General features: G+C 40.5%; 7 protein-coding genes across 7 annotated transcripts; 4 read left to right on the forward strand and 3 right to left on the reverse strand.

Annotated features, from left to right (window-relative positions):
• Positions 1 to 398: 398 nt before the first annotated feature.
• scara3 (scavenger receptor class A, member 3) lies at positions 399 to 17893 on the reverse strand. Its single transcript, XM_083898333.1, has 12 exons — positions 17770 to 17893; positions 8486 to 8521; positions 7739 to 7783; positions 7090 to 7209; positions 4438 to 4518; positions 4200 to 4318; positions 3871 to 4115; positions 3483 to 3702; positions 3278 to 3366; positions 2950 to 3142; positions 2602 to 2779; positions 399 to 2520 (listed from the first exon to the last, which is right to left on the reverse strand). Exons 1-12 carry the CDS (start codon positions 17774 to 17776, stop codon positions 2030 to 2032), a joined length of 1824 nt encoding a protein of 607 aa, XP_083754459.1. The 5' UTR covers positions 17777 to 17893; the 3' UTR covers positions 399 to 2029.
• A 4460-nt stretch (positions 17894 to 22353) lies between these two features.
• On the forward strand, positions 22354 to 30815 carry clu (clusterin). Its single transcript, XM_083898334.1, has 10 exons — positions 22354 to 22388; positions 26479 to 26637; positions 27099 to 27247; positions 27351 to 27521; positions 27609 to 27779; positions 28553 to 28760; positions 29061 to 29201; positions 29298 to 29524; positions 29630 to 29817; positions 30157 to 30815. Exons 2-10 carry the CDS (start codon positions 26523 to 26525, stop codon positions 30167 to 30169), a joined length of 1383 nt encoding a protein of 460 aa, XP_083754460.1. The 5' UTR covers positions 22354 to 22388; positions 26479 to 26522; the 3' UTR covers positions 30170 to 30815.
• A 295-nt stretch (positions 30816 to 31110) lies between these two features.
• Positions 31111 to 49543, reverse strand: reps1 (RALBP1 associated Eps domain containing 1). Its single transcript, XM_083898903.1, has 19 exons — positions 48863 to 49543; positions 46140 to 46263; positions 44052 to 44281; positions 43480 to 43642; positions 42578 to 42714; positions 41858 to 42020; positions 41705 to 41768; positions 40840 to 40994; positions 38981 to 39102; positions 38479 to 38559; positions 36595 to 36682; positions 36399 to 36500; positions 35711 to 35771; positions 35423 to 35621; positions 35129 to 35329; positions 34949 to 35038; positions 34486 to 34640; positions 34072 to 34177; positions 31111 to 33655 (listed from the first exon to the last, which is right to left on the reverse strand). The coding sequence occupies exons 1-19, from the start codon at positions 49013 to 49015 to the stop codon at positions 33587 to 33589; spliced, it is 2463 nt and encodes an 820-aa protein (XP_083755029.1). The 5' UTR covers positions 49016 to 49543; the 3' UTR covers positions 31111 to 33586.
• A 2579-nt stretch (positions 49544 to 52122) lies between these two features.
• Positions 52123 to 53350, forward strand: abracl (ABRA C-terminal like; the record flags this gene model as incomplete). Its single annotated transcript, XM_083898610.1, has 2 exons — positions 52123 to 52183; positions 53166 to 53350. The coding sequence occupies 2 exons, from the start codon at positions 52123 to 52125 to the stop codon at positions 53348 to 53350; spliced, it is 246 nt and encodes an 81-aa protein (XP_083754736.1).
• Positions 53351 to 57680: 4330 nt separating this feature from the next.
• heca (hdc homolog, cell cycle regulator) lies at positions 57681 to 64918 on the forward strand. Its single transcript, XM_083898352.1, has 5 exons — positions 57681 to 58130; positions 60234 to 61293; positions 62553 to 62719; positions 63335 to 63489; positions 64703 to 64918. The coding sequence occupies exons 1-5, from the start codon at positions 57908 to 57910 to the stop codon at positions 64865 to 64867; spliced, it is 1770 nt and encodes a 589-aa protein (XP_083754478.1). The 5' UTR covers positions 57681 to 57907; the 3' UTR covers positions 64868 to 64918.
• Positions 64919 to 66469: 1551 nt separating this feature from the next.
• Positions 66470 to 68583, reverse strand: mtif3 (mitochondrial translational initiation factor 3; the record flags this gene model as incomplete). Its single annotated transcript, XM_083898611.1, has 4 exons — positions 68548 to 68583; positions 67565 to 68015; positions 67330 to 67481; positions 66470 to 66712 (listed from the first exon to the last, which is right to left on the reverse strand). Exons 2-4 carry the CDS (start codon positions 68010 to 68012, stop codon positions 66470 to 66472), a joined length of 843 nt encoding a protein of 280 aa, XP_083754737.1. The 5' UTR covers positions 68013 to 68015; positions 68548 to 68583.
• Positions 68584 to 106778: 38195 nt separating this feature from the next.
• Positions 106779 to 127267, forward strand: nudt14 (nudix (nucleoside diphosphate linked moiety X)-type motif 14; the record flags this gene model as incomplete). Its single annotated transcript, XM_083898311.1, has 5 exons — positions 106779 to 106859; positions 117199 to 117242; positions 122425 to 122489; positions 123437 to 123737; positions 127018 to 127267. The coding sequence occupies 5 exons, from the start codon at positions 106779 to 106781 to the stop codon at positions 127265 to 127267; spliced, it is 741 nt and encodes a 246-aa protein (XP_083754437.1).
• Between the last annotated feature and the right edge of the window lie 15033 nt (positions 127268 to 142300).

Here is a 142300-nt window from a genome sequence, read left to right on the forward strand (position 1 = left end):
GACACTCGCTTTTACTGATACTAACAAGTGCAAATACTGAGTACACTTATACTTCCCTGCATCCTACTTTGAACAGCAACACTGCTAATTGTGGGCCATGTGCTAAAGTGCCTATGTTAAAACAACACAGTAAATCTTGACAATTGAATATTGAGCCTGTGGCTGCAGACCTCAAAAATTTAACGGGGAGGGGTTGACATATGTTTTGTATTAATGACACACAAAAAAAGAAGAAGAAACCACTCCCTTTCCCCCCCCCTTTCTCCTCCTCAGTGTAGGATACTGACGTCACGTGACAAGACGGTCCATGAAAGCATTTATTGAAGTTCAACGCAAACCAGTCGCGTTTCATGACAACAAAACAGATTTACAACAGCGAAAAAATATAGTATGCGTCTCTTTTGTAAAGATATAAATGATTACTGCATGGGTGTATCATAAAACTTAGCTCTCAAAAGTCATGTGTACTTGTTTATTTGTTGCACAAATTAAGGAAATACAGAGGGGGTAAAAACCGAATAAGTTCCGTCATATCTTATAAATGAATGCTAATTGAAACCACTCTCACGTCTGTGAACAAGGTTTGAATTAGCGCTGAAGGCGAGTGAGTCGTTCGCTTCCATTACCTAAGCTACATTAGCTTATCTAGTGTAAATTAAGCTAATGTAGCTTAGCTAATGGAAGCGAATCGTCCTCAGAACTGAAGATTGACCTCTTTTGAATGAGAGGTAAAAAATGAGTCCAGTTGCCTCCAGCTAAATACTGAAGAGAACGATTGAGAACCTTCACGGAAATTAGCTTAGCTCAGTTTAGCTTAAAACAGGAAGTAAAATTAACCTGCAGCTAACCTCCATATCCTACAGATTATGCTGCTGTATCATGTTTGTTTATTCTGTGTTTAGGAATATTAATTTGTGCTTTTTTTTCCTACCTGTTTTTGTCTTTCTCGTCTTTGTGCTAACCACCTCCTAGCTCCAGCTCCATTCGTCAAACAAGGGGCGAACCAACCAACCAACCAACAGGGAAGGTTAAAGCAGGAACAGCGTATTTTCTTCATCCTCAGCAACCACGATGTTGTGAGAACTGTCTTAAATGTAATGTTCAGCTACGCCCAGGAGACTGCAACAGCTCCATGGTCACTCAACTAAAAAAAAAAAACATCTTAAAACCCCTCCTACTTTTTTTGAAGTAATTCTTCATTTCTTCAGAGTACCTGCTCTGACATAGTGAAATATAACTTGACCTTCTTTTTTTTTTACACTTTAAGAGCCAATAAAGTGCAATCCACCAGAGAAAGGTTGTGTTATGGTGTATATAATATACACACACAAAAATAAATTGCTCCTGTGTCTATATAATAGTGCATGGGGAAGTAAACTTTAGAGTAGTCTGGATCAGAAAACACCACTTTAGTCCAAATGTGCGGTTAACAGCCCTCCTATTCATTATACCCGGTGAGGTTTTTGTGGCTTTTACACAAAACCCTCAAACACATTCTTTACTTCCAGTACATTCAACTAGGCAAGTCTTCAAATTCAGTAATGGATGTTTATTATTCCTATTAATCTCGCCATCAAATATGAGTTTTTAATTACGATAAAAGCCCAATCTGTGCTCGGTTATTTGCATATGGCCAACCGAGTTGGAAGGTCTGTTGTATTTGGGTATAATTCAAGAAATAAAACCCACAAAGAGCTACGCCATATGAAGTTTGTCCAAAAACAGTCCGTTTAAGGCCTGAGTACCATTATTTCTCACGTCTTAACAGCAGTTCAGTCTGTGGCAGCAGTTCTGTTTATCATCGTTTCACACTGTCCTCTAGGTTCACGTCTCTGTGGCCACAGTGACTTCATCAGGTATTTAACGCTGCAACTCCAATTTTAGTTGTTTGCATTTGTTCATAAAGTTTTTCCATTGTCTTGCACAATCCCATACGAATGGATTATTGCATTTCCAGTCACATCGATTGATATTCCTTCAGTTATCAGAAGGACTATTGAACTGGACGAGTCATCTCCGTCCATTGTCTTTACTGCCTCTTAGAGCCAGTGGCAGACACATTTGTGCGCTGTTGGGTGTTAAGTTGCTCATGCAGGTACGGCAGCCCTGGAGGTCCAGGGGTTCCTGGTGGTCCAGGTGGTCCTACTGGTCCTGGTTTTCCCCTTGGTCCTGTTGGCCCAATAATGCCTGGGAGTCCTGCCTGACCCTGGATCCCTAGAGGCCCTGTGGCTCCTGGGGGCCCGTCTGTACCTGTGGGGCCCATGTCACCTTTCTGACCCCTCTCACCACGTGGGCCAGGCAGACCAAGAGAGCCTTTGGCTCCTTTGACTCCTACTGCCCCTCTGTTACCAATGGGGCCTGTTTCACCTGGTCCGCCTTTTGGCCCAAGAGACCCCTTGACTCCAGCTGCTCCACGGCCTCCCATGGGGCCACTGTCACCTTTACTACCAACAAGTCCTGCACGCCCTTTAGGACCACTTTCACCACGGTTCCCCTTGGGCCCTGGAGGTCCAGGAGCACCTGTTGAGAAAAGACAGTGGATGTGATAAGAGTGTTCGTAAAAAGGGTCAGATCTTCTCTTCGAATGTCAATATACTGTACCTTTGACTATAGTGAAGTTCTTCATGAGCTGGGTATGATGGACGTCCACCAGCTTCATCTCCTCCATCACCATGGACAAGTTCCTCACATCCATGTCCAGTCGGACGTTTAGCAACATGTTCTGCTGCCTCAGTGTGTCGGCTAAGTGGAGGAGTAACAAGACTGTGTTGTTCAGATTCTGCAGAAAGGGTGAAAGTGACGAGTCAGAAGGTCACAAGGAGATAGAGAAGAGAGAGTCTAGGTCAAGTCTAGCTCTATCAATGCTAGATGTGATGTGATCTAGTTTTGGTTAATTTGGAGTACTCCAAATTTGACATGATAACTATCTTGTGCTTGTATGTTTCCAACCTGTAGGTCTTCTGTGTGTCTGCCCATGCGACTCTGGCAGGACGAGCTCTCGATGTTGATGTATTTGTACATGCTCTGGACATGACTGACGGTGGCGTTGATGCTGGAGTTGACCGTGTGGATGTCCATCTCGATGAAGTTGAGGCGACCGTCCAAGGCGGAGAAACGCTGACCCGTGCGGTTCTCGTAGTATCTAGAGAGCACAGTTCAGTTGACGTGGTTTAACACTGTATTTGTGCGACTGTTTGGATTCATTTATCATATTTGCAGGGACAAACATCTGGTCTCCACATGGACCTCATTTACATGATGTGTATGTGGTCGTTACCTGGAATGGTAGTGCAGGTCATGCATGTTCTCCTCGTGTTCGTCCATGTAAGATGTCACATTGTCGAGCTGCATCTGCAGGTTCATCACCTGGAGAATGACGCACAACATGCTGAGATGATACATCTCAACCACATGATTAAATTGCTCTTCTTCTTCTTCTGTGGTTGTCATTGTCAAACAGACACAGAGCTGAAAACACCCACCTGCTGAGTGAGGTCATAATACACCTCAGTGGACATGGAAATTCTCTGGCGGTCTGTCACCATGCTGTTCTGGAGGAAGCGCACGGTCTGCATGATGTTGCTCGTGTTGGACTTGATCGCGCTCAGAACCCGGCTGTAGTTCTGCCACTCGGTGGTCAACCTCTGGAGGACCAGAGTCTCCTCGTCGGCTTTCCTCTGCAGGGCATCGATCCACATGGTGCTGGAGATCGGAACACAGACGCCCAGTGAGGTGCGGTTGATAAACTAGCTGTACTGAAATAACTCAACAATAGTTTCATATCTGCCATGCAGCTTTGTCCTGACAGTTATGGTCCATAGATCTACCAAATGTGCAATACTGACCATCTGTCCTCAGCTTTTCATTCACCTGAGCACCACTGTGGTGTTGATTTGGTGCGCCGTTGCTTTGATGTCGTACTGGTCCTCCGTGAAACTCTTCATCTTCTCCTCGGTCTCCTCGATCACGTCCTTCCAGGCCTCCACGCGATCCACGTATCTCTCCAGGGACTGGTTCAGAAGTCGGATGGAGGCGAGGTGGTTTTGCGTTTCGCGCACCACCCGGGCGTTGATGGCCCTCAGAGTGGCCTGAGTCTGCGAGGCCTGGTCCAGGACCTGGACGGGGATCGAGAAGATTAGCTTATGCCTTAATAGGTTTTGAACTATTGCTGGATTGTCACTATTGTGATGGACAGAGACCTGCTCTTGTCCCAGTATCATTCTCTGTATGTCTTCAAACTCTTTCTTCAGCCTGCCGACCTCCTCACTGTACAGAGTCACGTCGAGGCAGCCGGAGCAGTTTGAGGTGGAGCTCAGATCTGAGGGAATCCAAAAGGTGGAGAAAGAGAAGGAGCAAAGACGTGAGTGGAGTTATGTTATAAAACACAGTTCAAATTGTGTCAAATCTTTTTTGAAAATGTGAAACTTTCCATTTTACCATTTATGCCTTGTTGAACCGTGGAGATCTTAGTGTGGTAGACGGCCTCCTCTGCCGACATCCTTTCAACCTTCCTGAACACTGGAGAAACGTGGAAATTAAGGGGGGAATTTATCCAAAATGTTATCTCATTTAAGTTTCCATTATCTTGAAACAAATACAAACAGGAAAAACATCAGGACATTTTTAGCATTAACAGGAAATCGGAGCTATTTAAAGGTGCAAAAAAACAGGAAATTCAATTTGAAACCCAGGTTTTCCTTAGCAAACAAACGTGACTAAAACACTTGATAAATGGTGGTTTCTACAGCTGCCTGCTTCTGCTCCCCTGACATAATTTCCCAAGAGACCAACAACAATTTAGTGAATGTGAGTTTGCATAATGTGTATTTGGACACTTTTTTTTTAGCACTCTAACCCCTGACTCAGGGGGTTAACGCAGGTCTTTTCCACTCAGTGTTGCATATATAAGTACTTCCACATGCTTTCTGCACATTCTGCTCTGCTCTGATGAGATGTGGCGCATGCCTCTTTCTCTTTTTTTTTTGTTCAAGGATGCGCATAAAGGCCCATATAATTAGACACTTTTACCAGTAATTATTCTCTCTATATCATGATTTGACAAAAACAAATGCACTCCAAACCTCGAGTTTTCTCAGTGACCCCAACAGCAAACTATGTGTTGTTCCATTCCACAGTTGTTACTTAACATATTTCTCGCCGGAATAATTTATTTGTTATAAAACAGATGTTCAGCGGGGAAGGAGAAATCAAAGGTTGGTGTTTTTCCCTTCAGCACATGCTCCGTCACGAGGGTGCAGCCAAGTGCAATATCTTTTCTGTTGACAGTTGACTTTCCAGAGCTTTGGTGTCGTGCAGCTGTGCTGTGTAAGTTAGCGGCAACATGAGCTTGACATGAGCCGAATGCTGTTTTCTTCTGTATGTACAACACGTTTAGTACTATGGCAGTTCATTAACAGATTTAATCACATTCTTTTTTTTTTTTTTTCTCCCGTATATATATATATATATATATATATATATATATATATATATATATATATATATATATATATATCCCCGGCCGTATATATACAGTTATTTACCCTTATTCTTATGTTTCGCAATGGAAAACAAATAATTCATTATTTCTTTCACCAAAAATCATCAAAAACCATTGATTTTTATACATTAACGTGTTTGAAACCTTGAAATAACATATTAAATATCTACTACTATCTGCAGTTTGACAATATAAGGCGATAATTGTAAAATCATACATGAAAATCCTGTAATATTTAAATTTAGCAACAAGTTAGCCACTGAGCTAACTTACGGCAAAAGTTTAGTTAATTATTGATGAATAAAAACATTTAATCTAAAGTATAATTTGAACTATAAATAGAGATATATATGTCGATATATATAAAGGGATGTAACCTCCTGGTTTCTTCACTAAAGCCATGAACAAAGCAATATCATGAATAGCCACCAGGGGGCGACTCTGTTGGTTGTAAGAAAGAAGTTGGATGAACTTCTCACTTGATTTGACAATAACTTAATGCTCTCCCTCACTGGTTTTTAGGTATTTTCTAAAAGAACGTGATGTCAATTTTTTGTCAATCTTGGTCACATTTAGAGGAAAAATGCACAATAAAGTGTACGAGTGAACACCAGTTTGATTGACAGCTGCTATCGTCCAATTGGAACCTGGTTGCAGGTTGAGAAAACGACGACACGGTGCCAGATATTTCATGATTCTGGAGGCGTCAGAATGTAATGCAGATTATTCTGGGTGACGTCCTGACCAGTTACCGTTTGGGTATAACCTCTCTGAACGTGTGTCCCTATGTACAACCTTGTGTTTGTGTTATTGTTGTTGTTGTGTGGATTGTGCACAACACACCGTCACTGTCTCTCTTCTGATCTCCCTGAACAGCCGTTAAAAAAAAAAGGGGGAATATTTATGAGTTTGTGGCCCAGTAAAAAAAAGTCATGTTAATGTGAAAAGCACATGTTGATGCTGAGCAGCTTTCAGCTAAAATAAGACGCTCAGGACCCAGAGAACGGTCACATGGTCACTTGATCTAAGGGATTGAAAATGGACCATTTCCATTTAACTCCTAACTCCTACTAATGTACGTGGTAGTGTGGTAACAAGGAGATGATATTGCAGTAATAAGATGTTATTAACAAAGTAATATCAAGGTAATAGCCTGGTAATTACTAAAATCTACAGTCTAATAACTTCATGTTGACATGTTTTTTAATCAAAATACTTAATTACCATCTTATAAAGTTGAAATTCATCCTCCTTTATGTCCCACACACAATTTTTCTGTTGTTTTTACTACTTTCTGAGAGTCTAGAGAGGGGAAAAAGCAACTTTATCCTCCACATGAGGGTCGTGGAGGGTGCTGGTGCCAATCCCCGCTGACATAGGAGTGAATTTGAGTTTTTTTAATTAGTTAAGTATTTCAATGAAGGGTCCATGAAGGTTTATTAGCCATAAATATACGCATAATCAACATCTAAGTACCAGTTAGAGGCTTTGAGGAACGTAAATTGACAGCATAGTGTCTACTTTTCAGTGTCTTGCGGGGTTGTAGGGCGATGGTAAAAAAAATTTTTTATAAATCAAAGTGAGCTCACCGAGTGACGCCAGGACGGCCACCGTGATGATGAGGAACGCCACAAACCCATAGAGGACTTTGACGGCGAGCTGGAGAGAATGACTCTGCTGACACCTCACACAACCACCTCTGCTGCGACCTGAGACACAGAGAATCAACACAACACATATATAATAATATATATATATAATATAATACAAAGGTTTAGTTAAAATAAAGCTAAAATTCATGTTACAGCGCCTGAACATAATATTTTATTTCCCCTTAAACCACAGTGATATTTTGAAGTTAAACCAGCAAAAGTCGGCAAAAAGATGGTTTTGGTTATTTGGTTATTACCATTTGTATAGTTTTGACAAGTATCCCCGTCACTTATAATAACACTGCAGAATTAAATCACCAGTTCTGGCAGCCGCTCTGATAAAACAAATCAAGAGAAGAGAGGCCTGAGCTGTGAGAACATCATGCACATTAGTCACGGTTATTTCAAGATGACAACAAAAAGGGAAACAGTACAATTCCTAACTGACGGACCTTCTGCTTCTCATTTGACATCCTCTGTGTTTTTGTGCGCACACAGAAACAGATTTTCCCTCTCAAATATATAATATCATTTTTGACTTTTCACATTTTGTCGCGTTAAAAATAAGTGGTATTATTGACTTCACCTCTGAATGAAGGCATTTCCTCTTCCTCTCCAGTGAAATCCTCCTCTGGAAGACAGATATAAGGAAAGAAATGTTAGTATGACAACAACTGACGATGCAAATTTAGTTCTTCTAACAGTTTTATGTACTTTTAGAGACTCTAGTCTAGTCTGGTCAGGAGGTCAGGTCATTTTTTGGGGGAAAAAAGCAACAATATTGCATCATTTTATAGCAATGATGATATTGTTGACCATATTTCACCAAATTTCAAAATATTTGTTTTTGCGCTGGGAACAATGTACTGTATAGTTAACAATAACAAACATATTTGTTTACATAGAAATAACTTATCATAACTTGATATTAAGTGGCGGGCCGTGAGTTTGAGACCGTTTGTATGTTTTATTTGTTCATCTCTGATGTACAGAGTACTTTGTTTCAGCTGTTGTTTTTAAAGTGCTTTATAAATAAAGTTACGATTGGATAATAATAATAAATAATCCATTTACTATTTAATAAAGAATATTGACACATTATATAAAAAAACTATTTCCTGTTACAGTATATTCTCACTGGAGAATGCTATTCTTCAAGCACCTATAGATTTATTTTTTTTCCGGCTTTTCTCCTTCATATTTTGATGGAACCTATGATATATCTTGTAGTTTTCTTTCGTTTTTTTTTTTTAAGGTGAAATAACTCAAAACAAATGTACAACACAATAGATCTTATAGACGCCAGAATCCACAGCAGCTTCTTGGTCCTTACCTTTAAAAAGCTGGTTCTCATATCCACCATAGTTATCTGTGAAAACATAAGGAGAGAACAGACATTAAGCGGAGAGCCACTTTCTTGTGTCATAAATCATAGGAACCCCCCCCTCCTGTATCGTACAGTACAGTGAGTTCAGGTTTTGTTACTCTCAGATGTTTTCACTGAGCTTGGTTCACACTCAGGAGAAACAGAGTTTCACAGTGTGAGAAGATTGTTGGTTTTACGTGTGTGTGTGTGTTTGAGGAGGTTGTCATCACATACTCTGAGGCTGCAGCACCAGCACCACAGACGATTAGAACCAGAATGATTTTATGACATTCCCGTGTAACCGCATTAGACTTCACAACAAGACGTCACTAAACCGTAAAGCGAGCCCACACCTGAGGAGAACGTGGCTGTGATGATGTGAGGAGACGGAGACACTGGAGGGGGAAACAGCAGGGGAGGGTGTTTCCTGAAGGAAAACGCTTAGAGTCAGGAGAAAAAGTGGCTTTGGCAGGTTGAAGAGAGGGAGCGTTTAGAGTGGATACTGTCTGAGGAGCTGACCTTCAATTTAACACTGTCTGACTGAGCCGTCACAAGCTATGGAGACACACTGAAAAGACTTTGCACCTGAGTATGTTTGACTCTGCACATGTGGAAAATATGTCCACTGCCTCCAGACAGATGTTTTTAAAGGTATTGTGGATAAGATTTAGGCTCCATTCTCATCTGGTTTACGTCCATCTGTTCCAAACCATGTCTCACCACCATGTGTGCATTTTTTGCATTGGTTTGGATGGTACCCAATACATCCTCTACACTCTTAGAAATAAAAGTGCTCAGTAGAATCGTATAGGGTTCTTCGGCTTGTCCTCATAGGAGAACCCTTTTAAAACCCTTTATTCAGGAAAGGGTTCTCACTGGCACCATTAGTGTTACCAAGAACCCTTTTTCAGAAGCAAATGGTTCCAGGTAGCACCTCAGCCCTTGTAGAAGGACCCTTTTGGAACCCTTTTGGAGCCAAAAAAGGGTTCTCCTATGAGGACAAGCCAAAGAACCTTAGCACTTGTATTTCTAAGAGTGTAGCTGTTAGGTATCTGCAATAATTTTCTACCACTTTATCCCCTACAAGAGAGTCACAAGGGAGCTGGGACCAAGCCCAGATCTAACACTCTCTCATCTACACCTATGGTCAGTACAGAGTGTCCAATTAACCTGTTTTTCGACTGTGAAAGGATGGAGTACCCGGAGAGATCGAATTGGTGGTATTCTTGCTGTGAGGCAACAGTGCTAGCCTCTACTCCGCCATGTCGCAACTAGGTGTCCTCAATTTAGGAATAATTGAGTTAAATGTCATAGTAATAGACAGGTTGTTTTTATGTTGTATGACAGATTTGGGGGGGGAAAGTTTGCAGTTGTTCCTGTACTTGGACAAATATATTTGAATGTTTTTATTCTGTCTCCTGAGCTCAAAACAAGTATTTTTTCAACTGGAGTTGTGAAACCAAACTGTCTGCCATGGAAGGATCTGTGTGGTTCACCACATAATCAGCTCAACACACAGGGAAGTCTGGCTGCTCAGAGAGAGAGAAGCAGAGGAGAGAGAGATTTGAAGGAAAATTCAACTGGTAGAGGTTCAAATGATGGAGATGACAAGAGGTACAGTATTTCCAAAAACATGCTGGATTTGTCCAGCCGAAGAAACGCCTCCGTGTTGGGTATGAGTCAGCGGTGGAACAGCTGAGGTCAGAGTCTGCAATGGACAAGTCACAAAACGCCAGGAATGACATAACGACGGAGGGGGGGAGACGTAATGATGGAGGGACGATGAATGCAGGACAAACAGTTAAAGACGTATTTGTCTGTTTATTTATTTATGCTGTCCTGTGACACCTGATTAAAACATGCCAATTTGTTGACGTGGATGGAAATGTGCGTGTTTCCCCTGATCTCCGTGGAGCTCCGTATCACGGTGTTTTCAGGTTAAGCGTTTCAATTTTACAACCTGCAAACGTAACCCCGTTGTCCTTGTTTTCAGCAGCAGCAAACATCTGTTTCCAGAGAAGTAAAAGATTTCAGATGGATGCACTGTACAGAACACTACAGTATCTGCCCGGCAACAAAGACCAGGTGCACAAAGTTTAACAGCACGCTGGTAAAACACTGTGAAGCAATTAAGGCACAGATTTCCCTCAGGAGTTAAAACGAGACTCACTTTTTCCAACCGTGCCAGAAAAACAACAACTTCCCCCCCAAAAAATAAAGTACCGTTGCTCAATTCTTAGTCATACAGTAACAGGCGAGCATGTTAACTGATCTGCTAACCCTCATGAGCCTGATTTTGAGGTAATGAAAAACAATAATACAGAAAATGCTCAGTATTAACAATGATTACATAAAATTCAGCGAAAATTTTAGTCACTGGTCCTTTAAATGTGGGGAGAAGAATGACAAGTAAAGACAATAGTGAGAATGTAAACTTACAACATCAGTATGTGGGCAGCAGTCACAGAAAAACAATAATATTAAGGGTATAATTGTGGTGGTGGTAACACAACAACAACACATAAAACCCTGCTCACATCCCACACTTGTATAAATCACAGACTTTTCCCACCCTGATGTTTTCTTGAAGGATTTCTGTGGGAAAAGTTGAATTCTTGTCGTGAACAGGGTCGGATTCAAAATGTTTAAACGTCAGCACAAATCAAATAATATCTAACCCTCAAATATCCAACAACTCCTCAGTTACATTTATCCTCATTCACCTTTTTCTCTGATTTTTTCTGGCCTCATTTCTGTTTTTCCCCCCAAACTCGGTGGAAAAAACACTCACGTCTGTCTCGGTGGTGAGGAAGTCGACCTGTCCAAGACACACGACGCCCTAACAGGTCACACCTTACAGTCAGGCCACAGCAAACCACTGTGAAACTACTTAAGCTCCGTCTGATTCGCTCTGATTCTCTGCATAAACTTAAATTCACACTTTGATCGGAGTTTGTTTCATTCAAATGCAAAATACATTCTCAGTTTGTGCCAGTTTCACAAACACAAGGCATCCTCATAAATCGCTTGTGACATGTTTAACCAATAACACACGTCTTTGCTTCTCACAGTAAATGGGATGCTTTAAAGTAAACCCAACCTTGCAACTGTTTTGAATTTCTGTTTTGTCCTTCTCCCCCCCCCCCCCCCCGCTCTTTTATCCTCCAAAAAAACTGCATTAACGGTAAAAACCACCTCAAAGTAACTGGTAGCAGGTGTGAGCACGCCCAAACACAGGAGGACCCCCGCAAAGAGGAGGAGATGAGAGGAAAACACATTTATGCCCCAAACAACTACCTTTTATTTGGTTTTTTTTGGAAGTACTACTTTATCTTGTACTATTGTCAAAGTTCTTGGTGAAGTAATTAAAGGTTAACCAATGTGTATAGTTGAATATGGACCCCAGTCAAGGTTCGTCAAGATTATACCAAAAACAAAACTAAGCTAATTGCTAGCACTTTTCACAAGGTCACACTTATCTTTGTGTTTATTAAATTGTTATATCCAACACTACACCACACAAACTTGTTCTTATTGTTTATATACCAAAAATGTTAGCTTGCTAACATTAGCGTGCTAACACTCAACCTGTTCAGCCTGAAAAGTGAAATGGTCCAAAATGCTACAGATTTTAACCAAAAAAGTGTCAATACACTACAAATTGCAACTTTGCGCTAACTTTACACCAATTATCTATGGTTTTCTACAAAATATGAATAAATTCACTTAAGTAGAGAGCTGTTAGCTGGAAACAAAAGCAGAAAAACCAATTGTTTGTTCTTTTGAACGGTTGCAAAATGAACTCATTCTATATCATTTATCTGGTTAATTTGGGAAGTTATGTAACACATACTGTGAAGCTTTCTCAGGATTTTCCTTTTTTTTTTTTGCTAAAATAAAAATTGCGCACCAAGTAAAATCACAATAATTCTTGTGTTTGTGGACAGAGATACTATGTTGATATTGTGTTTCAGAACATGTCAAAGTTGTTGCTTCCTGCAAAATCTATTCCTGTCAGCGATAAAATGTGTTTACGCAAACATCACGGTCAAATATCTCATGATTGGGACACATGTTCAATGTTGGGAAAACATGTGGCTAAGATTAGGGAAAGGTTCTGGTCATGGTTAATGCAGAGGTGTTTAATAAGCGAACCCCCGATTATGAGCATGAAAATGTCATATCCACGCTACAGTTTCACCTCCTGAACCTAAGTTTCCACCTCACTACTCCTTATATAGCAGTAAATCTTTCCACCGGAGCGGATGGAGGCAACAGGGCAACTGGGGATTCCAAGTTATAAGGTAAGAGCAATACGGCTTAGAAGTTGGATTGATCTGACAGGTTTGATTACTTTAAGCAGGCCGATTTACAACAGATGTCCATGGTTTGGTGACTCAACAGCTCTGAGGCAACAAGGAGAGCCTGGTTTCCTTCTAAACAAACTGTGTTTAGATTACAAAGAGGACCAAAACAACAGACAACAACCCTTGTAATTGTGTATTATTGTGTAACTATGTACAAAAAGGTCATGGACGTCACTGATGCTGGCCATCTAAATATATGTGTATATATATATATATATTATTGGCAGATTATTGGAGTGTTTTTTTAACAGAATCAGTTTTTTGATTGTTTATCTAAACAAAGATGCAGACAGAGGGTGGAAAGGTTTGGTTTACACTTGGAGTGTTTACACAGCTATAACAAGTAAATAAGTTGCAATGATGTGAATTTAAAGACGAGAAAACAAAAAATAAGTGGTGACGGGCAGGCAGAAATGTAATAAAAGCATAAAAAGCTACCCAAAAACACGTTTTAGTACTCTGACAAAAACTCTTTATGACAAACATATGGCTGTTATATAATACATTCGGTCGAGGTTGCTTGGGGGAAAATGACACAGTGTATACACTACATAACCATAGGTATCTATAGATAGAAAGGTCACAAACAGCCACCAAGATGTTGGTGGTGTCAAAGCATAGACTATAAAAATGGACGTATTCTACAAGTCGAAAAAGATTGAGGCCAATGTAGAAGTGCCTGGAAGTTGTATTCTCTTGAATGGCCATCAGGGGGCAACTTCGCTAAGATATTACTACTTCTCACTTGAATTATAAAGTCATTAAGCCTTTCCTTGAGGTGTTTACTGACTCAATTGCTCATTTAAGGCCTTTGTTAGTGTAGCAAAGTCTATATTTGGTTAATGATGGTCCCATTTAAAGTTAAAGTCCATGTGAATTACAACTAGTGTTGTCCAACAGGTGCATGGTTGCAAGTGGATGTGTTAATACACAAGCTCTTCAGATCAGATCAAATCATGCTTTTGTCAAAAAACAATGGGCGAGATAAGGTCAGTAGTAGTAGTTCCACAGCTCATAATCAGGACAAGACAAAAACTGATACCACACATAGTCTCATAATCACATCCCAGCAAATGCAAACATCGTCCAAAAAAGAGTGATATTTTGGATAAAAAAGTCAAGTGTGTCCAGGTACGAGGACTGCTGTTTTAGCAAAAGTTGGTAGAGGGCTTGGTCGTTCCAGTAAGTTCCACAAGTATGCTATGACCAACTAGATAATGCTAGTTCAGGTGGTGTACGGTGGCCAGCCACCACACCTATGAAAACACAGCAGTGCAGCAGAAACGCTAAAACAGCACATACAGGACATGAGACTGACGTAGTCCAGGCCACTTACAGGGCTTTGTCTAAACAGTTTGGATTGTTTCTGACCAGTTTTCATAAGGATATGTGTTCAGGTGAGTTCAGGTGTCAATTACAGAATTAAAGGTCAGGCAAGTGGAAGCAGAGCCTTGGAATTAACAATGAAGTAGAGAATGAAGTTGCTCTTCTACCACATGGCGTCAATCCCTGCATCCTCTTCTACCAAGAGATATTTTGTGAATGCAAACGCCAGACCTTGACTTTGTCTCGGCTAACCATCAGCGCCACTTTATGTTTGTGGTTCTTCTGTGGTGGTTTTGTAGCGGGGAGGGGGGGGACTTGGACTCTTCTATGCCTTTCCCCACCCTCTTCCTCCCTTAATCCTCCTTCTGGACATCGTTTCTGCCAGAGGAATGAGCACAATGCTATCCTGTGTGAACAGAGCCCTCGGAGAACTCGACATGTCAAGCAGTGATGTGGTGTGACGTCCACATAAAGATGCAACGTTTAAGTCGCTCTGACAATCACGGGATTACTCCTCAAGAGTCTCTACGTCAACCTCCCACCTAAATAAGACGAGGAATTATGGGCCCGGCTCCAGATCAGAGCGGGGGTCTTGACCACAAGTCGTAAAAAAGCCTAATGATTCTAAACCCCTGACCTCAACCGAGTCATTTAGGTGCCCTCTGACCGGAATGTGTGGTCTCCTCGCACAACTATAAACACCTGGTATGCTTTGCTGCAGACTGTGAAGCTGGAGTTACGGACTTTTATTGTGGTTCGGCAGTGAAACGGGAGATTTTCAGAGCCGCGATCCCATAAACGTATCGTGTTTTCCCTGGACTAAACTGCTTCGTCTCGGGCCAGCCGGAGACACCGAGACACGTCTGGTTGGGTTTACAGGGCTGTGAGGACAAAGGGTGTGGACAAGACTCTCTAATTCTTTATTTGAATGGTTTTTTTGGGGTATTTTACTCGCCCTCAAATTTCACATAATTAACATGTTTGGTGGACTTTTCCCAGAGACGGATGAACGCCAAGAATGACAAAGCAAATAAAAGTAAATAGGAGGAAAACTATTTGGATTGTGGAGTGTGGATCCCACTGTTTATTAAATCATTATTTCCTAAATTTTACTTCACTGACACACCACTTTACTGACACACAACTCAGCCCGCTAGTAGCCCTAGTAGCTTGCTAATGTTAGCTTGCTAATCAGACTGAGAATTTTTTATAAGTTAAGTTTTAAGTTTCTTTTTCATCTTTCAGTTCCACAAAAAAGTGAAAATAAACTTCAAACTACAACATAGATTAAGACAAAATCAGTCAAGGTAGCACTAGCTAAATTAGCCGATGCTACTTTCAACAAAAGAAACCACTGTTACAAAAAACTATTCACATATTACATAACATAAATTTGACCATATAAGCATGTATAAATAATCTGGAGCCAGTTTAGAAATGATGCTATGTGTAGCTGAGGGATACGCTTGCTTCACATATTTCTATCAATTTACACATGAGGTTGCTTAAAAAGCTCTAAGATCCAACTATATTTAATAAGTTATTGGTTTAAAAGTACATAGCTAGGCTGCTAAAAGCTAAGCAAGTAGCTCAAAGTAACACCATTGTGCAGCAAAATGCAGTGGTGTAACTAGGCCGAAGCTAACTAGCTGCTATGGGAAGCACAAAATGTACATAATAAACAACGTGTCTGAGTCATTTAGATGCCCCTTTATATCAAACAGAACCTCTAAGCAGAATAATACAAGTGACTTTCAGTCCAGTCCAGTTGACACTCTACACTTTTATGGAGTGGAAACAGGAAGAAGTTCAGGAGAAACATTGAGATAATGTTCTCCATTCAATCCACCTTTTTAAAACGCTCACACTGACAGTTTTCAGGAGCCGTCTCAGCACAAATTACACTCCAAACACTCTTTTCCTCTCTTTCTGTGCCTCCTTTCTCCTTCACTCACTCTTTCCTTTTGATTTCTGCCAACCAAACCATACACCTGTCTGCTATTCCCCTGCTCCTCACCCTTCCTCTCTGACCCCCACCACCTCCCCATTTGGAATGTATGAGGCAGCATGTTTTGTTCTCCTCAGGCCAGGCCAGGCCAGGCTGGATTTGTGCTCTCTCTCTCTCTCTCTGCAGTACTGGAAACCACATTAACAGACCTCCTGCACTGTCAGGCAGAAGAAGAAAAAAAACCCATTGGAGGAGTCAATTTGCTGTGTCGTCTCGTGATTCATGGCGTGGCGTCTCTCCTCGAGGCTCCAGAAGAAAAACAGAGACACAATGTGCTGTCGTGGGATTGATTTACTCCTTTAAAGCCCGACTTGATTTTTCCCTTATGTAAAACCAATATTTCGCAAAAGTTACCCAATAATTTCATTACAGTTCTCTTCAGCTTGTGAAAATGTAAACATAATCACTTTTTCCCTGCCCGGTACTAGAGTTATTCTACCAGTAGATACCACTAGGTGCCAGAAGAGAGCAGTCTTTCTGTGTCTTTGGAAAATTTTTGGCATCTGATGGCTGCATATACATTAGTCTCCAAGCATCACACCGTCAGCAGCTGGTCATATATGTGAATAAATCATGTATTTGGACAAAAGTATAAATAAAAGGTCACATTTAACATCACAACAAAGGGAAGAAACTGAAACTAAATAAGAAAAAATAGCACAATTCCATCGTTCTATGGACAAAAATGAGTAGAGAGAGACTTATTGTGAACTTATTGAACCCTGCACCCCTTCTTCACATTACAGCAAAAGTGCCTTGTATGACTAATTATAAACAAAAAAGAAATCTGGATTTATTCAATGAGAGAGGCGGCTGTTATTCATTTCGCAGATGTAAAGCTGTCGCAAGCGATGTTGGGTGGAGTCGCCGGGTTTTTAAATGAATGTATAGCCGAACTATGATTTAAAAAAAGACTTGCACAAAATCCAAAGAAAGATTCTCCAACAGTGCAATATAGGATTATCCAGATTTTAACACATCGACACATCAAAACCTGAATAAAAGGATTATTTAGTAGTCATAATAATAAACACAGGGTCTAATCCATCATAGTTAATAACCATGCCAACATCTTTTCAAGCTATAATCCCACATGTGGGGACGTATCATTTGTCTTACTGCGTCCGTCCATCTCTGTCAGCCGTTCACTCAGGGAACACATGCCCCTCTTCAAAAGCCACTGGCAGATCTGCTTTCATGCCCAAATATTCCCAAATGTTATGTTTTCACTCTCCCTCTCCTCTTAAAAGGAACAGGGGGGGGATATTAAGTCAATCTGCGCCCGTTACATGTTTCAAGAAACACGGATGTGGGCAGCACGCACACGTCGAGATTTTAAAAGCTGACTGATCAAAGTCTCCCTGTCCAACAACAACAAAGTCCACTTTTTATTTGACATAACCTACGCTGCCAGGTTTCACAGCAGATGGGAAACATGTGCGGTCGCCACGGTGCCCGGTGCAGGTGCCGGCACGGAACCATGTGTCTATCACACTGGAACATGCATGAATAAAGTATTTTAAAAAGAAATAACAGATTAATGCGTTTACCTTTCATGATTCCTGCCTCAGAATTCCTCTATAAAAAAACAGCGTGTCCCGTTTTTGTCTTCAGCAAATGTCCAGTGACAGAAATTTAACAAAACAACATTGTCCAAATGTCCAAAAGTGACTCCCGCATATATATAGAATCACTTAATGTGACTCAATTCGCAGTGAACATCAGCCCATGCAAACAAAAGCATGTGCAGAGTATTTGTTATATATAATAATAATAATAATGATAATAATAATGATAAGTGTTCATCAGTGCTGGAGGACAAAGTTCACACCATGTGTGTTTGCCTGCAGCTCTGTGGCATCATCCCCTCCTCATCCACACCCAGAGAAAACTAAACTGCACTTCAGACTGAAACCATGTGCAACGGTAAAGGAGGAGGAAGGAGGAGAAGAAGGAGGAGGAGGAAAGAGAGGAGAGAGAGGAGAGAGAGAGGGGAGGGAGAGGGGAGGGGGACAAAGAAACTGGGGGAAAATGAGGGAGGGACTGGAAAAGAGACAGGATGAAAACAGGAGAAAGAGAGGGAGGTGAGGTCCCTGTGTGTTTGGTTAAAAGTCAAGATTTTTAATTGCTAACAAATGTTTAAACACTGCACAGAGTGAACACCTTGAAAGTGGACGTGATCAGGAATCTTTAGGACAGGGGGGCCAAAAAAAAGAGACTATATTTTACACAGTGAGTGAGTGAGTGAGTGAGTGGGGGTCAAATATTTGTCATCAGTTACACTAGTACAAATACTTTGTTACTGTACTTAAGTACAAAAATGAATGCATCTGTACTTTACTTTGTTATTCATATTCTAGCAATTTTTACTTCACTACATTTCCACAAACTGTCTTTGTTTCTTTGTTACTACCAAATAAAATCAGAAGAAGAGTTGGTAGTATGGTCTGTATTTATATAGAGCTTTTCTAGTCTTGATGAGCTGCTTCCCACTACAGTTTTCACATGCTGCAACATGGGGTTAAGTGTCTTGCTCAAGGAAACATATAGGCTGGCAGAGCCGGGAATTGAACCAACAACCTTCCAGTCCAGTTGGAAGACAACTCGGCCTACCACTGATCCACCATGACTCAATCCAATTTTATCACCGTATCTTCTCTGAATCGTCTTAAATTGCATTTGTTTGAAAAGTGTTATATTCTGTTGGTGACTCTTTCAAAATAAAAGTCTAAAATGCTATTAATGTTGGGTTTGTAATAGCAGTGTAACTTTGTGTAGCGCTGCACAAATCTTTGTCTCGTCATATTCTGAACCAACTTAAATTTCAACTCTTGGTTAAAAACACTTGAGGTGACATCGCGGGCCGGGTAAAGACTGGTCTGAGGGCCGGATCTGGCCCCAGGGCCTTATGTTGCCCATGTGTACCCTAGGCCAGTAGGGTCTAGTTGCCTATTATTTCATTACCATTTCAGCCGCAGTGACAAAGGTATTTACAGTGTTCAGGCACTAAGTGGGTCGACCGTTTAAGAAAAACACTTTTCAGAGCCCACAACTAAGGCCCCTTAAGGACTTTTCATTCCTGACTGCGATTACTGCTCTGCTCTTATCACTGGTGCCAGACTGTTGTGTTGTGGTTTTCACTGTATCACAACAACAACAGCATACCTCATTTTCATGTTTACTTCTACACATTCTTCCCTTCACTTAAAAGTCGTCACAGCTCTGTCTGACGGTGCCGTTTGTGAAAAGATTCTGATCCTTTTAAGTAATTCCATGGCGGAATATTTAAGTCGTTCCTTGGCGCATTACAACGTGAAGTGTCCTCATCGTTTTGTGTCAAGCGCGGTCATCGTACTCTCTCACGCACACACCGAGAAAAAACGACGCTATTTTCCTTTCAATTGATACCAGAGTCATCAACATGTTTATCAGCGTTTCAGGAGCCAGAGGAACAGGACGTCCAGACCTCTGTCTTCTTCTGTGACAAATGTTGAAAGTTAGCGCCACTGCTCGACGACTGACTGCTGCTCGTTTCCAGATGAAATGTTGGAAACGAGCGCCGTTTCACACTCACATATGTTTTCCCCATTGCCTTTAAAAGGACTACTATTATATTTCATAGCGTTATATTGGGTCCAGCGTGTCGGAATTAGAGGCACGCCATGGTTCCGAGCACATTAAGGCTTTCGGAGTCTGTTCCTCCTCATTTGCGTAGTCATTTTACGGTAAAAAGGTGATTCTAAGGCCCACAAAAACTGAATAATTTGTATTTTAAAGCAAATATACACGTATTCAAACATATTTATGAGTAGTATATTCTATTTCTGCCAATAAATGTCCTAAACGCTACACAGTGGACCTTTAAAGGGTGGATTTGTGATATCATCCTCATCTGGTCACTCATGATTGATCATACCAGGACTCCTATGAGGGTTAAATCTAGATTAATCCCTAGCACAAGTAAAATAATTTATTGTAATCAGTCAGTGGGTTGAATTGGCTGTTGTTTATAATATTATATATTACCAGAAAGGGAAAACAAATAGTTTTATTTCACCATTAAAACATAGTAATCCTCATTCTGTTGATGTATTGTCGCATTCAACACCTGTTTTTGATATTTTTGATGATCTATTATAGTTTTACGTGGATTTTGACCTTCGTCAAACTCTACACTCTATCCCACTGTGACGATGATGATGAAGATTAAGAGGCAATAATAATAATAAGGGAGTTCCTGCCCCCTAGTGTCACATTTGGCCTTTACACTACACATGAACGAGGTGATGAGACAAAAAAAACATCATCCAACAAACTATTCATTGATATATTTGTTGGATAATGATTTTACCAGGTGTTTTTTTTACATGAGGTTTTTTAACCACTTTAAGAAATTGAGAACATGACTCAGCCCTCATGTGTGTGTTCCAGGTATTACTCATGTTGTGGGGACCTAAATCTGTTCTTTATGGGGACAGTGTGTGTGTGTGTGTGTCTGCTGCTTTAAATTCCCAAAAGCCTCTTCACACTCACACTGACGGGAAGAGTTGTTTGTTAGAATCAAAACAGCCTGTAGCTCTATATAAGCTCACTGACCTCCAGGAACTGTAGTCATTAAACTAAGTGATTTTCAGTAACAGTCATTAACAACAGTGTGTATCTGACTTTTTGTGCCTGTGATTTACTGTAATTCCACTTTTCCTTGAAGTTAATTAAAGTTAATAAAAGTGTATTATGTCCTTGTGTTCACACCTGAACATTTTAACAAGCGATGTCAGGAAAAGCGCAGGTGTAATTATTAACGATGGCTGTGGTGCGTTCAGGTGTCCCAGTTTCAGGAAAAACAAGTAATAAACTGGATTAAAAAGCATTGAAGCATGTTGTGATAATAACCTGTAATAATGTTTTTTTGGTGATTCCACATCTCTTTGTGGCGATTCTACATTTCTTTGTGGTGATTTTATATGATTTTTTAAATTTTATATCACTTGTGCAATGTTTTGGAAGTAAAGAATGATGAGGCACTTTTGTTGTACTTTGCTAATATTCTATTATCTTCAGTGGTGATCTTCTGCTGTGAAACGACATAATCGCTCTCTTTTGAACGCAGATCAACAAATTGTGAATGTGAAGTTGCTAAATGTTGAGTCATCGTCGGGATGAATCAAATGTTTGTCTCTCGGCTCAGCAGCTCTGGGAGCTGCTGCCAATTCATTACAAAACTTCTGGAAAAGTCGTCAGACTCAGAAACGTCAAGTCACGCGCAGGAAAGGGGATTCTAATTTCAGAATAAGAGCTCAATATTTGGAAAACTGATGACCACTTAGCAGTAAAAAAAAAGATCAGGGATAAACTGTAAACTGCACAGTCACCATAGTGTATTGAGGCAGGGAAGCAAGCCTTTATATTACAAATATGTCAATATTATGCTTAAAATAGGCAACAAGCAGACCAATTCTTATAATTTATCAAACTTGCAACTACCAGTACCTCACATTCAATATTCAAACAATATCAGCTCAATATAAAGTTTTAAAATTAGTTGCTTTAGACGAACAAATGTACACAGTCATGATAGGACAAATGAAAACTCACCTTCTGTTGTTATCGTGACATCATCTACGCTGATTGTCTCATTAGCGGCACCTGCAACAGACAGACCTGTAGGGAGGACATTAAAGAGTCAGTTAAAGAAATGAAAGTGTTAAAAACAGGGAAAGTGATAATGCTACCTGTTCTCATCATGTTTTATTCAATAATTATATTTAAATAATTAAAGAACATTACTTGTTTGGGGAACTGTGCCTATTTTTTGGCCTAAAAAGAAAAATAATCACTCGAAAAATGAACACATCTTACTTTAAACTTTGTTTTAAAAACGATAACAGAAAACAATGCTATCATAAAACGTAAATTCGAAATACAATTATACAATAGCTGAGCTTGTGTGTATATTTTCGAACACCTCGTGCCTGATGATTGGTTTTATTTTGAAGGGTCAAACAGGACGCGGCTGCTGTCTGACAGCGGTCGGGACAGTAGCGAGATGCTTGGTCAGTGAATCACATGTCTGCTGCACCGTCCCCCGTTCTCCTCTGGTATAAATATGAGCAGCAGTGAGAGTGTGAGGCAGCTTCAGACAGTCTGGAGTCTCAGGAAACAAACAGAGGTGAGTGAGTGAGAGGGTGCGTGAATGAGTGAGGGGGTGAGGGAGTGAGTGAGTGAAGATAAGGAGGAGAAGGGGGCTTTTATTTTTCAGATTTTTGTGACGCACAGAGGAAAACGATCTCCTTGTGTGAGGTTAATAGCAGCTTTATTCTACTAAATAACAACATAATGTGCATTTTCCTGCATGTAAACAAGTCTAACTGACATTTTGGCTTCATATTATGTCTTGTTTTTTTTTTTTTTTTATAATGTTGGTCCCTCTGCAGTTGTTGTTGTTTTTTTACTCTCAGTCATAAATGATGATGACTTCATGGCTGGCTGCTGCTGCTGCTGTAGGTGCTGATGATTGTGTTGCTTACTCATGGGTGTGACCTCCATCTTTGGATCAAAACAACTGGATTAGTTCAGATGACATCATAATAACCTTGTTTTTTTTTTTTTTTTAGAAGGTTTGTTTTACTGCAGCAGAATAATCTAAATATCTAAATAGGATTATAAATAAACTGCAGAAAGACTTTAAACTCCCCTAACATTTGAAAACGAGGTCACATGATCCAGTGTCCCATATGATGTAAATGGGGCACGGATCATGCAGATTATTTACTGGGACAATACATGTTTACACATTGTTTTTTGCCTCCTTTACAAGAATAATAAGAAGAATATTTAGAGGAGTAAGAAGTTAAAAAGTAAGTATAGCTACATAAATAAAATAACTTACAATTGCAAATTATTAGATTCAATAAAAACTTTATTTGTCCCCATAGAGGACATTTCAAGGAGTCATATTGCAGTTTAGTTTTAGAGTTATAAATATACATGTCAAACCAAATAAACACAGATAAACTATATGTAAAATTAGGTATAATAATTAAAATGTATTAAAATACCTAAAAAAAATCTCAACAATGTTAAGTAATACTGAATTAATAGTCATTTTATATGTGTGTAATAAACATGTTAAGCATATTTGAGAATTATCATTATAAATATACTGTATAAAGTAATAATATGTAATAAATCAAGTCGTTTCGTATCAACATACGATTCAATACTGATTTTTTGATTTTAAAAGAAATAGATTTAATGATTAATTGATTAAACCTGTTTTCTAATGACCTAATTCTGTCGGCTTTAAATACGATAAAAACACAACACAGGAGCAGGCTGTTCTAGTACTGTTGTCGTCTCTATTATTGATTTATGTCAAACGACGTAGTTGCCGCTCACTAAGAAACAAACATCTGTAAATGCGAGCGTGAACTTTCTGGAAGGTCTCACTGCAGGCAACATCTGGAGGGAAACGACTGCGGGGACAGTGTGCATTCTTTCACTTGTGTAACCAGGATCTCTGCAGCTGCTGTTCAACAAATCACACAGCTCCACCTCTGCATTACAAATGATTTCTCCTCCTTCATCATCTCCTCCTGTTTTCAGATTTTCCCTCCTCCTTCTCCCTCTGTTGATCTGTTTGTCTCTCCCTGACTTTGTTTTTCCTCTTTTCCCTCATTTCACATTAAAATGTCCCTGTTTTCCACCTCATTAAGCTCTCAGGTTTATTGTCACGTGTAGTCGTGTAATGAGCTTGTTTTGCGAGCGGCTGCAGTTTTTTTTTTCTCTCCCTGTGTTAAACTCACTATAAATCGAGAGCTGATGTAACAACGAGGAGAAAGTAGGCTGTGCTTAGAGCTCCCAGGTGGGCGTTCATTCCTGCTGGGTTTTGGAACAGTTGGGGACATTTTTAGATTTTTATCTGCAATGTGGTGAGATAACAAGAGACTCCTCAGCACACTGTGTGCATACACATCTCAGTAGAGCTTTAGGATAGAATAGAAGGATCTCCTGAAAACTAGTGCAATAAAAAGGAGCTCAACATAGCACACACTCAAATATAAATTGATGATCGCACTAAATCTCTAGGACAAGTTTGTTCAAATACCTTTGGTGCACAATGGCCAAAAAGCGAACGCTGAATCCAAAATGGCTGCCTTCCTGTCAGGTTTGGATCATGGTCATAATGGAATTTTTTTCTTCGTTCTGCACGTGTGTTCCGTGCAATAAACCTGATGCGCCCCTCCCACAAGCAATTTTTTTCGAGGCCCATTTAAGATGTACATTTTCACCAGGTCTGATGCGGTCACAAAAATCTGCTTGTTTTGGGGCATGGGAAAGCCCTCAAAAACACGATTCATGTGGTGGAAAACTAAGAATAACTCCTTCAATTTTAATAGGATCCTCTGTGCGAAATAGTAGGGATACGTGATGTTATCGGCATAAGATATTCATATCAGCGTTGACCGATATTGGCTTTCATATCAGATATCAGCATATCAGATAACTGCAAACAACAAGATTCCTCGATATGACTCATGACTAAAACAGCTAGCTAGCTAAATTGGCTGCTACCTCATTGACGTCTATGCTGGCGACCTCTACTGGTACTATTTTGTTCATCTTTGTTTATTTTCTACAACAAAGATGAATGCACATCAACATCTGGTGCGACGTGGATGAAAAGCAATGTTAATTTCACCAAAACGCAGTTTTTCAAGGTCAAATCTTGGAGCTCAGTTTAAATGATGTCATTGCTGTAGTTGAATGATGAATGCAGATGAACTGAGGCATGAAGCTGAAGTGTGTTTAGAGGAAAAAGAAGGAGGATTATGTTTTTTCTGCCGAGAGATTAGATTCACACAGAGAGATTTGTGCTACATGAGGAAAGAAAGAGTGTTTGATGACCTTCACGTTCACCTTCTGTGTGAGGAGGATGAGGAGGAGGAGGAGGAGGAGAGTGTCAGTCCATCTGTCTGATGACTTTCAGTCTGCTTGTGTCTGAGGAGAAAGATGAGAAGGAGGAGGAAGATATGATTTGGAGGAAGAAAAAATACAGAGTTCATCTATAAAACACATTTTAAATGCATGCAATGTAAATGTGAGTCATAACACAATAAAATTAAAAACAAGTAAAAAGCACAACAACAAAACTTGAGTGAGTAAAAGGAGGGATACACTTAGGATTTACACATAACTAATACTGCTGCTATAATTGTACTCTAATGCTTTTTCATATGTCATTATTGTGTGAAATATGTTTTCTATTTACTCTGCTTCGTACAAGCTAGCATGTCTGTACGTCTTTTTGAAGTATCTTCCATTTCCCCCCGTTTAACGTCCAGTCTATAAGATTTAGGTGAAATAACTTAAATTTTACAGGAATTGAAGATTCAAAAAAACAATTATACTTAAGTTTCTTTAAGTGTAATATCATTTATATTGGGGGCCGTGTCAGCTCTGTTGCTAGCAGAAATGTATAGGAAACGCTAAAGCGCTAAAGTGTGGCTACTTCGTGTTTCTGCTTTTACAACATTTGTGGTTGCCACCAGCCATAAAATGAAAGAAGAAACCATAACCGCCAACCCCTAACATGTATTTATGTTTAAGGATAACAACTAAAACATAAATGTAACATTATTTTATCAAAAATCCCTAAAACTGAAGTTAATTGTTTTGACGTGAAGTAGCCTGTTTGAGGCGGCCATTTTGGAGCGCCATGTTTTCACAGTAGCCCAATAGTACGAGTTTGGATGCTAATTGAAGGCTACATAGCGACAACATGTAGCTTAGCTAATAAATGTCGCTAAATTGTACACATTGTACCTTTTAAAATAGTTTTTTTTCTTACCTGAACCTAGGGTTTAAACGCCGGGGACGTCGCTACGTGTGCAGAATGTAAATCCCATTAAGGAAAAGTGCAATTTTGTGAGTTTAAATTTAAAATAAATGTCAAATTGAACTGGGTTTTGAAACCTGATATCCTCTTTTCAAAAGGCACCGTCAGTCAATTTGAATGTCCTTGTAATTTACCAGGTGTGACTTTAGCATCGACTGCGTAGTTATTTTTATATTCTGCAGTGTAACACAACACAGTGCTGAGGAAGCAAGTGCCTCATTTTCTAACTGCGTAGCTCTCTCTCTCTCTGACTCAGTCTGCCTGCCTGGTGTCCTTCACAGCGTATGTCGCCATCTAGTGGAGACAAAGAGGTATTACAACAACTTACAGGAACTTTGTTTGGGTATTTTTGTCCCCACAGGTTTTTCTCACCATTACCTGCTGCCCCAGTGAGACTCAGAGAAGATGTTGATGATGATGATGATAATGAAGAAGAAGGGGCTGAAGCCTCTGGCTGTGATTGCTCTGCTTCTGGTCTCAGTCAGCGGCGTCGTCCTCCCATCCAAGGACGACCTGAAGGGTACGATTTTAACTGCAACAGAACGAGAAAGAGTCAGTTCGTAAACCAAATAACACACAAAATAGTTATAGTTCGGTAAGATTACAGATTATTAGATTATACAACTGGTAAATAAACTTGTTACAGAATGTGTAAAGTACAAAATTGGGATAGAATAACATAATATAGTAATTAAGAGCTTCAAATATCAAAGTACAAATTAAATAAAAAATTCTATCAGTACTAGTTGAGATAATGAGAGAATTAGTGCGAAAAAATGCAGGTAATACATATTATACGTCATGCTATTATCATTTTTATTGTTTCTTTAACCTGGTGTTGGAAACATTACTTTTGCTTATTATGTTGCAGTGAGAGTAGAACTTTAAATTTGGACAAGTAAAGTCGTTTAATAAAGTGTGTTTTTACATGTACAAGTAAAAAAATGTAACCTGTATATATATTTGTTTTTTTCTTTGCAGAGATCTCTCTTCAGGGAGGGAAATATCTGAACAAACAGATTGAAAACGCCATAAACGGCGTGCAGGAGATGAAGAGCGTGATGCAGAAATCCACCGAGGACCATCAGAGGTTCCTGGACACGCTGGAGAAAACCAAGCAGCAGAAAGAAGTACGTGATTATCTTCATTTTTACAAGTATTTTCATTTTACCTGATGGAATATTTGCACATGAATATCAATTTCTTTGTCTTAACTCTGTGTCTTGACGCCAGGAGGCGCTGCGTACGGCTCAGGAGATGGAGGCCAAGCTGGAGCAGGAGGAGGAGGTTTGTAACGAGACCATGAAGACTCTGTGGGAGGAGTGTAAGCCCTGTCTGAAGAACACCTGCGTCAAATATTACTCCAGGACGTGCAGCACTGGGTCAGGACTGGTGGGACGACAGGTGAGACGTGAAGCATCACCTGCAAATCTTCAAAATGTATGTATAAGAACAGGCGATTGCAATGAAAGTCACTGTGTTGACCTGCAGCTGGAGGACGTGCTGAACAGAACGTCTCCGTTCTCCATCTGGATCAACGGTGAGAAGATCGACGTGTTGGAGCAGGAGGGACGCAGACAGAACAAAGAGTTTAGGAACCTGGAGGACAAGTACACGGTGATGGCTGACGGCGTGGACAGCATATTTTCAGACAGCATGAAGGTACTTTTGTCTATTAAAGCGCACCTAGACCGGAAGTTCCAATTAACGCTGTTTTTTTTGGTGTGTATCTGCGACATTACCTCGTTTATGAAGCCCTGAAGGTTCGAAAACAAACAGTTCAGTTTGATGTATTGTAATCTCGGATCTCTGAAAAAACCCGGTCCGGTTACATAAACAGCGGTTCTCCTGAACATCAGATCATCCTGCTCCGGCACTAGTCCGGGCACATCCAGTTGTGTACATTGAACCGCAGAAGAGAATACGTCCGTGCTGCAGGTGTTTCCGCAGCGACAGTTGTACTGTGAACCAGAGAGTCTACTCAGAGTCGACAGTGTCTCTGTCTGACCTGCCTCCGGTCAAAGTCATAAGTCGTGACAAAGCTATTTTAAACATTGTTAAAACAATGTTTTGATATCAGCTGGTGTGCTAATTATGTCACTTCGGGGTATTGGCCAATCACAAGACAGTTGGGAAGGCTCTACGCTGGCTGGCCAATCACAACACAGTCTGTCTTCTGGGGGTGAGATTTATGTCTGAAACACCGCGGCTGAGGAGAGCGTCAGTAAGGAGAGATTTCTATCGGCTCATTTACAGCAACTCGGAGGTTTTTGACCATAAAAACAAGTTAATGTATGCAAGTAGACCTCCATAACTAACATATATGTGCAACAGGACCACTCTATGGGAGCTTTAATGATGAACCAAACTGTTAATATCAAGGTAAGATAATGGATGATCAGCTCTGTCCCTGTTGTCTTCTTGTGTCTCCACAGGTTGCCGACCACGTCCACTACAACCCTCCAGTCTTCTACATCCCCAGCTTCTTCGGACCGTACACTCGCCACCGCAGAAACATCCGCTCCGTTTTCCACAACCCGTTCCACGGCTTCCAGAGTTTGTTCGCACCCATGATGGGAATGGGCCGGAACTTCTTCGGATCCATGGATTCCATGATGGACGCCGACCTTAATCCCGATGAGGGTACGTGAAGGTAGTGCAGGATTCTAGGTCGAGGTCTATCAGCACACGAGTGGTCAAGATGCAGAATGACACCAGAACACTGAGTAAAGCCAAACACTTATTCCTGAGGAGCTAAGCTACCACAGTAGGTTACCTGATATCATCTTTGGGCAAACAGGACGTGGGTGTATCTCAAGAGATTCAATATACGAAGAGATTTGGACAATTCCACCCCCAGCTTTTGTTGGGTTTACAATGAATAATGAACCGAAAATGAACACCAAGTGGACGAAAACTGTGTATTTGTTTGTTTGTGTGCAGACGGCAACCTGAACGAGGACGTGGTGATCACCAAACCCTTTGGCAGCGGCAGGATGACGTGCAGAGAGATCCGCCGCAACTCGGCCGGCTGCCTCAAGTTCCGCGACGAGTGCCAGAAGTGCAGAGACATTCAACATATTGGTGAGAAAACTTCTCTGCCTCCATCCCCGCCGAGCAAATATTGACTTTCACGACCTCCATGATGATGATGGTGATGATGATGATGTCGTTGTACAGACTGCTCTGGGAAGAAGCCTCTGGAGGGCCCACTGAAGGAAGAGCTGGAGGACGCTCTGGCCTTGGCCGAGCGTTTCACTCAGCGGTACAACGGCCTCCTGAAGAAGTTCGAGGAGCAGATGTTCAACACGTCCTCCATCCTGGACCTGTTCAACAAGCAGTTCGGCTGGGTGTCGTCTCTGGCCAACAACACCGACGGCGACGACAGCATCTTCCATGTGCTGACGGTACGCAGAAAGTGTTTTTTGCTCCAAGTCAAATCTCAACACTGACGGTGACAGATAGAAGATGATTTAGAACCTCCAAACCTTTCCTCTTCCATTTTGCTCCAGGTGACCGAACAGAATCCCGGCACGGAGAAGGCGAAGGAGGTGGAGCCTGAAGAAACCGACGTGTCCGTGAAGCTCTTTGATTCGCCCGTGATGAACATCACGGTGCCGGGCGACATTCCCTGGAGCGACCGCAAGTTCTCTGAGGTGGTGGCACAGGAAGCCCTGGACCGCTACAAGGAAACAGCCGTGTGAGTGTCAGTTGGCATGTGGCGCCACCTACTGCCGTCTACCAATCATTGCAGTCAGTAGAGTCTCAGCTGCCGAGCAACCACGGGTTGCCAGTTACTTCTGAAAACCAAACCTAAAAGACCTTGGTATTTTGAATTTGAGTGTAGTAACCGTTTTTGGCCACATTCTTGCATTTGGCACCTTAAAGATAATCAGCGACACAAAATCAGATTTTCTTCACAGGAATATAGTTTTTGCTGCATAGAATCTATGTAGTTATGAAGTTTAAGTTACCAAGTACTTTCTTATATAGGATATTAAATCTTCTGACTCACCCGTTTCATTTCTGTGTCTTGCAGCGTGGTCAAATAACTCCACCGCGTGGATTCGTCAAAGCAAGCACACCCTGAAACCCCCGACAATAGAAACACACCACACGCACCCGGAGAGGCGACGAAGCCGAGCCACCGATGTAAAAGTCCTGCTTTCTGCAAACGACACAGTTTAACCTCAGATGTTTGTATTTTTTCTGTCCGAGCTCTTTGTCCTGCTGTAAGAGAAGATATTAAGTAGATTACTTGTACCTCTATCGTAAGGCCTTACACTAAATCATATGTGAGCTTGTTAAATTAGTCATGCAAGATTCAGATAAATTAAAAAAAAAAAAAAAAACTCATCAGCTTTTCTAACACATGTAGATTGAACTACAGCTCTATGTATTTTTTGTTGCTATAAGAAAAGTTTAATGACCTGATCCATTTCTCTACAGGTCACTCTATGAGTTGTTGCTGGAGTTAAAATTAGCAGATTAGCGATGTTAAATCTTTGTATTTGAGAGTTAAAATACAAGTTGACAATTCAGGACGGCTTTGAACCCCCGCCCCCCTCTGTAAAGCTGCATAGCAATTAAGCAATACAAAGAAATTTCATAAAACCTGCTCAAACTACCGTGCCGTCTCTTTGCTGTTGCTTTTTCCTGGATGGTCTCTGTTGTACAAGGTCTGTAAAAATAAGGAAACTTAGAATTATACACCAAATACTAACAAAAAAAAGTACTTACATAGCATGTCACAAAATTGTTAAGAACTAAATAAAATCAGTCTGTATGCAGATGATACACTCCTATTCATTAAAAAAAAACAAAAAACATTTTAATGATGAAAATTTTTAGGTCAAAAGTTTAAACAAAGTCACCGAGGAGAGCCGATATAAAATATTGTGCCGTCTTTATTTTTGTGTAAAAATCACACAGCTGCTAGTCGATTCTGCAGAGATACAGTACATCCATGCAGTTAAACATCTAGGATCCCACAGCCAAAGAGAAGGAATTAAATAGAATATTCTTTCGCTGTTAGTCAGCAATTAATGCAAATTTACATGAGTCCAAAAGTGTGTATCATATACAATATACAACACAGATCTGGGAGCAAATAGCATTCAAAATCCCATCAAAGACTTTGTTAGCGATTGCTTCTGCCTGCCTGGATTGCCATTTGGGTTTAGGGAGGAGGAGGAAGCTATTGTGCCAGCAAACATAAATTAATCCCACGTGAAGGTGTTTAATAGGGTTTTAAATGGTATTAGTTCCAGGTCGTGAAACAATATAATGCACGCGCGCACACACACACACACCACAAACATCATCGTCCGCAACAGCAGAAGAAAGAAAAAAAAGAAGGCGAGCCTTGATGCAACAAGGAAGAAACCTGAACGCCAGTCGGGTGGAGGGGGAGGAGGAAGTAAGGCCTTAGAAGAAGACAGATTCTTCACCAACACACGTAAAGCTCCAGGGACAAACATTTACAATAATAATATTAATTAAAAGACGGGATATTTCAGGGTACTGGCACAAAAACCTTACAGTTTCCAGTTTGTACTGAAGAAATAATAAAACTCGAGTGGTTCCGTTTTTGTTTTTCCATCTTAAAGCATCGTTTTTTTTCTTTAAATACACGCGAAAGACAAAAAAAAAAAAAAGGACATGTAGGTTAAAAGAAAGTGGAGGAGGAGACGTAACAAATAAAAGTACAATGAAATAAAGGAGGGGTGGGTGGGGTCAGGTTCAAAGTGCTGTCGGGTCATTCAGGTCTCGATAGGCTTCATTTTTGCAGGTGAAATCATTCCGATAAAAACACTGATCTGGTGTTTATTTCCTGTCTGGAGCAGAGAGGGAGGTGGACAAACAACAAAAACACAGATCACAAATGTACAGTAGATGGTGTTTTTTTGTTTTTTTTGGAAGATCTACGCAGTTGCTACGAATCATCGCACAAACGCCGAAGTAAGAGTCGGTGTGTGGAGATACCGGATCGCTTCGCCCGTACTTGCATAGTGCCGACATGTTACACGTTCATCACAAAATCAGCATCACGGGGAAAACATCTGCAGCAGCAACACAGTTCTTCATAATATGACGACAATAACAACAACAAAAAAAACACACACACAAACTTCATGTGAATGTCATGCTGCGATGTGCAATGTTTTCCCGTCCACGTGATTTTTAAGTGAAAATAACTTCAGGAATCAAGGTTTTTTTTTAAAAGAAAGGAACACTGAAATGTGGAGCCACAGCTACGGTGAAGATAAAGCAGAAAGAAGAGGAAAAATAGCGATGGTTCAGTCATTTGGCATTAAAGTTCAACCACTCAGTCACATCAAAACACGACAAAGAGGACAGACGACGACGTTCACGTCATACCTTCACACACAGAAATGTTTTTGAGTGCAGTAAAAAGAAGGAGGAGGAGGATGTGGGGCTGAATTCATGTCACAGGATGAGTAAAAAACAAACAAAAATAAGAACGACCTTCACCATGATGATTTAGCCATTAAAGGCCGCACAGTAACACACACACATACATAAAATAAAAAGAAAAGTCCTGTCCAGAGGCAGACCAGTATGTTTTATGTGGAGAGACCAACCACACCAAAGTCCAGTCAAAAACACATCATCTTCTTTTCCATGACTCACCGTTCTGTTCTGGCAGATTTCTTTTCCCTTCAGCCTCTAAAAAAAACGAGCTTTTCATGTGATCTATTTATAAATCATTTCTGTTTTTAAATATCGGAGCCGGTGACGCACAGGAGTCAAATAAATTGTCTTTGACGTTTTAAGAGTCAAGTGGTTTTTAGTACAGTTCCATTTTTAGAATTTTTATTTTTAGAATATTTGGGACCGTTTTGGGGGTGAATTGAACGCATTTCATAGCCGAGCTTTAGAGAGCTTTACTTTCTCCCCGTTTCCAGTCTTTAAGCTAAGCGATGCTAGCTTAATTGGAGATTTCATATCTGTATTGGGGAAAATATTGGTGTGGCTGTTCTCGAGAAAGAGAGCAAACATACCGACGCTGACCTCAAGTCGCACAACAGGAACACAAATACACACATGACACACACACACACACAATAACGCATACACCTCTCTTCTTCAGTCACTCAGAGATTTAAGTCATCAGACACCAGCGTCGAGTCCGTGTCTTCGAACCGTTTCTCAGTTCGCCGCTGCCACCAATCCTCAGAGAAGATTGAAAAGTGCCAGTTTGTAAAAATCCCCCCCCTCCATCGCTCCCTCCTCCTGGTTAAGACTGCGCTCTCACGTCCTTCTGGTTTGTGATTGATGTGTGTGTGTGTGTGTGTGTGTGTGTGTGTGTCGCGGCAGGTTCAGAGCGTCCAGGGAAAGCAGAGGTGACAGAAGGAGGAAGGTGGAGGAAGAAGTCGAGGATGGCAGCGGCTGTGGGGGAGGTTGGGGCTGGGGGGGGGGGGTCACACAGTCTTGCTCGTTTCCCTCTAAAGATGCGAGAAAGGTCTGAGCTGCTCCAGCTGGACTTCCAGAGATATCCTCTCCTCAAGCAGGTCCTGGAAGGAGAAGAAAATAAGTGCATTTGTTTTATCAGAGAGCAGAAAACGTGACGGTGTACGTCCTCCATCACTATCCTCAGGCCGGGTCGGGCCCTTGATCAAGCATTTGTGTTTTTTCTCCGCGTTCGTTATATCACCTGTAAAAACCTGCGGCCACGAACGCATCATTTAAAAACCAGGAAGTGTATTATCATTAGTAACATCTGCGTTCATGGAAGCGGATCTCAGCGGCTCTGATGTTGTTGTAAATTAGACTGTGGCAGCAGGTACAACAAGCTCCCGCTGTGGGGAGGACGTGGACGTAGGTGTACATTTACGGCTCACTTATTTTAAAAACTTTGGGTTTAAATAGGGCTCTGGCTCGTAATTACAGTTAATGTGTCCGGCCCGATCTAAGCTCTACTCCATCATACCTTCAACTGTTGCTGCAATTCACTGTTAAGTCGTGCCAATACTGTGTTTGTCTCCTTGTTTCTTCTGATCGAAGCTTGAATCGACTTCTTGTCCTTTCCTGCTGACCTGAAGACACAAAAGTACACACAGACAAAACTTATTATTAGCGATGTTTAAGGAGATTATCCATGTAAATGCTTCAACAAACATGTATAGAAGCCACATTTTCACCATTCTGGATGCACACAAAGTACAGCAGGAGCTTCAGTCAGGAATATTATTACTAATATATTTACCGACAGTGCCTCTTTTTTAATGATGCAGCTGTTCTATAGACACATTAAAAGTCAACCAGAGTGGGATCAGAGGCCATAAAAAGCTAATTAAACAACCCTGCTTCATTAGAGTTTATAAAAAGATCTTCCATGTCCTACCTGGGAATGGAGGGCTGAGTGGACAGAACAGCAGCGATGACGTTGGATTTCTGCGGGCCGTGCTGCTCGTCCTCCGGCCGCAGCTCGTCTTCAGATTTCAACCTCCGGCGCACGGGTTTGGGAGGAGGAGCTAGAGGACCAGACGATCCTTTGACCTGACGCAGGGAAGAAAAAACATGTAGATTATGAGGTGCTAGGAACACGGACGTCAGGTCTGCTCAGTCGTCTCAGAACATAAAACACATGACTGACTGCTGCCAGTAGGTGGCGCATTAAGCTACAGTATGAAACCGAGGAGAATAACTGCAAATAACAAATAAATTATGTCACACTGACATTTATGTTCAAATCCATTTACTTAAAAAGTGGCATTACATGCACTATAATGTAAATCTAGGACATCACAGTTGATTTTACCAGAGACAGTGTAGTGTACGAGTGTTCTCAGCAAACGTTTACATACCGAGTTGACAGTAGCTGAGGCCCTCTCGTCCACTTGGCCGTCACTCTTCACAGTTCTTAAAGGGCCGGCACCTTCTGGTGCCTTTTCCGCCTGTGGACGCAAAACAAACATTTACAAATACAGCGACTTTTCAGCGACTCCGAGACAAAAAAACACAACATATACATTACCGTTACGTACCTGTCCCGCCTCACTGTGTTTGTCGACCTCAGGGAGACTGGAAGGCTGTTCGGAAGCAGCAAACGCCTGAAACTGACTGAAGTCTGCAAAGTTAGGCTGCTGAGGAATCTGCTGAGGCGAGGTGGTGGTGGTGGTGAGAGCCGCCCCGCCTCCTGGTACCGTCTCTGCCTCCACGCGATGTCCAGTGTGTGGTGCCGATGTCTGTGGAGGGGAATGATGGAAGGATTTTTATAGACTAAATATAAAAACTATAATAATAAAGAGTCAGGTCTGTGAGTTTAGCGTCTAACAGACCTGTGTCGGTAGAGGTCGTGGAGGTACAGCAGGAGGGAACGCTATCGCCGACGGTTGCGCTTGTCCCGTGGTCGACGCGGCGGCGAAGGTGCGGTTCATGTCCAGAGACGAGGAGCGAGAGTGGGAGGGGTGAGGGCGAGGGGGAGGAGGAGGCGGGGCTACAACTTTCAGAGCTTCAAGAGACGCACCTGACTGGGACCTGAAGACAAAAAAATATTTAGTAATTTAAGTTCTAAACGTAATCAAAGGAAAAAGTCAATGCAAAGAAAAAAGGTGGCATAAACTGACCTTTGTCTTGTGATTGGCTCCTGGTCTGATGTGTATGAGTCTGAACTGCTATAACCATCACCTCCAAGGAGACAAAAAAACACTTGGTAAACCACACAGACAAAGATATAATATCATCACATTAGAATGTGATATTAAGTTGGGCTTTACTACTACCTTTTACAAAACATCTGACCTTTTTTTGACAATTATTATTTTGTCCAAAATTTGACAAAAAAGTGATAGTATAGTATGTCGTCCAATATTTGACAATTTTTTTGGACAATTTTTTTGTCTAAAATTTGACAAAAGGGTCATAGAATAGTATGTCGTCCAAAATGTGAAAAAAAAATTGTCCAAAATTCGATAAAGTCATTGTATGGTATGTTGCCCAAAATTTGAAATTTTTTTTTAACATTTTCTTTTGTCCAAAATTTGACATTTTTTTGGTCCAAAATTTGACAGAAAAGTCATAGTATAATATGTTGTCCAAAATTTGACCGTTTTCGATAAAAAAAGTCATAGTATGGTTTGTTGCCCAAAATTTGGAAAAAAAAATGTGTCCAAAATTTGACAAAGAAAAATCATAATATGGTATGTCGTCCAAAATTTGACAAATAAGTCAAATATCTTCTTTCCGTTTATTTTTGCTTCCTTTGAAACAAATATCCAAGTGAGTGTGCACTGCTGCCCCCTTGTGTTTACTCACCTACAGTGTTGGCGGCTACAAACTTAATGGAGGCAGGTAATTTGGCTTCTTCCGACAGTTCTGGAGGTTTGGCGAGCAGAGGACTCGTGGGGTGGTTGTGGTCTGTCGTTAAGAGACAAAACAGAGGGGAAAAGTCAGCTGTACGGCACACGTGTGTTTTCATGATGACAGATGAGGTCATGAAGTGTTTCCTCACCGCTGCCAGTTCTCTTCAGCTCCATCTCCTGCATGTGGATTTTACTGGGCGTCATCCTGATGGGAACTGGGTGGACGATGGCTGTGTCCTGAGGGACGGACGGAGAGAAGGAGACGGGAATTAAGACGTGATGATATCGCTGAGAGACAAATGATTTACATCTACATACAGTTTACTATCAGTTTAACTGTTGCCTCCATTTTTATTGCGATTTCATTGTGAACAGTTTTATAACTCTATAACATGGTTTTTATAATGTAAAAAGGGGGTCTATAAAAGGTGACAGCATCTGTAATTCAGAGTGAGTTTTTATTGGTTGCTGCTCCTACGTGGACGGCTGTAAGTACACTTACTCTGCACTGTGACTCTACTTCCATAAAAAAGCTAAGGTACGTGGATAAAACTAACCTAATTTTTCCCCTACATTCCTTCAGCAGTGTATATATTGCACAAGTGAGCACTAAAAACTACAAATTGATAATTATTTGACATTTATGAAGCCATTTTTATATAAATCTATATGGACTTGAACAAAAACGGGTCACATCACCACTGCTGAAAATAATTCTAGGGGGAAACTCTGCAGCCACTAACATAACATCTTCTTAATTACCTAAAAACAATATTACATTTCCCTGCACATTTCACATCCACTTAGTAAAACAACAGTCTCATCATATTTCCTAAAACTGCAGATCATGGATTTTACTCATCCAAAGTGTGAGGTTAAATATGTGGAGGAGGTTTTTATGTTTTTTTTTTCAATTATCATTTTGGAATGAATTATAGAGCAACCAAAGAAAAAAAACAAAGTGATCTGAAAAGATGCAGGAAGGCAAATACGTGGTCGCCAATAATGCACTTTTCAGATTAAATATGTGGAGCCAATTGTTGCCGTGAGGACGAGACAAAAACGTGATTTCACCAGCAAAGCACAATTATTAGTGCTGGGCACGTCAACGTTGGTTAACGTTAACGCACGTTAGTGATTTCCAACCCGACTGACCGGAAAAAGACGCCTGGGACGTCATGTTGACGTGCCTCAGCATTGGAGTCCAGGCACCGTTTACCAGTTAGCTCTGTTAGCTCCTTTAGCGCAGTTAGCGTGCCTACAGTCGAACTGGAGCGGTGTCTTTATTAAACGAGAAGAGCAGCGCTACAAATAACCAGCGTACCTGTGAACTGCGTATGTGTGCATCGTTACTTTAGTGACTAATTTTAACGGGAGTCACGTAAACATGACGCCACGCTCGTCTTTTTTCTGGTCAGTCGTCATGGAAACACGGCATGCGTTAATGGCGACAAGGTTAACACGCGTTAGCGAATGGCGCGGTTCCATGACGTCTGCCCGGTAAAAGACCAGAGTCCAGGCACCATTTACTAGCTAGCTCCGTTAGCTCCTTTAGCGCCGTTAGCCGACAGTCCTACTGGAGCGGTCTGTTTATTAAACGTAAAGAGCAGCGCTAAAAAATATCCAGCTCAAAGGTTTAGCCAAAGGTTTAGCGTTACTTTAGAGACTCAGTTTAACAATGACGTCACGCGTGTCTTTTCCCGGTCAGTCGTCATGTATTAATGTGCGTTAAACGTGCCCAGCACTGATAATAATTAAAGCGATGGCTGCGTATGGAAACATTATTTGTGATTGTTGGATATCACTGTAGAGAGTGGGGGGAAAAAACGTGATGTCCAACAGAAGCTTAGCCAGCCAAATCACATGCTGTCCACTGCTGACGCAGCAGACGGCAGGACATCATGCACAGAGAAAGACAGACAGAAAGAGACAGATGGAGATAAAGAAAGAAAGAAAGAGAGCGAGAGAGACAGAGAGGGTTAATATCTGTCCATTAATGGTGAAAACCATGCGTTACTAAGTGATTGACTTACAGGGTCAGCTGGTGCAATGTTAGAGTCAAATTGGGTCAGAGTTTGTGAGCTGGAGGAGCGCTCGCTAAACGTCTCCCACTGCTGCAGGAGACAGACAGACAGACAAGACAGTGAGAAAAACAACATGTCAGTCGGCCAGGTGCAGTGACATCACACATTTACATCATCAATAGGAGCGGCCGCCACCTGTGCGCAGTGATGTCACACGTGGTGACGGCACTTTCACACAGAACCACCACAGTCCAGAAAGTGAGAGAAGAGCCGGTGAATTATCAGTAGCTGTGTTTGATGGTGATGGTGAAGAGGATGAAGAGGGAATCGATTCATGATGGATGGATAAAAAAAGAAAATAAAGGCAACGTGGCCCATTTCACCCAAAATAATTACTTTGTGGTGAATTGAAAATGCAAAAAACACAGCAAAAGCAAACAGTGGCGTGTAACAGTGCGAGTAATGTGTGTGTGTTACAGTGCAGTTAGTGATGGTGTCTGTATGGTAGAACCTCGTTGCTCTGGTTCATCTCAGGCCAGGCCTGGTTGAGCGAAGGCATGGAGGGCGATTTGTTGGGGGTGACCTCCACCGGAGAGCCCGAGTATCCCACGTCTGCAGTTTGCTCCGGGACTTCTGCGTAGGAGACATTAGATACAGGCTAGATTGTTAATAATTAATGCAAGATATCTGATGTTTCAGTTTCTTAAATGTGAATTTCTTCTGGTATATTTGTTCCAGATAACAAAGAAATCGTTAAAACTGAATCACTTTGGTTGGTGGAGAAGACAAAAGGAACACGACGGCCTCTGTTAGTAAAACCCTGACATAAACAACAAAGGCTTTTCTCAATGATTTCTTCTTCTAAGCCATTATACGTCTAAACGAATGTATGTATGGGAAGTATATTCAATTTCTGCCAATTAATCCTCCTAAATGTTACACAGTGGACCTTTAAATTCTATTACACAGTGAAAACTGAAGTGTGTATGTAATTTAAATGGAATATTTGTCAGAAAAAAAGGCAAATTACTGCTGGGAACTTCTCTTTATAAAGTTGTTATTCTTCATTTTTAGAGAAAACGTTTTTGGCGTCTTTTTAGAAAACTTAATAGAACAATAGCACGCTAACGCGTTAGCGGCGGTTAACGGTGTCAACGTCAACGACTGACCGGAAAAAGACACATGTGACGTCATGTTTACGTGCCGCGGCACCAGAGTCCAGGCACCGTTTACAAGTTAGCTCCTTTAGCGCCGTTAGCGCCCCTACAGTCGAACTGGAGCGTTCTGTTTATTAAAGGAAAAAGCAGCGCTACAAATTACCAGCGTACCTGTGTACTGCGTATGTGTGCCTCTGTTTTTAAAGTTTAGCGTTACTTTAGAGACTAATTTTAACAAATCGGCAGTCACGTAAACGCGCCATGCCGCTAGCGTGCCCAGCACTAACAAACAACCAAAACCTCCAACGAGTGGAAAAATTAATTTTCACAACCCAATAAAGCCTGAGGTTCCAAAAAAGAAACTCCCTTTGCTCTATGTGTCTTCTTTTGTTGAACTGATGCCGTCTAATTAATGTTATAGGAGTAGTTTCACTAATTCTTAATTAGCTTTTATGCCAGGAGCTCAAGGGGAAGGGGATGATACGTCTCCCGTGTCTGAAGCTAAACACAAAGCTGTCGGTAAAGTAAGTGATTAGCTTTGCTGAGAACAAAAGTGGGGAAATGGGCTTCCTCTAAAAAAGAAACCAAAACCTCTTACCAACTCATATCAAAAGGATATGACTGATTCGTTTAAAAGCTTAAGTGTAAAACGATATGCTGTGATCATGTGCCGGATTATTTCTTGCCTTTTCCTCGTCGACAAAAAGTATTGACGTGCAGAGACTTCCAGAGTATCGTCAACGCTTTTCAACCAATGTTTGATTATTTCAACCAATATGATTAAAAAAACTGAGGTGAGACAGAAAACACATCTGCAAACTATTTGAGGCTGAAGCACACGGTCGACGGTTTTGTTTCTGAGAAATGAAATGAATGGATTTACTGGAGCTGCTGATTCAGTTATCTGCAGTTTCACCGAAGGTGAATACTAATAACTCTTGGTTTTTTGAAAGGACAACAACATAAAGAGAATGTGAATATAATACTTATATAAAGCTGAAACCTCACATCATTTCATGAACAATATGCTCTGCTGCTTAGCGACAGATGGCAAAATGGCAGCAGAGCAGCTCTCTCAAAGCTCTGTTAAATCATGACAGGAAACACATTTTCCACACTGCAGTGCTGCCACCACAGAGTTTATGAGACGTGAGGTGGAGAAATTAAGGGGAGGGAGCGAAAAGAAAGTGTGTGTGTGTGTGTGTGTGTTTACCTGCTGAGTCATCCAGGTCAATCAGCTTTGGCATCAGACTTTCAGGCAGCTTCTCTGGAAGGTCGTATCCATTCTTCCTGGCGACGACCAGGTGAAAGGCGGCGCAGAACTCGTCCAGGGTCAGCGCTCCATCTTTATCGAAATCCGACAGCTCCCTTCAAAACACAACAGTTACACAACGGTGAGTCTGCAGTTCACACACACAACGCGGCAGAGACAGAATCTGCCTTTTCTGCAGCTGAAATTATTTAGTAGACGTTATGGACATTATGAAGTTCTGGATCCCAACAACTCCTGCTAATCTACAGTGTAGCAATGGAGTACAAAACAAAAAAATATCTCTAATGTTATGATAAAAACTTTATAAACCAATTTGGTTCATTATTTTCAGAAGAGTATTAAGGACACACAGGAAAACAATATTTGAGTCCTGACTTTAAACTCAGAATTCTGACGATTTCTAAACTCAGAATTCTTTATTCTCAGAACTATGGGTGCCCAGAATTTAAAGTCAGAATTCTGAGAATGAAGTCAGAAATGCTGAGTTTAAAGTCAGACTTCTGAGAATAAAGTCAGACTTCTGAGTTTAAAACTCAGTATTCTGAGAATATAGTCAGAATTATGAAAATAAAGTCAGAGTTCTGACTTTAAACTCAGAATTGTTTGTCCAAAGTCAGAATTATTTGTTCAAAGTCAGAAAAAGTCAGACTTCTGAGAATTCTGACTTTAAAATTCAGAATTATAAGAATAAAGTCAGAATTCTGAGTTTAAAAGTATATAAGGACATTTCTAAGTGACCCTAAACCTTTGAACGGTGTATCTTTAAGACATAAAGGGACACAAAAATGTCAGAGTGACAACTCACCAAATATGCGACAGCTCTAAAATTGGTAGTTTTGATTTGGTGAAGAATTCTTTTGCTGCTGAACCTGGAAACACAGAGAGAGGAATCAATCGGTTTGTGTTTTACTCGTGTGACAAAAAAAACAAAACAGTTTTCATTACTGTGTTTTCTTACCAGGTATAAAGCCGGTGAGGTCTGGCTGGATGGTTTTAAACTGGTTAATATAATACTGCCGTTGCTCGTCCGTGATCTTCCACGGGTCGTCGTAGCCGCTGGACTGTCGCTGGATCTCGTTGGTCGTCGCCGCCGAGGCCACCGTTCGTATCGTTGTGCTTTCCTGCGGGGGAACAACAGGGCGTGAAGAAGTTACACAAACAATTAGGGAAACGGCCTCCATTAAAAATGAATATGTAGCATAAAAAGATGGATGAGGCAGATTAGGATGCTATTTTTTTTTAATCTGTACTGTAATCCAGCTTCTTGTGAACAAAAAAAAAGAACAAATTGAACATTGCTTTATTTCCTTGAGCACATTGTCACACATTTAGTTTGGCAGCGCTGGCAGATAAAGCTCCACTGTGGTTTTGTAGGATATCTCATGTTACCGGTGTATGACAGAAGAGGTTGGTGCCGTTTACAATCGAGATTAGAAAACATTTTACAATATGGTGCACACATTTGTTCATTCACTGCTAAATGGTATTTCATTTCTGATTCCATTAACACCAGTAAGTCAAGTGTGTGTCCTGGAACTGAAGCTAAGGAACAGTCAAAGATGGACATGGCTGTTTATTTTGAATAATCAAAGTGAAATCCAAGGCATATTTAACAATAAAAGCTAAATGTCATGCAAATATTGATCATTTAAGGGCTGAAAGGACACCAGAAAACTACCTGGACTGACGAGGGATGCATTGCTGGGACTGTGCTGGAGGGCGGGGTGTCTGCGGTGAAACTGACCCAGCTTTCCTGACCCGGCGGAGGGGGCGAGTGCGACGACCACATGCCGTCACCCGACACTGGACCAGCGACTGCGGAGAGTTTTAAAGATTGAAGTCACAAACATACAGAAACTTTCACACAAAGTTTTCTCTCCGTGAATCAAGTCAACATTTTTGTCTACAAAAAGGTCAAGAATTTGGCGAGAATGCCAGCGTAAATTACCCAAAGCCCAAAATGAACCAATTTGTGCGATTTGACATTTGGGAAACTGGAGCGAGGTAATGCTTGACATTTTGTGCTTGGAAAATATGATTTGCTGTTCGTCAAAATAGAAGACACTAATGGTAATATGTTCTCCAAAAGTAGGACACAGGTCATGTGATGTCATATTTCATCCCCACCTTATTATTATTATAAGTATGTACAAGCTGCAAACAGTGGATGGCACTTTAATCAAAGCTAGTGGTAACGTTCATGCCACTTTTTTGTGTTTTCCATTAAAAGTCACACTTTTATTAATCAAAAGAGTTGCAAAATGAATAGAAAATATAGTCAAGACATTGACAAGATTAGAAATAATGATTTTTGAATGGTTTTCTAATCATACTTCTAACGCCATTAGCAAACACGATGTACCATTAAAACACTGGAAATGGGCCTCTATACACCTGTGTACATATTAAAAAACAGACGTTTGCAGCTAGAACAGTCGTTTACCACATTAACAATGTATAGAGTGTATTTCTGATTCATTTAATGTTATATTCATTGAAAAAAAAGTGCTTTTCCTTCAAAAATAAGGACATTTCTAAGTGAGCCCAAACTTTTGAACGGTAGTGTATGTGTGACGCTACCTGTTTGTGGTTCTCTGAACTGCTGCCACACGACTCCAGTGGCGGCCACCACCGCCTGTCGATCTGCGTTTCCTCCGCTGTGCTGTCGTTTGTGTTTCCTCCAGGAGGGAGGGGAGGTGGGGGGGGACTGGTGAGGGGAGACCACCGGGGACGTCGGCTCGGGCTGTTAGCGGATGAGAAATACAATAAAAACGCATTTCCACCTCAGACGCCGCCTCCGCTACCGCGAGATTTCAATCTTGAACATGGTCACACCGAGCCAAGAGAGAGCAAATAAACGCCACTTCAAATGCTGTTTATCAACCACAGTTCTAATCTGAGCAGGAGATCTAAATTACTGACAGGCAACACGGCTGCTGGTTTCAGCAGAGAACACAGAAACACAGGAAACACACGAGTTCTCCAGCAGCGTATCTCTAATAACGAGTGCCTGCAGCTGTAGCAGGAAACAAAAATGTGTGCGCAATAAACCGACAAAACACTAACCTTTACCATCCTTTCTTTGTCGTACATGTTGGACTTTTTAAAGTAAAAGAAGAGACGTATAGAGGATATCGCGTTTCACGACATACCTGTGACTCTATGCTGGGTGCCAGGGGCTGGATGACTTCATGGACAGGAAGTGAGGCAGAGGTTGGGGGCCCTTTCTTGTTCTGGAGTCCTCTGGCCGGAGGCCGAGGTATTACCGCAGTGGCAGAAGCCGGATACAAGCCCTGGCCGTCTGGGTCCTGGTACAGAGCCGCGTGCCTCGCCTCCGCCTCGTTCTTCCCCACAACGAACCTGGGCAACGGCAGGTCCTTGACTGGTGAGACGGGGACACACAGGATTAGATTATAACCAACATGTTCATTTCATGGATTAAGGGACAAAACGTCTGCATCAGTCTGTAATGGTTAACGGATTTCAGGAGTACATTTCCTTTTGCCTTTTTCCCAGAACGCCGAGAGAAACATTAACTTGTTGCAGTCAGCTGTGGGCAGGTATTTTTTTTTCTTATCCACGCATGTATGATAAATGATCTTCTATAAATGAACATGAACTGATTAAAAACTCACTAGTCAGTAGAAATAATGAGTGTTGGATTCTCAGAATTATTCATAAAGTTGCATGATGCAGATTAGGAAACTACCAAGTCTAAAGCCTTAAAAACGCACATTATGTTATGCAAATTCACAACTGACACTGGGTTAATACAAGCAAAGAGTTAACTGGTAAACAACAGGCTTGTGAACTGAACTGTAAAAGCCACTGCAATTTGTGCAGTTTACGGTCTTCAAGAAAGCAAACTTAATCAATATTAAAACACATTTACACCATTTTCCCTGTTTATCTGTGAAAGCGTGTGCTTGTGCTTTATCACATGACGACAGAAGAGGCTTTGAAATCATCATGACCGACTGAGAACATGTCAACTTTAAAAACAGAAAGGTGTTCAAACACGTATACAGTATATATACATGCCAATTTTGTTATGAGGAAGTGGCTGGTCGGGTCTGAGTGGTTCCTTTTTTTGCAAGATGAAATTATGAAAGCGTGTCTGCAACTTCATGCTGCAATATTATAGCCCAACAAGTAAGCTCGTGCAGCGGGAAGTCACACCAAAGGCAAACAGGAAAACGCACTTTTCCAGTTAACCCCTCGAGCGTTTCCACGACAATCTTTATTTAGTTAAGACGTGGAAACTGGGTTGAAAAACAAGAGTAAAACAAAGCGCTTTGATCAGGGGTGTCAAACTCATTTTCACTGAGGGCCACATCAGCATAATGGTTACCCTCAAAGGGCCAGATGTGACTGTCATACAGAATAAATGTAACTAAATGTAACCAAATATAATGTAAAATAAAGTATCATTGTATCATCGTCATGCGACGCATATACAATGATACACTGTCACTTTGCGGGTAACGCAATCGCCATGCATTGTGGGAAATGTAGTTTATGGTCAACACACGCCTTAAAGCAGCATAGACCTATTTTAACACAGATTTAACACTAACCCTAACCCTAACCCTGGCCCCCAGGCCTTAAGTTTGACTGAGATGTTTTTAGTAAGATTACCTAAGATCAGCTAAAGCTCTAAAAAGAACACCCTCATTGTAACACATGAGCCTGTACTAATAAAATATTACCATAAACCTTCAGGTAAACTGTGTATCAAAAAGACCTACAAACATAACATTTAATCCCAAAAATAAGTGCTTAAATTAAATATTTTATCAGTGAAAAATCAAATCAGTTCATAAAAATGCTTCAACATTTTTGTCTTTTCCTTCATGTCCCATAGCCGACCTCAAAGAAGTTCAAGGAGTTATCATTTTTTAAATTAAAAACTAAACCGTAAAAAGCAACAAAAAGTTGAGAGAACGCCCTGATCTGGTGGCACTTGCCAGAGAACATGGTGTGCTGTTATGCAACGGTATTTTTTGGGGAGGGGGGTTGAGTTTGTAACACTGGTGCCTCACAGCGAGAAGTTTTTAGCAAGGCCTTTCTTTGTGGAGTCTGCATGTCCTCCCTGAGATTTCCGGCTTCTCCTCCCACGCTCCAAAGACACGGACAGTGGAGTGAGCTTAATTGGAGGCTCTAAATTGACTGTAGGCCTGTGTGAATGTGATTGGTTCCAGCTTCCCTCAGTATTCAGTGAACCCTCTGAGCGGACTCACCCGAGTTGAGGCTTTCCACCCTCAGGGGCAGCCCGGACTGAGCGATGGCTATGAGCTTGAGAGCGATGTAGAACTGGCTCCTTCCAAAGTGACCCAGCCGAGTGGCTCCACACAGCTCGGTGATCTAAACACACACACAAGGACAGGAAGGAAGTGTTAACATTGTTTTTCGCCTGAAACACTGATATGAACCACTGCTGATAAAGAGAAGAGCAGGTCCTCGCATACAGTCGTATCTTCAAATGTGTAGGAGAGACACAAACGAGGAAAACTGTTTCATCAGCACAATAAAACAAAATAAAGTTCTGTGTTTCGCTTATGCACACATCCTGAATCACTCTGAAGCACGGCTTCTGTTTTATGCGTAAAAACAACACAAGACATTGTTCCTTCTACTCTTCTCATTGGCAACCGTTCAGTGGTTCTTAATTAATAAGATTGATGATCATATATTATGTAGTAACAGACGAAATGCTGAATAGGCTTCATGCAAGTTTTATGCCGAGTAGTAGAACAGAAACTACAATGTTTGAAATGTGTACAAAAAGGAGAAAAGGTATGTGAATATAATTCATACTGTGGTTCAACTACAGAAAAAAACAAGGGCTTAAGTTTGTGGCCTTCAGCACAGTGACCCACAACACAGACAGCTCACAGCTGACTGATTTCTTTCTTGCTGACGACAATAAACGTATTCTGAGTGTGTGTCTGTGGATACAAAGCACCAGTCACTTTTCTCAGCCTGTTACAACACAACAGTGTAGTTGTGTGTATGTGTGTGTGTGTGTGTGTGTGTGTGTGTGTGTGTCTGTCTCTCAGGCCACAACAGTGTCCATTTCTGGAAGGAGTGGACAACAGCGGTGCCCAATTCTTCCACCACACTGCCGCTCCTGTTGACCTTGAAAATGATGCTGACTCACAAACTGCGAGTGTTGGCCTGCTGAGCGAAACCACGAGTCACCAGAATGGACCGTTGCTGTTTACCTGCTCATAACTCACAGCTGTCAGACCAACGGTTCAGGTCTAGATTAAGGCTGGCTGCACAAATATATTGAGAATCCATGGCCGCCATAGTGATATAAACGGGCAAAATATACACAATGCAACAGATGTACATATTGCAAAGTCGGCTTGCATTGTTGTCAATTGTTCGTCGTACATATTTAGGTCGCAGTGGACATAATTTGCTTTGTTTATTCTAATATAGTCATCACAATATCCGACAATAACAACTATGATTAATCCCAGTGCCAGGTGGTCGCCGTGCCAATGGCTCTGCGTTTCCAACATGTCAGTGCAACCTTTAATGAAACACGGTAACAGATGTTAGGGACGATAAAAGAACAGGAAAAGAGTGGGAAGCAGAAGGCTGCTAATGACATGTTTAGCTTCTCACTTTGTCTCTCGAAAAGCAGATATACTATGTTCGACTGCTTTAATTTGAGCCACGTTTTTTTTTCCACACTCGGGGTCAACTATGCGACATGGCTGCCCACTCACATCAGGCAGAAGAAGGTGCGTCTCTTCAGCTGTCAGACAGCAGGGGAGGTCTAGATGGAATAAATAGTTATCGGAGTGTATGTATGCATGTCAGCATATTGTTTTTGTATGCGATTCAAAAGAGTTGAATCTCATATAAACATACAGTAGCAGACGTTGATGACGATTAATGAGCAGTGGCGTGCACATACATTTGGAAGGCTTGCGTTTGTGCGCCATGCCCAATGGCTGCGTCAGTGAGATGCGTGGCGTGACGTGCGACGACAATAGAGAACAATCCTGCAGCTTCTTTTCTTTCTGCTCGCGTTGTTTGTCTCAACAAGACGTCAAGCTTTGTGTGAGATTAGACTGTGAAGAAACACCGGTCGCAAGGGAGTGATGTTTTTTCTGGAACCCAATCACTGTCGTGGGTCTAGCTCCACCCAAGAGAAGTGTACCGAAAAAAGGAAATGGTTGGGGCCAGTTACTTTGATACTATATTAAACAGTTCCACTTCAATACTTCATAACGGCACCCTTTTTGATTGTAAGGGCACCCATAGGAAACAGAGTTGCAAGGGCATGTTATAGGGCACTGCATCACTTTTCTAGAAAGGCACTCCTTTATAAACAGCGTTTTAATTTATATATTGCTTTAGAGGCCACACACAGCCAGTAGGGCACTTCCCCATGTTTTTACCACTCTCGAGGGTAGTTTAGCGTGTCTTGTGACTCAAGAGGGCACTTTAGCGCGCGGCATTTTTGTCCATTAAGGCAAAAACGGCCGCCCCCCCCCCCCCCCCCGCCCCTGTGCACGCCACTGGTAATGACAGGAAAGAGTGGGGAGTCATTAAAAGCAGGAGGCTGCTAATGACATGTTTAGCTTCATTTCGTCGCTCTTCAAAACATGTCCACAATCCCGCACTTGGTGAGGAGACATACCACCTCCTCGTGTGTTTATAAAGATGTCACTTTGAGCCACTAATGTTTACTATGTGACTTGGCTGCCCCACTCACTTTGGCTCAGGCTAACATTAGCCAAAAGAAGGTGTGTCTCTTGCGCTGCGTAGCATTGCTAGCCAGCAACGCTTACCACACACTTACATTGACTGACAGGTCAGCGCTGACAGCCGGGCAAGTTTGTAACGTGACAATTGGCAGCGGCACGTTACGTAAAATGGCAACTTCGCAGCATAATGACAGAGCTACATTAAAAAAATATGGCACTCGCTAATGCTAGCTTACCTGCAGGACAACTTCGCTGGGTAGCTGGGCCGCCCGGAAAAGGTCAAGAACTCTCCCGTTTGATGCCACTTTTTTGGTGTTGTCCGTGTCGCAGTACACGAACAAATCCGAGTAGTATTTCTGCTCGATATCACTCAGCGTTAGGCTCTCCATGGTAGCAACAATCCGACCTGAAAAGCGGACTCGCTGGGTGTTGATTAGCCCTTAGCCAATGGCTGGGGCAGGATCCCAAAAAATGGGCGAGACTTCAGGATCCCAACTTAGCTAAGCGTTAGCGCACTAGCTAACGCAGAGGTTAGCAGAAGTAATAATGTTCACAACGCGCAAAAGTCGACCTGTTGTCGCTTGATATCGCGCTCTGTGAAAGTCTCAAACAGTGGCTGTTGATTAAGAGAGTCGTTCCGCACTTCACAAATCAAACACGGAACGTTTTCATACAGTTAGTTAACTTGTTGGGCCATCCAAGCCAAACAGCCAACAGCTGGCTAGTGCAGCTAACAGCTACGTTGATTCAAAGTCAGTGGCACTGACGTGAAGCTAACTAGCGACTAGTCGCTCAGTCCCGGACGTCTACCGCGCTAATGTCGCGCTACACGGACTTCTTGCCGCTTCCAACCGCTACGGGACGGCGTCCCCGTGTTTCCTGGAAACTAATTCCTCTGCGGGGCCGTTAGACGCAAAGTTTCAGGGTCTTTGGGTTCCTTCCTCTAGTAATCAAAGCCGCCATTCCTACAACCAGCGTCAACTCATTCAGAGCAAACAGATGGCTTCCGGGGGAGTCTTCAAAATAAAAGACCCCCCTTCGTGGAAATAACAACTGTATACTTCATTAGTTTTTTTTGTTTGTTTTTTTTTAATAGTTTTAGATGGAGTATTTGCTAGGTGCAAGATTCAAAAGGATCATAATAATTATTGTGTATATATGATTTGACGTATATCCGATCCAGGGATTTTCACCCATATCAGACCAATGTCTTTATGAAAATGAACGATTATTGGTTGGAACGTTGTATTAAATGAATAAATAAATAATTGTCTGTAGTACGATCATATTCTATTTATTATTGGCAACCTAGCAAATAACATCTCCCACGGATGTGATTTTGAAGGCTGCTTTTCCAGTTGATTGCATTTATTCCTAAATAAAATTTGTGCTTAATCATGTAACCACATGAAATGATCAGTTGCAGTTCTGTCGAGTAAAGGTGATTTAAATTCATTAAAAAATAGACATCCAATGATTTAGACCACTATGTTCCCAGCACGAGACTTTATTTTGAAATACATTTATCGAAATTTCCGGTTTAATCACGTGTGACATTTTTCTAACTTGACGTCCCGCGACGTCACTAGGCTACCATCCCATGGATGTATTATAAAAGCCCCGCCCCTTTGGCTCCGTTCATTCTTGTCCGAGTCAGCGCGAGCCAGGCAGGAACCCGGATGAGTACTTTCAAAATAAAGTCCACGAATTTGAATGAGAGCCCACCCTACACAACAAAATAAAATTCAACAGAGATAATTGGAATAAGCCGACGGTCAGACATAGGCCTCTCTCGTGACATATATTTTTTTTCATGTCATGACATGTAAATTATAACATTAATTAGGCCATCGAGTTATTTAGTCTGTACTTAATGGTAGTACATGAAAAAAACACGTTTTTGTGGTGTTATTTTGCATATGTTCTTACTGCAAAGTTGTTTAATAAAAATTCCTGGCGTGACTGCAACATGTAAACCTCTACATAGAGGCAGAAAACAAGCACATGAGAGCACTTATCTCTTTTTTTCCATATATGGAGCAGCAGCAAGGTGTCACCAGGAAGTCAGATGAGCTTTCATGGTGCATTCATGTGATGTGGGAAATTTGCTCACACGGCAAACATCCACGAATAATAAAACAAAAATAATAACAAAGTATGTTTTCCCAACTTAAGATAAGATAGTCCTTTGTTAGTCCCGCAGTAGGGGAATTCACAACGTACGTTACGTTACGAATTGAGTCACGTGGGATGTGTTGAAATGAGGGTGAACTCTCCATTAGACTTACACATTAACACAATAACTTACATTAAACGACTTTATCATAGTGCGCACAGACAGACATTAATGTGACACATACACATGTTGTTGTTTTTAAAGTTATACTTGCGTAAAACTATAAAACTATGTTGGCGAGGTACGCCCGGTAAACTATACGGTATTGGGAAACTTTCCGAGCACACCCTGAAGGCATCAGTATTGTACGGCAGCGGTGGTGCAGATTCACCAGAAAGTCGCTCATCATTCCATTACAAGCGAAAAACAATTAGAAAATCAAGGTAAATATGTGATTGTTAATCTTATTTTAAGAATGCTTTGTGTTGACCTCAATGTATTCATTTGCCAACGCACAATTCATTTTTTATCGATCTTAGCAGCAACTCCTTGGTCCAGTCTCTCAGCAGGTCTTTTGGCTAAAAGCTAAAAGCTACCGGCGAGTTCGCATTTTCGGCCAAGTGTAAATCCCTCAAACGTGCCGGAAGTCTTGTATAAACATCGCCGAATTGTGGCTGTAATCCCAGACACGTGAACGCAAAGACTCTCGCCAATAACAACGAGTTAAATCATAAGAATATATGTCTTGTGATCCTGGCACTGAGTGCTAATCCTCTATTTCCGCATTGGTTCTCCGCCCTATTCATGTTGTAGCTTGTTGCGTTCAAGTGACTGATCCGATCGTTTCTTCTTTTAAATGCACTGGTTATACTTGAGGTGTGTTAATATCTAATAAAAGTTTATGGGGTGTGAATGTGTATCGGTTTCCAGGTTATTTTTTTAAATATAAAAAAAATAATTTATTTATAGGAAAAACTCCAAATCCCAGACTCCCTTTGCAAATATCCAAACATTTGAATGACCTCACTGGGAATCCAAAGAAATTACCAAACAACTAAAAGTAAAGACATTTTCGCATGTATTAGCCTCTTTCGGAGTATTCGGCATACAGTAGATCTCTTAGTTAGACTTGCATCGGCACTTGTGAAAGAACTTCACACGAGCATGTTTGTCCGAAGTGCATATGATACCAAATGGGGAATTTTAAATCTTTGCGTAACATGTGCGTAAAAATGGATTATGTTTATGCCGATTTGAAATGTAGACCCCAATGAATGAACATATATATAACCTTTGAAAAAATAATTTCAAGTTAAATGTATTTTCTTTAGAATGTTTGTCTCATTCAATTACCTAAATGTGTTCTCTCTTCCAGCAACAATGAACGTGGATCACGAAATAAAAGTGCTGGTGGAGGAAATCCATCGACTTGGCACTGAAAGTGAGTCAGTTCTTATATATGTGTGTATATATGTATATATGTGTGTATATGTATATATATATATATATATACATATATGTATGTGTGTATATATGTGTATGTATATATATATATATGTGTGTATATATACGTATATATATATATGTGTGTATATATATATATATATATATATATGTGTGTATATATATATATATATATATATATATGTGTGTGTGTGTGTGTATATATATGTATATATGTGTGTATATATACATGTATATGTGTGTGTTTATATACATGTATACGTATATGTGTGTATGTATACCTATATATGTACATGTGTCTGTATATATCGGCGACCTTGAGTGTCTTGAAAGGTGCCTTAAATATAATGCATAATTATTATTATTATTATTATTATTATTATATACCTATATATGTATATGTGTGTTTATATATACGTATATATGTATATGTGTGTTTATATATACGTATATGTGTGAATATATATATGTGTATATATATATGAATATATGAATATATATATGTGTATATATATATGAATATATATGTGTATATGTATATATATGAATATATGTGTGTGTATATATATATATATATATATATATATATGTGTGTGTGTATATATATATATATATATATATATATATATATAAATCTATAAAATGGAAATATTGACACTGATGTCATCATTCAGTTAAGAAAGGGTCCAGTGTGTAGGAATTAGTGACACCTAATGGTGAGATTGCAGAGTGCAGCAAATGTAAATGACTCCTCTGTTCACCCCTCCCTTTCCTCGAAAACAGTGATAATCGTGACTCAAATATCACATTGTGGTGTCTCTGGCTATTCCCCACCCGTATTAACTAACCTGGTATCTCAGTGTTACAGGCGAACAGTATTTGTATTTGCTATTTCTGTAAAAAGATAACCGGGATGAATAGTAAATAACTGTAAACCACTGCTCGACGTCTCGCTTCAGATGCCGATGGTAAAACCAGCGTGACGTTTGGCACGTTGTTCCATGACGACAGATGTGCCAACATCTTTGAGGCGCTGGTGGGCACGCTGAGAGCTGCCAAGAAGAGGAGCATCGTCCACTACGAGGGCCAGTTGCTCTTGCAGGGCGTCCACGACAACGTTAGTATTGTGCTGCTCCAGCAGTGAGGCCGATACCACGACCGGACGGCCGTTAAGCATCTGTGGGTCTCAGCGAATCCCTCCAAAGTCTATTGTGTCGTGTTTTTAAGCTCGATTGCAACGACCCAATCGTATATCAGCAGACCCCAGATGAGCTTTCAGATTCCACTTGACAGTTTTGCCAAATTTTGAGCTTCATTCACATTTTCAGATGATGACAAGGAAAAGCAGAGTTTCTCTCTTCTGCCGGTGCTGCCATCTTATATCTCAACCAACGGGTCGATAATATCATTTTGATACGCTTTTAAAACTATAAACGCACAAAGTGTGAATGTCATTTTTCCTGTGTAAAAACACTGATTTTGTTTTGTTTTGTGCGTGAAACATGTCGTAACTATCGCAACAGAAATGCCTCGTTTGACATCAACAGGAGAGATGAGATTAAGACTTGTTCTTCATAGGTTTAATTGGGGGTATTTCAATCGCTGATATTTACTGAGATGAACTCGTCTTAGGGCTGAAACTCACTCATTATAGTCATAATAGATGAAAAGAGTACTTGTTTGGTCTGTGAAATGTCAGAAAATGTCGATCCAAACCTGGAAATGAATGTTTTTGTTTTGTCCACAAACCAAAGCAAAAAAAAATTGGTACAAAATTTGACAAAAACGTTATACTATACTATGTCGTCCAAAATGTGATAATTTTTTGGAAAAAAAATGTTTGGTCCAAAATTTGACAAAAACTTTGTACTATATTATGTCGTCCAAAATTTGAATTTTTTTTGATCCAAAATGTGACAATTTTTTGGGAAAAAATATTTTTGACCCAAAATTTGACAATTTTTTGGGGAAAAATGTTTTGGTCCAAAATTTGACAAAAACGTCATACATTTTTTTGTTTTCAATTTTTTTTTCACATTTTGGGGAAAACATTTTTAGTCCAAAATTTGACAATTCTTTTGAAAAAAATGTGTTGATCCAAAATTTGACAATTTTTTGGGAAAATCTTTTTTTGATCTAAAATTTGACAAAAACATCATACTATACTATGTCATCCAAAATTGAACAATTTTTTGGGAAAAAAATGTTTGGTCCAAAATTTGACAAAAACGTCATACTATACTATGTCGTCCAAAATTTGACAATTAAAAAAAAAAAAATAATAATAATAATTTTGATCCAAAATTTTACAATTTTTGGGGGAAAACATTTTTTGGTCCAAAATTTGACAAAAATCTATTTATCGTTGCAGCCCTGTTTGGTTTTAAAGCTGCACGAGCCAATTACCAATCAGAATTTTCCATATTAATCTAATGCAGTTTTAAAACGGTGTGTGGGGAAAACACTGACTGTGTCACCAAATTCCATTTCCTGTGTACAAAGAGCCATTCATTACTACCTCCTGTGGAGTTTTTTGAAAGAAAAAAAGGTTTAAAAAACAAAAAAAAGAAATACAACTTCTTTTTTTATAGAAACTACAAAGACAAAGTGCAAGTGCACCAAAAGCAGACTTTTGCACCTTTTTGTACCAACTGCAGTGTCTTAAAGAGTAGTTTTAAATCTTTTTTTATATGTGGTCATGAGGAATTCTCTCTCTCTGTGATAAACAAACTTCAAAACTTGCCTTTTTGGGAAGAAATGGTTGATAAACAAACAAAAAAAGTGCTTTTTCTTTTTTATTACACAGTGATTGGAGCCAAACAACCAAAACACATTAAATGACGACACATGATCTTCATTTTTTTTCTTTTTTTAAAAATTGAATTCCAGCTGCTCGATTGTTTCCACGCTGCCATTAATCCACTTTTCCTTTTGTGCAATATTTGTCTGCCATGTCAGGAAAAAATAGCCAAAAAAAAGAAGTAACCTTTTACTTTGAAAAACATTCCATTTTCATTCCATTCTTTTCCATGTTGTCCAGTAAATATTGGGCCTCATTATTATGGGTTTGCTTTACATGAACTGCTGTTTAAAATCTTCAGGTGTTGGTGCTTTGACTTGAATTAACTGTGTGTCGTTGCATGAATTTGGCGGAAATTGGGTCAGTGAGTTTAAAACCTAATTCTGATTGTGAATGAATCCAGTGGGTCACATGACACACACACACACTCACACGCTGCTTGCCTCACTTGTCATTTTCTGGATTAGCCTGCTGTTTCTGCTGTGTGTGTTGGGAGTTTAAGATGGGAGTTTAAAACCAACAGGATGCCTTTATAATGTTTTTTAAGTGCGTCATTACTGTTTTGTTTTGGTATGGGCAATAACACATTCCTGAGGAGTACAGAATGAAAAAATAAATTTGTAACACTTGAAACCTTCAGCCGCATTTTTGAGTCTTATTACTTTCCCTGATCCCTAAATAGAATCTGAATCACACTTTATTATTTAAGAGATGATAATCTTGGCAAGAATCTCATAATATTGGATTATTTTTACATTTCTGGCACCTTTTTAATCCTTTGCAGGAAAACTCCTCTACCCATCCTCTACTAAGAACCTTCCTAGAACTCGGAGTAATGGGTGTTGGGTTTCTTGCTCAAGGGTAGCCCGGCCTTTTTTTGACCTGGTGAGGATTCAAAACCTTCGGGTTACAAGCCCAGTTTCCTTTCCACTTAGCCATTCTTGGCGTGTTGGCTAAAGCCGAATTGGACATTAACTTCTTCTGTTTGATAATTTGATTATAAGTCACATTTAAACTGTTTTAATTTGCATCTGACAAGCAAGCAATGTTAAAATTGTCAGTTTTGTGAATGGAGTTTGGTGCACTCATCTGACTTTTGAATAATTTGTTATTTTATATTTAAAAATATCCATTATTTGATGTATTTTAATAGCACTGGCGCTACACGGGCATTTGTACACTGACCGCATTGCATTAATTTGCCGAACTGCACATGTCAGCAGTAAAAATCCACCATGTTGACTTAATATAGTAGGAGACGTGATGATTAATGCAGCCTTGAAATATCACCACCCAGCCTGGTACACTATCTGCTGTCATAACTGCTAAATAGGACAGTGATGCCTCCCCCACAAGTATGTGACACTGATCACTTCTCTTCCTCTACTGTACATCTCCAATCCCCTTTAGCTACTGGTGCTTTCAAGTACCGTGGGGAAATCCCTGATAGGACAGATTATGTAGCTCCAAACGTCTCCTGACCTCGTCGTTTCAGCAGGTGTTTATCGTTTTGATAATAAATAATTCCCTATATTTACCCAAAATAGTATTTACAAAATCATTTCTATGGGTTTTAAAGGAGAGCAGCTCTATAAACTGAAGTTGTTTATTGTCATCTAGCTAGCTAGCTAGCTAGAACTAGCTAGTTAGCGAACGTGCTTATTAGCTAACTATCATATGGAAGGAGTGTCCAATTTGCCTATTCCCCAAATCTGCATGTTTAAGATTAAATTAAATGAATGTGATGTATATCTTCTTATAATAGAAAAATCAACAAAATAGTTTTATATATTACCTTTGTACTCTAAATTATGTCATAATAATAATATACTCTTTTGATTTTAGTAGCAAATGTCTTTCTTTATTTACAAAATATAAAGATATTCCGCTTACAAATGGGTATCATTTTAAATTTTACTTCACTGAAAAGAGAGCCAACAGTTTATTGTCATCTAGCTAGCTAGCTAGAACTAGCTAATTGGCAAACGTGCTAATTAGCTAACTATCATATGGAAGGAGTGTCCAATTTGCCTATTCCTCAAATATGCATGTTTAAGATTAAATTAAATGAATATGATATATCTTCTTTGAATACAAAAAGCAACAGAATAGTTTTATGTATTACCGTTGTACTCTTAATTATGTGATAATAATATACTACACTATTTACAAAACATAAAGATATTCCGCTTACAAACACGTATCATTTTAAATTTTACTTCAGTGAAAAGAGAGCCAACAGTTTATTGTCATCTATCTCGCTAGCTAGAAATATATATATATATATATATATATATACATACATATATTGTACTCTTAATTATGTCATAATAATAATATACTATTTGGATTTTAGTATTTGTAAACGTCTTGCTTTATTTACAAAACGCTTACAAACACGTTTCATTTTAAATTTTACTAAACCGAAAAGAGAGCCAACAGTATATTGTCATCTATCTAAACTAGCTAATCACTGAACTAGAACTAGCTAATTGTCAAACTAGCTAATTATCGAAATATCTATATGAAAGGGTAAAATCCGAGCTTTGCTACAGACACTGAACGCAACGTAAGTCTTTGACAGCCAATGGCGGGGGGCGGGGTCTTGTGACGTCAGGGGGTGGAAGAAAACAGCAGAGCAGGAATCAAAACAAGAGACGGACACGCCTTCGCCCTGAAAGGTAATTTATTCGCTGTACGTGCAGCGCGGAAACCTCCCTGTCGTCCACGAGGAGACTCAAAACAATACAGAGAAACGAAGGAGAACAAATAAACTACAAAAAAAAAAAAAACCACCAGGGAACCGCTGCACTAATGGAGTCCACGGAAATGTCAGGCAGCGCTGACAGCCGCCGCCGCTGGTAGAGGTCGAAAATAACACTGACATCCGAATCCTGTACAATGCCCAACCAGAAGAACAACAAGGGAAAGAAAAGCAAACGCACCAACAGTAGCGGAGATGAGCAGGAAAATGGAGCCTGTGCTGCTGCTGCTGCTGCCGCCACTGCTACTGCAGCCGCTGCCGCTGCAACAGGAGGCGCAGCCGCGGCGGCCGTGGCGCCTTCGGCGTCGGCTTCAGCTTCAGCTTCAGCGGCTGCTGCACCGAGGACCGAGCGCACCAGCGGTAAGACACAGCGGAAACGGACAAATGTGTGGTCGTGTCAGAAGTTAGGTCGCTGGTGTTGTTGCCTTCCTGCCACAGGAAAGCTCCGTCCTGACTGTCACATACATGCACGGTGAACCCCCACCACACTCCTCTACCCGCCCACTGTGCACTTCTGCCCCACCTGGAGAGAGCACAGCACCAAACTTCTATCTAAAATGTCGGCATTTTAATGCTTCCTCGGTTATTAGCCCGAATGTAGCCCGTAGTGGCTCATCACGACTTTAGGCCTAGCATGAATGGAATGATTTATTGTCATCGTCGTTGTCAACTAGCAAGTAGCCAATCCTAATCGGTGCTAAAATCACAGTTTATGCTGTAGCTTTGTAGGCTCAGTGTTGTGTTTGCTGTCGAGGAGATTACGGGAGGGAACTACGGCTATAAAAGTTAACCTATTATTGAATTTATGGATATCCCATGCAAGCCGAATTTTAAAGTGACTAAAAATATTTCGTGGAAATGATTCAGACATGCTTAAACTGGCTCCGGTTGTCCCTGACACGCAGGCAATCGTACACTTGTGAAAGCCGTCAACGGAGTTCGGCGCAGCGAGCTCCTAGCTACTTATCAGCCACGAAAATAAGGTTCCTTGTTGTGAAATGTGGTATCTGGGTGTGTGTAATGACACATCGCAGCACGTCGTTATCTTTACATCCACGTCGATGATGGATGGCTGTTGCAGTTGAAGTGCAGGCCTCGGTTTCCCTTGATTTCCTGACGCGTCGTACCTTGTCCAGTTTGTGGTTGTGGCCCTTCTCCTGGGGTAATACTGACATCTCACCGCTTGTCCGCGCACTCAAGCTCATATTCATAATCCAGTACTGTTTTAGGCACAGTCACCTAAAACAGTTTGCTTTGTCCCATTAATATTTCAAATATAGTTTTTTTTATAGACTTTTATTTTGAAAAACCACCTCGCTCCATATCTGAAAACCCATGCTTCATGTTTTAGTAAAACAAAGCCTGTGTTAAAACAACAACTTATTTTGCTGTTAAAAATCAATAAACTGAACAATTGGTCATTTATAATTGTAAATATATATATATGTATAATTATAAAGTAACACGACTAATTAACAAATTAACTATGTTTTTTAAGAAGTGTAGCTAGAACTAGCTAATTAGCAAACGTGCTAATTAGCTAACTATCATATGGAAGGAGTGTCCAATTTGCCTATTCCCCAAATCTGCATGTTTAAGATTAAATTAAATTAAATGTATATGATGTATATCTTCTTATAATAGAAAAAGCAACAGAATAGTTTTATATATTACCTTTGTCCTCTTAATTATGTCATAAAAATAATATACTATTTTGATTTTAGTACTTGCAAATGTCTTGCTTTATTTACAAAACATAAAGATATTCCGTTTACAAACACGTATCATTTAAAATTTTACTTCACTGAAAAGAGAGGCAACAGTTTATTGTCATCTAGCTAGCTAGCTAGAACTAGCTAATTAGCTAACTATCATATGGAATCATGTGTTAAAACAACAACTTATTTTACCATTAAAATCATTAAACTGAACAATTGGTAATTTATAATTGTAAAGTAATCCAACTAATTAACTTTGTTTTTAAAGAAGTGTAGTAAACATACAGTTGATAATGTTCTGTATAATCAGTCAAATCATTTGTTAATTGACCATATTTTATGCTCAGTAATCGATGGTCACTGACACCAATAATCCCATGATTGACCTCATTCTGGATTTAGCATCATCTCAGATTAGGTCATAAACACGCGTTGCTAATAGAATATTTATTCCCTGCATATTCCCCCGATGATTACACGTCCACTGACTGCTGTGAAAACTCCCAACAGGTCATTATAATCAGATTAACACCTAGTACATGTTTACATAATGTGATTAATACTGTATGACTGGACAAAAGAGGCAACTATTATAGTAAAATACTAACTAGGGTGTTAGTTGTTAATTGACATGTGCTCGTTCCAGCTTTATAAATAGAAAAATATAGAAGTTTTTCTCCATTTTTATGACCTGGTTCCTTTTGCAAATCTGTAAAATGTTAACTAATCCCCTGTGCTCCCTCAGAGGTCCAGTGTGCGACTCCTCTCGGCTGCAGCCTGGGCCGTGCCATCGACCTGGAGAAGGACGAGTACCAGCGCGTGCTCTGCAACAACGAGCTCTGCCCGTACGGCAACTGGATGCACCTGCAGTGCTTCTACGAGTGGGAGAGCTCCATCCTCGTGCAGTTCAACTGCATCGGCCGCGCGCGCTCCTGGAACGAGAAGCAGTGCCGGCAGAACATGTGGACCAAGAAGGGCTACGACCTGGCCTTCAGGTTCTGCTCGTGCCGCTGCGGACAGGGTCACCTGAAGAAGGACACCGACTGGTATCAGGTGAAACGCATGCACGACGAGCGCAAGAAGAAGCCGTCGGAGAGGAGCGCGGGCAGGACTGGCGCATGTGGAGGCGCCGTCGGTTCTGGGGACGGGTTTTTTGAGGAGCTTAAGAAAAGTAAGCCAACTTTAGGAGGAGCAGCAGCAGGAGCAGGAGCAGCAGCAGGAGGAGGAGGTAAACAATCCCACAGAGCCTCGAGTCAGGAGTTACCTCGTAGACAATCAGTGGACCGGCAGAACTCTATAGAGAGAGGAGCAGCTGCAGGAGGAGCCTGTCCTCCAGGACTTCCTCAGAGATCTCCCTGTGACTCTCCTGGACAATCCCCTCCTACCGGTTTCTCCCTCTCGCCCACTGCTGCCTGTGGACCAGGAGGCGCAGGAGCAGGTCTGCGGGGTTCCCGTCAGCTGGGCGAGTTTCTAAAATCAGCCGTCCACATGGACCCGCAGAGGAAGCACCTCCTGATGGGAGGAGCCCTCAGCAGGAGCGGCGGCTGCCCGGTGGGAGCCGGCGCCGGAGGTCCTCACCTGGACCCCGGCTCCGTCCTTCCCCTGCCGCTGTCCCTGGCTCTGCCGCTGCACCACCGCCTCACCTCCGGCAGCATCGGTGACGGCGCTCACCCTCACCCGGTTCAGTTCCTGAGGAGGCTGGACCTCTCGGAGCTCCTCACCCACATTCCTCGACATAAGCTCAACACCTACCACGTCCGCATGGAGGACGACGCCCAGGCCGGCCAGGGGGAGGAGCTACGCAGGTCAGAGCGGCAGGAACATGTGTTTTATCATGTTTACGTGAACAAATCTGATCTAATCGGTACGGAAGAGGATTAGGGCCACACAGGAAACTAATATTTGAGTTCTGACTTTATTCTCAGAGGTCAAAATTCTGAGTTTAAAGTCAGAATTCTGAGAATAAGTAAAGTTCAGTTTAAATTCAGATGAATAAAATTTCGTTTAAATTCAGAATTCTGAGTTTAAAGTCAGAATTCTGAGAATTAAGTCAAAATTCTGAGAATTAAGTCAAAATTCTGAGTTTTAAATTCAGAATTCTGAGAATAAATAAAATTCAGTTTAAATTCAGTTAAATAAAATTTTGTTTAAATTCAGAATTCTGAGAATTAAGTCAAACTTCTGAGTTTTAAATTCAGAATTCTGAGAATTAAGTCAAAATTCTGAGTTTTAAATTCAGAAATTCTGAGTTTAAACTCTGAAAAGTCAGAATTCTGAGTTTAAAGTCAGAATTCTGAGAATAAATAAAATTCTGTTTAAATTCAGTTAAATAAAATTTAGTTTTAATTCTGAGAATAAAGTCAACATTCTGAGTTTTCAATTCAGAAATTCTGAGTTTAAACTCCAAAAAGTCAGAATTCTGAAAATAAAGTCAGAACTCCTATGTGGCCCTAATACTCTTCTGGAAATCGGCAACTGATTTTTACAATTTAAACTTTTAAACTACACTGGAAACTATAAACTATAATCGAGTGTAAATACTTAAAGTAAATGTGTCATCATTCAATATCAGATTTTGACACCTAAGGAGTAAAGGTTCACTTCCTGTAGTTAAACGTGGTTAGCTGCTACTTTTTCAGCATGTTTTGGCCTAAAACCTTCCTAAAACATCCCTGGTGCTGTTAATGGTTATTATGACGTAAAAACGAATCAGTGTGGTGATGTTTTACAGAAGAACATTATAAATGTTGTGTGCACTTGGTAATTCTTAACTATTTTTAAAGCAGCCACCTCCAGTGATATTAAAAAACTGGATGAAAACACCGTCACTGTTTTAGTTGCCTGCTCTCATGCTGCTGTTTTTACTGAGGTCTAAAATAGTTGCTGGTGACGACTCGCTCGAACACCAATGAAAACCCCTCAAACTGATTCGATGGATTTATCAAAATAGTCAGTGTGTTAACTTAGTCTTTGATTAGTAATCTAATAATCCTGAGAGACGAGATTACGATTACTAGTCTGAACGTTTGGTTTGATTCTCAGATTGAGCTCTGTTCACCCGTAGGTTCATCCTGTCGGCGCTCAGCGCGAGCCAGAGGAACGTGGTCAACTGTGCGCTGTGCCACCGCGCGCTGCCCGTGTTCGAGCAGTTCCCCCTGGTGGACGGAACGCTGTTCCTCAGCCCGTCGCGCCACGACGAGATCGAGTACGACGTCCCGTGTCACCTTCAAGGTCAGCGTTTATTATTATTTATTTTCCTCAAACTTTTGTGTCGGGCTGAATAGGAATTTAACGTTTAACTTTTAGTTAAATCGGTGAGGTTTGATTTTCAAAACTGCCTCATTTTATGTTGGGAAAAAATGGAAGATATTGTTTATTTACTGAGGAAATGTCCCGGGACTTTACGTTATATCACATTGTAGATGAACACAACTCACAAAAACAATGGTTTAAGTTCATTGAATTTTCAGCTTTTAAATGTCATATAAAAACATGTATTGTTTTGTTTTTTGAAAAAATCTGAGGTCTTTTTTGAGATTTCTTAAAAAAAATTTTTTTATATTTCATTCATTTCACCTGGTTAAGAGTCACAGAATAATAATGCATATATTACATTAGCCTACTGTATAAATAACAACAACAATAATCATTAAACAAGAAAAGCACGCCAAGAAAATCTATAAAAACACCTAGAAAAATCATTTTTTTGCACTAAATAATAGTGGATAACCATGGATAAATAAAGTGCTTTTTCTGTTTGTATCATATCCTGTTTTTCTACGTAAAATCTATCGTTATTTTCTTTAAATTCTGTCGCTGTGGTTTCCTTCTTTCTTTCTTCTACAGGCAGGTTAATGCACTTGTACGCCATCTGCGTGGACTGTCTAGAAGGCGTCCACAAGATTGTCTGCATCAAGTGCAAGTCGCGCTGGGACGGGAGCTGGCACCAGCTGGGCACCATGTACACGTACGATATACTGGCCGCCTCGCCGTGCTGCCAGGTACAGACGCTAGACACTGTGCTCAATCTGTAGAATAATGATTTAATTTGTTTGGATTAGAGGCTCAAACGAAGAACCCTGGTTTATACAGTAGAAAAAGTATTTCCACCACCAGAGGAAGCTAGCGTACCACAAGTTTTGGCATGCTAGCTTACACTAGCATAGTAAGCTAGTGTTTACTAGTTTACACTATACTATAGTGTTTCCACTATGCTAGTGTTACCTGGTATCAGGTACTTTTAAGCTACTTTTTTTACCTGTTCTGGCGAGGTTCCAAGCTAGCTGAGGCGATACTGTGCGTACTATAACGTCATAATCCTACAAACGTGCGTTAATCTCCCAACAATTGCCAGAGGAAATGTCTAAAATCTCAATATTTAACACAGGAGTCTGGTGTACCTTGTGTTAACGTACGGCACGTTTCCATGATGACTGACGGGAAAAAGACACGCGTGACGTCATGTTTACGTGCTTCGGCATCGGAGTCCATTTACCGTATACCAGTTAGCTGCGTCTGCTCCTTCGCTAGTGCACAGACAGTCGAACTGGAGCGGTCTGTTTATTAAACGAAAAGAGCAGCTCAACAAATAACCAGCGAACCTGTGTAACTGCGTATGTGTGCCTCTGTTTTTAAAGTTTAGCGTTACTTTAGAAACTCATTTTAACAAATGGGGAGTCACGTAAACATGATGTCACGCACATCTTTTTCAGGTCAGTCGTCAAGGAAACGTGTCATTTGTTAACGTGGTTACGCACGTTAGCGCATGGCGTGTTTCCACGACGGCACCGGAGTCCAGGCACCGTTTACCAGTTGGTTCCGTTAGCTGCGTTAGCTCCTTTAGCGCCATTAGCGCAGCTACAGTTGAACTGGAGTCCTCTGTTTATTAAACGAAAAGCGCAGCGCTATAAATAACCAGCTTAAAAGTTTAGCCAAAGTTTAGCGTTAATTTAGAGACTCATTTTGACAATCGGGAGTCACGTAAACGCGACGTCACGCACGCTGTTAACCGCTGTTAACCGCTGTTAATGTATTAATGTGCCCAGCAACCTGACCTCGTCCTCCCTGTGTGTGTGTGTGTGTGTGTGTGTGTGTGTGTGTGTGTGTGTGTGTGTGTGTGTGTGTGTGTGTGTGTGTGTGTGTGTGTGTGTGTGTGTGTGTGTGTGTGTGTGTGTGTGTGTGTGTGTGTGTGTGTGTGTGTGTGTGTTTCTTCAGGCTCGTCTCAACTGTAAACACTGCGGGAAGCCGGTGGTGGACGTCCGCGTGGGGATGCAGTATTTCTCCGAGTACAGCAACGTCCAGCAGTGTCCTCACTGCGGTAACCTGGACTATCACTTTGTCAAACCCTTCTCCTCCTACAAAGTCCTCGAGGCCTATTGACGAATGTGGTTCACGCGCGCTAGTTCAGGTGCTTCTGTTCTCATCGTTTGTTTGTTTTTAACACGATTTAGGAAAAGATTTTTATTTTATTTTTGGTGGGTGGGTGGGCGGGGTTTAAAGGTGGTTTTATGTTTTCAAGTTCTCACTCTTCTTTTGTTTTCTATGTATAGGGAAAAGTATGACTCTAGTTTTAAAAAGGATAAATAATTAATAAATAACAGTTCCCGGGACAGTATATAAATACAAATCTCTGCTGATTTGAAGAAAGGTGTTTAAAAAAAAGTGTCAGGTCAAGCGTTGAACACATTTATCCGTGACAAGTGAATGTATCCGTATGCCAAAATTTGCTTTCAGTTTTATTTTTTACCAAAACAAAATAAAAAATAAAAACAAAGATGAATCTTGATTAAAGCAGAGAAAGGATACGCACTGGTGTTGTTTGGTGTATGTTTTGTTTTAATCAATTCACAGTCTCTGTTGGTGAATAGTTGTCTGGAGTTTGGATGACGTCAGCGCCGCCGAGTTGACCGTGTTCCGGTTGACGTTAGAGGCTAACGTGACGCGAGCCGGGAACAATCGCGACGCTCCTTCACGGTATTTCGCTCACACAGACACACAATCGGACAAATCCGGTGCAATTCAAAAATCTAAATACAAATCAGCAAAAGCTAATTTTAGCCGAGACATGTTTGGGCTCTTTACTACTTAATTTTTGGGAAAAATACTTGTGTTATGTTGAAATGTGTTGTTGACCGCTTTATACCTCATGAACGGTCTGAAAATGACAGTATCGTAGTTTGCGATATCGCTATCGGACTAATATCAGTATCGGTAGATACTCAGGAGTTTGCCATAACGGTATCGGACACAAAAAAGTGGTGTCGTGCCGTCCCTTACTTAATGTGAAACAAATAACGCAGTAAAGTAAAACGACGCGTAAAAGTAGCTGTGGTTTGTGAGGTTGGCTCTGACTTTCCGAGTTGGAAATCCGACTTCCGACTACAACTGGAACGCGTGGTGCGAGGGTAGCTAGTACAAAAGAAAAAGAATCAGACATTAAACTAAATTAAATTTATAGTGAAAGACCAATTTGATGCCGTTTTTGCCCCAAGCAAAGGTGGACGCTAGGGCTGAACCAATTTTTGAATAAACATCTAATTGCGATTATTTTGACCGACATTGCAATTGCAATTTTTTTCCATCATTATTCTCATTTTCAGAAAGTTTTGTTTCTGAAGTTTTGTTTTTTTTGGCTTTTGGTCGCATCACATTAGCACACCACCTAAAATAGCAACTTTAACAATAGCTAAAAACACAATTTCGATAAAAAGGCGATGAACCGTTCAGCCCTAGCGGACACGCTTTACTCGACAAATCCATTCCCCGTAGTCCAGCTGAACAGCATGGGAAAGCGCACATTGTCCCAGTTGTCATCGAGCCATTTGTGTTTTTGACCGTTCACATTCAAAGCTATTTCTTCTGCAACAATTTCAGCTCCAGTTTTAAAACACGTGACGCCAGGACCCTCCAGTACGTCATACGGTAAGTGTTGCTTCATGGAGACGCTTGATAGTTGTGATAAACTGTTTTATTTCCGTCAGTTCACTGCGCTGCAGCAGGTCCCTCTTCTGTTGTGTCCGTGGTGCCGACGGGCTTTTCTTCGCTGCTCTGAGCGCCCTTCGGACTGGAGTCGCCTGGAGACGTCTTTCGTTTTTTCGCAATCTCCTTCGCCGAGGGCGGACGGAGGACGCACGCGGCCGCTTTACCCTCACGTATGACGGTCGGCGGCATCACGAATCCATACATGACCTCCATTTGTTGCACCATCTGCTCCAACGTTGCGTCCTGGGGGAGAAGAAGATTTCCCGTGTTGATATTTGAAAGAAATGTTCACTTTATAATCCTTCACGATTATTAAATTAAAATCAGGTTTAGGGCTGCAATGTTTAATCGATTATTAAGATTTTGCGATCTCTTTGCTCCACCTAACACTGAAATCATTGAAACTGAATTGTTTTGGTTTGTGGACAAAAACAAAGACTTTCAAGAACATCATTTCCATGTGATTTTTTGACATTTTATGGACCAAACAAGTACATTGATCGTTAGCTGCCGTCCTAATCAGGATATGGACTAATTTAAACATACATGTTCGGATTTCCGAACAGTACGTGGCAGTTTATCTGTGCTAAATAACAGAAAATAGCTATAAAATACTGGTCATACTAGAGCAATTGTACAAAGATCTGGTATACATACAAACACACGTGTTGTTTTTGTGTTTCTCGAGTACTCGATTGGTCCAGAAAATGTCAGAAAATGTTGATCGGTGTTCTCCAAACCTGGAAATGATGATGTTCTCAAATGTCTTGTTTTGCCCACAAACCAAACATGAATGAATGCACTAAGTTTTAATGATTTCTTTGTTAGGTTTAAAGAACTAAAAGTCTCCTCCACCTCACCAAGTTTTCTGTGGAGTCCTTGCGTCCCGCTCGCAGACTCATCCGAACGTGGTGCTTCTTCTTCAGCCAGATCTGCACCTGTTTGAGCTTGGTGGCGAGGTCGTGAGACGCGATGCCGGGGGAAAAGGCGAGCTCCTTCACCTGCACAGCAGCTGTGGACAACACAACACGACCATAACAATCTCTGTACGGCCTGAGTGCACAGCTGTGATGTACAGGACGCCACATACTGTACCTGGCTTTGCTTTCTCTTTCTCCCGCTGTTTCATCTGCTCTTCGTGGATCTGCTTGCCGCTCATCAGCTGGTAGACGGGCGGATCTTTGTCTTTATCGACAAGCACCAGCTTTAGCCCACGCTCGTCCAGTATTCTGAGCACATCTGCTCGATGCATGGTGCCCATGCTCTCTCCCGAGTCACCGATCAACTCTACTAGCCGTTCCGGGATCCTGCGGCCTATGCTGATGAGAGGGACGTCCTGCTTTTTCTTTTTCCGTGGTGCAGGAGAAAGTTCTGTGTCACCTGCTTCTGTGGAGTGTGAACACCATCTCCTGGAGAAAGCAAGGACGCTTGAACAGACGGGGGATTTGAGGAGCTGTGATGCTAGAGGCTGGGAACAAGGACGGACGGCCCATACAGCTCTCGCTGCATGGTTTAGCACCCTCCTCAAACAAACTGCAGACATAACCTGCACAAAACAAGGGGTGGACATCAAGTGAGAGGCCTTATGTGATTATATTATATTATTTTTCCTGTCTGAACCTGCTATTACATAAAAATGTAATGAATGTAAGCACAGTAACTACATTAAATCAAGTTTAATAAAAAACAAAAGCCTCATAATTCAACAGTTCAACAATTATTTTATGTTTGGCTTCCATATTAATCATACCAGCCTCCATTCACCAAAAAACGATTATTCAAATAAAAATTCACGTGTAACATAATGCCGAATTAAAAATCAGTCATCCACGATATGTGACATTTATTCGCGTGTGTAAATAATCGTTCCCTGGCTCTGTAATACATACATACATTAAAAACTGTAGGGTTTTTGAAGGGGAGTCTGGTGTTGACAGAAATGCCCGTGGACAGTAGCATTATGGGAAATGTCAGTTGAATCGCTTCTCAACACTTACGAACTTTCCATTTACACTCACGCTGTGTGTTCGTCATTAACGCTGCGCAATAGTTTTCAAAAAGCTGCGTCTTTTACTCACTGTAGGTCAACGGTGTTTATTCATGCTCTCCATTGGTCTCGTCTTCTTCCGCCATTCTTCTTACTCTGTTCAGTTTAAGGGGAGTTGGCAGCCATCTTGAATGCGCGTTACCGCCACCCACTGGACTGGAGTGTGAATCGGCAATTTCTGAGATTTGTTCCCCCCCCTCCGCTCTGCATTAATCACTAAAGACTAGTTTTGTGATAGATAGATAGATAGATAGATAGATAGATAGATAGATAGATAGATAGATAGATAGATAGATAGATAGATAGATAGATAGATAGATAGATAGATAGATAGATAGATAGATAGATAGATAGATAGATTATTTTTGAAATGCCCTGATGCACTTTGACAATGAGCTGACTTTCTTCAAAAAAACAAAAAGTATGTCGGAATGACTTGAAATTTACCATCATAATAGTCGGCATGGCCCTGAACAAGGATCTGTTGAAAATGTTTGCAAACCTCATAAGGAATAATTTTAATGAATTTTTGAAATTCAGGAAATGGCCCATTTGCCGCGATGCACTTTGACAGTGAGCTGACTTTCTTCAAAAAAACAAAAAGTATCTCGGAATGACTTGAAATTTACCATCATAATCATAAAAGGTAAAAAACACAGATCATTTAAAAGAAGTTTGAACAATAACTTCCATCACACAAAGACAACCAAGTGTAAAATTTTTCTGACGACAGCTCTTGTGCAGCCAGGAAGGACGACAATCCGGAGGAGCTTTATTTTAGCTGGTGTCCATTCTGGCATTGTAGGCATCTAACTGAGCATCAAGTTCTTCTGCTGATAGTTGCTGCTTGCTGGTGCCGCCGCCACTGCCACCACGTCCATCATGGTGTGCATCCTTGATTTTCAAATTTTTTGGAGGAATTAAAATTTCGCTGATTTATCACACGACACCAGGCAGGCAGCGGCTCATCAGCAGCGGCTGCGCTGTGTGGAGCGGGGAGGTGGGGCTGCTGACCTGGGTGAGACACTTTCACACGGTTCACCGCAGAACATGGTGTTATACTGAAACGACGAGGTGTCCATTCACCAATATGCGAGCACAAATGTATTTTGCATTAGCATGCTACTACTTTGCGGCAAGCCTGTATCTAAAGGTAAGGTAGCGAGGCTACGATTAGCATTAGCTTCGGGCTAACATAATACAAAAACTGTGCAACCTCATTAACGCAATTTTTTTTTTTTTTTCAATTAGCATTAGCGTAGCTAGATGTTGTGACTAATGAGGTGGCACAGTGTTTGTATTATGTTAGCCTTTACGTTCCTTATCATGCATTACCATCACTGAAAAATCTTCTTCAGCTCCCACTGTAGGAATACATACGTCCTACGGGCACGGCACCAGTTATAGTTAAATGAAATGATGCGCCAAACAAGCATGTCCAGTGTGTGTCCTTTGAAGTGTGATGTTGTTTGGATAAATTTGCATGGGACAGTAGCATTTGGATCCACCCCTCATGGCTTTACATGAACTGTGGATTTGCAAGACAAATATCTTGTACTCTGTTTTTGCAGCGTACAAAGACAGACAACTCGACTGTGTGTGACATAACAGTGCTGATGTTCGGAAACAGAGGAAGGTAAGATCTGATTCTGGAACCAAAGCTGCTCGAAATCTTCCGCAGGCGCGAATGGATCTGACTCCTTGACTGGGACGTTAATTAAAATCAAAGGGAAAATGACCTCAAAGTTTGCCGGGCTTCTGTGGATTTCCCTTGTTTGTAAGAACAATTCAATTCTCTTCAAGTTCTCATCTGTTATAAACGTACCATGTTGAGAATGTAACCCTAGTTTTGTTGTTGTTTTTCCATTTGATTTTAGGCGTTGTCGTAGCGAGGAAAAGTTACTGGGAGAAAAAAACCCAAACAAAACAGCTCTTCAAGAAACCCGGTGTAACACTTTGCCTTGTCCATGACAACTTCACCTGCATTATCGAAGCAGGAGTAAATAAAGACGGTAAGAATGCTCCTTTTTGAATTAGTCAAATATTTATGACATCAAAAACACCGACGACACAACCGTCCTGGATTAAAGTGCAGTTCTTCATCTTTATACTTATTTTAAATTGATGAATGTTTTTACTCTGCTTTAATACACCTGTTTAAAGTTGTCCTGGCACACTGCATTTGTATATATATATATATATATATATATATATATATACTGTATGTATGTATATGCATACATATATACATAGATATCATGTTATTTGCAGATTACGCCACTATATACTTTTGTATATATATGTATGCATATATACACACGTATGTATATATATATATACATTTATTTCCTCCGTGGCCAACAGAAAATAGTGGCGTCATCTGCAAATAAATGTTTTAATACATGTGATACTTATGCATAATGAACACTTTTGGTCCTCAAACTGACCCAGAACTGAATCAGCATTCACGGCGTCATTTATTCCTTTATATAATTCAAATGTATGTCGTTGTTACATTACTACTGCTACTACTGCTAGTTCTGCTCTGAACGAGTAACTTATTTCTTCACCTCACACCAGGCCCTTTATTTGTATTTCTTCAAGAACATCATGAGTACAGTGAGTCTACTTTTAGATTATACTGCGTTATCAAATACCAAATCAGCATTTGAAGCACACTCGTGAATTTAACCTCACTTTATTTCTGATTATAATCCACAGAGAAGCGGCAATTCTTGCCGAAACTGTCGACAAATGGTCCTTCTTATCTTCTGCATCTCGAACGATGGCTAACTCGGAGGGACAAAAAGGTGTACTTCCTCCATGGCGATGAGTGCAAGGAGTCATTTGGCAACCTGACAGGTGATAATTAAAAAAAAATGCGTTTTTGTGTATTGTTCCTGGTTCATCAGTGTTGTGAGCGTGTGATTTTAAATTGTGCACATGTGTGTGTGTGTGAGAGAGTTTGCTTTCAAAATGTCTGTTCATTAAAGGTGACACGGAACCATCCATCCACTCTAAACCAAATTCAACAAGATGTGACTTCCACTACAGTTCTTCGGTAGTGGAAGATGGAGCAGGGGCGCCAACTAACGGTAGTATTTCACACAACTAGTAAACGTAGTAAAAGTGCCTGTGTGTGATTATGGTACACTTCACAATAAAGTGCCCTGATGCACTTTGACAGTGAGCTGACTTTCTTCAAAAAAACAAAAAGTATCTCGGAATGCCTTGAAATTTTACGTCATAATAGTCGGCATCGCCCCGAACAAAGATCCGTTGAAAATATTTGCAAACCTCTTAAGTAATAATTTTAATGAATTTTTGAAATTCAGGAAATGATCCATCTGCCCTGATGCACTTTGACAGTGAGCTGACTTTCTTCAAAAAAACAAAAAGTATCTCAGAATGCCTTGAAATTTTCCATCATAATAGTCGGCATCGCCCTGATCGAGGATCTGTTGAAAATATTTGGAAATCTCTTAAGGAATTATTTTAATGAATTTTTGAAATTCAGGAAATGATCCATCTGCCCTGATGCACTTTGACAGTGAGCTGACTTTCTTCAAAAAAACAAAAAGTATCTCGGAATGCCTTGAAATTTTACGTCATAATAGTCGGCATCGCCCCGAACAAAGATCCGTTGAAAATATTTGCAAACCTCTTAAGTAATAATTTTAATGAATTTTTGAAATTCAGGAAATGATCCATCTGCCCTGATGCACTTTGACAGTGAGCTGACTTTCTTCAAAAAAACAAAAAGTATCTCAGAATGCCTTGAAATTTTCCATCATAATAGTCGGCATCGCCCTGATCAAGGATCTGTTGAAAATATTTGGAAATCTCTTAAGGAATTATTTTAATGAATTTTTGAAATTCAGGAAATGACCCATTTGCCCTGATGCACTTTGACAGTGAGCTGACTTTCTTCAAAAAAACAAAAAGTATCTCAGAATGCCTTGAAATTTTACGTCATAATAGTCGGCATCGCCCCGAACAAAGATCCGTTGAAAATATTTGCAAACCTCTTAAGTAATAATTTTAATGAATTTTTGAAATTCAGGAAATGATCCATCTGCCCTGATGCACTTTGACAGTGAGCTGACTTTCTTCAAAAAAACAAAAAGTATCTCAGAATGCCTTGAAATTTTCCATCATAATAGTCGGCATCGCCCTGATCGAGGATCTGTTGAAAATATTTGGAAATCTCTTAAGGAATTATTTTAATGAATTTTTGAAATTCAGGAAATGATCCATCTGCCCTGATGCACTTTGACAGTGAGCTGACTTTCTTCAAAAAAACAAAAAGTATCTCAGAATGCCTTGAAATTTTCCATCATAATAGTCGGCATCGCCCTGATCGAGGATCTGTTGAAAATATTTGGAAATCTCTTAAGGAATTATTTTAATGAATTTTTGAAATTCAGGAAATGATCCATCTGCCCTGATGCACTTTGACAGTGAGCTGACTTTCTTCAAAAAAACAAAAAGTATCTCTGAATGCCTTGAAATTTTCCATCATAATAGTCGGCATCGCCCTGAACGAGGATCTGTTGAAAATATTTGCAAACTTCATAAGGAATAATTTAAATGAATTTTTGAAATTCAGGAAATTACCCAGTTGCCCTGATGCACTTTGACACTGAGCTGACACTTCACAATAAAAACACAAAAATAATAAACCAAATAATAACCACACACACGTGTGTATATGTACATAATATGTATACACATATATAAAGGTCTAGTCTGTTGCTTTGTTTTCAATGCCTTTTCCTGTCCTTTTCAGTCACACGCTGTGAAGTGAGATGTTTTCATCTGAATACCATATGTGCCAATTCTTACGACAAAGACCGCTGCGTTAGTGTGGGTGAGTTCCACTTTAGGATAAGAATATTTGAAACCCATGATTAAGGCATTAAAAACCATCGGCCTAACGCTACATACTGCATGTTTAATTTATGATGTCCTAAAGTGAGATATCTCTTCCTTTCAGTACCAAATTCCCACTATGTCATCGATGTTACAGCAAAGGGGATAAACTGCGGCAAATGTCGTAATCCAGTGAATAAGCCCGAAGAAAATGTTCATCTAGGGGCGTCAAATGGAACACAACAGGCCGCAGCAGATACTGTGTAACTCACAATCCATTATGAGCTGTTATAAGAGGAAGCATTTTCTTGTTTTGTTTTTCCATTATGCTGGGCATACACTGCACGATATTTTTCATGCGATGAAAAGCTAAACCTCACAATTTACAGGACTGGGAGCCGGTCGTGAGGGGTTAATCGACACAAAATTACGCTCGAACTCGGCCCGATCCCGAAAACAGTAAAAAAATAATTCGCTCAAAATGGGCCAAAAAGACAGTGTTAGCCTGTCCTTAGTGATAGTACCTGGTACCTGCCGGCCACTGATTGGTCAGAGAGTGTCGTCACTGGAAGAGTCATGAGCGTGACGTCTGACACCAGAGTCAAAGCAAACAAAAACACAAAAAAAAAAGCTACATTTTAGCTACGCATACTGTAGATGGATGGATGGATGCTAGTTAGCATAGATAGATATGCTATAATAGATTGACCCTTTCATATAGATAGTTTGCTAATTAGCTATTTCTAGTTTGCTAATTAGCTAGTATAGCTAGATAGATGCTAGTTAGGTTATTCTGGTTCTACTTTTTACATTATTTACCATTTACTTTATACTGAAGAACAAGTTTTTATTAGTTAAATGACAGACATACATTTTTTAGCTACAGATAGATGGATGGATAGATGCTAGTTAGCATAGATAGATATGCTATAATAGATTGACCCTTTCATAAAGATAGTTTGCTAATTAGCTATTTATAGTTCGCTAATTAGCTAGTATAGCTAGATAGATGCTAGTTAGGTTATACTGGTTCTACTTTTTACATTATTTACCATTTACTTTATACTGAAGAACAAGTTTTTATTATAGTTAAATGACAGACATACGTTTTTTAGCTACAGATAGGTGGATGGATAGATGCTAGTTAGCATAGATAGATATGCTATTATAGATAGACCCTTTCATATAGATAGTTTGCTAATTAGCTATTTCTAGTTCGCTAATTAGCTAGTATAGCTAGATAGATGCTAGTTAGGTTATACTGGTTCTACTTTTTACATTATTTACCATTTACTATATACTGAAGACAAGTTTTTATACAGTTTTTAGACATACATTTTTTAGCTACAGACAGATCGATGGATAGATGCTAGTTAGCATAGCAAGATATGCTATAATCGATAGAGCCTGAAAAACGTTAATCTCCAACATTTAGCAAGGACATTTTCTAAAATGTCAACATTTAACAGTCTATAAGAGAATATTCCAGTTCAGTGACTGTCAGACTCGGATACTTGAGTAAAAGTATCTTACCAGAAAATAACTTTTTCTAGAAGTTGAAGTCACTTATTTATAATATTACTTAAGTTAAAATACTTAGTGTATATGACATTTACTGTCCAGTCTGGTCAAATCATGAATGGTGATAATTCACAATAGGTGTTTGCTGTAATACATGTTTGTTTGTTTGTTTGTCTGTCAACAGTAATCTAATGAATGAAGTGATAGACTTGGCCCCGAACCTCAACGGGTTCTCAGCCGCAGTGTCTGGTGGTGACGGAATCGAGGGGGCGATCATGGTGATAGCTGATTCGGACGATGCAGAGGAAGTCTCCTTTGCTTATACATCTCCAAATGACAGCTTAAGTGTGGGTGGCTTACTTTTATCCCGTAAATGTCGTAAATCGAACTTGCGATTTGAAATCGGGAAGACTTTGCGTTTGTTAACGCCTCACACTACAGGATAATCTGGCCAGACAATGTGTTCAAATCACCCTAAAATCGGAAGACACCCGTGATCGGGACCGAAATCAGATTATCCTCTAGTGTGGGGCAATAAATCGGTAATATACTGTACTTGTGTTAAACCTGTTGATATCTTGTGTATTTCTGCAGATTGTGACAGAATCGCTCCTGGGTTCCTTCCCAAGGTCCGTCACGGTGCCGAAGGAAGCTTTTGAAAAAGCTTTTGAGAATAGTAAATTTGTGTTCGCAGCTGTTTTACGATTCACAAATTTTGCTCAGGTAAGAGAGAAAATAAAAAATACAGGTTGAGCGGCGGATGCACACGGTGTGTGATTATGCCAATTTTTTTTTTTTTTTTTCAAATTCAGGATGCGATGAACAGCACTATTTTAGACAATGAGGTTCTGGCAGTTGAAATGGGAGCCAAAATCACCAACCTCACGGACAAAATAGGAATACATTTCAAGAATGTGAAATACGTAAGTTAAAACACAGGAATTTGTGATTGATCATTTTAAATGAAAAAATACATTTATTTTTTATTTATTTGTATTTTTTTTAAGTGGTTGTCATTTTGTCATTTTCCAGGACGGAATTCCATCTTGTCGTTCCTGGAATAGTGAAGGTATTTCAGAGAAGTTGTAGAAGTGCATGAATAAACTTGCAATGATGACATTGTAGCCTGAGGTGACACGTGAATCTTCATTTCCTCCCCCATTCAAATAATTATTTTTACACACACACACAAATATATATATATATATATATATATATGAACCCTTCTGTCTCTGCTCTGTTGTGTTTTCATGCACTGATGTTATCTCGCAGGCGTTCTTCCTCTCTGGACCGATGATGGATGCGAGACAGTGATCAGTGACGACCACGTCACCTGCCAGTGTTCACACTTGACATTCTTCGCTATTTTATTGGTTTGATTTTGGCCTTTTTTTTATTTTTACATACTCTAACCCTAACCCTTACCCTTACCCTAACCCTAACCCTAACCCTAATCCTTACCCTAATCCTTACCCTTACCCTAACCCATACTTGGACTTCAAACCAATCTTCATCTTTCTGTGAAAGAAATCCAGATATCTTTAGATATATTTTAGATATCTAAGGCTTGGGCCTTAAATATAAACGTGTTTTATGCGATACAAAGTGTTTTATTCCGCAGATTCCGCTGAACCAAACGGAAATCCCCATTTCGGACCTGAACAACCTCACCATCATCACCCAAGTGGGCTGTGGCGTGTCCATGTTCTTCCTCAGCATCGCCCTCTTCATGCACTACCTTTTCAGGTACACTCTTTAGAAATAAAAGTGCTAAGTAGAACCATATAAGGTTCTTCGGCTTGTCCTCATAGGAGAACCCTTTTTGGCTCCAGGTGGAGGGTTCCACCAAGAACCCTTTTAAAACCCTTCATTCAGGAAAGGGGTTTTAAAGGGTTCTCTGGATCAAAACGGTTCTTACTGGAACCTTTAGTGTTACCAAGAACCCTTGAAAAACCCTTTCTTCGGGGAAAGGGTTTTTCACAAGCAAATGGTTCCAGGTAGAACCTCAGCCCTTGTAGAAGATCCCTTATTTCTAAGAGTGTATCAGTCTCTTGCCCTAATTCTTCCCTTTCAGTGTCTATATTTTCTTATTTGTTTCTACTGTGTATATTTCGTAAATACAGCAAATGTATTCACCCAAACTGATTGACAGGGCCGGCCCACGCCTTTATGGGGCCCTAAGTCTCCTGTGCTTGACTATCATTGATAGAAATGTAACCATAAATTGCAGTACTTATATTATAGCTGTGTTATTTACTTTTGGTCTTTCTACATAAGAGGGTAGTGAAGTCACAAAAATGGCAAAATAAAAGCAAATAACTTACGACTAACACAAATAACAGACGTAAAACTGTATCTAGATTTCTTCACAGACTATTCCACCCTATCGGGCCGCCTCTGGTCATTTTGTTACTTTTTCCGCCTCTGGTCTAAACACGCAGGTGTAAATAACAGAGCTTGTTCCGCGGGCAGATGATGTTGTGGAACTTCATGTAAATGATGTTCCGACAGCAGGAGACTGACACTGTTCTCACTGTAGGGAAATGAGAGTGTTGTTGAACAGCAGCCCCATTGTTGACGTGTCATGTCAGGAAAAAGAAAAGAGGAATAAATAAATCCTTCTGTGTGTGCCGACACAATATGGAAATGAACGAGAACCTATACATGGCAGGTTTTGAATAGTCATCGAGGCCAGTTTGCATCGCACAAAAACAGCGTTTCCTGAGAACAGGCTACGTGGATTACCCGTCTTTGATCCTGTAATCTCGTGAGAGGAGCTCAGGAACAGAGGGCCTCATTTCCAAAAACCAGGTTTTCCTCGCAATCGTGTCTAACCCACTTCATAAAGAATGATATCGACAAATATTGATATCATGTTCAAATTTAATTTAGAGCATGAACTTAACCCCTGAAGAAAATGCAGTCTTGTATAAAGTACATGAACGGGATACTTGAGTAAAAAGTACAAGTATGTTACCTGAAAATGACTTTGGTAGAAGTTGAAGTCACTTTTTTTATAATATTACTTATAGTATATGACATTTAATGTACTTAAAGGTGCCATATGTAAGAATGAGGCCAAAAACGGTTACTACATTCAAATTCAAAATACCGAGGTCTTTTAGGTTTCGTTTTCTGACGTAACTGGCAACCTGTGGTTGCTCGGCAGCTGAGACTCTACTGGCTGCAATGACTGGTCGACGGCGGTAGGTGGCGCCACATGCCAAAACATGATTTCAAAACACAAACATGATTTGCAGTCTGCAAAATATATTTTTAATGCAAATATTTTGTCTGTACTGTTGTTGTTGGTGAGTTCAGTTTGTTATATGAACATTATTCCTGAGTCTCTGTGACATATTAGGAGGATTTTATGGCCAGTTGCTTTAGATTTATTACATAATGCACCTTTAAGTATCAAAAGTAATTTTCTGATATAAAATGCACTTAAGTTTCAGAAGCAAAAGTATTAAAAAAGTGAGGATTGACACTTACAGACAGTAGGGGGAGCCCCCCATATCTCCCTGCAACAAGCCATTTAGCTTATTTAGTTCATGGATCTTTTTCGTGAATGTTTCAAGAGATTCAAAGAGTTTACCAGAGTTTGTCACATGTACGGTAAGAAAACGAGTTTGAAATATAGAACTCCTTTAAAACAGCACTCTGGGACTCTCTCTTTCATCTCTGACAGGAGAACGAAGGCCACCAACACCACGAAGATCCTGATCCACCTGCTGTGGGCCATGCTCCTGCTCAACTTGACCTTCCTCACCAACGGCCCCGTGTCCAACCTGAACCACTCTGTGGGCTGTAAGATCATGGCGGCCGCCATGCATTACTTCATGTTGGCCACGTTCACGTGGTTCGCCGTGCAGGCGTTCCACATCTGCCTGCAGATGCACGCCGGAGGCAAAGTTCTCATCAAGAGATACGTGCTCAAGGTCTCCGTCGCCAGTTGGGGTGAGTTTGTGCCACTATTTTACTGTACTGCTTCTTTACGTTCACAAAAAGGGTAACTTTTGGGGTTCCCCAAGGCTCAGTGATGGGACCCATGCTCTTTGTCCTGTACATCAATATCCTGAAGGTTTTCAAACTGTTAAAGTCAATTATATTTGGTAGTAAAACCTAAAATAGCTTTTTGATTGATCAAATGTGGAACTTCTGTTTGAAATAAAATGTATTGGGAAAATAAATTGACAACAAATTGAGCTGGAAGCCACAGATAAACCGTACTAAACCATTGTTTACTGTGTATAAATATATTGCTTATTCTTATCTTATTCGCACTTTTTCCTAACGCTTTCCTTTAAAATGCGATATATGCTCTGTTTTTTTCCATATGCGATCAAAATATGATCAATGTCTCATATATATATAGACACCTTTCGTTTGTCTGCATGGATTCATTCATTCATTCAGTCATTCATTTCCAGGAATCCCCAGTGTGGTCGTGATTGTCCTGCTCAGCGTCGGCAAATACGGGCAACAAGTCATCCACGAGGGCGAGGGAGCAAACAAAGTGACCATGTGAGTCTGCGAAAATGTATTCATCGGTCGGAAATTATATTCAACACACGTTGTCGTTCCTGACGCACACTTCCCGTTTCCAAGGTGCTGGATCACAGACGGGGACGTCCATTACATCGTCAACATAGGCTTCTACGCGCTGATCTTCCTCTTCACCTTCTCGACCTTGGTCGTCATCGTGACGTGGTTTGTTTGCCTCAAGAGAACCAACAGTGGAACCCCTCAAGGGAAAACAAATGGCATGAACGTGACGACCGTCATGGGGCTGTGTTGCCTGCTGGGCGTCACGTGGGGTTTTGCCTTCTTCGCCTACGGCGTCCTCCGCCTCCCCTCCTTCTACATTTTCTCAGTCCTCAACTCCTTTCAAGGTATCTGTGATCAATCATCAGTCTTGTGTGAAGTACCTTAAAGGGGATGCTTGAGTAAAAGTATCTTATCTAATCTTTTTTTTGGGTTTCAGGTTTCTTCCTGTTCATCTACTACTACAAAAACAGCAACTTGAAGCCGACGAGCATCAGCCCAAGTGTTGGCAGCAGCAGCAGCAGCAGCATCAACACCACCACCACCACGCTCGGAAAAGGCCACAGTTTCTTAGAAAACCCGTACAACAATTTTCCCGAGAAAAAACCCCAAGCTTCAGAAGATGGCTGAGTCGTCGGCGTAGAAAAGAATCATCTGGGATGTGTACCAATGTAGGGAAAAAATAGAAATAAGCTCAATGATTATTTTTGTAGTATGTAGATGTAGGTCTACTTTAAAGTGTGTATATTTTATTACTATAAAAAAAATATATTTATTCTTCTGGTTTGAAAAGCCCAGGAAATTGTAGATGTTACCCACCACTTCTCAGTGATTTGTACAGAGTTCGTGGTCTCTGTCCCATTTTTAATTGCAGTAATGCTTGTTATTATAAATATAAATATAAATATAAATATATCAACATTAACCACAAGTCAACAGTTAAAATTCTGCAAAATTTGTTTTGCGGGACCGCCAAAAATGTCTCATCCGATTCATGCGAGGGTCCCGCCCCGGGGTTTGGGAACACAACTAGTATGAAGTACATTTTAAAAAGGGAAAACAAAGGTTTTTATGGTGAAAAAATGAAGAGTTTATTTACTTAAAGTCAGTCCAACACTAAAATAAACATTAAAGATTACTGTAATATACATCATGAACTCGTTTTACGTTCAGAGATTCACAACAGGAGAGCCTCTGCTTCCTTTAGAGCGTCCTCCATTTCCGCCGCGTCCAACGAGAAGCTCTCCCTCTCCTGCGTCATATGTTCTCTCGCCTTGGTCAGGTTCGTCATCATCGTCTGGATTTCCTGTGAGAAGAAGTGGGCGTTTAAAAAAAAAAAAAAATCACTTCGTATGGTGACTTTGGGGTGAATTCCAATTCCTTGCTTAACCCTCAATCTCAAAAAAGATAGTGCAAGTGCTGTCCCGATTCTCAGAGAAATTAAGTTGAGGGTCAAGTTTAAGGGCTGTATCGCCCTCAATGTTCGAGACACACCCTTGGGAGCGAGGGCTACCCAGAATGCATTGCGTGTTTTGCCATAACAAAGATGGCGCCGAAAGCAGCAAAACGAGTACGCTACAAATTAAGTATTTTCTTTGTTAATAGAGATATAAGGGGTGTCCCATTTCTAAGTGACAAAATAACCCTCAACACTTTGTTTTGAGGACCAGTTAAGATTAAGGGTTGAGCTTGAGGGTTAAGATAGGAATTGGAATTGGCCCTTGATCTCACCTCTAGCCGAGCGCGTTGCTGCGTCGCAACATCACCGAACGTCCTTAATTCGCTCAGCAGGTCTGCGGAGACGCTCTGACACAGAGACAAGGGAAGGTGCGTTGAATATGTTTATCTGGAAGCTTGTGTGCGTTGTGTTTGTAAGTGTGAAATACAAATATATTGTAGATTTGTAATGTTCCGCCTTGCGAGAACAGATAACATCAGTGCATGTTACAGTGTCTTCTATATTCCAGGTTTTGATTCATTCAAATGTACCGTCTAAACTTACACATCAATAAAGTGCACGTACCATAGCTTCTTTCCTTTGGTCTTCATTTTGTCGAGCATCTTCTCCGACCTTCCCTCCTAAAACTAAGGGATGATATTCGATCAACTGATGTGGCAAAAGGGAAAAAAAAAGAAAAAGAGAAGACATTTGGAAATTGGATGTTTACCTGGGTCTATTTTTGCCGTGACTAGAAGAACGTGGCAGTCCTTCAGGTTTTTCTGTGCTTGTGCGTTTTCCTTCTCCAAGTCGGTGAACTCTAACTCCAACTCTGCTAATCTTTGCTGCAAGAAAACAAAGACATTTACCAAATAAACATTCGTCAGCACGGACACAGCGATTAAGATTTCCTACCTGTGTCTCTGTGAGGTTTTTGTGCAGCTCCTCGTTGGCGGTCGTCAAATGCTGGTTTTGTTCCTTGAGCTCCGCCTGTTGCCCGTACCTGGTGGAGACCCTGGTGGGGAAGACGCGACATCATCCGGTTGTTGCACAAACAGAAACGTGCATAAACAAACACCCACAGCTTGATTTTGGATATGAAGCGTAATGAGTCACTTACACTTTGTGAACTTTAGGAGCGACATTTTTCCTGCAAGCCAAAAATGGGACAAATGTTTTGAATTAAACAGCAGAAAAGCTGACACACAGGAAGGACGATTTACACCAAAGAGAACCAGATAGTAAGTGATGGAGGCTTCATCATCAAATTGTTGATTTTCTTACCTCTGCACATTTTCTTTTTGAGGCCTAAGGACTCCGTCTGACTTTTGGGCACCACTTGCTGTTGCAGATGCAGTTGCTGTGTCCCTGGATTCAAACCTATGACCGGTTTTCTTCGTCTCTGCAGGTAACTGCGTGCCTCTGGGGATTTTTGAAGACATTTCTATACTGGGACTGCCTGTACTGAAAAAATACATTCAAAAAGGTGCTGTTTAAATTAGTGTTTTGGTGAAAAATGGACAGATTTGGAGTTTGGTGTGACGGTTTCAAACACAACCTTCAGCACACGAATACAAAAGCGTTAGCATAGCAAGCTACAGTTGGATTAACCAAAGTGTACGTTAAGGAATCAAGCGTAGCTAAAATTAAGTAATACGAACGTTTAATAACATTATTTTAACGCTTACCTTTATGTGAGATTTGACAGCATCGAGTACCGAGAGCGAGGATCAACAATTTTGAAAACGTCCCGCCCTCTGATGTCACTTCCGTTCACCGAACGTAACTTCCTGTATGTAAAAGTTACATATTCGACATCGTTTCACCAAATTTTTGTATTTTTTTTTCGTTTATAATGTTTCGTGATATCTTAAAACCATTAAATAAACTTTTTTTTGTACTGCATTAATCAAATTAAGGAAGGAAAAGTAGACTACGATGAGTGTATGGTGACTGCGCATGCGCGGAGGCGGCTAAATTCAAAACTGCAGACGTTTTCTTCGACGCTCGTTGACGTTAGCCTCAGCTCGCAGCGAGGCGGCTCTGCTAAAATATACACGACATGGAAAGAATATGTATGTAAAAATAGCAAATAAGACATAAATTAAGTACAAACTCTGCCACTGTAATACACGAGGAGTGAACTCGTCACAGCAACAAGGTACGTGCTGCCGCCGCTGTCATTCTCTCGTTGTTTTGTTGTTCGTGTTGTCAATGGTATGCTAGCACTAGCGTTAGCATCAATGAACTAAAGTGCACTTTAAATCCGTGTTTTAACCCTTTTGTTTGTTTGTGTTTCTCTATGACATGGTGGAGATGTGCAGGAGTTATGCGTTATTTGTTTTGCCTTTTTTAAAAATATTTAGCGTTTGTTGACAAACATGTACGTCCAGCGAATGTCTTAACGCGTTTATCACAATGTATTGTGTCTATAGTTTCCATTCTATTATTGCCAGATAATAAGTTGTCACTGTGACAGACTATTGTCATGCCATTAGTAGTTTTTATTCATGAATGAACTTTCTGCACCTTGTGGGTAAATTGTACTGTAATATTATTATTTAGAATATATAGAATTTGCCATAATTATGCTGTGAATTTACACTGTTTCAGTGTCTACTCTCCACTTCCTGGAATCTCAGATTAATTTGACAATGTTGTTGATATTGTTAATGTCAATAATATTCACTTATGACTCACTCTGGCTGTATGTCAGAGCTCATTGTCATGCTGCAGATTAATGATAAAGCTGGGACTGCAATGTTTAATCGATTACTAAATTAATCATCTACTATTTTTTTTATCATAAATTTGAGTGTTTTCTAAATAATTAAACCCAGGATTAAACATGTGCTTGTCATGTCTTCACAGCTAAATATGGAGCCCCAGGAGTAAGTAAAATTTTATAATTGACAGACCGCACTGATATGTACTGTCTTTATGTTGCCTAGAGGATAAAAGTGTTAATTCTTTGGGTAGATACACTAGACTTTATCTGTATTTCATGTTATGTCTTCCAGTGACACCATTGGATTCTCCAGGCGGCGCATTTCCTCTGTCAGTGTTACAAACAAACACACGCACATTTCTCTGTAAATAAATAAATACGAACCATATACATGACGGTGTATTTTCTTTTTATTTCAGATTTTAAAAGCACCACGGAAGTCAGCCAGGTTCCCTGATCCTGAGCAACAAACAAATGTGGTAAATGGAGATTTTCTACCTCAGAGTCAATGTGATATCTACATTTACATTTTAAGTCATTTTTGTATTATTCTAACTTTGTATAAGGTGGAATGTGTCAAATCTGTGGAAAAAAGGCCGTCAAGAAGAGTCAGTTTTGCCCCCGCCAACGACGTCCTTCTGTTTTCAAAGTGAGACTCTTGTTAAATCAGTGTCATTCAACTCCTTGTACACAAATACACCATTATTTTATTTGCAATTAATTGTTTATCATGTATTTCTGCAGGGACGTGAAAAATGCCTCTCCCACCCGAAGCCCCTTGCAAGAATTAATGACAGCAAGTATGTAATGCAACAGTTACAACTGTTGTTATTATTTATTTATTATTCAAATAGCATTTTAATATATTTCCTCATTGTCATTCTTTAGCAGCGTCAACCACACAAAACAGGTAGGATGACTAAAGCCTTTCAAGCTTTTTAAAATCTAGCTGTGTTTTAAATTGTGATTTTAAAATTTGGCTTCATAACCGTTAAAACGTTTTTTTTTTACCTCAGGTTCCCAGGGGCAGAAGATGGAAGTCAAGGTAAAGATATATTTATATTTCAATGTTTAAACCTGGGTATTAAATGTACACATACTAAATTCAACTCTTCAAATGCAGCAATGGAGACCCTCTTGAATGCTCCTCTGCATGGTTTGCAGCAACAGGATAAGGTAAGCTTTTCCTCCATTTGTAATTGTATGTATTAACATATAATACTGCTGTATAGTAATGTTCAACACTTTTATATTTATTGACTGTTCACTGTAATCAAATTCACAAGGTCCGCTTTGACACAGTGGAAGGTTTCGGGGAGAAAACAGTGGTGTTTTCCTCAGACGATGCGTTCATGGACATGACCCACAGTCAAACTATAAACTTTGCCACTCACGGAGAGTTCCTCGCAGATGATGCTTTAGCTTCTGGCGGAGAGAAGGCGGTGATGTTCGCCGCGGATGACTCATCGATGGACATGACCCTCAGTCACACCGCCAACCTGATGAATGGTTTGGTTTCACTACCCGGTGCCAGACACATGGATTTAAATGTGCAGAAGAGTAATGTACCCTCAGCACTACCCAGTTTGGATTCAGGATTCAAGGATTTTCTCGCAAGTCTCTCTAAATCTGGTGGCCCATCCTCCTCGGCCGCCGCTAAGTCAAACAGTTTCGTGGACAAGGAGAATCGGCTTCCAGCTTCGCTTCCATCTGTGATGGAGAAGTCGCTGAATGCGTCCAGAAAGACTGGGCCAGCGTCCTATGAAAATGTGTTTCGTCCAGACGACGACGTGAGCATGAACCTGACTGAAGTTCAAACGGGCCACATCCTGGGATTCACTGGCACTGATGATCCATTCCAGTGTCTTTTCCCCACAGAAGACATGTACGTCCACACTGACAGAAGAGTGTCACAATCGACGGCGACGACAAAGACCACTTCTGACCCCAAAGGTACTGACATTATAACTTGTTCCTTTGTCTTGATTTTTTTTTAATAATGTCCGGATTGTGTCTTTCTATGTGTTCATGTCAGTTATATCTAACATTTGTCCAAACCTTTTCACAGCAGTTGCAACTGTTGACACAAGGTAAGCTTACATATTCTCTTAATTTGTTTATCGGTTTAAGTTTAAAGGTAAATTATGAAGCACAATTCAAAATGTATTTTCTTTTTTTGTCTAAAGAGTCCAAAAGGTTTTGCTTGAAGACAGCAAAGGAAAAATGTCAGGTATGTTGGAGAATTAACGTTTTTGTTTGAAGGATTTCTTATCACTAATCATCGCAGCTCTAATATAATTGCGTGTAAATTCCCACGTTTAGATGCGGCGTCCTTGAAGAATCATTCTCTAAATGCTTCTCATCAAAGGCACAAGGTGAGATTTTTAATTCCTTTTCTCTCAGTTTATTCGCCATATACGAGTTGAAGTCGTGTGTTTAGGGTTGTTTTTAAAATGTTAAGATAACAGCGCTAACAAACTTTTCCTCCTCCAGGTCAACTTTTTTGCCAGAGAAGAGAAAACGATCGTGTTCAGTGCAGATGATGAGTTCATGGACATGACCCAAAGTCACACCGTCAACATTTCCCCTGGTTCTTCGGCTCCTCAGAAAGCGTCTGCTGACGGTCTGGACTTGGGGTTTAAGAACTCCCTGTCAGGTCTCTCTAAACCAACCGGCCTTGGTGTTAATCCTATGATTGAAAGAGCAGCGCCCTCTACTGCACCATCATTTAAAGACAGTCCTGAAAAGGACATGGGCATGGATATTACTGAATGTCAAACAGGCCGCATTATAGAGATGGCGGGTTCAGAAGGTCTTTTTGATTTCCTTTTTCCCACACAAGACATGTATCCACAGAGTCAAAGTCTGAAGAAAGCTGAGCTGACTTCTGGGAAAAAGAACAGCGAGGCACGGAAATCATCTCATAATAATAATAATAATAATACAGGTAAACCACAAATGAAACCTCAAAAACTAAATGGAATTGTTCTTTATTGTGTTTGCTAATTTGCTTTTAATTAAATCTAACCCTAGGTGTGGAGACCTCATTGAAGCACTCTTTACAGACAAAGCAGCAGAGACTTCAGGTGGTAATTATACAGCTCACTTATATACCAGTGTATAGTTTATACCCTTTTCTTGCTTTATTACATCTTCTGAAAACAAGAAATTAATCGAATTGTCTTCTGTTTTTTTTTCTTCCCAGTTTGATGCTGACAATGTCTACAGCCACAAAGCGGCAGACGATACCTGCATGGATGTGACACGGAGTCACACCGTCCACATCGGCAGTGATTTAAACACGCCGTCAAACCAGAACTTTTTACCTTGCAAAGACAAAACGGTGATGTTCAATGTCCACGACGCGGGTATGGATATGACCCAGTGTCTGACTGTGAACATTGGCAACAGTTTAGGCTCGGATCCACTTCTTCCTCCTTCGAAAGATAGAACCGTTCGATTCGATGCCCATGATGCTGGTATGGATTTGACAAAGTGCCTCACTGTAAACAACAGTTTCAGCTCGGATCCAGTTCTCGTTCTTCCGAAAGATAAAACGATGAGGTTTGATGTCCACGATGGAGGAATGGATATGACCCAGTGCCTGACTGTTAATATGGCCAACACCTTAGGCTCAGATTCACTTCATCCCGCCTTGAAGAAACAGGAGTTGGATCCAGCTCTTCTTACTACAAGAGATAAAACGATGAGGTTTGATGTCCACGATGGAGGAATGGATATGACCCAGTGCCTGACTGTTAATATGGCCAACACCTTAGGCTCAGATTCACTTAATCCTCCCTTGAAGAAACGGGAGGTAGATCCAGTTCTTCCTCCTCCAAAAGACAAAACGACGAGGTTCGATGTCCATGATGCGGGCATGGATATGACGAAGTGCCTCACTGTTAATATTGCCAAAAATTTAGGCTCAGATTCCCTTCTTTCTCCAATGAAGGAACAGGAAAGAGAATTAGTTCTTCTGCCTATGAAAGAGAAAACCATGAGGTTTGACGTCCATGATGGTGGTATGGATATGACAAAGTGCCTGACTGTTAATATTGCCAACAACTTGGGCTCAGATTCAGATATTTCTCCAATGAAGAAACAGGAAGTACATCCAGTTCTTCCTCCTCCAAAAGATAGAACGATGAGGTTTGACGTCCATGACGCGGGTATGGACATGAAAAAGTGCCTCACTGTTAATATTGCCAACAATTTAGGCTCGGATCCAGATCTTTCTCCAATGAGGAAACAGGAAGTTGAAAAAAGTGGTCCGTCTAAAGGCAGATCTTCATCGGCACATGTGTCCTTTCACATTGGAAACTCCAGTACAATCTGTCCTGATGATTATGATGATGATGATGTAAACATGGATATGACTGAGCTTCAGACAGGCCAGATTGTGGGAATCGCATGTACAGATGGTCCTGTCCAGTGTCTTCTTCCCACACAAGATGTGTATCCGCAAAGTGGTGATTTGAAGAAAGTAGAGATGCCCTCCCGGCTGCAGATCAGTAAAGCCCCTCGATCATCTGCAAAGGTGACAGATTTCTTCATTGTTTGTTTTGATTGTGTCTCTATGAGTGCAAAATCTTTAATTGAAATTCCATGAAAAGCTCATAAATCTTTCTCATTGCTGTCTCTTTCAGGTCACGATCGATGCAGAAGACAACTTCACCGAACAAACTGCGAGATCATCTAGAGATGATGCAGCTGCGAATGTGACCCAAGGTCCCACTGTAAACACATCCCGCAAATTGGATTTAGTCCTTCCAAGCCAAGGACTGAATCTTACATTCAGCCACAGAAACATGGATTTAAATTTATCTGAAAAGACAACACAAAGAAGCAAATCTATGTCTGCACGTGACCTGGATTCAGGATTTAAAAATTCACTGCCTCGGACAAGTGGACCCTGGTCTAATCCACTCAAACTAGTGACTCCTGCTCTGCAGCGCCCTCTAGAAGGTGCTAGTAGACAAATGCAGAAGCTGGATGTGGATGCTTTAAATGCAGCTCCGGGTTTTGTTCCAACTGACGTGGAAAAATCACCAAATAAAACCATGACAGACTGTCCAGAAATCGATGTCAACATGGACATGACTGAAGCTCATACAGGTGCTGTTTTTGGACACACCCGCACAGACGATGTCTCTCTTACTTCAACACAAGGTCCTGACCCCAATTGTGACCTTGTGAAGCAAACAAATGCAACTTCACAACAAAGCGATGAAGCGGCAGAGTCGCGCAACTTCCCCGAATCTGTTGACTCAAATGACATGACCAAGAAAGAACCTGAAGCAAGAAATGAAACAACTTCCTCTTCGTCACAGAAGATGGAAAGCTCACCCCCTGCTGCCGTTGACCAAGTTGTCGATACCCTATGTTCACGCAGATCCAGAAGAATGAGTTTAGCAGATCTCCAGTCAAAAGTAAGGCGTTTAAGCCACATTATAAACACAGCTCCTGATCCTTTGACAGCAGAAACACCTGCATTTTCCCAGCTGGACCACGATTTGGACAAAACATCAGATAACAAATCCAAGACTGAGGTTGAACCTGAGCTGGAAATGGCTTTGGAAAACCCTCAAGATATTACAGAAGGACAGGGTCTCAAACAAGGAGGAGAAGTGTCTGCTGCCACCACTCCTTTCAACTTGAAAACTAAGCTCATGTCGAGACTCTCGATGGGAGGCTTTAAGCCGAAACTCCCCCAAAGAAGCAACACCAACAATCCAAAGAAGGTCACTCCTTCTGGGGAGCCCACAAGAACGATGACGGTGAACGTCACCGGTCAGCTGAGAAACCTGGACCATGACATGAGCGATATTTTTGACGAAGAGCTCGGAATGTGTGAGGACCTGTCAGAGAATCTGGATGTGCAGATTCTCCAGAAAATCACTGAAATAGAGAAGGATTTTGACATCGACGAGCCCCTAGAGGAAGACGTGTTTGAAGGGGACGTTGTTGGCGCTGTCCAAGGAATAAAGAGACCGATGCCCAGCGACGAAAACAACGTGGCGGATCAGAAGAGAAGGAAAGCATCCACTCAGAGCAGCCATGATGCCACTGACATGGTAAGTAAAATGATTTGTTTATGTAGCACCAGTCAGAAACAACAGAAGCAATGTTGTTAAACTAAGGAAAACATGAACAAATTAGTACTTTTTCATCAACTGTGTCCATAAATGACAGGATTTTAAGATCTCCCATAATGGCACAGTAATTTATTTAGCTTACTTGGACATGAAAAAGATTCTTATTTTATTAACATATTTATCACATTTTTACAAAGAAACCTATCTGTTTTCTGATAGGATCCTGTTTGATTAAGTTCAAAACATTCCATGTTTTTTGTTGTCATGAAAAAAAACATCTAGATGTGCATTTTTTAATCCCTGAACTTAATATTCAGGGAATCTTTTCATGTAATCTTTGGTATTTCCCAGCACACTTCAATTTGTGTTAGGGTTGTAAAAACTCCCATAAATTCCCATGGAAAGTTTCCAATTTGGAATATTCCCAAAATTCTTATACTGAAGTACCCAATCCCATGAAAAGTTTCTGGAAATGTACCTGGAATGTTCCACCCCTTTGCAAACCCTAGTTTGTCGGTCAAATAACACCAATGCGTGTTATACTATAATGGGGCTTTTATTTTGAAATGTGTTGTACATGAGTGTTGGAGCTTATAAGTGAATATGTTCCAGTGTTTTTTATTATGAAATGTAAAATGAATACACTTGTCTTTAATGTCATGGTAGACTTTGAGGTTTGGCTTTTGTTTTGAAGCCTCATCGTTGTGTCTGAATTTCTTGTTGTTGTGTTTTCGTCCTGAACTACAGTCTCATATTGTGGAGAGTGACGGTAGCACAACGACGGCTCCAAACACGACCACACACACCACCGACTGCTCCAGCAGCAGTCAAACGACCTCCCTCCGCTGTGAGGCTACATTTGAGTCAAGTAAGTAACTTTTTACTCATGTTTTATAGAAATAAAATTCAACCTATTCACTCATTTTTCCTTTCTTTCTTTTATTTTCCAGCTTTTAAACACAGTCTGTTTGAATCTCAGCTTGAAGACTATACATGTGATGCACAAAAGGTAGATTTTTGTTTACATACAAGTAAAAAAAATGCATTTCCCATTACTGTATGTAACACTTTTTTCCTATATTTTGATTGCAGAAATTGGTCAGTGGCTCCATCACAGTGTTGGAGTTCTTTAAACTCTTCAACATAGACTTTGTCATTCATAACCCTCGACAGAGCATCCTCCCCGGAAGAGTAGGTTCAGCTTTTTTTATTATCATTATATCACATATTACACTTTATTGACAGTAAACGTGACGGTTTTTGAAAATGTGTCCGTACAGCTTTTGTCGGACTCTGAACGCACACCGTTTGACGTCCTGAAAGACCGACACGTCACCCGTCCTAAACAGACGGCGTACGAGACGGATGTCCAGAACCTCACGGAGAAAGTGGAAGGGTGTGTGCACCAAACTTCACTCTGGATATGGATTTTTACAGCTTCAGTCATTGTTTTTATTCATGGGAGTCTTCCGGAAATAGTAGCAACTGCAGGGATAAAATGTTTAGTGTATTTCTCTTTTCCCCCGACAGGCTGAAAGTGAGAATGCGGGACCTCGACAAACCTCTGAAGATGGTTAACAAAGCTTTGTGGGAAGAGATGAGAAATTCTTCAGAGAAAGAGGTATAAATGAATATTGTATTATTATTATTATTATTATTATTATTATTATTATTATTAGCAGAAGCAAATTGAATCCTTGTTTTTGGGTTTACATGTGCAGTAGGGCTGCAACTAACTAAATATTTTTATAATACGTATGATTTATTTGTTATATGGAGCAAAGAAACCCCCCCAAAAAAGTATAATAAGAATATAGTTTTTGGTTAATATTCAATGATTCCCTCCTTATTTCAATCCACAGCTCAAGTCTTTCGGCGCGAGCTTGAAAGTGAGAAACAACTTCTTCAGGAAGACGAGCAAAGCTCAGTCTCACGAGATGAAGGAAGTCCTCTACTCCAATCTCGTGCAGACTAATCTGGTGAGAAAGTCGTTTGTTTGGACATTTATTTTGATCTCAACCTGGATGGTAATTCATCATTTTTCTCTTTCTTCTTTTTTCTCCCAGGACGAGCAGCAGAAGTTGAGAGAAACGATCGCCCAAGCAGATGAAATGATAAAGAGTCTCGATGACTGTATTTGTCAATTAGAATCAGGTACGATGTGTAGGTTATGATGTTTTTTATAGCCATCAGTAAAGTTTATTTACAGTAACAGACAGACAGACAGACAGCAGTGTGACATCAAATCAGAAAATGACAGGTCGAGAAGTAGGGAAAGTCTTCAGCAGCAAAAAGGGTTAAAGACAAATAAAATTAGATATAAAAGAAGTAATAAAGGAAGGGAAGTATTAAAAAATATTAGGGGATGAGTCGATATGATACTCTTATTTAAGGGAGATGAATATTTGTTATAGTTATGTCTTTAAAATGGCTTGAATTGGCACAAATGTGTTAAAAATGTACGTTTCGCACTGGTATCAATAGATACAAACAATAGAACATTTATATATAAAAGTATGCATGAAGAATATCACAGTGCTGGTGTTCTACAGTCTGATAACAGTGTTTTTCCCTCTATTAGAACTCGTCACAGTTGAAGACAAAGGTTCATTAGACAAACCGAGTCTGAAATCGCAGCAGGAAGGTAGTAACACGTCATAATAAAAATTTACTTTACTTTAGAATTAATCCAAGCTTTATTTTGCCACTGATGAGTTTTGTTTGTTTTCTTTTAACAGAAATGAAGAAGGTCACTGAAGCTTTGGCCGATAATGAAAGGTGAGTTGAGTTATTGTTGTTTTTTTTCTCTCTCTCATGGACGCAGATTGTTTTCTCATTTGTTTTTTTCTCCCCTCTTACAGAGAAATGACTGAACTGGAGCTGCTGAAGCAGCAGAATTCCACTAAACTCAAGCGGACGAGAGCTGAGACCAGTAACCTGGAGAACCACGTCCAAGTGCTGCACTTGTGAGTTCACCAAGTGCATCTTTTCTTTTCTAACTCCTCGGTTGTTCACACACATGAGCTAATATCAGTGACATAATGACATATAAAGACCTTTCACCATCAGTGTATTTAAAAAAAATGATATCCTTTTTTGTACGTTCACTTCAGGATAAACGAATGGAAGGTTGGAGAGAAGAAAGACAACTGCACCATCTACACTTTCCTCCACAACACCATGCATCTACAGCTGGTGTTTGAAAAGTCCACAGGTGATGTTCATAATAGATAATATATTATATAGTTCTTCAGTTTTTGCATTAATATACTGTTTCATTGATCATAAAACCATTTAAAATGAGTAACTTAATCAGCCCCAAACTTAATAAAATGGCTGAAAATGTCACCGTAATCAATTATGAAGGAATTAAATCAAATATTTTCCATGCGATTTTGGGTAAATCAATTAAAACTGCATTTTATGGATGATTATTTCAAACGTATACGCATACATCTTAATTTAAAGGCTGGTAAAATCCATACAGAATAGATAAATATTGGTTTTAAATGTGACCGTTTTCCTTTAAGCTCAGTATTTCTTCTCTTTTTTTTTTGATTTAGAAGGAGCCAGTGATAATAATAATGATGATGATCAGTCTGAGGGGAAAATAACGGAGATCGACTTCAAACTACAACTAGATGGTAAGAAAATGGCAGTATTTTTTTATTGATTTATTTGTGTTATGCAGCTGTGACACATTTTGTAGTTCTATATAGGGCAGAGCTGTCACTGGCCGTTTCCTGACTTTTCTGTGTTTTAACTTTATTTTTTTTTTAGATGAGAAATCTCAGTGTCATGCTTGCCTTGTTCACACACTGGTCTCCCAGTACGTCCAGAGTGAACCGTCCTGGGTGGAGAAGTATCCGACGAGACGACACGTGCCCACGGTTCGTACAAGAGCGACAGTTTTTTTTACTAAACTCAGAATAACTACTGTATTTTACGCTGAGGACACCAGCATCTACCAATTGAGACTTACTGTGGAGTTATTTGGTTCATAAGATGTCAGACAACGTCAATTTTGATCAGTGTTCCCAAAACTCCAAATGATCATGTTCTCAAACGTCTTGTTTTGTCCACAAATCAGAATGATTCACAAAATTTTTCTCACAAAAAAACCCATCAGTAATCGATGAATTGTTTGTGCTCCTGTGTGTCAATATTGAGTTGTTCTGAAAACTGTGTTGTGTTGACTCAGCTGCTCCACGACGTCAGCCTGGTGGTGAGTCGCTGTCGTCTGCTCGGAGAGGAGCTGCGGCTGCTGAAAGCGTGGGGAGGTCTGAAGCTCGATATTCTGGACATCAGCTGTTCGGACTCTCAGTAAGACGGGTTTTTATCTTTCAAAGATGGCTGAAGTGCAAAGTTTAGCACATTTTTAAAAATACTAATCTAAACCTTGAACGTCCTCTAGGGTGCTCATCGTCTTCAGCAGTCTCAGGACGTGTACCAAGTTCGAGGTGATCTTCTCCGTCAGTGTGATCGATCAACACTGTGTCGTTCAAGTGGAGAGCTGCAAAAACATCATCGGAAACACCAAGTGAGTACGAATCCGGTGCCGTTTCTCTAGTTTACCCTCTTTAAAATAGGTGAATTTGTACTCTCCTAACATCTGTACGTGCAGCTTTTATGCTAGCAGTGACTTCTGTTCAATAAAAACTCAATAAAGTCGTCAAATGTTTTGATGTTTGAATGGTTTGCAGGACGGAGCAGATCGAAGAGATCGTGGCGTCGTTTTCTCCGGCCACGAACGTCCTGACGAAGATTGTGAAAAAGATTCACGAGCATCTTCTCCGTTGAGACCGTAAAAACATTTATCCACATTTATGTATGACTTTTTTTTCTACACGTCAACAAAAAATTTATAATAAATGTAACATGTAACTGTGTTTTTTTGCAAGAATAGTCATAAACGTTTGTAAATAAAGCTACTCTGGTGTTCTCATTGGAAACATTCTGGGTAAAAAATTTGGTTAAATCACCTTAAAAAGTCTTAAATAATACTTTTTACTACCAAAAAAAATGAGTTCACATCACTTGTTACTTTTTGAAGTGCAGTTCTCCCAGATGCCACCAGATGGCGCACATGAACTGACTTTACAGTACTTGATTGAAGAGGTTTCCTGATATGTGCACTCACTATTGTACATATTGTCCATGTTGTTGTTTTTGTCCACTGTAAATTAGTTTTCTTTAATCTCTTTCAGATTTTTTTACATTAAAATGTTTGTATCTCTGTATCCCTGTTGTCTCAGAATGTGTTTCCTACTGCGCTCAAACATCATTTAGAAGCAATTTTAAAGAATTTATTGTGAAGGGTTTGTTGATTTAATGTCGGAAGGTAATTTCAAATACAGTAGGTGTTCCCTGAGAGATTGTTCAGCCTCTCAATTCCTGCAGCTCATTATTCACTTGCTGTACTCTTTCTAGCCTTAGGATGGCGCTATTAGCTTAGAGAAAGTACTTCATGTCTGTTTTAAGTTCCCAAAACAGTGGGAAGTTTAAAGTGAATAATTGCTATTTGAATAGCTGCAAATTCTCATAAATACAGAAAAACAGATGCACTCAAACCCAGCATTACACTGTGTTCATGTGTGATTGTAAAAACATCAAATATCCACTAACAAAGTCTACGAGACTGGGTTTTATTCCCCATCCACCAAAAAACTGTCCACACCGTTTCATTGGTCATCAACTTCCTCTCTTTTCTTGGTCCTCATTTTTCTTCTCCTCTGGTTGAGACATTTTTGAGAACGGTACAGAGACTTTTTTTTTTAAATGTTCGATGACGTCCCGATGCTTTTGCTTCATTCCGTTTACACTGGAACTCGGAAGACATTGTCATGCTGTTTTCACACCGAACGCGACGATTGCGTCGATCGCGCCGCGGCATCATTTTGGGACATTTTGTGACGCGACGGACGCGGTTGATTTTCTTTTCTTCTTCTTCTTCTGTTGTGGAAACATCTGCAAAGAAGAAACCATCAGCTCGAACTAGACGTGTCTGAGGGAGCCGTAGCATCGTCGTCATCTTCTTTGGTAGGAATACGTCCTATGCCCTGCATCCAGACTTGTACTGCCACCCGGTGGTGACGTGGGGATACTACAAGACCCTGACAAGAGGGTATTCCAGGGTCCGCGAGGGCGTGCTAATTTTCTTATTTAATGTAAAACAATTCTTACAGTAGACGCCTTTAAAAACAACAGGAAATCATCGTATTATAAAGGAACTTTATTTTTCGTAAATATTTCTTGTCTTCACGGAAACCAAAACGTCAGTTTTCTTTTTGTTTTTTTTAAGCTCGGAATCACTGAGCTCTTCACCGCTTCTTCAGCCGTTTAACCCACTTTTCTTCTTCCATTTGTAAAGAGATGATTCATACATTTCAGAACTTGTGCAGCCTTGTAATCACTTACAATCTCTGCTCAAGTACGAGCACGATTTATTCCTCTCAGCGACGAGCCGAGCGGAGACGAGAGGAGAGGAGCTTCCGCTGAAAGTCATCGCTTCAACCTCTGCTCCTGCACGATTTTGGACAAAGCCAAAAACCGCAACAGCCGAGACACGAGAGCGACGTGGACGGTGTCCCCGGGAGTCATTAGAAAGGTCAAACGGCCTGTGAGAGGGTGTGTGTGTGTGTGTGTGTGTGTGTGAGCGACCGTCCGTCCACTCCCCCCTGAAAAACCCCTGATGTCAGGGGAGGTCAAAGTGGACTCTTCCAAACTGTCGCCCTGGAGTGAGCCGTCGCGGGGAGACGAGTTCCTCCCCTCCACCTCCCGTCCTCTGCTGTCAAACCTGATCGAGGACACACTGTGTGTCCAGGCAGGGGTTAAGTTTGACTGAAGTGACATTTGGGCTCTGCCGTGACCTCGGCCGGCGAGGGGTCAACTCAATTTCATTTCAAATGATCCTGCACAACCATGCACCGAATACATTTTTAGCTCGTGTTTATAGTCAATTTAAAATGATGAAATATTTCCCCCGTGTATCTAGTTTGGTATGTACACAAGTCATTGCTTGCTTGTTTTTTTTTTTTTTTAAATCCCTTATGTAATGACCTGATTATAACATTGGCAACACTTTTTTTTTTTTTTTTTTTTTTACAGTACAGTAACAACTATGTCGAGTAAACATGGTACACATGCTCGTAAAAAAAAGATGATGTGTATGATGTGCAGGATGCAGTTATCTCATCCAGCGTAATGTCAGGGTAATTTCAGTGTCAATAGAAAATATTTGGAAGTGGATTATACGTGAGGAGAAATAAATTACCTGCAGGTAAATATGTCACCTCCTGTTCATGGACAATAACAGATTCCACATGAGTCCATTCAACACTTTTTCTAATGACGTACTATTAAAAAATATGGGCTTATGATTATAAAAACGTTTGCCCTAAAGGTGGCGATAGATGGAAAAATGGTTTATGATGCGTTTTCAATTAGCACGTGATGGCATGTGTCGTACTTTATCGTCCGTTTTCCCTTAGACCACTAACTTCTCAGGAAAGTTTGCGTTTAAGTTAATTTACCCACACTTCCATTCAAACTCACCACCGCCCTAGTGGCTATTCACTATATTTTTACTTCCTGATTGGCTTCAAGCAGCAAAATCGTCCACTTATAGGTCCCCCTCGTTATGTATATGGTCTATGGGTACGTCTGGTAACATATAACGCTAAAATATGACGTGAATTATTAAGTCAACGCGTGTTTTTGGGTTGTTTTAGTTCAGTGGATCCTTTTTTTGTTGGCACACAGACCACAGTTTGAGAACCATGGGTTTAGACCATGTACGCTAATAAAAGAGGCTAAAAGATAGCATAGCTACTGTATTTATTAGCTTCAATCAACAGTAAATATCAAAATATATGTAAATTTCAATGTTTACGCAAGATTAAATGTTTTAAATTTCATCATACACTCTTAAAAATAAGGGTTCCAAAAGGGTTCTTCTACAAGATCTGAGGTTCTGCCTGGAACTATTTGCTTCTAAAAAACCCTTTACCAGAAGAAAGGGTTTTTCAAGGGTTCTTGGTAACACTAATGGTTCCAGTAAGAACCATTTTGATCCAGAGAACCCTTTAAAACGGTTCTTGGTGGAACCAAAAAGGTTTCTCCTATGAGGACAAGCCGAAGAACCTTATACGGTTCTACTTAGCACTTTTATTTCTAAGAGTGTATGGTGTCAGTTTTGATCAAATTTTCTCAAAACACAAACACGTGACTAAAGCAGAATCTTACCTATGCATACGTTAAAGTTAAAAAAAAGCGTCATCATTTATACGCAGGACAATGAAACTCTTGTTTCCTCCTCCTCCTCCCGAGTGACAAATGTAACGCTTAATTGAGATTTAGGTGAAATTAGGTGGCGACACATTGTCACCACAACAACAAACGCTCTAATTCTATAAAGTAGAACATTTGTGCCCCGGGCGACTTGCTCCTAATGTGTTTATCCTCCAGGCCCAGAGGCAATATTTCAGCGCGGTAACCTCGTCAGTGTCGCTCACCGACGTCACTGAGGGAGGGAAAAAGAAGAAGAAGAAGAAGAATTGGTTTTCAAAACACAAACACCTGCTACACACACAAGATTTAACCTTTTTAACCAATTAAATATGGATGAAAATCATATTATAATATTGAATCTAGTCCTAAATGTTGATACTGCTGCATTACTCTAATATCAATATAAAGTGGCGTCCCGCAAGGCTCTATTCTGGTATCTGTGTTGTTTGGTTTTAATCTTTGAGAATTCTTCATATAAAATGTCCACACGTTTTAACGGAGGAGCCAAACTCTATCAAACTAGCACAGAAATAAATAAAATACAAATAAAAACTATGTTTTTTCAGATTTTTCAGCTTCTTAAATGTGAATATTTCTTGGTTTCTTTGCTCCATCTCACAAAGTAATCATTAAAGGTGCCATATGTAAGAATGTGGCCAAAAACGGTTACTACGCTCAAATTCAAAATACCGAGGTCTTTAAGGTTTCGTTTTCTGACGTAACTGGCAACCCGTGGTTGCTCGGCAGCTGAGACTCTACTGACTGCAATGATTGGTAGACGGCGGTAGGTGGCGCCACATGCCAAAAACATGATTTGCAGTCTGCAAAATATTTTTTTAATGCAAATATTTTGTCTGTACTGTTGTTGGTGAGTTCAGTTTGTTATATGAACATTATTCCTGAGTCTCTGTGACATATTAGGAGGATTTTATGGCCAGTTGCTTTAGATTTATTACATAATGCACCTTTAAAACTGAATTGTTATTACTACTTTGTTTTAACGGTTCCTTTAATTTTCATTTACAGGAAACCAACCAGCACTGCTGTAATGGGCCAACGCCTTCATTCAGCCGTTTGTTTTTGGTTTTTCTCTCCTTCTTTGTCCTCCACCTTCCCTTCCCTTCCCTTCCTTTGGCCTTGGCGGCCATGTTTGTTCGTAGAAGCACTCAGCCGTGTTTTATCGTAATTATTGTCCGAGTCCAGCTGCGACAGCTTCACTCACGACGCCGTGGAAAAGAAAGAAACAGTTTAACGTTTAAACAGTGTCCGACTCCGGAGGGACAAGTAAAACACAATGAATCTATTCTGTCAACAAGAGCGAAATAAAGCCCTTATGTGAGTTTTCTTTTTCTATACTATATGGACAATAGGTAGAGATGCAGTAGATAACTTGGTAATGTGGTCATTCTCTTGCACCAAACTCCATAGAGAAAATCAGTGTTTTTACCTCACGTGGACACAAGAGCTGCTGCTCCATTGTTGTCACGTTTGGTCAGATTGTGTCACACAAGAGGAAAATAAGGTTTTCTATCATAGAAGTCACACAGGAAGATATCTGAGCTTTAATAACGGAGGCAGCAGTGGATTGACACTTCCTGTGTGCCCTTGCTGTAAAATCGCCCGGCTTTCTCTGTGGACTTTTGGTGCAGGGAGTGAGCGAGTTCAGATCCATCGGTCTCCTCTCAAAGTCGATCGCACTCGTGGGCCTTCTGTGGTTGCTGAGGTTTATCTTGTTAAGAGGCATTAGAGGGTGTTTTAATTGGTGCTCGCAGGCAGGTAATTAGCTCTGGTGGCATGTGCTCCCACAGTGATGCGAATGACCAAGGACAAAGGCCACATCCCAACCCCTTTTTTCCTAATCACCAACACACACGCACACACACACACACACACACACACACACACACACACACACACACACACACACACACACACACACACACAGTGACCCGGGGAGTTGCCACATTCTCTGGTCATTCTTGGGTAAAGACAAAGGTCCGGCTTGTTAAAATAGGCTCCTTCTCAGCAGGGGGAACAGTGGAGCCACAGCAGCTGTTCCACAAAGCTCCACTGCTCCCCGAAGCTTCGGAAAGCATCTATTTTTTAACTTTTAGCAGGGACGAGTGACATTGAATCGGGGGAGGAAACACAAAAGCAACGTTAGCTTAATCTCTGCAGACACCTGAGCCTTTCGGGAAATGATGGAAAACCAAAGAGCAGAGTGGAGTCGGAGGGTTTGAAACTACTACTCATACTAGTACTAAAAAATATTCTTAATCCAGTAGAGGAAATAACATGTCAATTATTGCAGCTGCAAGTCTTTTAAGTTGATATTTAGTATAGTCTGATTAAAACTGGACTTTAAAAACACATGTTGACGTCCTAGTTTGAATGAAATAGGACCTTTTTTGGACTCAAGAGGAGGCGATTGACTAATGACTAAAACAACTATTAAAAGACAATGTAAACGGAAGTTTTAATTGCTAGCGTTACTTTGCAAAGTCCAAGTTTCCCCTTAGCGACAACTGACCAGAAGTTAAGAAGCCGGCTAATATGTTAGCAGAAGTAGTAAGTGACGCTTTGTGCATGTAGTCAATATGTACTATACTTAGACAACTGACAATACTGACAAACTTACCCGGGGCGTACTAGCAGAGCCACCTAGCGTAGGGAAAGGGTAGCGTATCCACCTAGCGTAGGGAAAGGGTGTCACACTTTATTCTTCCTTAAACAAATGTAGCTCATCGTAGCTCATCATAGCTCCTAGCTTAACTGCATAGGAACTTACTGACAGAGTGTGAGAACTTGATGTCTGATGCGTTCATGTGTCGCTTGGAAACCCCAGCCCTTCCCCGTCACCTTCACGTCTTCACCGTCCTCACCCTGGATCCTCTCTCAACACCTCGCACACCTCACACACAACACACCGATTCCCTGGTGAGATTTGGAGTGGCCTTTTGACACGCGGCGCTATTTCGACATCCACGCTCCTCGTGGGAGGCTTCGGGAGAGCGACTCCCGGGCGAGGACGAGTGGCGACTGGACGTCCAGACGATGCTGGACATGGTGGGTGGACCGTGTTGACCCGCACACCCTGTACCTGCTAACAGAGGAGCAGCAGCCACCTTGGCTAAGTGCATTCCCTGAGGTCCTGGCCCAAATCCCTGCTTGACCCTGACTGATAAACTATGCTATGCATAGACCACTGGAGAGTTTTTCCTTCTAAAAGTAGGATTAGTCCAACGTCAAATGCACCTTTTCGTGAAATGGTGCAGCCAGTGAACGACTTCTAAACAATTCATTTTCCCGTCGTTATCCTTCGCCGCGTCAGCTCCAGATATAAATCCGGATATTTTTTGATAACGTACAGACTGCGACACGTACTTCCACATGAGGTTTGACTTTGGTTTCGCGTACTGTGATAACAGAAGAAGGGTTTTGGACGCTGACGTAGGTTCCAGGTTTGGCGTTGCGCTAAGCTCGGGGGGACGCCTGGTCGCCGTCAGAGTCGTGAGCGCGGTAATTGGTTGTGACTGCGAGGATCCTGCGCTGCCGTGTTCATGGAAGGAAGGGATTAACACGTTTCGGGGCGACCCCCGGGGCCCCCGAACGACAAGCTGATAAGATTTTTGGAGCCCGATACTTTTGGTGATGTTCAAATGAGGCCCCGCAGAGGATCCAGCGTGGGCTAAGTTCACCAAGTACACATTTATCAGACATACTGAGGCTGATAAAAGGAAAATGTTGTTTTGTATTCACGTATATTTTGATTTAAGCCTTCATGGGGCCCTAAGGTGAATTTGATTTGAGGTCCCCCATCACCACCACCACCACCGTGGATTAGCCAGTTCATGACTATTATTGATGCAAATGTGAGTAACTATAAATGACATTAATTATAGTTACTTTACAGTACTTTAACATTAGAGGGCAGTAAAATCACAAAAGTGGTCTGGTGTTAATTTGCGCCTACGTATTCAAAGTAAAGTGCGGTGTTGACTTGAATTAAACAAGTAAACCAGTTATATGACTTTGCAGCAGATGTGCACTAAATGAGCAAATATGCAACTACAAAATAAAACCAAGTAACTTAAGCTCAACAATATTTAGATGTCTACATATATCTAAAGATATCTAGATTCATTGGTGGCCTCCTGGTAATCATAGTATAGTATGCTGTACCTAAGCATGTTATACTATGTCGTCCAGAATTTGACAATTTTTTGGAAGAAAAATTTGACAAAAACATCATACTATACTATGTTTTGACTTCATACTATACTATGTCGTTCAAAATTGGACTTTTATTTTTTTGAAAAAAAATTTTGTCCAAAATTTGACAAAAACGTCATACTATACTGTTGTCCAGAATTTGACAATTTATTTTTGAAAAAAAATTTTGGTCCAAAATTTTGGTCCAAAATTTGACAAAAACTTCGTACTATACTATGTCGTGACGTCATAATATACTATGTCGTCCAAAATGAGAAATTTTTCTTTTTGGTCCCAAATTTGATGAAAACGTCATATTATACTACGTCGGCCAAAATTAAAAAAAAAAATTTGGTCCAAAATTTGACCAAAACGTTATACTATACTATGTCGTCCAGAATTTGACAATTTTTTGTAAAAACATTTTTTTGGTCCCACATTTGACAAAAACGTCATACTATACTATGTCGGCCAAAATTTGACAATTTCTTTTTTTTTTAATTTGGTCCAAAATTTGACAAAAACATCATACTATACTATGTTGTCCAAAATTTGACAATTTTTTGGAAAAACATTTTTTGGTCCCAAATTGGACAACAACATGAAATGTCTCTACAAACAAGAACATTTAAACCTCCTGAATGTTATCTAAAGTTTTTACAGAGGGGAAAATCCTTTGGAATGATCGCTCCCTCCTGTTGTTTATGTGTTTAACTTTTTAATAAATGCCCACCATCAAAAAGTGCAACTGTTAGTATTCACAGTTTTTGTGACCCCGTTTCAAAGATTTATATTTAACCAAGTGATTGTTTTCCTGTAAATCTTTTGAGTCTTGAATGCTTTGGTTGGTTTAAATTTGAAGTTTCACACTCTTTGTTATGCATTTGTTTGTTGACTGAGTGAGTGAGTGATTGATGGAGAGACACCCCGCTGAGTTTTCTTTACGGCAGAGTTCTTTTGTTTTTGGTGGGAAGGTGATGCTGATGATGATGATGGAGGAGATGTTTTGCATTTGTCACATGGAAACTGCAAAAGGCCTGGAACTACACTGAAACCAGCACAAATGGTCACATGCTAATTAAAAAGACAAATAAACAAACAAACAAACAAACAGCTAATGGAAGCTAATTCAGTTAATAGCTGTTGTCAAGTTGGATTAGCGCCGATTCAAAACTGAGAATAACTTTGACTTTTTAAAAAATGTTGGTAATGAAGCTACTGATTTCAAAATAAAAGCTCTAAATACTGATGCTGGCGGGCCAGTTTTGGCCCACGAGCCACCAGTTGCCGAGCGCTGATTTAGCGCTCACAAATTGGTGGTTCCCTGTAGATAAAAAGCAGATCCAATCCTATAGATATTATAGATTATTATAGATTCTCTTAAACCAGTGTGTTTTTAGTCCGAAAAACCTTCCATCTAACCTCCATCATTCCAACAATAATGGCGGTTGTTCATGACATCATTCTATTATGCCCATTTTTATCCACCGTTTCTTTTGTTTCCACTCTTGTAACCGATAAACCGATAAAGAGTCGGGTGACTCCCGTGCAATACTTCATACTCAGCAGTCCCCTCCCGTCTTATCGTTGCCCTGCAGCTGGGCCGGACCGGATTGGGCAATATAAGTTGGACTTGCCGGTTCCTCTTTTAGGTCCACACATTGTTTTGGGCTCGGTCCGTGTATTTATTTAGATGTAAATCAGCTTTTGCAGAAGTGTTACGTCCTGTGCCCAGCGTAGTGGGGCGTGGTGGACGTGGTGCTCGTTCGCTGGAGGAAGTCATGGAGATTGGAGTTTTGAAGGGTTTGTTTTCCCATTATTCGGCTGTTATTGATGTGAGAGGGTGACATCATTCGTGCAGCAGCAGCCTCACCCTTTGAGGTTTGGTTAGAGGTTGAATGCTCAGCAGGATGCAGTCTCTTATATGTATGTTTCTAAAGGTCCAGTGTATAAAATATAGGACTTTCTAGAAGTCCATTCATTAATTTTCCACCACTTTATCATCCACATGAGGGTTCACAGGGGGTTTGAGCCAATACCTGCTGACCCATAGTTGGGTCGCGGGGTATTTGTTTGTGGTTCCCCAAACAAATTTACATAATTTCCACAACTTTTAGTTGAGAATTATATGTATGGGGAGACGGCGGATCAGTGGTAGAGCAAATTGTCTTCCAAATGGAAGGTTTTGTGTTCAATTCTCAGCACAGGTGGTTCCCAAAGTCAGGGTCGAGACCCATTGTTGGGTCGCGGGAGATTTGTTTGTGGTTCCTCAAACAAATTTACATAATTTCCACAACTTTTAGTTGAGAATTATATGTATGGGGAGACGGCGGATGAGTAGTCGAGCGAATTGTCCTTCGACTGGAAGGTTGTGTGTTCAATTCCCAGCTCTGGTGGTTCCCAAAGTCAGGGTCGGGTGTCATAGATGGGTCGCGGGAGATTTGTTTGTGGTTCCTCAAACAAATTTACATAATTTCCACAACTTTTAGTTGAGAATTGTATGTATGGGGCGACGGCGGATGAGTGGTTGAGCGAATTGTCTTCCAAATGGAAGGTTTTGTGTTCAATTCCCAGCTCAGGTGGTTCCCAAAGTCAGGGTCTGGACCCATAGATGGTTCACGGGAGATTTGTTTGTGGTCCCCCAAACAAATGTACATAATTTTCCCAACTTTTAGTTGCGAGTTGTATGTATGGGGCGACGGCGGATGAGTGGTAGAGCGAATCGTCTTTAACTGGAAGGTTGTGTGTTCAATTCCCAGCTCTGGTGGTTCCCAAAGTCACGGGTGGGACCCATAGAAGGGTTGGGGGAGATTTGTTTGTGGTTCCCCAAACAAATTTACATAATTCTCACAACTTTTAGTTGAGAGTTATATGTATAGGGAGATGGCGGATGAGTGGTTGAGCGAATTGTCTTCCAACTGGAAGGTTGTGTGTTCATTTCCCAGCTCTGCTTGACCTGATGCCGTTATGTCCTTGGGCAAGACACGAAACCCCCATGTTGCTCCTGACGGCTATGTTAGTGTGAATGGCAAAAACTGTTGTGGTATACACGCGTGTCAGGGTCCTGTAGTATCCCACTTCACCATCGGGTGGCGGTACAAGTCTGGACACAGGGCATAGGACGCATTCCTACTGAAGAAGAAGAAGAGGATAAATGGTGACCTCATTGCTGTGAGGCAACAGTGGTCGCCATTACTCCACCATGTATCAGTGCTTTGCAAGGGCCTTGTTTTATTGAAGCCGCCATTTTTTTTTTTTCGTGTTTTTCATCGCATTCTGGAGCCTACAACGCAAACAAAGAAGAACGACGTCCTTTCTGGTACGCACAGGCCACCGTAGTGCTGTCGCCGCAAATTAGCAACCATTACGTCACTTCTATTTTGACCTATTACTGCTTCCCTTGAGACGATCGCTGTGCTGGTAAAATGGTGAGACGAAGCGCCGCGGCCTGTCCTCGTCATTATGTCTTGGCCGTCGGCTCGATCTCGTTATAAAAACGTGGAACATTCCTGCGATGACACACTTCCTGTTTATATAATTGTGACAATAAGGACTCGCATTTGTTTATAATTTGGCCAGGCCAGTTGTTTATTACAGCACCAGGAGGTGGAGGACAGCTGATGAGCGGGGACGCTTTGAATTTTTTTTTTTGACAAATGAAAAGAGAAACATTCGGGTCATAAATGGCAGGTGGCCTTTAATCACCACGTCTCTGCTCGGGTTTTTAATCCAGATGTTTCCTCTGTGTGTTACCATAATTAGCTGTTTTTTTTTTTTTACTGTTTGTCTGTGGATTGTATTGTATAGGATTTTGCGTTTTTACCTGTGCAATATGTGAACCAATAATTTTTTACCAGTATTATTTATTTTTATTTTTTTAAAGAAAAGAAAGTCCCATGAGTCCAGGAATTCCCTTGAATCTGAGATCTTTTACTGTTGTAAAACCTGGTGAAATAAACTCACCGTTTACAATTGAGTTAAAAATAACAAACACACATATAAAAAAACCCAAAAAATGCTGTAATTTTCTTCTTATTATTATTTGTACCATGGCTCCTGTACATGTATGTAGACAAATGTAAAATAATTTATCTTAATGTTTAATTTTTCTTATATTTTGATACTTTTGCTGATATCTTTTTTTTGCATTTTTCCTAGTGTTGTGAATAATGAGTTGCATGGTGTTTGTTGACTGTGTGTTAACCTCCATAATATTACAAATAAAACAATTATTAATTATTATTATTCATATTAATATGAATATTAATTATTAATATTCATATTAATAACAATAATAATATTACTACATACAGTCAAATATCAGCCCTGCTGTGGAAACATATATCATATTAGTAAATATGTAAAATATAGTGAATAGTCTACAGTTTTCATGTGAGTAATTATGAGTTATTTCTGATTTTCTGATGACTTCATTTTTCCCCAGTCTCATGACACTCGCGCATGTGGCTCGTGGGTCCTCTCCGGGCTTCCGTAGGCATTCCTTCACTGTCAGTGCACTGTGACAGACAGCCATCGCTGAGCCCAAAGTGTGAACTATGGAGGAAATTAACAACATTGAAGTGGTTCCGTGCACACAGTCCGACTATCTGAAGCCGCTCCGGGTCCAATACAACCAGGTGAGCTGTGTCCTTTCTCTCCTAACCTTTCACAGGAGGCTGCTTGGACGCTGCAGGCTAATTCTGCCCTCCCCCTTCATTCATTTAGCGGCTAGCAGGCTAGCCTAGCCTGGGCTAGCATAACATGAATGTAGTATGAGCTCAAACACGGACTCGGACACGCAGCAGTTCGTCCTCAGTTTGTCCACAAATTACACAAATGTCACGTTTGCTATTTTAACTTATCCACAAATGGCGACGCGGACGCTGCCACTGTGTTTGCGGTTATGCAGTGGTGGCTATTAGGTACAGCTACATGCTAGCATGCTAACGTTAGCTCACATCAGAGGGGTTTTATTTTGGGGGTTTGTGGGGCACGTAAACGTTAGCACATGCGTTGTATTACGTTGAGTTGTAACGTAGTTAACGGTGTTTTGTGCTAGTAAAGCATGTTATGTTGCCTTGTGTGTGTGTGTTGTGTGTGTGTCAGAGATCTTCACTTAACAGATTTATTTTGGGAACACAGTGGAGCGGTTTCCCTTTAAAACCGGGGAAGATCTTATTGGAACACAGTTCAAACTCAGTATTCACCGCATTATAATGAACATTTAAAGAAAATACCCCAGGAAATTGCAGTTAATATTAGTTTTGCCATGTCACTGTCTTATATTTCACCTGAAAATGCTATTATTGAAAAAATGGAGGCTGCCTGCATCATTATTTGGTGTCTGTTCACTCGCTGCAGAATTTTATTTTCAGATTCAGGAAAATTAATTCATCCAGCCCACACATTTACATACATCCACACAGGAAAGGTAAAACCAGCGTGTTGTGCAAACTCAAGGTGCACAGTGCCAAAGTCAAGCACAGTAAAGATCAGAGATCGAGAAAAATATTGTCAGTAAAACCCAGAAAAACCTGACAAACTACCCAGCGTTCAGCTGTTAAATCGCTGAGCAAATGTTTTTGTGTAACAGTTTTATCTGTTTGACCAAGGGCAGCATTTCAAACAGATAGCGTCTGCAGTGGGATGGATTTTTAAATAAATCCTCAACCAGGGACTCTCACTGTTCTCATTTGATCTTTGTGTCTATTTCCATGAGTAATCTATACAATAAGACTATTCTAATAGAATATAATTGACTCAAATTGAATAATTGTCCGTGGATGCAGCCTCAACATGAGTACAGAGCAGGAGGAGAAAAAAAACCCTCATAATTATTGCTGCTAGGCAAAAGATGATGTATGAAACAGGTATTTATATAACTCTATACGTCTAGGTGAAGTTATGTACATGATTACCACCATAGAGTGAAATCAGTCTTGACAGGTTATCATTCAAGTGTCTCTCTATTATCTTATCTGCCCTTGCAGTGCTGCACTGTAAAGATTGAGATGCCCTCAAGGACATAAGCTCAGTACTGAACCACCACAATATAGCAGATGTTCTGTCAAGTGCTTGTTTGTGCAGGTGTTACATCTATAGGTGTTTTTCACAACGCAAATTTTGTGTCTTGTACAAGTTTACAATTATTTTGATATCAATATTTCATTGTATAGCAGTAAACGCGATGCATTCGCACTCCCAAATGTGCGACTAAAATCTTAAAGATGTAAATTCAGCCTTGTTTTTGTGAGAAATGAGCCTTTGATCATAGAGAAAACAAAGTGTGGCGACAGTGTGTTGTGATGATTTCTGGCACAGAGAGAGAATTGCTTCCTTCCCCAGATATAGGCAGTCGTCCAGGAGTAATATAATTTTAGATTTCACAATGTTTGTGCAGTTTCTATGTTACTGGGTTAGAGAGTCTGCTGCTGCTGCTGTGCAAAATCTGAGAAATTGGAGTGAAACATACTCAACTTAGCCCATTCCAACTGGTCACAAACACAGTTTACTCCTGGGCTACTACTACTTCTACTTCTACTACTACTTCTACCTCTGCTACTTCTCCTATTACTACTACTACTTAGTCCTCTTCTACTACTTCTACTACTACTTCTTAGACTTCCCTTACTTCTTCTTCTACTTCTAGTACTGCAACTACTACTTCTACTTCTACTACTTATTCTATTACTACTACTTCTTTGACTTTTCCTACTTCTACTACTACTGCTTCTACTTCATCTACCTCTACTACTTCTCCTACTACTATTACTACTTATTCCTCTACTACTATTCCTACTACTACTTATTCCTCTTCTCCTACTTCTATTACTACTTCTTCGACTTCCCTTACTTCTTCTTCTACTACTGCAACTACTACTATTTTTTACTACTTATTCTACTTCTCCTACTACTACTACTACTATTACTAACTACTTCTACTAATGCTACTACTTTGACTACTTAGTCTACTACTAATTCTACTACAACCACTACTACTTTTACTAATGGTTCTACTACTTCTACTTCCTCTTCTACTAATGCTACTAATACTACTACTTCTTCTACTACTTCGAGCCATTTCTGGTGCAGTATCCATTAATTTTTCCAGGCCTTTAGCATAGCTGTTTTAGCATTTTTGTACGTAGCAATCTTACTTTTAAAAACATGGGGATGGTGCTTAATATAATTGATTTCACTGGATCACGTTAATGGTGTTGCAGTGGCTAGCATTGTTGCCTCACAGCAAGGAGGTCATTGGTTTGGATCCCGTTTCAACTGAGGGCCTTTTTGAGTGGAATTTGCATGTTCTAAAAATATGCCGTTTAGGTTAATTGGGCATTGTGAATTGATCAAAGGTGTGAGTGTGAATGGTTGTTTGTACTGTGATTGTCTCCTGCTTAATCCTCCACATGAGTGTTGTAGGGGGGCTACAACACTCATGTGGAGGATTAAGCAGTAGAAAATGATTGAAATGGAAGAGGTGCTAATATTTGGAAGTAAGAAAACATTTAAAAAAAATCTGCAGTGGGTGCACACCTCTGATTTTAAGAAGCCCCTTTGTAACGTCGCCTCAAATCTCAAGTACCGTGAATCACACCTGTGATGGGCGTCATGGGGTTAAGCTTGTCAGGAGAATGGCGAGCGGGTTACGACAGCAGATGGACGACAAAAGAGACGACGGTGGACTGAGTGCCCACTCTTTCATCCTCCTCGTCTCTCCTGTGCAGCCCAGGAGGGGCTTGTTCGGGGGGACTCCTCACAAAAGCTCTTTCAGTCACACCGAGGGAGCATCTCTTTCCCCGAACCTTTTCATGTTCATGAGTACATCTGCAGCCCAGCCACTGGTCACTAACCCAGATCTGCACAGAGAAATACACACTTTGTGTAAGTGCCACGTGTAAGAGGCTCTCGTCGTCATTAGTCTTTATCGCTGTTTTGTCTCCTCGCTCTACAGAGCAGGTGATTTTTCCCTCGTTGACTCTGGGAAGCCCCTCTCATCTCTGGTTCAGATCCTCCGGTCCCTCAACACCAACGCTGAACCACAGGTCGACACTTAAAGCGGCATAATTGCCTCCCATTTAGCCATTATAATGATTTGAATTATTCATCCAGAATTATTTATCCCGACCCCCTTCACCTTCACCTTCGTCGACTGTAATTGAAACACATTTTCTCACATGAATAAATATTTATTGGCTTGAATGGCACACGTGTGTATGTAGTGTAGGTGGAGCTATGATATTCTGCATATGAAAAACTTTGATTTCAGGTGCTATTTTACAAAACCCTCTACCTCATATAGTTAGTTTTAATAGTTTTAATAGTTCAAAAATGGGCAGATAGGTATTTTTTGCACATATTCGTGTAAAACATACCGTGTCACAGGAGGCTGCTTGGACCCTGCCCTCCCCCTTCATTCATTTAGCGGCTAGCAGGTTAGCATAACATGAATAAAGTATGAGCTCAAACACTCGGACGAGCAGTTGTTTGTCCACAAATGACACAAATGTCACATTTGCTATTTTAACTTTTCCACAAAAGTTAAAGCGACGCTGCCACTGTGTTTGCAGTGATGCAGTGGAAGCTAGTAGGCAGTATGCTAGTATGCTAACGTTAGCTCACATCAGAGGGGTTTTATTTTGGTGTTTGTGAGGCACGTAAACGTTAGCACATGCGTCGTATTAAGTTGAGTAGTAACGTAGTTAATGGTGTTTCGTGCCAATGAATCATGTTATGATAAGTTGTTTTAATGGTTAGTTTTGATTGTCCACAGAGAAAGATTCATTAATGTTGTAAAGGTGGATTTGAGGACAGTTAGTGTCACAGAAGAGGACACAGGACAGGACAGGTGAACCCTAAAGAATAAGAACATTTAAGTGGAAACGCATTAAGTGAGAAGCATTAACAATCAGTTAAACAAGTGTACCTAATAAAGTGGGCAGTGAACATGTGTACCAGGCATATAAGAAACAATACAAAGTATAACATGTAGATGAAATACAAAAAGAAAAATGAAATTGAACAAACACTTAATAAGGAAAGCGTGCAAAAATAAGGAATAAAAATAATGCAACAAAATCTAACCCAGTGAACTTCTGTGCACACATGTTAATGTGACAGGTTAATGGCTCTCTGTAGATTTTCACTAGAGGACACACAAGTCACATGGGTGTGTACGTGAACACACAGTGTGCATGTGTGTGTCCTTGACAGTTGCACTAACGAGGCCGATTTAATGCTGCCGATCCTGTAATTCAGCTTCACTCTCTGAATGCAGGCGCAGATGCTTTTTTTTTGCCATTGTCGTCATTTTTGTTTTGTTTTCTTTAAACCTTGCCGATCATTAGTTCACTGGTTGTAATGGGTGTATCGTACTTGTGCTATTCTTTGTCGAGGCTGCAGAAGAGGACACAAGACAAATCCAGAAATAAAAAGGAGAATCAGGGAGTGCTCTGTTGTATTTGAGGAGGTAGTTAGGAGTAGATTTTTTTTTCTTCCTCTTGCAGCTGCCAGCTTTATAGTGGATCTAGGGAGGTGTGTGCGTGTGTGTGTGTGTGATGGTTATTAGACTTTAAGCACCTAAAAGATCAAGACCATACATCCCTCCCTACAATGGCCATTCACACAGGAGCATTTTCTGATGTCCAAAGCCAGAGGGACCACATTAATTTCAAGGTCCCACTCCTGCCTTCTCTCCCTCTCTCTCTCGCTCTCTATGGGCTAATCTCTCTGTCGTAATCCATGTCAGCCATGATTCTCCGTCTCCCCTGGGCCATTCAACCTGAACGCCGCCCTCCCCTTCTCTCAGCAAGTGGCCCGAGTAATGAGGGGAACCCCACCATCTGTGAGTGATGACAGGATCCTGGAGAGGGAATACGTGTAATGTGTGTGTGTGTGTGTGTGTGTTTGGTGACACATTCATGGCGAGTGGCTTCACCTCAAAGGAAGTTATCATCCTTATCAAATTAACTGTAATATTCTCATGTGATTACTGTAAATGAACCAAACCGCAATCAAGATGTTTACACTTGTAATTGTGTCTAAGTGACTTGTCTTTTATTATTTCGGCAACACATATTTTTCACTCTGTATTACCCCATTAACCTGCCTGCAGATTATTTGTTATTATTATTTATTTTATATATTACCATTAATAATCAGTTCTACTTAGTTTTGCTTATAGTAATAATAAAAAGGAGACATGTTATTATGTCCCAGTTTGATGCCAAAGAGATTCAGTTTGGTGTCATTTACTAGTGCTGCAACTAACAATTATTCTAGTGAAGTTTGTCAAACCTGGATACGTCTTGTTTTGTCCACAATAATGATTTCTTTGTTATGCGGAGCAAAGAAACAAAGAAAATATTCACATTTAAGAAGCTAAAACAATAAGAAATCTCGTGTTAATCATGAAAAAAGCTTCAAACCGATTAATCGATTATCAAAATAGTTGACGATTCATTTAGTAATCGTACACAAAATTGCTAAAAACGATCTATTTGTTATATATTCTTGTTATTCTTCCAGTAAGGTAGAACGCGGTGCAAAATCAATATAATTAAAGTACCATTTGTGTTTTTGTTGTTGTGACAACATCTGGACTTTTCCGACGTTGCAGCCTACTTTTATCCCCCATTGCGTCGTAAGTTTTAGCGACATGACCGGGCAGAGCATCTCTCCTGGTGTCTTATATTATCATTAGCTCAGGGGGAATTATATATCCTATAATTTCACCTGTAAAAATACTCAGCGACAGGAAAAAAGGGATCATGCTCATTCATTATTTACCAAGCACTCTTGACAAAGCAAGCAAGACATGAGAAGTGCAGCCCTGCCTCAGTCAACGCTGGTGATTTATCACACACGCCTTCACACTCGCTTTGCTTTCATCGATGAAAAGTGAGAGGGGTGCGGCCGACTCAGCCTCGCGGAGGAATGATGTGTATGTTGATGCTCGCGCTCTTTGTTGACATGACAGGATTTTTGAGAGGGCAATTACGCCGGGTTGACTTGGACGTGACTTTTGACGACATGACTGCGCAGCGAGGAGCTTCGGCGTTGTCAGCACTTTAGCGGTGACTGACGGCGAGCCATCGCATCTGTCCGCATCATCCTTACCTCATCCTCTCGTTGTTTGAGGTCACAGGGATTCACGCAAACTGCAGTTTTAGTAAATTTAACCTCAATCTGCTGCAGGAAAATGCGTTGTTCATGATATTTGCTCTTTTACACACACATTATATGCATTCAAATGTATTGTTTCCTATATACAAGAGCATATCGGTGTGTTTTCCACACATTCTTGTAAATATATCTAGTACAAAAAGTTGTGTTCAAGAATATACAGTAGATAAATACTAACAATCATCATTTCAGCTTATTAAACGTGACTATTTTCCCGGTTTCTTTGCTCCTTGTAACAAAGAAAGTGTTGAAACTGAATAATTTTGGTTTCATCATCAATACTTCTCTAGAGCTGAAACGATGAATCGATGACTAAATTAATCGTCAACTATTTTGATAATCGATTAATCGGTTTGAAGTTTTTTCATTATTACAACAAGAGTTCTGATTTGTTTTAGCTTCTTAAATGTGAATATTTTCTTTGTTTCTTTGCGCCACATAACAAAGAAATCATTAAAACGGCATTTGAGAACATAGGCATTTCCAGGTTTGACAAACACTGATCAACGTTTTTTAATTTTCCTACATTTTATGCACCACGATACATTGATTAATCGTGAAAATAATCCACATATTCATCAATTATGAAAATTGTTGCATAGTAAATTGGTCAGTAGTTGCAGCCTTATATTTGAAAGACATTTATTTAGTTTTAAGCCCATTGTTTTCACTATGAAAGATGTTTTCTTTCCTCTGTGTGTAAATGTGAATCATTTTTGGTCATCTTGATCCCGACAAAGCTTTTAAAGTACACGAAGATGATCCCGGAGTAAAACTAAACCACAACTAAACCTACACAAACGTTGGCTTCACGCTCTCATTTCACACCACAACGTTACGGTTAATGATGCGTGAACAGCATTATCCTAGCTTGGCTTCACATTCAGGCCATGTGGTGGTGAACTGTTAGGTCATGCACCAGTCAGTCGTTCATCTGTTTGTTGATATGATTTACGCCGGTCTTCATTAGCTCCATCTCGCCCTCTCTTGTTCTGTACCCAGGGTTAGGGTTAGAAACTGGGAATTTGTGTAGTTGATTCGGGAATTTATTTCTTTGTTCTCTGACATTAATAGCAACCAAATATGTAGTTGATGAAATGGAAAATACATGAACATAAGCTTCCACAAAGCTGTAATTATCATGTTTTGATAAGTTATGAGTTACTGGTAATATTTTGACAGAATTTTGCCTACAGCGCAGTATTTTTACAGTAGCAACTTAACTAAGCTTTTTATCGCGTTGTCTTTAGATATTTTTTGTGAATGAAGCATGTCATCAACAAGCCTTTGGCAAGAGGCAACTCCCTCGCAATTTGTAATTAAATGCAATTAAAAAACTGTGTGTAAATAATTAATTAATTCCATCCAGTTAATAATATAAAGGTTTCCCATAGTAGCTTTGGCACGGTGGCTTCAAGCCTGTTGATGCAACAGTCGCTCTATTATGCCCAACCATGTCTCGCCTCTGGTGCCTCCAATTCTGTGCAATTAACTCACCATTTTACCTCCTCCCAATGCTTGGGTGGCAGTGGAACTGCACCAACACCCTCGCACACAACAAGGTGCATCTGTCGTAGGTAAAAATAAGCCTTTTATCAGTCTGAACGAGCTTGTGGTTGGACAGAAAAAAGCGGTAGGCCTAAATTTGAATCGAGGACATGTTTCCTCAGGCATAGTTAATGTAGGGCAACTTACACATATTTAGATTGCCTGTAATGTAATGTGGTGGAGTTGTACTGCTTAATGGCTACGTAGTGCTATAGTAAAGCAAGACAAGTGCATACAGTTGGATTCCACTGTTAACAATAAACCTTGATTTTTAGTACGACCGCACGATCGTATTTTAATAATGATCATGTTTTGGCTTCGGTAATGAAAATGTGCGCTCAGACTAAGGAACTATTCCCATGTCACGCAGCTCCAAGTGGAACTTTTGCCAGTTTTTCTACGAAGCTTCCACTTCATCCCCCTCTCCTGGCCGTGTGCATTTGCAAGCCGTGGAGCCATGTCCACGCCGATGGAAGAACGGCCAACCGCCCACTGAAAAACAAACCAGCAACAGACATCTTGGCCGAGCGATCGCTTTTTCAACAGTAGCAAACATCGAAAAAATGCCAATAGCAACGGCAAGAATGCCGGGTTGCCGTTTTGCATGCTTCGTTGTTTTTTTTGTAAAAAGTCGGTCCGACGTTAACTCGTGTGTGGCCCCCTCGCTTGGTCAAACGGTCGCTTCCGCTTCCTCTGACAACGGATTTCTCTGCTTCTTTTTGCCAGCTCTTCCATGATGAACGTCTTAAAAAAAACAAAAAACTATCGCTGCTTTGATCTTATAGCCAATACCTTGTTAGGGTGTGTGGGAGTTTGTGTAGTGCCGTAAGATGATAAGCGTTTCTCACAAGACGGTGTTGCAAGGCTGGTTTCCTGCTAACAGAGAGTGGAGACGGCCTACAATCTCCCCACAACAAGCCCTTTAACCATCATAATGACGCCAAAGCTGGAAAATGAAGTACCTGAGGAACAGTTGGGGATGTGTGGTACACAATAATGCACCATCTCGACATCGAGCAATAGAGCTAGTGGAGCTGTAAGTCGATAATTCCGCTGATTTCTTTGGATATGGACTCACAGCAAACACATTTTGTGTATAAACCATGTTCGTGCATTATAAGCAGTTTTGACACCAAAAGGGCCAATAAGAACCACGTCTACCGAGTTTGGCGACCTGAACTTTGCCTGCTCTCGCTTCATCCGGTGTGAATGAGAATGAACCAGATTATCAGGGCGGTGATCAGATTGTCCTTTCACACTTCCTGCAGAGAGTAACGAGCCAACCCTTCATGCGGCGTTTGTGCCACTGCCCACAGGTTTACGATCTCGTACGCCAGCGTCTCCGATGAGCTCTTTTGTGCCGAGCGCACACACCTGCATCAAACTCTCGCTCCTGGAAAGTTACTAAAGGTGTGAGCAGCAGCGCCGCGTCCTCTTGATGTGTGGATGTGACCATGGGGCATGAAAACACTTAGTTACAACTTCTGTCTATTCAGCTGCTCGGTGATTACAGGACGTGTTTCTGCAATTAGTCATCAGGAATCCCTCCCTGCAACTCAATCCAGTTTGGATTTGCATTGCTTTATTAGAGGTTATATAAGAAGCGGGCACAGCAGGAAATCCCTCACAGTAAAGAACACTGGCTCCATAAATACTTACCTTTTATTGGCAGCATTTATTTGAAGTTAACAGTAAATCATATTAGCCACACTGGTAGCACACACATCGCCTTCTTTTCACATGTGTTGACAAAGCAAAATGTAATGCAGCTCTATTTTATTTCACATTCGACAAAGTAAAAGCGTGTCATCTGATGCAGGCAGTGTGCTTTTCCTTTGACTTTGCATCTGCACATGTTTTCATTAGGTGTGGCCGGTGATAGAACTTCAGCGTGCCCAAGCAGGCATCGCTTATTGGGTCGTTGTTGTGATTACACTTAAAAGAAATGAGATGATTTGACATCCTGCCATATACAAAGTCACATTGAACAAAGTGGGCGAGAAGTGGTGGTGGTGGTGGTGGTGGTGCACTTTAATTCATCTTATCTCACTGAATGTTGTTTTAGAAATGGAATCCAAAAGCATTACATTTGGAGTTAATTGCAGTTGATTGTTCAAGGTCTTACTGATGTAATGTTTTTGGATAACTGTGAATAGCGTGAATGAAAATCCCCCACTGATGCAGTATATTGTTGGATGGTTGAGTTTGCCTTAATTGTGTTTTGTGTTTGTTCCTTCACAGAATGGCACAAAGAAAACCTGGGACTTCGTGCAAACCCACGACAGGTAAAACACACATTTCATTCACTAGTGCTGAAGAAAAGCAGTGCGAAACATTTGATTTTGCAAAAACACCAATTACATTTAAGGTTTTTGCTCACCAGATACATCTTTGTGTGATTTATTCACATGGTAATAATATTTATAGCGTATCTGAATCCAATTGAGCAAAGCTTTCACGTCAGCGGTGGAATTCAGTTGAGCAATGTTGCGACCTTTTTATTGTTTCAGACGAATGTGGATTTTATCTAAGTTTGTGCTTCAGGCGGGCACAGAATGTGTATTGATGATGATATGACTTGAATGTTCAAATTAGAAAGTGCACACAGCTTGGACTATTAAACAAACATGACCTCCATCAAGTCTTCAAACTGTTTGACAAACATCCTAATGTCCGTTTTGAGGCAATGAAGTGGTAAAGGCCACTTGGCTTGGGTGTCATCTACTGCTTCTCCTTTGAGGATGACGGACGGAGAAGCTGGAGCTCCTCTCACTTGACATTGGGCAAGTCTTTCATCACATGTCCTTAAATAATAATGAAATACTGCGACTGTGGTTTCAGACCAGCTTTTCTTGGTTAGTCCCACAATCGTGTTCTGCTCCCATTCCTCAGGCAGGACTCGTCTTTTTTCTGTGTTCTAGTGCCCTGTTATTCTACTTGTGGGGAATGGCTATAAATGTCTGAGCTTCACAGGGGACACTGTAAGAGAAATATCACACATTTGTGTCAAATCCCCGGGTTCCTACATTCTGTTTTTTGCCCAGGATGCCGTAATGTCCCGAGGCCGGTCTCAGGCCATTTAAGCCCTCTTTCCTCCACTCCTGACCCCAAAAGAGGTCCCTGTGAAAAATCGTACCACCGAGACAAAAGCAGTAAAGAAAATACAGCCCATGGGAACGTCCAGCTGTTCCTCAGGTGGAAATTCTCCCAATGTGCGAGTCCCCCATTAGCCTGCGTTTGAATGGAGCCCAGGACTGTTTTGCTTTTTTGTTTAAGAATGCGTGACATTTTCTTCTCAGTCGGGGCAAAAAATGTGAAAGACAGATTTGAACAAAGACGACTGAGCACTGATTCTGTGCAGAATCCTCACCGTTAACAGCCAGTTCCTATAGGTTTCACAAGCATTCACTTTCAACCTTACTTTTTTGTCCCTGACCAAGACTTTAAGATGTATTCTCTTGGTAGGATTTGGTTGTAGACCCATTCTAAATGTACAAAAACACATTTTGTCTTTGTTACCATCCATTAATCCATTAGTTTCCCACCACTTTTACTTGAGTATATTGATAACATAAGTAAGGCAGTCCCAGAAGTCCTTAACCTCAATCATCACCTCCAGCTCAACTGTGTTTCCAAATATCATAGATATCTAATCTCTCCAACATGTTCTGGTTTGTCACTTCATTTTGCTCGTTTCCACACGATGGACCCAAGAGTTTTTCCTTTAATTGTCCTTCAGAGCATAATAGGACATGTAAGACCACTGGGTCAGAGTGAATACTTGCCTCATTTTGGACACTAGAGTAAAGGCTGGCTGCAGATTGGTAAATTGCGAGCTGTGACCTCTTAACTCTTTATAATCTGGCACAATCTGACTTTACCACTGATAAAATAGCAGTTCAACCACATTGAACCCTCCCCATAAGATACATAAAAGTCACCTATTCAATTTTGTTTGTGTTTTCCATTAAAAGTCACACTTTTATTCATCAAAAGAGTTGCAAAATGAATAGAAAATATAATCAAGACATTGACAAGATTAGAAATAATGATTTTTTATTCAAACTTAAAGAACCAGCTAAACTGTTTTCAGATGTGCTAACTTAACTGCACAAGGGTTTTTAAGGATTTTCTAATCATCCCATAGCCTTCTAACTCATTTAGCAAACACAATGTCCCATTAGAACACTGGAGAGATGCTTGCTGGAAATGGGCACCTATGTACATATTCCATTAAAAACCAGACGTTTGCACCTAGAATAGTCGTTTACCACATTAACAATGTATAGAGTGATTCATTTAATGTTATATTCATTGGAAAACAGGTGCTTTTCCTTAAAAAATAAGGACGTTTCTAAGTGACCCCAAACTTTTGAACGCTTGTGTATACTGATTTGGCAAAGTCCCCAGTGCTTCATTATTTTGCCACCTCTGTGTTTACGGGCATGTTTGCACAGCGGTGCTTGTTTATTACAGAGAGAGTCACTTTTAATGAGAGTCGGAGTAAACGTTTGAGGGAATAGTTTCAATCAATTTGTAACACACAGGTAGTTCACATTTCCAATGGGCACCAATGGTTTCCAGGAGCTTTGAAAGCGGGGGAAAAAACATGCAGCTTTACTTAATTGGAGAGTGATTAATCATATTTTAGATCAGAGGAAGATAATTCGATAACTTGAGGGGTAACAATTATGACAAGCGGTGTGTACAAAACATTTTTTAACTTACAAGACCTACAGGCAAGTTTGGATTGTCGAGTTTGTCGGGCTTGCGTTGTTGCTTCATGTTTGGTATCGATGACGGGATTATGAAGAACTTCTCCTGGTTTTCCCCCGGTACAACAAGAACACGGTGATAATATAATAATTGTGTAAAAAGAACTGCCCTTAATCCTTCTCCTCGCATGTCTGCCATAACACAGTTGTTCCGGGCCAGCGAGAAGCTCTGCCGAGAAAAAAGTCAAACTGTGCGTGAAAAGTCCTGAGCGTCCATTTAAACCTGCCTCTTGGTTAAACCATTAGAAAGACTGTTTTTCAGTAGGAAGCTGTAGAACAGCAGTAATGGTGTGGAACAGCACTGCAGGACCCAGAACTGCCTCCAGGGACAGCTTTCATGCCACAGGCGTGTGTGGTCCACTTTTGGGCTAAATCTGCCATATTACCTTATCCATTCATGTGGTCTACAGTTGAGTTGTGGTGGGGTTTTTTCTTTTCAGATTTGGGCCCAAGAAAAAGTGGTTTTATGGTGGGTTTCCATTGCTTGCTCACTTGTCAGGCAGATGGAAGTATTGGAATTGTATGTTCATGTAACTGGTTGGGCTGTAGATGCAAGGAAAACTGTAGTATGATTTAAACAAACTATTGTGCTGTTCCGCAAAATACCTTTTATGAAAAGCCCACTGTCATTAATCTCAATTCAAAAGCTCTGCCTTTTGTGTCTCCGTATTCAGGTCAAACTGAAATGTGCACATGGATATATAGTGATGCACAATTTTCAATATTCCGTCTTCGAAGGTGTGCAGAAATGGGCCTGATAAAGTTACAATCATTCTGTTTGAACAATAAGATTGTTGTCCAACTTCTCGGCCTGGTTGAGCAGCGCTTGCTCGATGTTATCGGATATAGCAACGTGAAATTTAAGCTACGTTTCACCTGAAGTTTGAATGATAAACCTGTTCAATGAGAGACTGCTGAACAGGCTTTGACCCCAGGTGGGAAGCAGTTGCCAGGCAATGTGACAAGACATTTTATCAAGCAAGGACAAACCGGGTCAGCTGGCGCTCTTACATAATGTCAGAAACACACATTTTAAACGCACCCGTATGTATTACACACACATTATTAAATCAGTATTCCTGGTGCTGTAGCTAGGAACAAGTCATAAGAGCCACCATGGGAAAGACAGGGCAGGGCTTCCTGCCTCCTCAGACACATCCGCTTTCCCAGCACAGTCCCCGGGTCTCAAGTCTCCACTGGCTGCGACAGTCACACAGTTTTATATCAACACACACACACACACATTAACACAAAAAGAGAGGGAGGGAATAGAGCTGCCTATACACAATTTAATGGATGCTAGTGGAGAAGCATTTTAGTGCTGAGTCATTCAAACATTTTCAAATTTGATTTTATATCATATATTCTATGCATGTTTGTGACTGAAAAGTTAAGAGTGGCTGAATTCCAAAATAGTTTACGTAAATAGTGACGTATCTGTATGTATGCTACTGTGAGTGTATTGTTAGCATTAAAATCAACAGGTATACGTGTTTTACGTTGGACTATGTGAACAGAAATGATTGAACAATATTTGTAGGCTGTGTCCTTCACCAGAAATCTATCAGACCTGAGTGAGGGAGCATTTGTGTGTATACACCAGCAGCAGCGCTCTGCCAGGGTGAAGTGTTTATTCCATCAAACTGCTGAATTACCGGCTTTTTTGATCAGTAAATTCACTTCTGAGACTTTATTTGTGCGTCGCTTTGCGTCCTCCGTCATACTCCGATCCGTTTGCAGTCGTCTTGCTTTACTAGCACAATGTTATGGCTTAAAAGTAGTTGTTCGAACTCATTTGACAATGGATTGAATATAACAGACATTTAGTCGTATTCCAAAGTTGCGCACGCGTTTTACTTCACACGTTTGTGGCCATGAAGGTCTGAATGAATCTACTCCTACTCTTGTCCCAGAGAAGTTATTTAGTCATTATTTAGCATTCATAATTTCATTTAAATGGTAAATGGACTGTATTTACAGTCTTTTTTTTGCCATTGGCACCCATTCACTTGGTAACTTAACACTTAAAGGGTTAAGTGTCTTGCCCAAGGACACATCGGCATGTGGACGAGTGGAGACGGTGATTAAACCCACAACCTGCCAGTTGAAATACCTATTTTTTAGGGAGCTCATTTTGTTGGTCCGTTACATTTGAAAATCAGTGGATTCTACACTCTTAAAAATAAAAGTGCTAAGTAGAACCATATAAGGTTCTTCGGCTTGAACCCTTTTTGGCTCCAGGTAGAACCTTTTTATAAAGGTTCCACCTGGAGCTCTTTTGGAGGGTTCCACCAAGAACCCTTTAAAACCCTTTATTCAGGAAAGGAGTTTTAAAGGGTTCTCTTGGTCAAAATGGTTCTAACTGGAACCATTAGTGTTACCAAAACCCTTTCTTCGGGAAAGCAAATGGTTCCAGGTAGAACCTCAGCCCTTTTGGAACCCTTATTTCTAAGAGTGTATATCGGTAAAGGTTAATTTACCGGTAAAAGTATTTTAGCTGAGTCATGTTTGTTTCTTCTTTATTGGATCATAGTAGGTGAATGATGTTTCTGAAATGACTTGTTAAAGTTGAGGTATCAGCACAAATGTGTTTCTAGTTAAAAAAAACCACTGTATTACACTGATATTGTATCACTAGGTTCTCAAAGTTGTGACCTCTCTCTAACACCGTATTTTTCCTCTTTTCCCTCAGTGTATCAGTGCTGATCTTCAACACCACCTCACATTGTTTTGTCCTCGTCAAGCAGTTTCGTCCAGGTACGTTTTCATCACACGCCAACAACACACGCCCGCTCCACAACCGTTAAGTCGTTTTCCCGTCGTCACCGTCTCTCATCGAGATTGTTGCATTATATCCTGTGGGCACTTTCACTAGAAAAGCAGTACATTACAACCCCTGTTTATTCAACTCGAGTCTTGATAACAATGCAGATTCAGAAATAGACGGCGTGAGGGCCCCCCTGTTACAAAGCGTCCCAACCTCCTTTGTCAGAAGTCACCAGGGATTGTTCCACAGTGCACTGTGCTAAATTCAAGGAAGTCTGGGCACTGATATACTGATATATTTTGTTCCTCCGCTCTCTCGCTGCTGCGAGGGAAACAAATCTGCTGCTTTATCTGAAAGAAATCAGAGTTTGTCTGCAGCTAAGAATGGCATTCATCTTTTTTAGGCGGGGAGTGAACGGCATATCCATCTGTTTACTGATATCAGAAAACACATTTGTGGAGATTATGTTTGAGTTATTGAGGCTTGAGAGTTTTTCCCTCCGGCCTTTTTAATTAGTGTTTGCAACAACCCTTAATTTAACTGTGTCCAGCATGAATTTGTACAATTTTAACCAGGTTTATTTATTTTCATAATCGACTGATCTGTCGATTATTTTCACGATTAATCGATGAATCGCTTGGTCCATAAAATGTCAGAAAATGCTAAAGAATGTTGATCAGTGTTTGTCAAACCTGGAAATGACGATGTTCTCGAATGTCTTGTTTTGTCCACAAACCAAAATGATTCAGTTTTTAATGATTTCTTTGTTATATGGAGCAAAGAAAACAAGCACTAGTTAGAATCAATAAATAATTATGTGTTTAAGTGTCTTTTTTGGATATATACGTTTGTCAATTTGATGCATTTAAAAAATAAAAAATAATAATACCTCTTCAACTTAAGGAATAACAAAACATTCTTTGTTTTCTCCCACCAGCTGTTTACATGTCTGAGTGGGAAAGGACCAAAAGGCAGCCGCCAAAGTCTGCAGAGAAAACCGACGAGGGCTCCGCCGAGGCAGCGGCCCCGGCCCCCGAGTCCTCGGAGGGCCAGTCGGCATCGAAGGGCCAGAGCTCCTCTCAGTGGCCTCCGGCCTCGACGGGCATCACGTACGAGCTCTGTGCCGGACTGGTGGACAAACCGGACCTCTCCCTGGAGGAGATCGCCCGGCAGGAGGTGCTGGAGGAGTGTGGCTACGACGTACCTGTGTCCAAGCTGAAGAAGATTACTTCTTATAGGTGAGCTGGTTGTTAAAGCCATTCTGAACACAAAGAGCAGTGCTTTTATTACTATGAGATATAACCTACATTTGCAGCTTTGCTTCTTACTTATTGGTGTGGAATTCTCGTAAGCTTTTTTAATACGTGATCAAACGTCTCGATACCACCCAAGTCATACAAGCGTCACGCTCTCACACCTGTATTTTTTGAAGGAGCGGCAGGTAAAGACCTTTGGATTTGAATAGTTATTAGTTCCTGGAGCCACATCTGTATCCTAACCCAGCCGTCCACATCCTGATTCCAGACTCATGAAGTGTTAGCCACAATCTGGATGAGTCTGGTTGTTTTGCCCTTTGATGCTCGTTTCTATGGTTGTAAATACAGACGAGCCAAGTAGAGCTTTTAAGTTTAGGAATGTCATGGTGTCACGCAAAAGTAAAACACCAAAACAAAAACCAGGTCCTTAAAAGACAACATGCACGCAACGCTTTGTCTGTATATGTGATTAGTGAACAAAACAGTGTCATTTCACTTTATTTCACACTATGACCTGCTTCTCATCCACTATGGTAACAACTGTGTGATAAGGAAGTAATTGTATGGTTATATCATCTTATTCCTATAGTAATTAGAGCTGTCGTGGTTAAAGGATTTACACTGTGGTTAATGAAAGTGGTTCAACGGTATGGCTGGTGGTTACCGCGACAACCCTTATAGTAATCAGGACTTGTGATAATAGTCTAGTTAATTCTCTACTGGGTGATGTATGTTAGTATAAAAACTAGTGCTGGGCACAGTTTAACGCACGTTAATGCATGACGCGTTTCGGAAAAAATACGCACGTGACGTCATGTTTACGTGCCGCGACACCGGAGTCCAGGCACCGTTTACCAGTTAGCTCTATTAGCTGCATTAGCTCGTTTAGTGCCGTTAGCACACCTACAGTGGAACTGAAGCGGTCTGTTTATTAAAGGAAAAGAGCAGCGCTACAAATAACCAGCGTACCTGTGTACTGCTTATGTGTGCGCCTCTGTTTTTAAACTTTAGTGTTACTTTAGAGACTAATTTCAACAATCGAGAGTCACGTAAAAACATGACGTCGCGCGCATCTTTTTCCGGTCTGTCGTCACCGTTGACACCGTTAACCGCCGCTAACCTGTCCAGCACTAATAAAAACATTTTTAGAACCACTGCAACAATTGTTTTTTTTGCTCCAAAAACATCAAAATCATTGGAATTTTGAGGTTTGTAAAACACAGATGAATAAATTCAACTTTTTCTGACATGTAATCAACCAAATAGGAGGCGCGATATTTGTTAAAGCCAAAATATGGCGTCCAAATATAATATTTGATGAATTATTGTCTTGATCTCAACACATCTTATTCTACAGAGCCATTGTTTCCACAGATCTGCACAAATATCACACAGTAATCAGTTTAAAATATGTTTTTCATATGAAAATGAGAATAATGATGTAAAAAAAATGACCATTCCCTCTAATATCACGACTCGTATCGCAACGCAAACGTTGGATATAAGACAGTATTAGAAGACTCCATACCATATTGATAGGCAGGTAAAGGGCAAACCAGTGTGGAGTGATCCCAGGACAAAAATATTTGATATAAATGCATATTTTGTCTGTTGTCATTGGCACAATCGGAGGAAAATGTCTTTAATTAATCAAATCAAAATTCAAAATGATTCCCCCCGAAGTTGGCGGCTGACACTGTTTTGGAGGAAGCTGTAAAAGGATGAAATGTGATACGCGACGTGTGGTTTTGAAGTGAAGTGATAAGAAGCAATCCGTCTTTGTTAGTGTGACACGAAGAAGCTGCAGTGAGACGCCGAGAGCAGCTGAAAGTGTCCCACATCAGACACGCGGCAGCACCTGCGCAGCTTTGACCGACGTCTCCCGTAATCGCTCTTTTGATTTGACTGGCACACCTCCTGCAGCTTTGTTGGTGTCGTCTGTGGCCGCTGTTATGTGTGGGCTGCCTCCATGTTAACATCGATGAGTATCATCTTAACCCTCATGACCCCCACATGAGGGTGTTTTTGACAGCATTTGTTAACAGCAGCTAACCCCGGGTCAGAAAGTGACTTCACAAGAGCTCCGCTGTTATTGTAGGTTTCACGTTATCATAATTCAAAGAAAGAGATTACAGCGCTTTACGTTGTGATGATATTTCATTCAAGCGTTTACAGTGACAGCTTCACTCCAGGTCTTGTCAGATTTTAAAGAAATTGTTCAGGATGCTAAAATAATAAAATGTAAGGAACCTAGCACCAGCATCTAAAGGGTGGAGCTAAGCACACAGCAGTTTGATATTTGGTTGACAGTGAATCAACCCTTCCAGGCATCGACAGGAATGGGATGCATTTTGACAAAGAGAGGATTCAAGGCTCTTTTTTTAACGAATAATGTCAGTGCATTGCGTTGTTTACTTTGTCACATTCCTCTTGTTTCCTCGCATGTCAAGTCTTATCAAGTGAAGTCAAGTCAAGAACCTCATACAGACTGAGGAATAAATCCACAAAAATATGGACGAAACCTCAGGAAGAGCCACAGAGGCGATGTGCAGTCGGTGACACGTGGACGGAAGCAATTAAGGCAGATTACCAAACATTTGCAAAGAATAAAAACGTATAAATCACAGGAATGTAAAGCTGTGTTTCCGCCAAGTGGAACAGTCCAGTTATGTATTTTTTTGAGTGTCTGTTAGGACAAGTACTACATTAGCCAGCCCCAACCGTTCCATTCTTTGGTACCTTTCCATTGGGGGAGTAAAATGGTACGGTGCGGTCAAGGTCTGTCCACGACAATTGGCTGATTGCCCTCCCTTGCGATGGGTGCACATAGTAGTCTACAAGGTCTTGACGTCTTGTTGAGACAAACTGGGGGAAAAAAAAGAGCTGCTCGACGTCCTCCATTGTTTTCTGTTGTGTCACATTTGAAAATTTGTTCTTCAAACTATCGGCCTTTCACGTCCAATCTTGGACAACTTGTGTCCATTGGTACTGAGATACCGTTGACTGCATCCTGGTCGTCTGTCGTCTTGTCTTGTTATCTCAAGACTGTTTGGAGGGAGTCCTTTCAAATTTGGCCTTGAGATTTAAATGGGGCAGTTTTCGTGGTCAAAAGTCCACGAAAGTCTGGAAAAAACGGACGTTACCTGGACGTTAACTACCATGTGATTGTTCGGTTAGCTGTCAAACAGCATCGAACCTTTTCTACAATCTTTAAGTGCTAGAAATATGGAAACCAACCCTTCTTTTCCCCCTTCCTCCACAGGTCAGGTGTAGGTGTAACGGGCGCCAAGCAGACCTTGTTCTACGCCGAGGTGTCGGACGACAACTGCGTGAGCGCAGGTGGAGGTGAGCCGCGGGAGGGCGAGCTGATCGAGGTGGTCAATGTCCCGCTGCACGAGGCAATGACGTTCGCCTACGACGAGCGTTTACCCAAAACCATGGGCGTCCACTTTAGCTTCATCTGGTTCCATAATAACATGTCACCCAAGTACAAGATCTCGACTAATGTCTAACTAGAATTTACTAAAAAAAACAACAACAAAAAAAGTATTTTCGACCATTTGTTCCAAACTCAATGAAACACTGGCCCAGCACATCCATTCTTCCCCTCATGGCTCTTCGTCCTCTGTTGCCTTTTTGCATATCGGCACACGATGAAGGGTTTGGACCCATGTCCTGTTGCCAGCAGGTAAATTAGGCTTTTTTTTTTCCTTTTTACCTTTTCACATTTTAGGATAGTTGTCCTCAAAAATTGCCATAGCTGGTTGTCTCTGGCACTTTCAATTCAAATCTATGTTGAATTTATTTTTTAGTTCTTATTAAATTATTGTACTTTCTGTGCCATCTGTTTTAAAGGTAATGGCTGGATATATCTATCTATCACTGATTTCATTTGCCTGACCTTGATTAGAGGAATGCTCCACTGATTTTTTTTTTTTTTTACTGTGGATCTTGAAGCGTTTTCTATTCCTTGAACTCTTCAACATTTCAGGCAGCAAGTTCTGCCTTCGCGTCACATCTGCATTTTCATAATAATGAATTTCTGACTCATGAAACTCGTGTTATAATTTCTAATTTAAGTAAATGTGTAATGCTGTATGATTACTCTTTGTGTTTACTCAAAAATTGCCAAATTGGAAGTACAGAATGTTAATTTCTCCACCCGCCTTCCCTAATAATGTGAACTAGCCACAATGCTAACGGCTACCGTGTGCCACTAGTTAGCTCTGGTCAGCTAACATTTTATCACACCAGCATTATAGGGCTGTCACTCCTTGGAGGGGGAAAAACTGGTTAAGTTCTTAAAATATTCAGTCTAAAAGTGCATCAGGTTATCTGAAGTAATTACACCACAATGTCCAGCAGAGGGAGCTGAGAATTTAAGACAATTGTGCTTTGTGTTGCTGCGAAAAAGACGCAAGCTAGCCAGGTGTGTGAATCGCCGGAGACACCACGATACGATACTATCACGATATTTAAGTCACGATATGACATTTTCACGATTATTGCGGTTTACTCGAGCAACAGTTCTAGTAAGGGCGAGCACTAGATCACCATCTAGTGGACTGAAATGTCAATTGATTTTTGACTATATGTCTAAAATTTTGTCTCTCAATATCGATACAATATCGTCACGCAAAATATCGCAATATTTCACTGTATCAATTTCCACACACACACACACCGATAAAACTAGCTAACACGACACCAAAGCTCTGATTAGCGCCGCGTTGCAGTATTTCAGGCTACGTAATATTTGTTGAACTTGATAAAAAAAAAAAAAAAAAAAAAGTGACAGCCTTAGCCAACGTTAGCATTAAAATCATGAAGAACATTATGTCCGGTACAACAATTTTACGACCTATGAACATTCTTATTTATTTATGTATTTATTTTCAAAAGAAACAGTGGAGTATTCCTTTAAGCCATGATCCAGTAATGCAAAAACTATGCTGTTGAGTTGTGGGGGCCCTGTAACGACGTAGGCGTTAGGTGTGTTTTTTTTTAAATTCACCAACACTTGTTCGGGCACGCCTCGATTAACGTATCAGATCCACCGCCTTTAAGCAATACTTTTCCCACTTTTCCCCCGGGGGCTAAACAATCACTCACTGCTGCTGAACTCGACTCGCACTCTGCTGGAAATCCTTCATTAAGTCAAACCATTCAACGTGTCAGCAGCCTTTTATTCGCCAAAACAGAACAAGCATACGCCTACCTCTGCACCGAGGGCCTGATTTCTCTCTCACAAAAAAAAAAGATTTTCTTTTTAAGTAGTGAAAGACGCTGAAATTCACTTCACACGTTTTATATTAAGGATCAAAGAACCTGCAGTGGGTTGCGGGTACAGTCATTTTGGCAAAAATATGGCAGTAAACAAAAGGGGGTTGCTAAGGCGCGGAAGATTTATGGTGAATTACCTGAAGCTTTCAATGGGAGTTCTGGGAATTGACGAGAATTTACTGGAAATTTTTATGGCCTTGAGAAGGTTTGACAAAAGTGAAACTCTGCAAATTAAAAATATAGGATTTTAAAGATCCACAAAACAATGTTCATGTCCGTGACTCGAGATGTCCTGTCTATTTTACTATTGTGGTCTACGGGAAAATCTCAAAATGTATTTTCCCGTAGACCAGAATATTAAAAGTTATAATAAAAAAATGTAAAATATGGGATATAAAGATCCACAAAATAATGCCTTGAGCTATCCCGTCTCTTTTACTATTGTGGTCTACGAGAAAATACATTTTGTGATTTCCCCGTAGACCACAATAGTAGAAGTTAAAATTTAAAAAAATTTAAATATCATATATAAAGATCCATAAAATAATGCTTATTTCTATGTCTCGAGGTGTCCCGTCTCTTTTACTATTGTGGTCTATGGGAAAATACATTTTGTGATTTCCCCGTAGACCACAATAGTAGAAGTTAAAATTTTCAAAATTTTAAATATTGTATATAAAGATCCATAAAATAATGCTTATTTCTATGTCTCGAGGTGTCCCGTCTCTTTTACTATTGTGGTCTATGGGTAAATACATGATTTTCCCGTAGACCACAATAGTAAAAGTTAACAAATTATCTGCACGGGGCGTTACTCTATCCAGTTCTTATAATACATTCTTGGCATGTGATATTCGATAATTTATGCTACAATACATTATTTACCGACTATATTTAAGTTCCAAACCTTCACATTTTTTGCAAACAATTTTTCCAGTTTATTCCCATTAATTCCCTTGAAAAAGATCCAATTTCCTGGGAATTTTGCAACCCTAGTAAACGAGCTCAAGTCTCAGTTTTGGACAAAATGCCTTTAACTCTGTTTTTAAATATGATTTTCTGAAATATAGACAGTCTGAGTTACTGTAAATAAGATATGCAGTGAAAAAGAAAATTGCCAACACTCTTAATTCAAACTAAGTGTTATGTGAGATTATCTTCATACTACTTGCTCATTTTTGTTTGAATTAATTAAATGCCATCAATTAAAACATATTATATTTTTAGGTTTCCTTTCTGGAACACATTCATGTAGGTTGTAGGAGCGTGCTTAGACGACATCAAATTCCTTTTTAACGAAAACTCACCCACTTTAAAACACATCATTGGGTCGTCATGAACACAGCGACGTAATCTCAACAGCAGTTTGTCATAATCTCAGGTCTGAATCATAAAAAACTGTTGGCCATTCTCTGGGGGGAAAAACAACAATATTCTGAATGTGATGATGATGACCAGCATGTTATTATAATAATAATAATAATAATGATATTATTATAATTCCAAATCAGTCAAGGCAACTAGGTTCTTAATTCACATTACTATGTCTCTCCACACGAAAAGGGCTGGTACTTTCATTCATTCATTCATCAAATCCTCCCCTGCTTTTATGCAAATACTAAATAAAATCCTGCTGTTTTATACACAACTACAGAAAGACAACACTTAAACATGAATAACGACTCTGTGTTAATCACATTTGCTGATTATTTGTAATAAAATAAAACACCTGCAACGTTAACGACACCTTGCAATATTCTATAAAATCATACTTATGCTTCATGTTATTGAGCAAAAATTCTTTGAGGTTTTCTTTGTCTTCACCCAGATCTCTCTTATCTATAATATCAAAAAATAAACGCTCTTTTGTCTTCTTTTCTGCTTTTTCGAGCCCGAGGAACAGCTGACAATCAAATAATATCATAGTCTTTTTTGCGTGTTTACCGCGTTTTATCGTATTATATAATTTCCTAGCGTCGTTTTAATCTCGCGTCTGTGGCTCGACTTCTACAGTGAACGCTCGTCAAAGACTTGACTCGTTTGAATGAACCAGACTTATTTTCACCTGTAATGAACGAATATATGCATAAAACACTTGAAGCCATATTTACTCCCCCCTCCTCCCCCCGCTGCAACAAACAATCCAGCTTCTTAATCCACTGTAGATCATTCCTTTTATCATCTAGTTTACATTTCCACTCACAACTCTTCTTCTTCTTCTTCTTCTTCTTCTTCTTTGAGTTGGGTGCGTGTCGCGAGCATCAAAGGAAGACGATTATTTGTTCGTTTGTTAGCGGTAGCATTAAAACGTCGGATGTGGCAGCTCGTCCGCAAAAATATATACGTAGGGCGGACAAAATACGTGGCGGGAGACACTTTTTAACGGTTAACGTCGATTAATGTTTGCGTGTGCGTCGTCAGATCTGCGATCTTTTTTCTACTTCAGCGTGTTTTTTTTATTAGTTTTTTATATAAGTTTATAATCAAGTAGTGGCTAGCTATGATTTTTCTTCCTTTTTTTTTAAACGATCTTGAGGTGTTTTGCCTGCATGAAATACTTACGGGCAGATGTGAAGACACGTACAGTTCATCGCCACTGATAATATTCTTGGAGATCTTAAAGGGAGAGTTCAACATTTTCAGGAAGAAATTTAACTGGCAACTGTTTTGATGTCGGATGTCGAACGACGACTTCTGTAGTCACGACCGTCATGTCTTCCACACATTGACCACTTACTCCTTCACAATAAGAGCTCCCGCAATGAAGCTTCCCTTTATATGAACTGGAACAGGAAATACTTTCATCGTGTAAAACGTGTAAAAAAAATGTGGAATTTTACCAAAATGTAATTTAAAGGTCACATATTATATCTTATTTCTCCAAGTTAACCAAATTCCCTGGTGTCCTAAAACAAAATAGCATAAGAATGAAGCACCACAGCAGTTCAATCACCCTGCCAAAACAGTCCTGATCAGAATGCTCGGTTTAGTAGTATCTCTTTAAAAAAAAGTAAAACGAAACTTAAGGGACAGGAAATGACATCAGCCACAGAGGCTACTGGGCGCTAACAGCAGTTAGCAATATGGAAAAGTGATCATTTGCAGGCGCTAGCAGGCACATTGCCTTCAAATATAACATGTATCCACTGGACGCATAAATCCTCTGAGGCTGGAGGTTTGTGTAGAACTCTGTGCTGCACTGTGGAGCCAAGAATAGAACTTTTCGCGGATTTCCGGGTTTTCGGATGCCGCTGTCCTCGCCAGAACTCTCGCCTGTTTTACGGACAAAGCAGAGACAACAATTCCACGTCTTGTGACGTCCCAATCAGTGCGGAAGTCAAGGATTTAAATGATTAAAAAGTTGATTTTATTATAATAATATGGGAATATTTTCTAGTTTCCTCGAGAAATAATTAAAAGTATTAAAATTAAAAGCAGTAGTAGATGAATGGATGGATCGGAAACATGATCAACATTTTCTGACATTTCGCAGACCAAGCTAATCAATGAATCGATTATAAAAAAAAATAGTTGTTAGCCCTAATGAAGTGACGGGGACGCACCATTGACCTAATTGTTAAGGCTCATCACACGACAGCAGTGACCACAGCTTGAGTCCTGACCGTGAGGCCATCACACCCCCCCACTAACCCCCCACTAACCCACCCCACCCCTGTCTTTTTTGTGATCAATGAGCTCTAGCTGTCAGCAGTGAAGTGTAACCTAAGCCACATCCACACTTTATACGTTTCAGGCATCACATCTGCTGTGTTTACGTCTGACGTTCACACTTCTGCGGCCCCTAATATGGAAAACTATTATATATCTCATACTGTGGTGCCCTATTTAATACTTGCATTGTAGAGAAAATGTTGAACTGTTCCTTTTTAAGCTGTTAAAGTTTCTCCTTGATGAGCCTTTGACAAGTTTAGAGTGAAGTCGCAGACTCTTCCAGTCGGGAAAAAAACCACGTGCTGCTCATTAATTGCATTAAAATAACCAATAATAATAATAATAATAATATTAAAAATTGAATCCCAGCATCTGACGTTTCTACCTCCATCACTCAGACACGTGATGAAAATATTCTGTCTTTGTTTGCTCTCTTCAGCGGCAGTTAACATATCAAATTCATCAATATCAGATTTTTAAATCGTGTTCCCCTCTGGCTGTACTGGAGTTGCCTCTAGGGCTGCAGAAATCAATTGTTTAGGGTTTTTTTTTTCTGATTTTTCTGCTGTATGTGACAAAGAAATGATTAAAACGTCATCATTTCCAACATATTTGAGCGTTTTCTGACCTTTTATGGACTAATAATTGTGCGTTGCAGCCCTAGTTGCTTCTTAACCTGTGTTATTTTTTTTCTTTTCTTGGTTGATTTCTTGCAGTCCGTCATCATAAAATGTCGGCGTTTTTTTAATTTTTTTTTTAAAGGTGCTACGTGAAATAATCTCTGCTGAAAGACGATGCGTCACTGTTCATTTAATATCGGCGACCGCTCAGACCTCCGGTGATGTGATCGTGTTTGTTTCAGTTGGCATCAGGGCTGCAACGATTAATCGCTTATCAATGGGGTTTTTTCAGTCAGTGAAACTCGAGTTTCTCAGATTTTTCTGGTTTCTTTGCTCCGTTTGACAAAGAAACCATTAAAACAAGACATTTGAGACACAGTTGTCTGACCAAACAAGTACTGGATTAATCCATTATGATAATAATGGCTAGTCGCAGCCCTCGTCGACATTTTATCAGTTGTCTTTATTTGCAGACGTAGCTTATTACTCAGAAGCGACAGGGGGAAGATAATCAGATTTGCTGCTATGACGCGGCTCATAAACGTGCGGCTCGTATCTTATTTTACGACGGAGTGTATTTTTATGTGAAAAATCCTACACATGTTAACCTTGAAAGAAAATATGATGCTCTGTTTTTGTTTTTTTTCTCGTTGTAAAGAACATTTATGTCCAAGTGTGTTTTTTTTTTTATTTTCTTGTGTATATTTTCTGCGGAAAACAAACATTATCATGTATTTTGAAGCTTTATTGAAAGTGTTTTCTCTCTGTGGGCAGTGTTTCTGGCAAAGTTGAGAATTTTCTTTTTTGTTAATTTATTACCTTTAATGTTGAACTATTGAACTTTCAAACCGTGGCACTCCATGGTTACGACCATCAACAGTAAATATGGGAATATGATTTGTCTGTTTTGTTTGTTTTTTGCATGTGCATTAACTTGTCTTTGATGAAACTGGATTACGTTGAAATTAAATGGGTTTTGAGCCCCGAAAAACACCACTCGTACTTTGCCTTGTTACTCATTTTCAAACTGCTTTTTCAGAGAGTGACTTCAGACGGCACGGTGGACTTCTAGGCCGCGTATTTTGAACTTTTCAGGCTCCGGCTTGAAAACCCCCCGTCTGACGTGTGAGTACCTCGACATTTTCCCCTAATTGAACAGACGTTACGGGTGAACTCTGACCTCGCGTAAAAAAAAAGGGGAAGGGAAGACCTCGGTCCAAGTGAGCAGCAGCAGCGCCGACACTTCAGTAAACACATCCTCCCCTCGCTGCCACTCATCCATCTTCGGGAAAGTGGCGGGGATGGGGAGGATGGACGCGTACTTAAATTGCGTCCCTGCTGCTTTCATGTTGTAACAGGACACATGGGATGTCTCTGTTCTCCAGAGACCATCTGTGTGTGTGTGTGTGTGTGTTTCCACAGCAGATGGATTACCAGCCCTCTCCTCTGAATGCAGCCCATTCACAGGTGGGAGCTGAAACCTGCCCTTTGAAGCAAAGACGGGATCCACCGCCGCAGTCGGAGGACGCGCTGAGGTGCACTAAGCCAGTGTGATTCCTAAACTCTCACACACTGTCCATCTGTATGTAAATGAGGCTAACTACATATGGGCAGGAGATTAGCTTTTTCACCTTCTCTCTCTCTCTCTTTTTGTTTTGTTTTCCTCATCTTTAAATCCGTCTTTTGTAACTATTACTAAAGATCATGTTCTGCTGTTGAGCACTTGGACGTTCAATCGCAGGCTAAATTCCCTCCTTGTAGACGTTTAAGACGGACGGATCAGCTGAAGTGTGTTTACGATGCTTCACAGCTATTAAGGGATAGTTAATCTTGGATGAATTTCTACATTGTTAATATAGTGTCCTCCATATGAAAGAATTTGGTATAAGTTAATTTGGTATAAATGACCAACAAACATGAATTGTCTGGTCACAGTGAACTTTTAAACCATTCTCATGCTAACACTTGTCATATTAGCAAAGCGCTGACATTAAAGCACAATGTTTTTAAGGGAACCTTTATCTTTATATGTACAAATTCCATCATGTTTTTATTGTGCTTTTATTGAAAGTGTGTTTATATTTGGCATTTAGACATGCTATAGAATCTGTCTATTAGCAGCAGCAGGCTAGCAAGTGCTGAGTGGCAATGCTAACAGTATGTACATGCTGCTGTCTATCTATCTAGCAAGCTAGCAAACTTAAATTAAGCTAGCTTTGTGATTCAACCAGGAAGTGTAGGTAGGTAGATATAGAAAGGTGGGTAGTTAGGTAGGTAGATATGTCAGTAGTTAGGGTTAGGGTTAGGTTGAATGTAGGTAGGTAGTTAGGTAGATATGTAGGTTGGTGTGTAGATATGTAGGTAGGTGTTTAGATAGGAGGATAGTTAGATAGATAGGCGGGTAGTTGGGTAGATATGTAGGTAGGTAGGTGCGTAGTTATGTATGTAGGTGGGTAGTTGGGTAGATATGTAGGTAGATTTGTCCTTAGGTGGGTAGATGGGGTTGATACGTAGATATGTAGGTAGGGGGGTAGGTAGATATGTTGTTAAGTGGGTAGGTAGGTGGATAGTTGGTTAGATATGTAGGTGGGTAGTTAGGTTGATATGTAGGTAGATTTGTCGGTAGGTGGGCGGGTGGGTGGGGAGTTAGGTAGATATGTTGGTAGGTATTTAGATAGGAGGGTAGATATGTAGGTAGGTAAGTGGGTTGTTATGTATGTGGGTGGGTAGTTAGGTAGATTTGTCATTAGGTGGGTGGATGGGGTTGATAGGTAGATATGTAGGTAGATATGTTGGTAAGTGGGTAGTTTGGTGGATAGTTGGGTGGATATGTAGGTGGGTAGTTAGGTTGATATGTAGGTAGATTTGTCGTTAGGTGGGTAGATGGGCAGATAGATATGTTGGTAGGTAGGGGGGTAGATAGGGTTGATTGTTAGGTAGCTGGGTAGGTAGGTGGGTGGGTAGTTTGGTAGTTATGTAGGTAGATTTGTATATATGAAGGTAGGTGAATATGTTGGTAAGTGGGTAGATAGGTGGATAGTTAGGTAGGTGGGTAGTTGGGTAGATATGTTGGTATGTGGGTAGATAGGTGGATAGTTAGGTAGTTGGGTAGATGGATATGTTGGTAGGTAAGTGGGTAGATATGTTGGTATGTGGATAGTTAGGTAGGTAGTTGTGTAGATATGTAGGTAGGTAGGTGGTACTCATATTTTACGATGATGTCCAGAAGAGGAAAGTGATGCTTCTCTATAAGTGCCAACTTTTATAAAAGACCAAAGATTTATACCAAGGCTAGCAACATTAGCAGTTGTAGCTGAAATCTCCCGATCAGATCATATAAGCCACCTTTTGTTGTTGTTGATCTACTCTTTCTCCCAGACTTTTGCGTGGGATCACTAGAAGATGTCCTGCTCCTCTGCTCTCCACTCGTGAGCAGAGTCAGGTCGTAACCCGGGATTAAGGTGGCGTTGTGTTTTGAGGAAGAGCAGAGGAGGCACTGGGTCAAACTGATAAACAGTCGTGGACAGAAACTGTTGCTGAATTTACCCAACAATCTGTTTCTGTTTTAAAGGACTAATATCAAACTGGTCATAAAGACCCCGTCAGTCCTCGTGCAGCATCTGCTGGACGTTATCAGCGATGTGTATTTACGACGTCCTGGGCTGTGCGCGCTGGGATGGATTTGGGGCTTTAGACCACGTCTCCTCTTTAGGTAGCTCCATATGTGCAACGAGGCAAATGGGGGGAAATCTTATACGCTGACGGGAAAGAAATCCAAACAACATGCCACGTTTTCTCTTTAGTCGTGTCGTTTAATCAGTGATTTATAGGAGGACTGGCAGCATATTTAGATTAGCTGTGCGTCGTGTCTCGTCGCTCGCAGACTTGGTCATGGTAGGAGGCAGAAGAAGCAATCGTTTAAGTTAAGCAGCTATAACAGTTTAATTTTGAATATATATATATTGTTGTCTCAGTGTCTAAAAGGTTAAATTAGGATTGTCACAGGTACGAACCAGAAAAGCAAGATGTAGTCTAGTAGTGAGTGAAGTGTCACTAACTTGTTCAACTGGTTAATTTTGTCACTGTGTTTTTCCATTGTAAACCATCATCAAAAATGTGTGTGTGTGTGTGTGTTGTGGTGATGGTTTCCCTGTTTGCCCGCTGCTACTGAAACCAAACTATGCAATTTCCACATAGTTTAAAGATGTCCATCACGATGTTTCCTTCTTTACAGTAAACTACTACTACACACACACAGACACACACCAGCAGCAGCAGCAGCCGCAGGTACAGTGTGAAATGTGAGCTTCTCCACATGACAAAACACAAATGCATGCAGCACCTTCAGCCGAGCAGAACATGAGGGCCGTGACTACTACTGCGTCTCATCTCCACGCACTTAATACCTCAGGTCAGCCGAGGGAAGTGAAGGGGAACCGAAGTTTGTAATTGTTTGTGCGTTCTTTTCCTGTGAAGTTTGTGTCTCTTACGCGTGCAGGAAGTGAGACGCAGACGTGAGGGTGAAGTGCTGATGTTCAATACCTTGATTAACCGCGACGTTCGCCCATCGATTTCCCCCTCAGCCATCGAGTCCACGAAAAAGGAAAATTGCTAGAGGTACGCATTTTACACACTCTTCATTCTTCTATTATTTTGATCATTTCTGTGTTCATATGTCATGAATATTAGGCAATATTGTCTTTTTTTTTTTTTATCATCTTGTTATTTCCAGCTCAGCTCCTATAGTAAGGCTAAAATACACTGTAAAAACAAAGTGTTACACTGCAAAAAATGCCCCATTCATATTTACTTTTTATCTCACTTCCTTTAAAGCATAATACATTTGTTTTATTATATTATTGCTGCTTATATCCCATGCTGTAATAATTCAACACAAACACATTTACCCAAAAATATAGTGGTATCATGACAAAAAACTGTAGTATTTATTATCAATAATTAGGTCAGATAGGAAGAATATAAAGAATATATAATAATGTATAACATATTTTATTTATCGCACAATTTTTGTGCTTAGTTGTACGAGTGTGACTAATATTAAGGGTTAAATCTGCACTTATTTCAGCTCTAATTCAAAGAAAAATCACTTTATATGTGTAGAGCATTGAGGAAAATCATGCAATAATTCAATTAAAATGCAAAAAATCATCCTAAAATAGTCAATAGGGATGAGACCAAAGCCAACATGATGCAGGGGTGGGGAAGATTTTATAATGGTCTTTGTCCTGTTATTGATATTTCTAGTATTTTTACCTATTGATTATCATTGATTGAATTTGGTTGAAGACAGGAAACAAGTTTGGTCATTGACGCTGAACCCGAGAGGTCACTAATCCACGGCATTAATTATTAAACCCTTTTATTTTAATGGCTGTTTTTAAGGGCTGTGTCTTTATTTAACTGTTTGTTTATGGAGTACGTGTTACTCCAGGGCACTTTGGGTTAATCACTAATATTCAGATTTCAGTTTCCTGGTCGTTGTTGTTGTTGTTTTTTAAATCGTTAGAGGAAGACACAAATCAAAAAACCTGTCTTCAAAGACACCGGCGAGCGAGCAAGCGTCGTCGTCGTGAAACAGCTGATACTGCGTCCTTTAAAACTCGATGAACACACACACTAACACACACACACACACACACACACACACACACACACACACACACACACACACACACACACACACACACACACAGCGTGACCCCAGAAGATGCTCAGAGATAAAAGAGAGTCGACCCCTCGCTCGTATGTACAGAGACTGCAGATCTGAAAGAAGAAAAGTCATGAAAAATGGATGAGAGAAGAAATCCACTTCACCTCCCTCCCCCCCTGAGGCTGGCAAACCCCCCACAGAGCTCCCACTCATAATCCCCTCTCCTCCTGCACACACACACACACACACACACACACACACACACACACACACACACACACACACACACATACACACACACACACACACACACACACACACTGTCCTCATCCTCCACACACACTTGTACAGCCTTCTTACTGAGTCCCTAGTCCCTTACCTTAACCTAACCCTAGCCTTAACTCTACCTTAAAACCAAGTCTTAACCCTTAAACATCCATTTTAAGGCGAGGCTCAATGTCCTCACTGTCACATAAAGTCCCTAAACTTAACCCTAGGACCAGGTTTTTGGTCTCACTTAGGACTACCGGTCCTGACAAGGTCAGTGTTTATGCCAGAAAATCCCTAAAAAGGCACTAAAGAAGACAAGCTATAGACACGTACAGCCATTTGAGCGGCGCTACGCTACTCTGTTAGCTTAATATTTACCTATTTCCTGACACCACAAATCGTCTAAAATTCAAAACAACAACTTTAAACCCTTTAATGCACATTTCTTTTTTTGTCTCTCGCATTTAAAAGCGACGTTTTCCCCGGCTCCTCTGGTGGCTCTCTCCGGATTAAAGAGGCGCTTGACAAATTGCGTTAGTCACGGTTTCAATGGAGAGGCTGGTATTAGTGAGCCATTACGCTCTAAATGCTTGTTCGGAGGCAAATTCCACATTAATATGCTAAAACATTCAGGGGCTGGAGAACTGGAGGTTTTTAATTTAATGGGCATGGAAATGAAAAACTGAAGCCCGAGGCTTTTTATGAGCAAAACACACTCGAGACGAGCTGATACAGCAGTGTTAGCACTGCTGCTAGTCTCTTGCTAACTGCTAGCAAACGCTCAGTGATAATGCTAACACACATGCTAATAAGGTCCTGTGTTTCTATCTATCTATCTATCTATCTATCTATCTATCTATCTATCTATCTATCTATCTATCTATCTATCTATCTATCTATCTATCTATCTATCTATCTATCTATCTATCTATCTATCTATCTATCTATCTATCTATCTATCTATCTATCTATCTATCTGTCCTCACTGTCACAAAATGTCCTCACAATGTCTTCACCTTTGCAAAATGTCCTCAATTATGTCCTCACTGTCGCAAAATCTTCTCACAAAGTGTCCTCACTGTGGGGAAATGTCCTCACTTTCATAAGATGTCTTCACTGTCGCAAAAGGTCCTCACTGTTGTAAAATGTCCTCACTTGTAAAATGTCCTCACTTTCAGTGTCCTCACTGTCTCAAAGTCCTCACAAAATGTCCTCACAGTGTCTTCACCTTTGCAAAATGTCCTCAATTATGTCCTCACTGTCGCAAAATCTTCACACAGTGTCCTCTTTCACATAATGTCCTCACTGTCTCAAAATGTCCTCACTGTCACATAATGTCCTCACTGTGACAAAATGTCCTAAATTATGTCCTCACTGTCTCAAAGTGTCTTCACTGTCTCAAAATGTCCTCACTGTGACAAAATGTCCTCAAAGTGTCCTCACTGTCTCAAAATGTCCTCATAGTGTCCTGTCACAAAATGTCCTCACAGTGTTTTCACCTTTGCAAAATGTCCTCAATTATGTCCTCACTGTCACAAAATGTCCTCACAGTGTCTTCACCTTTGCAAAATGTCCTCAATTATGTCCTCACTGTCACAAAATGTCCTCACAGTGTCTTCACCTTTGCAAAATGTCCTCAATTATGTCCTCACTGTCACAAAATGTCCTCACAGTGTTTTCACCTTTGCAAAATGTCCTCAATTATGTCCTCACTGTCACAAAATGTCCTCACAGTGTCTTCACCTTTGCAAAATGTCCTCAATTATGTCCTCATTGTCGCAAAATCTTCTCACAGTGTTCTCACCGTCACATAATGTTTTCACTGTGGCAAAATGTCCTCACTTTCACAAAGGGTCCTCACTTTCATAAGATGTCCTCACTTTCACAAAATGTCCTCACTGTCCCAAAATGTCCTCGTTGTCACAAAATGTCCTCACTTTCACATAATGTCCTGACTTCACTTTCTGCTGATTGGCACCAGCGACCACTCTGCGAGCCTCATGTGGATGAAGCGGTAGAAGATGAATAAATTAATGAATGAATGAATGAATGAATGAATGAATGGGCACAAAATTCACATAGAAACACTTAAAAATCTTGAGTAAACAAACACACACACACACACACACACACACACACACACACACACACACACACACACACACACACACACACACACACACACACACACACACACACACACACATCTCCTCTTCACCTGAGGTCCTTGTACAGTGTGATCTAACCTCAGAGTCTCATGCTCTGGTCAAAGTGTGTGAAATGTTCCAGTCAAAGCCTAAAGCTAATCAGCAGCTTCTCTTCTTAAGGCTCTGTCTCTATGTCTCTATCTGACGGAGAGTGGCAGTCGCCTGACGAGAGGGAGACGGAGACATGGACAGACAGGGGTCACACACACACACACACACACACACACACACACACACACACACACACACACACACACACACACACACACACACACACACACACACACACTGTGATTGGCAGCTTCTTCTGTCACACACAGTGAACGAGGTGTCTCCTGGTGCCATGGTAGTCTTCTGTCACACCTCACACTCAGGGACTTTTAAAGGGAAACTTGTCGTAGTGTGTGTGTGTGTGTGTGTGTGTGTGTGTGTGTGTGCGTGTGTGTGTGTGTGTGTGGCCGACTCTCTTTGTTTATCTGCTATAAGCTACTGTGATACGATATCAATAATATGACCATACAACGGTTCTGTGATAATCCAATAGTCCACTGGTAACAAAAAAAAGTCTATTTTTATGGAAACAAATGTATCCCTGGTCACAATTGTTGCTTTCAGCTGTTCTTTAGTAGAACGCAATGTCAATTTTGGCCTTAAAGGATGGACAGATGGACTTTAATGAGCTGAAAACAACCTTTTAATGTTTGCTTATTAATATTAAGTTAATGAAATATTTTAAATTATGCAAATGTGATGTATAATAACGACAAATATCTTAATGTTAGTGCAGGTCAAAGCTGTTATTTAGTATACAGAGGTCAGCAC

Source organism: Microchirus variegatus (genome assembly GCF_963457635.1).
Source record: "Microchirus variegatus genome assembly, chromosome: 12".
NCBI classification, from domain to species: Eukaryota; Metazoa; Chordata; class Actinopteri; order Pleuronectiformes; family Soleidae; genus Microchirus; species Microchirus variegatus.

Excerpts from the sequence above, each read along its gene's own strand:
- heca (XM_083898352.1), top strand. The coding sequence starts at position 57,908 with ATGCCCAACCAGAAGAACAACAAGGGAAAGAAAAGCAAACGCACCAAC. Across the intron at positions 61,294-62,552 it reads CAGGGGGAGGAGCTACGCAG|GTTCATCCTGTCGGCGCTCA; the intron begins GTCAGAGCGGCA and ends GTTCACCCGTAG. Across the intron at positions 62,720-63,334 it reads CGTCCCGTGTCACCTTCAAG|GCAGGTTAATGCACTTGTAC; the intron begins GTCAGCGTTTAT and ends TTTCTTCTACAG.
- clu (XM_083898334.1), top strand. The coding sequence starts at position 26,523 with ATGTTGATGATGATGATGATAATGAAGAAGAAGGGGCTGAAGCCTCTG. Across the intron at positions 27,522-27,608 it reads CAGGACTGGTGGGACGACAG|CTGGAGGACGTGCTGAACAG; the intron begins GTGAGACGTGAA and ends GTTGACCTGCAG. Across the intron at positions 29,525-29,629 it reads GCATCTTCCATGTGCTGACG|GTGACCGAACAGAATCCCGG; the intron begins GTACGCAGAAAG and ends ATTTTGCTCCAG.
- scara3 (XM_083898333.1), bottom strand. Across the intron at positions 4,116-4,199 it reads TGATACTGGGACAAGAGCAG|GTCCTGGACCAGGCCTCGCA; the intron begins GTCTCTGTCCAT and ends ATCCCCGTCCAG. Across the intron at positions 3,143-3,277 it reads GACCTGCACTACCATTCCAG|ATACTACGAGAACCGCACGG; the intron begins GTAACGACCACA and ends TGTGCTCTCTAG.
- reps1 (XM_083898903.1), bottom strand. The coding sequence starts at position 49,015 with ATGGAGAGCCTAACGCTGAGTGATATCGAGCAGAAATACTACTCGGAT. Across the intron at positions 46,264-48,862 it reads CCAGCGAAGTTGTCCTGCAG|ATCACCGAGCTGTGTGGAGC; the intron begins GTAAGCTAGCAT and ends GTGTGTGTTTAG. Across the intron at positions 36,683-38,478 it reads ACATTGCACCAGCTGACCCT|GACACAGCCATCGTCCACCC; the intron begins GTAAGTCAATCA and ends TCCGTCCCTCAG.